The sequence below is a fragment of the Antechinus flavipes genome, chromosome 4 (assembly GCF_016432865.1).
Source record: "Antechinus flavipes isolate AdamAnt ecotype Samford, QLD, Australia chromosome 4, AdamAnt_v2, whole genome shotgun sequence".
Classification (NCBI taxonomy): Eukaryota; Metazoa; Chordata; class Mammalia; order Dasyuromorphia; family Dasyuridae; genus Antechinus; species Antechinus flavipes.
The window spans coordinates 485,477,584-485,621,762 of record NC_067401.1 but is presented as its reverse complement, the minus strand read 5'-3'; the positions used below and the strand labels follow the sequence as shown (position 1 = coordinate 485,621,762).

General features: G+C 37.4%; 1 protein-coding gene across 1 annotated transcript; it reads left to right on the top strand.

The window, feature by feature from the left end:
- The first annotated feature begins 47,918 nt into the window (after positions 1-47,918).
- Positions 47,919-133,761, top strand: LRRC8B (leucine rich repeat containing 8 VRAC subunit B). Its single transcript, XM_052000030.1, has 6 exons — positions 47,919-47,934; positions 93,949-94,005; positions 111,768-111,869; positions 117,032-119,202; positions 127,814-128,058; positions 132,783-133,761. The coding sequence occupies exons 4-6, from the start codon at positions 117,058-117,060 to the stop codon at positions 132,856-132,858; spliced, it is 2,466 nt and encodes an 821-aa protein (XP_051855990.1). The 5' UTR covers positions 47,919-47,934; positions 93,949-94,005; positions 111,768-111,869; positions 117,032-117,057; the 3' UTR covers positions 132,859-133,761.
- The last annotated feature ends 10,418 nt before the right edge of the window (positions 133,762-144,179 follow it).

Sequence of the window (144,179 nt, the reverse complement as noted above, 5' to 3'; positions counted from 1 at the left end):
GGCTTCCTCTGTAAGCTTATATATTTTTAAAAATTGATTTAAAATCATTACTTAGAAGTCTAATGATTTTAGATCATTCTTCATAGGCCTCACCAGAATGTCAAAGAAGTCCATGACACAAAAGAGGTTAAGAACCCCTGTTTAAAGTGACTTTCTCCCTGAGTTGCAACTACTTAAATATTGAAGTCATTTCCGAGATCTTGTACTGAAAACCTGTTTAACTAGAAAGTTTGGAGTATCTCAATTTCTTTTTCTGAAATAGTTTTGAATAGTTCCTCATCTTGACTGTTTCTGAGGTACAAGTCCATGAAATCAACCAGTTTCCAAAAGATAATTATCTTTTTCTTCAATAGCCTTTAATAAATCAGTTTGCTGTGGAATGCTTTGGGAGTGGGATTGCTTTCAGAATTCATCTGCTCAGAGAAGAATCTATCAACAATGGCCTGATTAAGCAAGAGCTATAAAATGATTTGCAATTTTTTTCACTCAAAAAACCTGTTTAACTAGAAAAGTTTGGAATATGTCAATTTCTTTTTCTTTTTCTCATTTTCTCTCTACCTTTTTTCTTCCTTCCCTTCCTTCCTTCCTTCCTTCTTTCCTTCTTTCCTTCCTTCCTTTTTTCCTTCCTTCCTTCCTTTCTTCATCTTTAAAAAAAATTACTGGTGGGGTACAGAAGGGTATTTAGATTAATGGGAGTAGGATAAGGTGTGTAGATTAGTAGGAATGGTTAAAGAGTGAGGGGAAAGGCAAGAGGAGGAAAAGATAAGAGAGAGATCCACAGGTGACAAGGAAGTTAAGTAATAGCCAGGTAAGTTAGGGAGTAGAACTAAAGTAGAAGAATTAGCAGGGATAGGAAATAAGAGACATACACAAACACTATAAAGATCAGGAACAAGAATTTTATCAGAAAAAAAAAAGGGTCTATTGATCTCAAAGTCAAACTTAAAAATTCAACCAAGAGAGAAATCTACATTATGTGTCAGCCATATCAATATTATTTTAGATGTATATATGTGTGTATAAAAGCATATGTATGTATGTGTGTGCCTGTATGCATGTAGGTATATGAATGTGTTTTATGTATGCGTGTTGGTACTGGTGCAGGTGTGGGTGTGTATGTGTGTGTGTGTGACTATACCTGTACTTAACTGTACCCTGCTTTGGAGAGATGAGGGACATGAAAAGGGAAAAAAAGAATAAAGTAAAAAGTGCACAACAGAGAACAAAAGAATAATCTATAAGGAAGCAAAAAGGGACAGTCATGAAAATAATGTCTTCTATTATTATACATGCTTTCTTGAAATGGAAATTTATTGTTACATATTTTGAATCCTCCCTGGTGTTCTGTTGGACATATGACAATATTCTCCCCCTTTTTTTCTTTCTTTTTTCTTCTTTTTTCTTATTTTGTACTTAGTTTTAAATAAATGATTTTTAAAATTTTTTAAATTTTATTTCAAATTTATGGAATAAAATAAACATTTCCATAACATGGTATAATTTTTAAAAGGATTGCACACAAAACTGAAAATCTATTATGTACAACTTGCTATTCATTTAAATGTATAACATTATCACGTAAATTTCTTTTTTTTCTTCTTTTCCTTTTTCTTCTTCCCTCCCCTCACCCTAGAAATGGCTATTATTCAATACAAATACACATACACATACATATATAATCATTCTATATATATTTTCATTTATAAAAATGTCTGGATACACATGACAATTTTCTTCACATGTTCTTTTTAGTTAATTTGGGTATTTATAATAGTAAAAATGATTTATTCACTCAAAGCCATTCTTAGAAAATATTTTTATTACTGAATACAATGTTCTCTTGGTTTTAATCATTTCATCCTTATGTTATTTTGTGCAAGTTGTTTCATGTTTTTCTAAAATCATCTAGTTCATCATGTCTTACAGTACAGCACTATTCTAGTACAATCATATCACAATTTGTTCAACCATTCCCTGATTTATGGAAAGCTGTGTGATTTCCAGTTCTTTGTCATCATCTCCTCTCCTTTCTTCCTTTTCCCCTTCTCTCCTTAACTCAGTCTCCCTTTTTTTGCCATCTTTTTTTTTTTTTTGCATTGGCCACTCATAAATCAGTATTGGTTAGTAAGGAAGCTTTAACTTACTCCAAATCTAGAAAGATTTGCCCCACCTTAGGCAGACTACTGGTCCTTTGTTCCAGAGAATCATCACTTAGTGGATGGACACCTACAATGTTTTATCCCTACTGCAGCTCAGAATTATTCATGGAACCCACTAGTCTCAGCATTCTCCAAGGAGTAGGGATTTTTAGAATCTCTTCTTTCATTATTATCACATTAAATACTAATAACTATTAGTATTTAATAGAAACTCTTCTTTCACTATCTTAAATACTAATAATTATTAATATTTAATAAAGATAATTTAATAAAGGTAATCATTGTTATTACTATAGTTGTGTTATAATTATATTATAGTAACTATGGCTAGTAAATGGGGGTAATGATTTCTCACTGCTCTCTATAAGCAGGGGCACATTCTCTCATTCAAATAGTGTTTGCAGATTTCAATTTAGTTTTCTTATATGTAGTTTATTGTAGCTTTCTAAGCAGTAACATTAAACTCTAGTCATTCTGGAGCAAATCTTGATTTAATATGACTTAGTATTTTTTTCTTTTTAAAAAAATTCATTTTATTAAATATTTACCAATTATATGAAAAATGTTGACATTTATTGTTTAAAATGTTGAGCTCCAGATTCTCTCTCTTCTTCTCATTTCTCTCCACCCACTGAGCAGGGAAGCGATATAGCAATCATACATGTGAAGTCATGCAAAATATATTTTCATATTAGCCAGACGGCAAAACAAAACACACACACAAAATAAGAAAAACGAAGAAAGCAAAAAAAATATATATGCTTCAATCTGCACTGAATTCATCAGTTCTCTCTCTGGAGGTGGATACTATTTCTCATCAAAGGTTCCTTGGAATTGACTTGAATCCTTATCCTGATCTGAGTAGCCAAGTCTTTCACAGTTGACCACTGTCAATATTGCTATTACTACATCCAATGTTCTCCTGGTTCTGCTCAGTTCACTTTTCATCACTTTATAGAAGTCCTCCAAGTTTTTTCTAAAACTATTGTTTGTCTTTCTCATAGCACAATTGTATTCTATAATTATCACATATCATAATTTGTTCAGCCATTCCCCAATTGATGAGCATGTCCTCAAATTCCAATTCTTTGCCACCATAACAACTCCTCTAAATATTTTTGCACATAAAGATAGTTTTCACTGTTGCTTGATCTCGTTTTGATATCAAATAGTGGCATTGCTGGTTCAAAAGGTTATGCACAGTTTTAGAGCTTTGGGGGCATAATTCCAAATTGCTTTTTAAAATAGGTGAACTAACCACCAACAGTGCACTAGTGTTTCAATTTTTCCACATCCTATTCAGCATTTGTCCTCCTTTTTTTTGTATGTTAGCTAATCTGATAGGTATAAGACAATAGCTATACAAAAAAATTAAGGCAATTCTGAGTTATTTGGTGATTTAGAACATTTTTATATGATTTTATATATATATTTACATATATATTATAGAGAGAGCATATTTATGTGATTATATAGATTTCTTCCTCTAAAAATTGATGTTCATATTGTTTTTTTTTTACCACTTATCAATTGGGGAATGGTGCATATTTTCACAAATTAGGCTCATATATATATACATATGTAAGTGTATATATATATATATATTTAAGAAATAAAGCTTATCAGAGAAACTTGCTATAAAAATTTCTCCCCGTTTTCCATTTTCCTTCTAATTCTGATATATTAGTCTTGTTTATACAATTCCTTTTTAATTTCATGTAATTAAAATGATCCATTTTATTCTCATGATCCTCTCTTGTTGTGTACTGCTTTCTGGAGTCCCCAAATTAGAGTGACAAAATGTACCATTGCTTTCTAGAGCCCCCATTCTAGAGTGATTAAAATATATACCAGTCTAGTGAAGAAATGATAATGTGGGACTCCTGAGGATGGTGGAAAAATGGAGTCCATTTATTCCAAGGATTTTCTCCTTTTTATACCCTCCTACCCTTATGTAACAAAAACACTGGGCATGTGCCCAGTATATACTACTCACATGGGACCACATAAACAACTTGCTATTGTATGTAATATCCCTCTTTCACCTGGTATCATTCTGTTTCAATCACAACACAGGTTGTCATCACCTCCTGACTTCTCAGAAAGGCCAAGAGCCCTTAAAGGAGATGGGAAGCCAAACCAGACCTTGTTAGCAGGTTCTTTCTAGGCTGAAGGGTCTTATACCTCACCCAGAGTTTCCCCACTGGACACTGGGTCACTATCTGTGACCCTCTACACTCTCTATCTCTTGTTTGGTCACAAACTCTTCCCTTATGCATAGATCTGACAGGTACATTTTTTCATGCTCCCCTAATTCACTTTTGATATTACCTTTTATGTCTAAATCATTTCTCCATTTTGACCTTGAGATGTTGATCTATATTTAGTTTCTTCCAAATTACTTTCCAGTTTTCCTATCAATTTTTGTCAAATAGCAAGTTCTTATCCCAAAAGTCTGAATCTAAGTGTATCAAATACTACCTTAGTATGGTCATTTACTATTGTATTTTATACCTAATGTACACTGATCAACCACTCTATTTTTTAGCCAGTATCAGATTGTTTTGATGATTGCCATTTTGTAATATAGTTTAAATTGGTAGGCCACTTTTCTTCAGATTCCCCTCCCCTCGTCCTCCTTGAGCCCCTTGATATTCTTGATGTTTTGTTCTACCAAATGAATTTTGTTATGATTTTTTCCTAACTTTATAAAATAACTCTTTAATGATTTGATTGGTATGACATTAAATAAGTAAATTAATTTAGATAGAATTGTCATTTTTGTTTTATTGACTCAGCCTAGCCATAATCAATAAATATTTCTTCAGTTGTTTAGACCTGTCTTTAGTCGTGTCAAAAGTGTTCTGTAATTGTGTTCATATAGTCAGTGGGTATGTATTCTCAGGAAGACTGAAGTATTTTATATATTACAATATTTTTCCAATCTGTTCCAGCAGATTCAGTTTATAATCCCAATGTGGTCATCTGCTCTATAACTATAAAATGACTAACTTATTATAGACACAGTTCCCCCACACATCCACTTCTTTTATTGGGTGTTCCTTGAAATAAATAGGATAGTAGATAGATAGATAGATAGACCGACAGATAGATAGATAGATGATGGGTAGATGAATGGATAGGTAAGTAGGTAGATGTGTGTTTTGTTCTCCTTCATTTTTGAAGAGGACCAAAATGACATCACTGTGTTAAAGTTACAGTGTGTCCAATTGGGGCTGATCAGACCAATATGAGTTTAGAATTCTCTGCCACAGGTCAGACACAAATAGTTCCTATGAACATTTGGGGATGGCTTCTCTAATTTTATGTGTTTTGTGTTTCCTTTCTGCTTTGCTCATAGAGCATAACACTTTCTCTGATGACAGCATGCCGTGCTGAGTGGTCCTATGTCAGTGTCTACCACATCACACAATTGATTCTAAAGTTCATCAGAGATACCTCGAGAGTGTCCTTGTATCACCTTTTCTGACCACTTTGTGGGCTCTTGCCCTATGTGAGTTCTTCATAAAATATTTTTTTTTGACAAGCATACATTTGGCACTCAAACAATGTGGTCAGTCCAACAAAGTTGTTCTTTCTACAGTAGAGTTGGAATGCTTGGAAGTTTAGTTCAAGAAAAGGACTCAATGTCTGGAGTCTTATCCTGCCAGGTGATTTTCAGAATCTTCCTAAGACAATGTAAATGGAAGTGATTCAATTTCTTGGCATGGTGTGGGCATATTCTGGCATATAACAATGAGGTCAGCACAACAGCTCTGTAGACCTTCAGTTTGGTAGCCAGTCTAATACTTCTCCTCTCCCATACTTTCTTTTGGAGCCTCCCAAATATTGACTTAGTACAGGCAGTGTGTCTGTCAATCTCATTATTAATATGGACATCCTTGGAAAGTATACTGCCAAGGTAAGAGAACTTATCTCCCCAGCAATCAAAACTTCACCATTCACTAAAATTGATGGTTCCATATATAGATCATATGGTGCTGGCTGATGGAGGGCCTGTGTTTTTTTAGCACAAGCAACAGAGAATTGCTCCATAATTTTTGTATCTCTGCTTTGGAGCCTGCATTGAGTGCACAATCATCTGTAAACAAAAAATCAGCCACCAACACTCCCTCCACTTTGGTTTTGGCTTGTAGCCTTTTCAAGGTGAAGAATGTACCATCAGTGTGGTAGCTGACTGTGATTCCATGTTTGTCCTCACTGAAGACATTTGACAACATGGCTGAAAATATCATGCTAAAAAACATGGGAGAAAGCATATAACCTTGTTTCATTCCTTTGATGACTAGAAAATCTTGAAAGCATTGCCCTTTATCTAGAATCTGTGCAAGCATGGCATCATGAAATTGAGGTACTATATTAATGAACTTCTCTGGGAAACCAAATTTTGACATAATTTTCCACAGGACCTCATGGTCAAAGGCCATGGCCAGATTTACCAATGTTGTTTTTACATCTCTGTTCTATTCCTGGAATTTTTCCTGGAGTTGTCAGACAGTAATATCATATTGACTGTTCCTTCTGAAGCCACACTGGCTCTCAGGTAGATGACTTTTTTCTAGGTATAGGGTGAACCTATTAAGGGATATTCTGGCAAGAATTTTGCCAACAGTGATTAAGCGAGAGAGTCCCCTGTGATTGCCACAAGATAATCTATTCCCTTTACCTTTATAAAGGTAATGGGCATAATGGAGGCATCCTTGAATTCCTGGGGCATAACTTCTTCTTGCCATATATAATCTGGAAAATTTCACTCAACTTTTGTATGAGCAGTGGACCTCTACCTTGTAAATCTCTGCTGGAATGGAATCAGGACTTAGTACTTTACCACACGACAGTAACCTATTGGCATTCAAAACCTTTTCTTCATTTGGAACTTTAGCTAGGGAATGACTGATTTCAATTTGAGGTAAATGGTCAATAGTTTCAGCATTGATGATGGTCTGTTGAGAACACTATAGAAGTGTTCAACCCATATCTTCATGGCCATATATTTATCACTGATCAGGTATGGCACCATTAGCACTGAGTTGAGATGCTCTCTGGCCCATAAATAGCCTTCAGTACATCATAAAAACACTTCAGATTGTTACTATCAGCATAAAACTGAACTTTCTCTGCCTTTTTACTGAGCCAAGAATCCTGAAACTCTCTTTCAATTGCACTTTACTTTTGATGGAAGTGAATGCTACCTTCTTAGATATGGATGATCTATCCTGCTGGTACAGCCTATGGAGTTCTCATTTTTTAATTGGCAGCTTCTGAATTTCCCTATCATTTTCATCTTGATGTTTGTGAGTACTCTGACCCAGATAAGCAAATGTGATGCTGTACACCAAATTTCTGAAAGCTGCCCACTCCTTTTCTGTTCCATTGTTGTCAAGTGGATGTTGGCTTAACTTACTGTCCAAGTTGCCAACAAACTGCTCCCTCTAGAGAAGCACTCTATTCCACTGTGACATTAATTCCTCTAATAGTCTTTTTACCTTGGGGCTGCCACTTTTGTTGAATATGAATATTCAGGTTGGAGAGGATAAGTCTATGATCAGTCCAACATTTAGTATCACACATTGCCTTGGTCACTCTCATTCTACATTCTGTCTGTATTCTTCTTACAATTGCATACCTATTAAATATAAATATTTGCTGCTAGGATACATCCACAAAGATTTGTTGTGTTTAGGTAAACAGAATACAGTATTGGTGATAAGAAAATCATGAGATACACAAGTCGTTAGTAGTAAATGACTATTACTATTGCTGTTTCCAGCTCCATTCCTTTCTTTTTTTTTTATTTAATAATTACTTTATATTGACACTCGTTTCTGTTCCGATTTTTTTTCCCCTCCCTCCCTCCACCCCCTCCCCTAGATGGCAAGCAGTATGGATATGTTGCAGTAAATCCTAGATACAATATATGTTTGCAGAACCGAACAGTTCTCTTGTTGCATAGGGAGAATTGGATTCAGAAGGTATAAATAACCCGGGAAGAAAAACAAAAATGCAGACAGTTCACATTCGTTTCCCAGTGTTCTTTCTTTGGGTGTAGCTGCTTTTGTCCGTCATTTATCAATTGAAACTCAGGTCTTTTTGTCAAAGAAATCCACTTCCATCAAAATATGTCCTCATACAATATCGTTGTCGAAGTGTATAATGATCTCCTGGTTCTGCTCATTTCACTTAGCATCAGTTCATGTAAGTCTCACCAGTCCTCTCTGTATTCATCCTGCTGGTCATTTCTTACAGAACAATAATATTCCATAACATTCATATACCACAATTTACCCAGCCATTCTCCAATTGATGGGCATCCATTCATTTTCCAGTTTCTGGCCACTACAAACAGGGCTGCTACAAACATTTTGGCACATACAGGTCCCTTTCCCTTCTTTAGTATTTCTTTGGGATATAAGCCCAATAGAAACACTGCTGGATCAAAGGGTATGCACAATTTGATAATTTTTTGGGCATAATTCCAGATTGCTCTCCAGAATGGTTGGATTCGTTCACAACTCCACCAACAATGCATTAGTGTCCCAGTTTTCCCGCATCCCCTCCAACATTCATCATTATTTTTTCCTGTCATCTTAGCCAATCTGACAGGTGTGTAGTGGTATCTCAGAGTTGTCTTAATTTGCATTTCTCTGATCAATAATGATTTGGAACACTCTTTCATATGAGTGGTAATAGTTTCAATTTCATCCTCTGAAAATTGTCTGTTCATATCCTTTGACCATTTATCAATTGGAGAATGGCTTGATTTCTTATAAATTTGAGTCAGTTCTCTATATATTTTGGAAATGAGGCCTTTATCAGAACCTTTAACTGTGAAAATGTTTTCCCAGTTTGTTGTTTCCCTTCTAATCTTGTTTGCATTAGTTTTATTTGTACAAAGGCTTTTTAATTTGATGTAATCGAAATTTTCTATTTTGTGATCAGTAATGGTCTCTAGTTCATCTTTGGTCACAAATTTCTTTCTCCTCCACAAGTCTGAGAGATAAACTATTCTATGTTCCTCTAATTTATTTATAATCTCATTCTTTATGCCTAGGTCATAGACCCATTTTGATCTTATCTTGGTATATGGTGTTAAGTGTGGGTCCATGCCTAATTTCTGCCATACTAATTTCCAATTATCCCCAGCTCCATTCCTTTCAAGGATTCCCTACTATGTTTAATAGTCTGAGTCAATTCTAGTATTAAAGTCACCCAAAATTATAAGTTTGTCCTTTTTTGGCACATTGATGATAGAGGACTCCAAGTCTTCATAAAATTTTTCTTTGACCTCATCAGGATTTGTCCCGGTAGGAGTATAGGCACTGATGGTGGTGGCATGACATTTTCCTGCAAGTGATAAGTGCATTGTCTTGAGCCTGTCATTCACTCTTTTTGGAAGGCAGGTGAGCTTGTTTACTAGATTGCTTTCAATTGCAAAATCTACATCAGCTTCATGCCGCTCCCTTTCACTGCAGAAACTCCAGGAAAAAAAATGTATATCTAGCTCCTACTTCAGTAAGTTGGTCTTAATTTGCCAACCTTGTTTCATTCAGGGCTGCTATTTAGATGTAATACCTATTGAATTCTCTCACAGCAAGAGCTACTCTTCTTTCAGGTCTACTAAATTTTGTGTCATCCATAAGTGTTCACACATTGCATATACTAATGGTAACAGGAATTAGCTTTTCAGAAGCTTTTGTACATTTTTTAGTGTTTCAACCACAGGATGAGATCCCTGCCATCTGCCAGGTAATCAGGTCAAAGTTGAATAATCAGACAATTTTTAGGGCACTTTTTCTAGTCCCTTTCTCATAAACAGAGGTGAGCAGTGTGATCCTTAAAAAACTGCTCAGATACTCAAGGGGCAGCTGAATTCCACTGGGGCATCCAGTGAGAAGATAATCCTATGAACTTGGCCACCTGTGTGCAGGGATATGATTACAGCTTCCAGTGAATCTGCACTTGCTGCTTCATCACTCACCTATTGCCACAAGTCTTTGAAATAGGTAGAAATGGTAAAATGGTATGGTGATATCTTTTGATTCATGCATAAATTGGATTTAAGGGAGGCAGAGTTGTACAAAGTCGTCAGCCTCACTATCTCTTCTAAAGTCCAGTGGAAGAACACAGACAAGATGACTCGTGATAACTCAAGATGCAGTAAATGACCTTGATATCTTTGATGTCTAACCAAACTCTAAGTATTCCATAATACCTGCTTCACCTGCCTTCATGACTGTTAGAACAAATTGTTCTTGTCCATCCATTCTATCAGGGGAAGTCTTTACATACCTGGAGTAAACACCCCTCCCAACTCACCATAGGATTTGAGACCCTTTGGTTACCCACAATCTGGTTTAACCTATGTGCCAAAATGATTTACTGGAGTGTGGTTCCTGTCCGTGCTACAGCTTCTTGGAGCCACAGGTGAGAGTTAAGTGGATTAAGCAGCCACAAAAAGTGGAAAGCAACCCTATAAAGATCTTGGCAGCCTTCACACCAGAGATACTAGTTTTCCCTGAACACACCTTACACCTCAAGTATGTAGGTAGCTATAGACAGTTGTACTTGTTCTTGTTTTGAACCCAACTCAGGTGCCATCTCCAAGAAGCCATCTCAGATTCTCCAAGCTGAGCATCTCATCTATGACCTACCCAACAAATTAACATCCTGCCTTTACCACTCTGACATCTGAGCTTGTGCCTTCCTTCTTGCAGGTCTCCTCCTTGTACATAATCAGTGCTTTACCAAATATCTTTTTGTTGAATTAATTGAATTGAAATGAAATAACATTCTCTTTTATGTGGCAAATATAGTTTTAGATTTTTCCAGAAACTATTTTAGGAAATCTTAAACTAAATCTTTTTCCACTTTGGTGTAGAGGATACTGTCCATAAGAAAATTCATCCCTACATATAATACTGAATATATATATATTATAATTCTTGTCCTCCAATCCCCCCCCCCCAAGAATCAGGATGCACTTCCCTCATATTAGCATTCTTCACTCAGAGAAATAAAAGATTATTTTGGGAGTTTAGGATTGAACAAAATTATGGGCAAAATCTGAGTATTGTTTGTATTTCAGTTGCTTTTGAAAAAGAGCCCATAGAGATTGCTTTGACTACCTTCCCTCTGAGATTATTTCTAATTTATTCTGTATTAATGCAAACATACAATTGTATTTATATATATATACATGTATATTATATACATAATCTTGTATATATGTGTGTTTAAAATATCTATATATGAATGTATACATATATGCAAATGTTTATATGTATATGCATATACACATATATTGTAGGCACTTAGCGGTTTATATATTATCTCTTCTATTAGACATATGAACTTTTTGAAATAAGGAACTATTTTTCCCCTCTCTTTATATCCCCAGAGTTTGGTACAGATTCTGGCACATTATAGGTGCTTAATAAATGTTTGTTCACTTAATTTGACTTTTTCTATTAAGTAAAAAGATTACATTGTAGAATATTTGATGATCCTTAGCCTCTAGATTTTTATGGATTAGAACCTCAGGGACAGGCACCTCTAAGAGAGATAGGGAAGACAACATCCAGTAAGCTTAGGTAAAAATACAGACTGGTGATCCCCATTGGACTGAATAGGCTCCATAAGATTTAGAACTAATCTCTGCCTCTGACACTTCCTAGCTCTGAAAGTTACTAATCTTTCCTCATCTCAGGCATCATCTTCCTAAGAACCATCTACTACATAATATCAGTCACCCAATCTAACCTTCCCTACTGTCCTCTGCATTTGAAACCTCAAGAAAGGAAGTGATTTAAGATCACATAGGTACAATGAGAGAGAGAGAGAGAGAGATCAGTATATAGATATATCTAGATTGATAGAGGGAGTAGGAAAGGAACAAGTTCACTACAAAATCCAATCTGGGTTCTCAGACTCCAAAAGCAGTATGGTTTCAAGTACACCCACTTATAGTTATTATAAGTATAAGAACTGAGATTTGAATGTAGACAATAGAATTGAGGCCTGAGGAAGTGAAATGACTTGCTTCAGGTCACACAGCTAAAGAATGGAAGAGATCCCACCATCTCATACTTTTGCCTAATAATGAACATTAAATAATTAGAGAGGAACGAATTTAGGGCTCCTAAAATGGGAACACATGATTGGATAATAGATTTGGAACTTTAAGGGGACTAGTGAGTATGTCTGTGGTCCAAATCTTTCATTTGCCGATCCTTTTTCTTTTAACAAAACCTTTTGATGTAAACCTTAGGATCAGTGTACTCCCAAGTAAGAGCTGCTGCCAGCCTTCAGTGGAGAGATTTTCTCAGGTTTCTGGGCTCAAAGTAAAAGAAGAGCTTCAGTTAGTTTCTTAGAGTAACCCAAACCTTTGAGGCCTCAGGTATAAACCTATAGGGACACCAAATGCAATTGCATGCCAATTGGATTTCTCCCTCTTTAGACTGAGTAACAGCTCAGAGCTCAGTCCTTTTCATGCTGCTCCCAAAACTGAGCGTTAAGAGAACAGTGGGCAGACTGCCCAGAGTACCTGCTCTAGGAACTGATGAGCATATTCCACTCTTACTCCATATGGTGGAACCAGGAAACTTCAGAAATGGCTGGCAGTCTGCAGCTCTGAATAATCCCTCAATCACAATCTGTAATCTGATGCCTCCCCCCTTTCTAGCCTGATCTAATTATGCCCACAGAATCCCAATTGGAAGAGATCTCAGAAAGCATCCAGCAGAATGGCAAAGTCACAAGTGTACTAAATTTCAAGAGTCAAAGAACCCAGTTTCAGTTCCCATTTTTGCAAGAATAAGATGACTAATAAGGCACTGAGTTTTGAATGCCAAACAATGACTGTCTTTTTGCTTGAATTTATATACCTAGCCTTTTATACAGTGTCTGGCAATTAATAAATATTTCATAAATGTAAATTTCCTTCCTTCCTTCCTTCTTTCCTTCCTTACCTCCTCCCTCCTCTCCCTTCCCTTTTCCTCCTTTCTTCCTTCCCGTCATCCCTCCCTTCCTTCCTTCCTTCCCTCTTTCTTCCTCCCTCTTTCCCTCCTTTTCTCCTTCCATACTTTCCCTCCATTCCTTCCTTCTTTCCTGCCTGCCTTCCTCCCTCCCTTCATTCATTCCTACCTTCCTTCCTTCCTTCCCTCTCTCTCTTCCCCACTTTACTACCTTTCCTCCCTTCTTTCTTCCCTCCCTCCCTTCCTTCCTTGCTTCCCTTTCTTTCCTCCCTTTCTCCCTCCTTCTCCTTCATTCCTTTCATCCCTTTCTCTCTTTTCCTTCCTCCCTCTCTCCCTCTCTTCCTTCCTTTCTTCCTTCCTCCCTTCCCATATTCTTTCCTTCCACATGTAATATTGCCTTTTATAAATGACATAATAACATAGCTGAATAATATTGGACTTGAAATCAGGAATACTTAACTTCAAATCCTGTCTCTTAAAACTACTAGCAATGTGACCCTGAGTAGCTTAATGACTCCTTGTCTCAGGCAACTCCTAAGATTTATTTAGAAGTGAATAAACAGATTGTGGATCATGGCAAAAAGAGTTCCCATATCAGGAATTCCTCCCACTGAAGAAATTATGGATCCCTTACTTGTTCTTGTATCAAATACTATTTACACTGTGTTTGTGTCTAATTCTCCTATTATAAGGATTCTTAACCTGGGGGCATATGAACATTTAAAAAAAAATTCAATAATTATTTCAATTTGATTTTGTTTTGGAGTCATATATTTTGTTTTATGCACTTAGAAATATGTTTTTGAGCAGAGGTCCACAGACTTTTCTAGACAATTAGGAGTCAATGATACAAAAAGATTAAGACTTGTACTAATGAAAACCTGTTTTGATCTCTCTGTTAGTATATTATTTTCTATATTCTATTCTATTCACTGATCTGTTTAAATGTTGTAACTCCCCAGTATTAATAATAACTGGCATTTATATAGTACTTTAAGGCTTGAGAAAAACTTTTCATATGCTAACCTATTTAATCCTCACAAAAGTCCTGTGAGATAGGGGTTTTTAATTATCATCCCCATTTTATGAACGAGGAAACAGAGGCAGGCATTGGTGATGAGTTGTCCTAGGTCACATAGCTGTTAAGTATCTAAGGTGGGATTTGAACCCTAGCTTTCCTAGCTCAAAGGGTAATGCTTTCTCACTATACTGTAAGCTCCTCAAAGATAGGATCTGTTTTTCCATTTGTCATCATATCCCACAGTACTTTGTATAGAGTCTTGTGCATCTACAATACTTAATAAATGCTTATTGTACTGAATTGAATTGAATCGCTTAAGTGGTATTATCTTTTCAGTAGGCTAAACTAATATAATGAAATCCAATATTGTTGCAACTTTAAAATTTCAGTATCAGTTTCATTCTTTTTATTTGGATAGTTTTACTTTTGAAAAAAATGTAATCAAGTCCAATTTTTAAAAAAGTGGTCCCTGGAGTCTTACTCCATCAAATATCTATTAAAAAAGAAAATTTTCCATCCAAAGTTTATTAGGATCACTGAACCACTGAGAAGAGCCAAGTCTGTCACAGTTGATCATTGCACAATCTTGCCATTGTTGTGTACAATGTTTTCCTGGTTCTGCTTGTTTTTCTCAGCATTAATTCATATAAATCTTTCCAGGCTTTTTTTTTTACGTCTTTTATGGCATTTGATTTATGCCATTTTACCTCTCCCTTTCCCTTTTTCCCAGTATATTCTCCTCTTGCCTCTTAATTTTATTTTTTTTAGATTTATCCCTCCATATTCAACTCACACCTGTGCTTTCTGTTTATATATACTCCTTTTAACTTCCATAATAATGAGAAAGTTCTTATGAGTTGTAAATACCAATCTTCCATGTAGGAATGTAAACAGATAAACCTTATTAAGTCCCTTATCTATTACTTTCCTGATTACCTCCTTATGTTTCTCCAGAGTCCTATATTTGAAAATCAAATTTTCCATTCAGCTGTGATCTTTTCATCACAAAAGCCTGAAAATCCTCCATTTCATTGAATGATTATTTTTTTTCCTCTGAAGTATCATACTCACTTTTGCTGAATAGATGATTCTTGGTTGTAATCCTAGCTCCATTGCTCTCTAGAATATCATATTCCAAGTCCTGTGGTCCTTTAATGTAGAAACTGCTAAATCTTGTGTTATCCTCAATGTGGCTTCACTATACTTGAATTGTTTCTTTCTGGATATTTGTAATATTTTCTCCTTGACCTGGGAGTACTGGACTTGGGAGTTTTCATTTGGGGATCTTTCAGGAGGTGACCATTACATTCTTTCAATTTCTATTTTACTCTCTGGTTCTGGAATATCAGAACAGTTTCCCTTGACAATTTCTTAAAAGATGATATCCAGACTTTTAGGTAGACCAACAATTTTTAAATTATCTCTCCTAGATCTACTTTTCAACTCAGTTGTTTTTCCAATAAGGTATTTTACATTTTTTCCTATTTTTTCACTTTTTGACTTTGTTTGATTGTATCTTGATTTCTCAAAAAGTCATTAGCTTCCATTTGTTCAATTCTATTTTTTAAAGAATTATTTTCCTCAATGAGCTTTTGTACCTCCTTTCCAAATTGGTCAATTTTGCTTTTTAAGTCATTTTTCTCCTCATACGCTTTTTGCATTTCCTTTTGTACTACTCTCAGTTCTTTTCTTAATTTTTCCTCTATCTCTATTATTTGGTTTTCAAAATTCCTTTTGAGTTCTTCCATGGCCTGAGTCCAATTTCTATTTTTTCTTGGAGGATTTAGTGTCTCATCTCATCTTCAAGGTGCAAAACCTTGGTATTAACCTCAGCTCATTTTCATTCACTCCACACATCCAATCAGTTGTCAAATCTTATCATTTCTATTTTCACAACATTGCTCATACATGCCCCCTTATTTTTACTATCCTGAGGGAAGCGAGGCGATCTTCACTCTTCACCTGGACCATTGCAATGGTCTTCTGATGGTTTTTCTTTCCGGAAATTTCTCCCTATTCTGATTCATCTTCTAATTGACTGTCAAAGTAATTTTACAAAAGGGCACACTTGACTATGTCACTCCTTACCTCTTACTCAATCAACTCTAGTGGCTCCTTATTCCCTGCAGGATAAAATGTACAATGCGTTTAAAGGCCTTAATCTTCCTTCTTTTCTATCTTCTCACATTCTACTTTCTTCCACAAACTCTACAATCTGATCACACTGCCCTACCTGCATTTCAAGGGACTGCATCATTCCATCACCATTCATCAGGTTACTCCAGTCCCTGCTCCAGTATCTTTTGATCAGTTGTCTATTCCCCAGGCCTGGGATACTTTGCTGCCTCACTTCTAGTTCTAATTTACCCAGTTGCCTTTAGAACTCAGCTCAAATGACATTTTCTGTAAGAGGTTTTTATGCCTTCCATTCTTAGGATGTTTTCTATTTACTCCATCTGTATCTGCTAAGCATCTGGTTATTTAGATATTTACTATTGACTATGAACTCCTAAAGGGCAAAAGCCTTATTTATTACTATAATTTGTATCCCCAGTGCTTCACACAGTGCCTGACAAATAGTGTTTGTTGATTGATTAACTGGACTTAGAAAAGTGACCAGGGCAATTTGGCTTGAATTTAGAGATTCACATAAATTTATTAATGTAAAAAATGCCTGGAAAGATGGGTTGGAGCTAGACTTCAGAAGACAAACAAGGGAGTCTTATTGGCAGAGGAAAGTCCCTTTGCCAATACAAAGTGCAATTTCTAAGCTCAGTGAGGCAGCAGGAGTACTGCTAAATTAAGTGACTTGCCCAAGGTTACATAGTCAAGATGTGTTTGAGGGGAGAATCAAAATGAAGTTTTTCTATGTCTAAGGTTGGTTCTCCATCTACCATGTTGCACTGCTAGACATAGAATGGAAAGAAAGTAACAGTCTGTACTCTAGGAGCTGATGGTCTATTGAGGGAGAAATGCATTACAATAATTAAATACAAAATATTTCTGGAGTGTTGAAAAAGGAAGAGGGAGAATCTGGGTAGTCTTATCATAGGAGGAAACTATGGCTCCTTACCATAGAAGCCAAGCTTTGAAGACCAATAGGGGATTCTCAGAGGCAGGGATGAGAAGAGAGGGTATTTCAGACATGGTTGACACTTTGAGCAGTGGCATAAAGAGGAAAGAATGAAATGTTGGGTACTGGAAACAGTAAGCAGGCCAATTTGTAGTATGTGCTATGGAAAATAATGTGAAATAAATCTGGAAATGTAGATGTTTTCATAGGTCTTTTCAAAGGACTTTTTAAAAGCCAAAGAAGATTTTTATTTTATCCCAGAGGTCAGTGAAAGTGATGAAAACTTCTTGAACAGGGGAATACCATGATCAGTGTGGAAGCTGTGCTGAGAATGGAATAGAAAAGGAGCGTACATATTACTGAATAACATTTAGTAAGCTTCTAGAAAGGTGATGAGATCCTGAATAAGGGTGATAGCTGCGGAGTAGAGAAAAAAGGGTAGATGATATTGACATATATTTCCGTGTGTATGTATATACATATATGTGTGTATGTATATGTATATATATATATACATACATATATGTGTGAAGACATGTATATATGGATAGCATGTATGTGTGTAGGTATATATGGATGTGTGTATATATGTATATGTGTATAAGCAGTGGCTCTTCAAAAATTCTTTTAAGTTTAACCTGCATTATTTGTAATCTTTCATCACTTTCTTAAGTCTAAACAATCAACAAAACAATAAATCAAGTCCTAATCAGTAGCACTTGCTGATTGCTAAGACACTGAAATTTATCAGTGGGTTCCCGTAACAGATGGTTCCACCATATTCCTGGATTCATACCAACCTTATGTACTCTGAGCCTCAGTTTCCCTATTTGTAAAATGGGGATAATGATAATTTATTACCTTCCTTTCAATCTGTTGGAAGGAAGGTAATTTGCAAACTTCATCTTGCTATAGAAACAATATAGTTGTTGGAGGTGTTGTTCTTCCTGAATTAAAGTTTCTCTCAATTAGCCCCAACTATTCCTTATGCCCAGAAGAAATTCTGACTCTGAAACTAAAGCTCTTGGGAATGACTGGGTTATTGGCTTTTAAAATCTTCTACTAAACTTCATACAAGGTTGCTCAGGATTTTAAGTGAATTATTCAAGCCAACAAGCATATATTAAACTCCTATTGTATGTCAGGTACCATGCTAAATGTTAGTAATACAAAGAACAGCAAAAAGTAGCTCCTGAAAAATAAACAACAATAAAAGTTTAATCCAATAAAACTGCAATTATCCAATAGAGTGATTTTTTGGGTCCCTCAAACTGTCAAGTTTTAGATTCTGGTATTAGAATAGTTGGACTGGATGAATAAGTTATGGTATATGAAGGTAAAGGAATATTATTGTGTTACAAGAAATGATAAGCAGGTTGATTTCAGAAAAGCCTAGAAAGATCTACAAGAACTGACACTGAGTGAAGTGAGCAGAACCAGGAGAACAATATACACGGTCACAACAAGATTATGTGATGATCAACTGTGATGGAAATGACTGTTTTTAATAATGATGTACTTCAAGGCAATTCCAAAAGACTTGGGATGAAAAATGCCAATCACATCCAAAAAGAGACTGAATGTGGATCAAGGCATAGTATTTTTAACTTTTTGTTTATTTTCTTCTTATTGTTTTCCTCCTTTTGGTGTGATATTTCTTGCACAACATGACAAACATTAAAATATATTTTAAAGGATTTTACATATTTAACCTATATAAGATTGCTGTCTTGGGGAGGGAGGATGTAAAATAGGGAGGGAGAAAAATTTAGAACACAAAGTTTTACAAAAATGAATGTTGAAAACTATCTTTTTTTTGTATTTGGGAAAATAAAATAATATTGGGAAAGAAAGAATAGTTCGGACTTTTATAACGTAGTAGTTATACTAATTGGTACCATTGAGAAAATATGTTAGATACCATTAAGCTCAGAACTAGTCTCATTGTTTCAGGGGCCTGGCTTGGGTGAGAGAAAAGCAAAATTATCACCTCCCTTTTTCTAACAACTACGCTCCTATGAATGTATCTCAAGTTTGCATTAACTCTCCTGGCAGCCTTATGTCCCAACTAACATTGAGTCTGATAAAATTCCTAGGCCATTTTTATACAAATGGTTTTCTAGCTTTTTAGGGGCTGCCAGGTGGTTCAATGGGCAGAGCACTGTAGTCAGAAATACCTGAATTCAAATATGAACTCAAATACTTACTGGCTATTCAATATTGAGCGAGTTATTTAATCACTGTCTACCTCAGTTTCCTCATCTGTAAAATAAGGATAATAACAGTACCTCCACTTTACAGATTGTTATGAGGATCTAATAAGATAATATTTATGAAGCATTTAAAACAGTGTATAATGAATTCTTATTCTCTTCTCTAATACATACTGTCCCCATTCTGTACTTGTGGAATTATTTAAGGACATATACAATAAATATTATATAATCTAGTTGGGTAGAAGCAAAATTGATGGGAGTAAAAAATAATAGAGATGGGATATATAGTAAGATAAATTTCAAATCGTGGAAAGTCTTCAATTACAGGATAAAGACTATCAACTTTATTTAATGGCCAATAGAGGGGAGAATTTATAGGACTGGAGCAGAAGAATGACTTAGATGACTGAAGAATGCTTCTGAGGGGGTCAGAGTCAAGTTAGGAATATTGACAAGTTGGTTATGGCCTAGTGAGTAAGAATAGAAAGAAAAGGAGCATTACAAGAAATATGGAGATCTTTGTGAATTCCAGTTCTTTCCTCCAATATATTAGCCATCTTTCCTATTTTTCTGACATCTGGGAATTTGATAATGAGGGCATAGCAACAACAATAATAATTTGTTTATACAGTATTTTAAGATTTTCAAAGTCATTTTCCACTACCAATTAGGGAGGATGACATAGTCAGTCAGTTGATAAATATTTATCAAATGCCTACGCACTAATGATACAAATATGAGAAAAGAAAAATTGTCCCTGCCCTCCAAGAATTTTCAATCAATAAGGAAAATAAATGCAAGTTGAAAAGGTAGAGGAGAGGGAAGTATTCAATTCAGGGGCATAATAGAAAGTTAGAGAAGTCCTGTTGCAATGTAGTCAGGTAAAAATTAGCTCCCTCCTTAACTGGAAGTTTTGGAGTTTCCAATGGAGATTGGAGCTTCATCTTCCAATCTGGAGGACAGAGGATGATGCTGGAAGAATCCTAAATTTGGAGCCTTAATACTTAGATTCAAATCCATCTCCATTTTATTTATTACTTACATGACTCTGAACAAGTTATTCAATTAACTCTATGTTTCAATTTTTCAGTTTGAGGTCCAATCTCAAATCCACAATTCTACCGAAACAAGACTGGCCAAGTCCAATCTTTATGAACAAGTGCAGTGTGGGAAGTTGATGCAATTCTCATATGAACTTTGGAACATGAACAGACATTCTGTAACTGGTTCCACTCTACTAACTGTGTGATGACGAAAGAGACTTCTGATTGGTTTCTGAACTGTAATGGGAACCGATTCAGAAGGTACAAACTGACCAAAGTGAGCCATTTTTCTTTCCTGCTTGACTGCTGTGAGCCTTTGGAGAGGGAGAGGCAGAGGCCTCCCTCTCTGGGGCCCACATAAGGCTCATGAATATTAATCTATTCTTTGCTTCTTCATACTTGTTTCTTGCTTTTAGTGAAGAAGTGTTGGAAATGGCTATGATCTTGTAAGCTCCCAAAACCTGGAATATCAAAACCCAGAAATCTAGGAGCCAAAATCCAGGCTAGAATTTGCCAGAAGCCAGATGGTAAGTACCAAAGTTTTGAGTCACCCCTTTGTTCCAAAATAGATCCCAGGCTGCCAAAGGTGAGTTACAGTGATTTAATCATCAACTCTGATAAGTATGGAGTGAACTTTGGGGGGTTAATGATATGTAGAAACTGTTTTAAGTGAGAGCCCACTCTCCCCAGGGATCAAGATGGTCTAAACAAGAGTATGACCTCAGTTTGGGGGAGAAAATGTTTTGTATTTATGTTCTTACCACATTTTCTCAGGGAATATCTTGTGTAAAAGTCAATTGATGTTAGCAAGACATGATAGCTCATTGACCCTCAGAAATACTTGCTTATGCATATGAAATGATCAGGAAACATACTGCTGTAGATTAGGCTGCCTTAGTGTCATTTTTTCACCATTCACTAATACATATGAACTGAAGAGATCAAGAGTTCAAATGCAGGACTGAAGAACAGGTATTAGGAATAATTCCTGACAAGTAGGACTGCCCCCAAAGAGAATGGATGTTATCTAAAAGTAGCAGTTTCCCTTTCATTTGGGGTCTTCAAGCAGAGTTTGTTAAGCATATTATGTACAGGGAATTCTTTTTCAAGAATGACTTAAACTAGAGGATCAACAAAGATCTTTCCACCTCTGTGGAGAAAATGTAGAAATTAAGTTGTGCTCTGTACTGTTTTTTTTTCCTCTTTGGTCCATTACCATTATCCCATCCACTCCAAATAACAATTCTTAGACCTTTCTTGTTCTTTCTTTCATCACCAGAATAATTTTTGTTTAAAATAATTTTTGCCTGCATTAATATTTATTTGACTTTCTCATTCCAAGCTTTAGTCCTTCTCACATTGTTCCTACAGGACCATGTCATTCTTTGTATAAAAGAATTTCATTTTCATTCTCTCAAAATCTGAGCTAGTTAATTTATAGGCAGCCACACTGATTTCTTTTAATACCTCCCCCTTTTCTTTCTCCTGGGGGATCAGCTATAGGTCCGCACGTGGAATTTCATTCCTGAGAGTCATCTATCCTGCCTGAGTATATTTTACTTCTATAGTCTTGGGCCATAGTATCCTAAATATCCTATATCTTAACCTTTTGAAACTACTCTCTTAAAAGCTTGAGGTTTTTTTCCTAGGCAGAATAACTACAGTAAGAATATCTTATAATTATATAATGCTTAACAGTTGTAATAGTTTCATATACATCATTTTTGAATCCCATAATAACTATATGAGATAAGTAGTATAGTATTATTATCTCCAATTTACAGATGACTAAATTGAGGCACATTAAGACTAATTAAAACCTAGAATATGACAGACTATACTCAGTATACCTTTCTTTATTTATCATGAAATCTAAGATGGTATGCTGACTACCTCCTATGACTCCCATCATTCTACTTCACTCGTGATCTTGAATGTAATCAAATCTAGAATGGCAGCTTCCCTTTATCATTTTCTCTTCCTTTGCAAATATAAATATATCACCAAGTTAAATCAAGAATTATTCAGTTCCTCTACTTTTAGTGGAGAGCTACCTCCAGATATCTAGAAAGCTGAATCTATCCCACCACAACTAGACCCTACTCATCCCATCTGTTTCTCTTTTGTAGCCTTGATGATTTAAAGGCTATTCTTATAAAAGATTTTATAAAGCTAAGAAAGTAGAAATGGAGAAGGCGAGTTGATCATGAGTTTACTTGTTGATTGATTGTGAATTTATTAAGTAACTGTTATTAAATAAAAGGCCACTATGTTTTATTAAACATTTATTAAGCATTTTCTATATGCTAGGCATTGTACTAAGCACTGGGGATACAAAAAAGAGGCAAAAGACAGTCCCTGGCCTTGGAGGAGCTCATGTTATTAATGAAGGAGACAATAATTAAGAATCTTCTAGTTTTTTATATTCTTTGGGGGGAAATTTTGGGGAAGAAAATATGTACAGTAACTGATGAAACAGTAAAAAATACAAATGGCTACCAGTTCTGTGAGGCCTTCTTCTACTTCTCCAGTGATAGTATAATGGTAAAAATGGAGGAAGAACATATTAGAAATAATGCTGTTCTTAAACTCTTGGCAAATATTAATTTAATTATTAGTCTTTCCAATATATAACAGTTGACCAAATGATTAATAAGCTCACACACTAGTGGGAAAATTAAACCACATCCATATTGAGATATTTTCCCATAAACAATCTAGATTCTAGATTCTAGATTCTAGAGGTTGGCTTAATTGTGCACTTAATAAGAACCATCATTTTTAATCTGCTTGACTGTCTTCTTGACCATCTTGCAGTGAAATTTTCATGATGAGTGTAAGCACAGGGAATGCTATAAAAACAATTTAAGTTTATATGCTTACATCTACAGAGGATGAATAAATGGAGAACATTTAGAAAAATCTTCCAGATTATGTCAATTCTTTGACATCCAATGACTTTAATACAGTACTAGATACAGAAAAAGTTTGAGAAAGTTGTACTGGAAAATATGATTAAAAAGCAAGAATTAAAGAGAAAAAAGGCGCTTAAGTGCTACTCAAAAAACCTTCTATTTGCATATTATGAATATTGACAATAATAAAAGAGCTTGATGGCACTGGATGTGGCAAGCATCCCTATTCCCCTCCAAATGAAATTAGCTATATCTCAATGGATAAATGATGATTAATTATAAATAACAATTCAAAATAAATTATATTTACTCAGATGGCTGATTTGTTAAAGATAAGCTCAAAGTTAAAAAAAATTAAAAGGATAAAGATAGTACTTTGTGATATTACAATGCCCCCAATCTCACCTATTTGAATGAATGAATTTTTAAAAAGTCGTGTTCTATATGCAAAACATTGTGATAAGGACTGGGACAACAAATACTAAAGTAAGACAATCTCTATCTCCAAGGAGCTTATATTTTAATAGAAGAGTACAAGTGAGATGGCAAGGGTATATAGTCCAGAGAGGGAAACAATGACGGTCACTAGCAAAAATAAAGATATAGACTCTATTTATCACAAGTTCCAAAGAGATGCATAACTAAGGCAAAGAACACTTGGAACAATGAGTATATTGAAAGAACCCAGAAGCCATCTCAACCTATAAACAGTTATCTGCTTTGATAAGTAGATGTGTGTTAGCCATGAGAAATTCAAGTTTAGAGTATGAGCTCTTTTACAAACCTTATGTTAGTATGTTGGCTGATAAAATTTCACAAAGAAATTGTATAAATATGAACTTTAAAAGAACTTGGCAAAAAAAAATCTAACTAAAAATTAGACTCTGGAAAGCATTTGGAGATAAAAGATGAAAGACAACCAATAGCCTTGAAATGAAACACATATACTGATTCCTCTCCCTTCCTCCCCACCCCCAGCAATTTATTCTCATTACTAATAATTGTGGAAACCAGGAATGAATGATCTCAGGAGTGATCTTTGGGATTCCAAAGTAGTAGTAGTAGAAGTTGCAGCAGCAACAGCAGTAATAGTGGTAGTATAGTAATTGATATCTTTTCCTTTTGCATCATTTTCATTTTCAAATATATCCCTTCCTACTTCCGTACTTCAAGATGCATTCCTTATAGCAAAATATAAGGAAAGAGGAAATATGTTTAGCAAAAGTCATTAAATCCTCAGAAAAGTCAGGCAGTATGTGTAGCATTCCATATTTATAGTTGCTCTTCTCTGCAAAGAAGGTGCCTTTCTCATTTTTTTTGGTGTCAAGCTTAGTCAGAAGGGCTATCATGTGAAAGAGATTAGACTTATTCTGCTTGGCTCCAGACAGTAGAATTAGAAGCAATTTGGAAAAGCTAAAAGGAGAGTACTTTAAGTTGTTAGGATAAAACATGGTAATAATTAGAGCTATCAGAACGTGGATGGGCTATCTGGGGTTGCAGGTAGTATGACCATTTTTATGTTGTGTTGTAGAGAGGAATCTTTTAAAGTAGAGACTGGAATAGTCACTGTGTTCATTTCCAATTCTAAAATCTCATGATTTTATGCAGAAAAGATGATGATAATGATAATGATAAAGATGATAGGATTATATAGAACCTTATGGTTTATAAAGCATTTTATAAGTATTTTCTCATTTGATCTTCATAATAATTCTAAAGGAGATAGATACTATTATATCTTTTTAACAGATGAAGAAACTAAGGCAGACAGAATAAGAGATTTGCCCAGGATCATATAACTAGTAGATGTTTAAGGCTAGATTTGAATATGGGTATTCCCAATTCTGGGTCCAACGTTCTATCCACTGAGCCATCTAATTGCCTACTTCCCCTGGGGTTGTGACCCCCAATATAATAAGAGGGAGAAGAAGCCTTTCAAGGAAGTCACACCTGTATTCTTCTTTTCAACATGTCCTAAGGAGATATTAATGTACAATTTTAATGACACTCAGATATCAAAGGCCACTTAATCTTATGATTTAATTACACTTAATAATTACTAATTAGCAAGCAGCCATTAATATACTCCAGCTATCAGTAGTTTCCCTCAAGTACAATGAGCAAATCACAGAATATTAGAGCCAGAGAGGACTTTGAGATCATTTAATTCATTTTTTTTTTCTTATTACAGATGAGGAAGCTTTAGCCCTGAAAGGCGTTCGCTCACAGTCACATGACTAGTCCCATAGCTATCAGTCACTCAGACTCAAATTCAGTTCCAATGCTCCAGTGGTGAAAAAAGTCAAATTCAGTGGAAGGAAAGGGAGGAACTAAGTCATATATAAGGATCCTTAAGGGCCACATAATGACTTAGGAAACTATATATTAACATTATCTATATTCTCTTGTATTCTTATTTATTTTGTTAAATAGCTTCCTGCTACATTTTAATCTGGTTTGCCACATTCTAGAATATTGTGAGGCAGAGATATTTTCCTTTCCCTAAAAGATGACTTTGCAAAAGAAAAAGAAAAACAAAAAAACAAAAAACATGAAAAACTCCCTTCTTTCTAATCAATTAAGGACTGTTTTCAATCTTTACTGTTTATGATCAGGATTTATGTCTCTACTGCATTCAGAATGACAGTTTAAAAAAAAAGGAATTGTTAAAGGAATTTATCCATATGCTTCTCTCAGCTCTCAGCTACCTCTTCTAAAGGAATTTCTTAGAACGGCTGCTGGGCACCTTTTTCCAGAAAGGATTATCGCCACAATAAAAATACAATAATGTTTTAAAGTAAAAAAATTATCACATATACATCATTACATTTGATCCTTAAAATAACCCTATAATATTGTGATAATAATTTTATATACTCAAATTAAACAGCATTTACTCAGTTTATTGTGATTTGATGAGTATCAGTGATTGTGTAATGAATTAAGTAATATAGGATAAAGTTTAAGTTAATAATTTTGTTAATGCTATTAAGAGAAGAGTCATATATGTTAAGACCAAATAACTTATTATATATTAGCCATAATGATATTATGTAGTAATAGTATCATTATAGATTATAGATTGAAATAATTTGATTGTTAAATACAGATACATTATACTTACCCGAAGCTTGTTATAGCAGCAGCATCACCCTTCAGCCCTATGAATCACTGTCACTGCTCCATTGTGACCTTTCCTTTCACCCACCACTTCCTTATTTCCTAGGATACCACTAACCAAAACACCAAATGTTTGATTTCCTAAGAAAACCCCCACCAAGGTGGCAGGTGGAAGCCTGCAGTTAATGGCTCAAAACCCAACTAACAAAGAGGTTATGATTGATGGACATGTCCCTCAACCAATCATAGAGTTTCCCCTACTTCTGTTGTTAACTAAATATGAAATTGCATCACTTCTTTTTATTTTTAGCACTCTCCCATGCATATAAAAGTAGTTACCATCCAAAGGGAGGGATCCCTGATTGTGAGGGAGATCTTGGACCCAATTGATGAGTCACTCCTGGACTCCTCAAAATAAATTGAAAATGCTTGGAGTGCCTCAGTATCTTTTTGTTGCACATTGGAAAGGAATTTGGGAGTCACAACATGGGTAATACCAACATTATCTCCATTTTGCAAATCAGTTGAGGCAAGGCAGGATTAAATAAATTGTTCAAGACCGTACATCTTATAAGTGAGAGTTAGAACTTAAATTCAGATCCTGTGACTCAAAGGTCTATGATCTTTTCTACCATACCACAGTGACAAATGATTTGTGTGTGGGAGGAAGGGGGGAACTGAATGAGGAACAGACTTAATATCAGACAATGGCAAATTTTTGTTAAATATGCGTTATATTAAAATATATTTAAAAAGAGCAAGAGGAAGTCCACAAAGAGCAGCAGACAAGGAGGGTAGCATTGAAATTGCCATGTTAACTTAGTATATATTTTAAAATTCAAGCTGTATTTACTTGGTATTCATGTTTTTCAGATGGAATTCTTGCATTCTGTTCTCCATTGTATTTGGAAATGATCGTGTTTCTTGGTATCTGACAAATTCATAATTATTTTTTTTTAAACTGGGCAGAGTGTAATCTTTGTTCCTGGGGAAGCTGAGGTTGTTGGATCTCTTGACCTCAATTTCTACTTTTGTAGCCAATAACATAGGTGTCTGAATTAAATCTGCTATCAAATATTGAGCTCCAAGAATTTTGGGGCCACTAGATTGCCTAAGAAGGGACCTTAGGTCTCCTAGAAAATCCACATTGAAAACAGAAAAGGTCAAAGGTCTTATGCTGATCAAAATGGCACTGAATCTTTGAGCAGACCCTGTGCTTTCATTCTGGGCAAGATAGAGAGACCCAGTCATAATAATAATATTAATAAAGTAATTTTAAAATGTTAACTTCTACTATATCTAAAGTACCAGGGAAATAAATGAGTTTTAGGTCCTTTCTATAAAGGAAGTCACAATGACTAGGATAGACCAGTCTGCAGTGAGAAAGGTAGAAATTCCAGAAAGGGTACTAGACAGGGAGGCCGGGCAGGTGAGGAATTACTTCTGAGACAATGTTTTCAAGGTGGAGTAGTAGGTGAAACTAACTATATGAATTAGGGCAAAGCACTTAACATATCAAACAATCATAATAACAGCTGACATTTATATAATACTTTAAGGTTTGCAAAGTGCTTTACAAATATTACTTCATTTTATTTTCCCAACTATCCTTGGAGGTAGGTAACAAGAATAGTTAATATTTATATAGCATTTATTATGTGCCAGGTATCATGCTAAGATTTTACAATTATTTTCTCACTTGATTTTCACAATAACCCTGAGAAGTAGGTACTAATATTATGCCCATTTTACACATGAGGAAACTAAGGCAGACAGAAATTAAGTGAATTGCTCAGAGGCACACAGAAAGTAAATGTCTGGAGATGGATCTAGACTGGGGTTTTCCCATTTCCAGGCCTGGTGTCCCAACCACTGAGACACTCAGCTGCCTGTAAACACTTTCTTTTCACCATTGTCTCTTCAGCTCCCTAGTTTGCTTGAAAGCTCAGGCTAAATGATATTTCCTATATGAGGGCTTTTCTGATCCTTTCTCTACCTACTTGTGATTCTCCTTCCTCCACACAATTACACTGTATTTATTTTATTTATACTCACATGTATATACATATATTTTGTATGAGCATAGTTTTTAAAAGTTGTCTTCCCCATTAGAATGTACTTCTTGAAGGCAGGGACTAATTTTGTCTTTCTATGTATCCCTAGTCATTAGCAGTACCTGGGCCAATGGTAAGCACTGAATACATATGTTGAAAAACTGATTGGTTGATTGAAATGCCATAATTGTCCTGGGATCTTTTCATCCAAGAATAAGAGGATATTTATTAAGCTCAATCCCGATCAACTAATTTTTTTTTTTTTGAGAAGAGAGGAAAAGCAGCAAGAACATGATTTTTTTTTCAGGGAAATTACTAGCTTTGTGCAAATACTCAAGTCCATTATTATGGCATCTATAAATGAGACTATGATATTGAACAGTAACTTTGAAGCTAAGAGACATACAAGTTTTCCTGAAAGGAAGATGAAAGTGGAAAGAGGACACCTATTCTCACCCCAGTATTGGATCTCTTATGGACATCAAAGAAAAGAGGAAGTGTTAAAGAATGAATTTTTATTGTCCAGGAAGAAGTAGAGGAGGCAGCAATCAGAATCTCAAGACAACCCATGTCTTTAAACTCTATCCATACTTTGGCTGTAGTCAGTTTCCTTCCATGTAGGATCTAGGCCTGCTTGATCTTGAAGGGTTGGAGGTGACCTTATTATTGTTGTTGTTCATCCTTTGTTTTCAAAGAACACTAATGACATCATGATTTGGGGGTAAAATAATAGGTAATGGATGAAGTCTTAACTTGCATGTGAATTGAATTTAAGTGAGACTAGATTGCACAAAGTCATCAGCCTCATCTTTTCTTGCGTTGAAGTTCAATGGCAAGATAAAAGTCAAAACAACTATTGATGCCCTCACCTCTACCTCCTGTGATGCTGTGGGTGACCTTGGCAACTTCAGTGTCTGACCAAGTTCTAAGTTCTCCATCCAGCCTAATTCAGCCTCCTTTGTGGTCATTGGAGCAAATTGTTTTTATCCATTTATTCTGCTGGAGGAAGTCTTCACATGCTTGGGGCAAATATCCCCCTAACTCACTGACAAGCTTGCTCTTTTAGAGATAGAAAGTTGCCTCTTCAGTCTTCTCTCATGTCTCTTACTGGGACTTTTCTGTGACCTGTTATTCTTATTGGAACTGACTGGGGGAAGAATAGATCATTATATTGCCTTCCCCCATTCTAAACAGTTGGAAAGTCACTGGGTTCATTTGATAATTTCAATATAGCTGGGATGATTAAGCACGCAGACTCTCAACATGGTGGAGATGAAGCTGAAGCTATTGGAACTCTGGCAGGTCATTGTAGGAATGGAGAGGTGAGTGGAAATGATCAGTCCCTAGAGGGAAAATCATTAGAGATGGCTACCCTAGAGTTGCAGTGAGCATGAAGGATGGATTCCCAAAGGTAAGACAGGGGGAGAAATGAAAGGATAGGTTAAGGTCCAATTGAGCAATTTCAGGGTTATAGAAGCAGAGTTCTTGTGGGGTTTGATGAGGCAAAGGATATGACCCATGGCTTATTTAGTTAAAACGGAGTAATTATAAATCAAGAAGATTTAGGAGGATGTTAATATGGGAAATCAGAGAGTTTGAGGGGACATAACCATATAAATCAGGGTCCTCAAGGGTGGAAGCAGAGAAGGCTGTGAATAAATTTAACCTGGTTTCAAGATAAGTCTTGTTTGTGTGCGGCATGTGTGACTCTGGATTAGTGCAGAGAATTCTGAGCACCAGGTGACATATAATGGGCTGGTGTAAAAGATTTGGATTGACAAGATATTCTTTCTTCAAAAGAAACACACACACACACACACACACACATACCTACATATATACATATACACACATATATACATATATACATGCAGGCACACACACATATACATATGATTCTAGATACGTGAGAAAGAGAAAATGTTTTAGAAGTAACAGATGTGCAGGGGAAGCTGACTCCTTAAAAGGTCTCTCTCTGATTTTCAGTTTACTCCCATTTCCTCCAACAGACTTCCAGGAGTTTCCCTTCAGGTGTGATTTCCTTCAGGCTTTGCTCTTACACTGAAGCCGGTTCTTTATGTGTTTTCTGGCATGTATTAACCGGTATAATTTCTCTGACTTCTGTTTCTTATTTGCTTGGATACATTGGACACTTGTTTTTCACTATTCATGATTGTCTTTTGTGCTACCTAATACTTAGTGGAAAGGAGATAAATTGATCGATTTAAGCTAAGGGTTACTCTTCTTTTAAGGGACAGTCGCCAGGGAAGCTAGCAGTTTTTGTTTTGAACCTACTGTACTCTTAGACAGGGAATATTTTGGGGAACAGATTCTAGCCTGGCACCTCCCACCAGAAATTGGAGGAAAGTAATTACTGGTAGCACTTTGTGGTTTTTCAATTCCTATCCCTCTAATCCCATGGCAGCTACAATGCTGGCTTTCCTTCTCTCCTCAGAATGGTCCAAAGCCACCCTTTGGGCAATACATTTATATATTTAGAAAATCCATGAGGACATATAATATCTTATATTCTCAGCATACAAACTATAGGATGTATTGAATTCCTTGAGAAACAAGGGTTCCTTCAGAAAGGAGGGAGAATGAGAAGGATAAGAAGATAATTGTTACTAGGCTTAGGATCTGGTAACATACCCAGATTAAGGAAACCACAGTGGAGGAGATGGTGAATGACACTTTTAGGGAGAGAGTCTGGGAAGTGGCAGAAGGAACAGCAATCTTCCTCCCTTTTGGACCAAATGTATGTGATGGTGGCAAGAAGGAGAGGAGATGAAAATGCCAAAACACTTGAGAAGGTGAACAGAAATTCATGATCTTGTGGGTGCTTTCCGACATGGCAAGAAGAAGTAGCAGGTGAGGAATAGTGTGACTACAAAGGCATTTTGTGAACAATATAATAATCATTCCACAGATTTTAATGAAAAGAGTATTGGGGATAGAAAACCAGAAGTGGTTAAGGATGGAATTATGAATGGGCAATGCAATAGCAGAAAAAAAGATCTAAAATTTAGGGAGTCTAGAACTCTAAATCAAGGATTCTAGATAAAGTAGAACTTCTTAACATTCAAATAATAGTGTGGTAACCATCAGCTAAGAGTTGATTTGATTATTACTTCCTGAGTAAAAAGTAGAAAGAGAGGGAGGGAGGAGGAGGAAAGTAGAGAAAGGAAGGTTGAGACTTTAGTCTAAGCCTTATGATCGGGTGGCCTACTGGCAAGACATAGCATCAGGAGGCCAGGTTGCAAGAGGCCTATGTCTGGGGTCTTAATGGTTCTCAAAAGCCAAAGTGTGATTATTTTTCTGTTGTTTAGTCATTTTCAGCTATGTTCGACTCTTCACGAACTGAGACAAACAGGTTTATGTGACTTGCCCAGGGTCATACCACTAGTAAGTGTCTATGATAAGATTTGAACTCAGGTCCTCCTGACTCCAGCACTCTATCCACTTCCCCCTAGTTGTTCATGATTGACTTAATCACCTTACAATCATCAGGGCCCATATATGTAGATAATTTTCTCCAGGAAGAAGAAGAAAGTATTTGGCATCTTTGACTAAACCTGGTATCTAAGTGACCTGGTGATAAGGCTCATGGGTAGGTTACCAGATAGCAAGAGACCTTTGGCTAGGCTCAGGTGCTAGTCTGAGCCTGATAGACCTCACATGTGGGCTAGTTCTAAATTTATGATTTGATAGCAGAAGGTAAACTCAGGGGGAAGGCAGTTTAAGGGTGACTGGACAGGGAACAATAGGCTTGGAAAGACATCTAGAAGAAGTGGGAATTTGACTTGAGTCTTGAAAGCAGTCAGAGAAGCTAATCTTGTATTACACCTCTAAAGAAGAAGAGCTTTAGTAATTTGAGATGAGAGGAGAATGTTCACAACACTTTCCCATCTCTCCCTCTCTTCAAGACACTGGAGATTATTCAGAATGAAGCAACAGTCCCCCAGAGAAAGTTTTGTTTTGTTTCAGTGTCTAGGGTTGTCAGGATTGAGGTCTTTATTCTAAACTTTGTCTCTATAGGACACAATTTGGACTCTCCTCCCACATTTACCTGGACTTATCCAGCCACAAATGCTGAGTCCTTAAAATCTGCAGCTCCTTTCTTGGGAGAGTCCCGGAACACACATTAAAAAGAAACGGAGATTCAATCTCCATAGCAACCCAGAGATATAAATCTTGCCTAATTGAATTATTGTGTTGTAGATTGTACTCTGGGGAAAGAACTTTCCGAGCTGAAACAAGAAGCAAATCCCTGACTTAAAAGAATCCTGAGAAAGTGGGTGGTAGAAATGTTAAGTGCACTTAAGGAAGCTCACTCTAATTGTGGTATTCCCTCTATATAGAATTTCAACTCAAGGACCCCTATACAGTGTTGCAGCCAATGAAACTCCAACTTCTTTCCTGTTATTCAGATGAAAATATGAGATGGGATCTGGAACAGGATCATAATATTATAGATGTATTTAGTTATAAACTTCAGAGGCCTACATTTTACAGATGAGAATAGGTAGATTAAGTCACTGGCCTAAATTACAAAAGTAATAAGCACCAAAGGTTGAATTTCTGGGGAGGATTTCTGACATAACAACAATAAGGACGACAACAACAATGTGTCATTTCAACTATGTATCATCAGGCTTCCCTTTAGGCATGGGTCAGAGCCCAAGAACCAGAGTCTTGTGCTAAGCCCCACCACCGGATGCATAGAAAGGACTATTGTGGGAAGGAGAGAGGTATCCTGGGAATGGGAAAAAAGGTTTTAATTATTTGTTTTGAAACTCAGAATTTTAACTTCTACACCCAGATGTAATCAGAAGGTACAAGGAGGCAGATTTCTGATAGAGGTAAGGAAAAACTTTTGCAGCTGTCCCAAAGTGGAAGGTGCTGCTTCTCAAGTAGGTCTCCCCTTACTGGAGTTCTTCAAGCAATAGTTTGACACCTGTTGGGTTCTGTTAGCATAGGCTTCTCATACAGGTAGCTTCAGAAGTCCTACCCAGTTATCAGAACATCTGAATTTTATGGTGGATCTTAAACCGCCTAGGGCGTAGGTTGTTTCGGAATTGCCTTTGACCTGAGCTAAGGTCTCAAATCCGAAGGGAGTAGGAAAAGATGCCCAGTGGGCAAATGGCGACATCTCCAACTTTCTCCGTTTCTATAGAACGTGAGATAAAGAAGAGGAGTTTTTCCAGTAACTCTCTTGTGGTCCCCCGGGAAGGTATATGTGTTTGTGTGTGTGTTTAGGGAAAAGTAGGGGGGTTAGGGTAGAGGCCGAGAGATGCCCAAGCCAGATATGGAGGTACGCAGAGAGCGCACATTGCCGAACTAGGCGCAAGGAAGGTCCAGCTTCCTTCTGCCTCCCTACCCCCTCCTCCCCGCTCGGGGGATGCTTAGCCCTCGGCCACCACCTGCCAGTCTGCGACTCGGAAGGCACTAGGAGCCCGGAGTGGCACGTGGAGCGCCCCAGGAGGAAAGCAGCTGCGCTTTGTCTCCCGCAGCGAGTGAGTCACCGGCCCCCGCAGCCCCCGAGTCGGGCAGCTGCCCTCGCCCGCCCGGGCTGCAGCACGAACCGCGGCGGCGACAGCAGCAGCAACAGGGGGCTGGCTCGCAGCCCGCGCCTCCGCCAGCACCACTGCCACTGCTGCCGCTCCTTCCTCCTCCATCTCCTCCTCCTCTTCCCTTCTTCCCCCCTTTTACGTCCCCTCCCCTTCCCACACCCCCCACAGCGAACTTAGTCAGCGGTTCGCGCCGCCCGAAGCCTATTGGCCGCTGGAACGCGTCGCGTCACAATGGAGCCGGCTGGAGGCGGCGAGCCGGGCTGCGCTGGGGCTTCCCACTAAGCCACGGGGAACCGGGGAAAGTGCCGGGCGCAGGGCTCGCTGCCTGCCCGCCCGATCTCTAGCCTGCCTGCCTGCCCGCAGCCGGCCCCGGAGCGGGCGGCCGCGGCTCGGCGGCGCGGCTCGGGGCTGGAGCCCTCCCAGGCTCTCAGGTAACCGGGAGCGCGGGGGCCGGGGCTCGCGGCACGGAGAAGACGTGGGAGAAAAGGGAGGAGGAGGAGGAGGGCGGACCACCGAGACCTGGGGCTGCGGCGGCAGCAGCAGCAGGTGGGTCGGCCGGGCAGGTGCTGCTGCAGCTACCTGCCGGTGTCTCACCTGGGTGCTCCTGGGGCCTGCTGGCACCTGGCGCGAGGGTCACTCGGGCTGGGGCACTGAGATACAGCCGGGCTAGGGGAGGTCCCCTCCCCATTTGGACAGGAGTGCCCCTCCTCATAAGACCGGGGGTGTCCCGTAGAAGAACAGGTTATTAATCCCAAAACGAAGGTCCTGGGGCCGCAGCCCTCCCCTCCCCCAGCTTCCTAAGGTGGAATCGGGGGCTTGGGTCGGTGAGACTGGACCACTCCTCCGCTGCAAATTTGACCGGCGCAGGTGAGCTGAGCGAGGCTTTGGATGCTGCCCAGGTGTGGTCCCGCTCTCTGTATCCTGGCCCAGGTCCTTTCTCGTAGATAAACAACTTCTTCTAGGTCTTAGTGGTCCACCTGCAACTTGGTGAGGTTTATGTTGTTTTAATGTTTGTTGTTGGTATGTGGGTGGTGCTAAGGAGAAGCCACTATTTAACACACATTAAAGCTTCTTTGCCGTAGAATCCCAGTCCTTTCCCCGCCCCCAATCCTTCAACTGCAGTTTTGCTGAAAGCAGGTGCCTAGGGGTCAGAAGCAAAGGTTTAGTGTTGGCTCACTGCCCCGTGTCCTCAAGTGACTTCCCAAAGTCCATAGGTTGTCTTCAGGTTCATATGATACTTGTCCATGACTTGCCTGTGTGCAAAAAGGAAAATAACATTAAAAAAACAAAACAAAACACCTTACTTTCATGGATTCATTCTTTTTTCTTCTTTAAGTGTGTGCCAGTAAACCGGTATCTGTAAGAAATTTTAAAACCGTATGATTTCAAAGCAAAATAGACAGCTTATTCAGTATATTCTAAAATAGAACCTAAATATTCCAATGTCCCAAAACAAATCATTCCCTCTCTATCACTCCTAGTCTACCACTTCAGCACACAAAAGTAGTTTCACTGCAATATAAGTAGGGAATATCACAAAGATCGCCAGTTGTTCTAGAAGCAACCCTTCACACCCTGGAGCTCCAAGTGAAAATTGATCAGTTTGGATTGTGGTTGCTGAATGGGCCTTTACTGGAATTCTAGAAGGTCAGTTCTCCCTTCTGGAATATTCGTTGGACTGAGAGTAAGGTGACAACTGATCCCTTAAGAGTGATCTAGAGGTAATTCAAGGTTTTCAGTATTATCTGGAAGAGTTTAAATTTATTTTAGTTAAAAGGCAAGCTGCTGATTCAGACAGCCTAGAAGCACAAATGAGTGGCTTCTTGAATGGTGGAGCTCTTACAATCTCCTCATATCTACTTTCTGTGTATGTTACCTTATTATTCAAAATTTCTGCTTACAAATTAGCACCGAACTCCGTAGTTGGTGAAAACCAGACCTGTTTCTAGAATTGGAAAGATGTTCCAACATGTCCAACCTTGAGATGAATATTCATTCCCATTTTATGGGTGAGTTGTACTTTGACTAGTTGCTATTTAAAATGGAAGAGATTCATTTGAGTCCTGCTCTTTCGGTTGTCAGGATTCTCAAAAGAAGGCAAGGAGACATAATAAAAACTTTCTTGTCCCAACAGCGATGGAAAAGACACCAAGTTGTAAGGGTATTTAAGATCTCCTCTTTGTCTGGTACTGATCTGAAATGAGCAATGCTTTTTACTTATTACCTAGGAAAAATGTAAATCTTTAAAATATCTGAAAAGCTTCTCTGATGCTTTACCAGACACATCCTTTATTGGGTGCTCCAAGGATGTAATTTCCTTGGTGTGGGGGGTCTAGAGATAATCATATTTAAGTTTATTCATGCTTTCCCCCCCCAAACATTCAAAGACAAAAAACCACTTCAATCTCACTCCCCGGTAGACATCTAGTTTCTTAAAATTTAATTCCATCACCTATTTTCCCTTCTCCAGTCTCTTTCTAGCATATATGCCTGGTGAAGATATTGATAGAATTAAAAGTGAAAACATTTTTATTATAGATTTCTTTAGGGTTGTTTTCATCTCCTTTCACATATCATGTGCTTCCCCGACTGAGTAGCATACAGGGATAGTCCCACAGACTGAATTTAGATCTTTCCCTGCCAAAATTGAATTTGTTAGACACGACAGGTCAGAGAATATCCTTAATAGACAGTATCAGATTTTACCAAGTGTGTTTGTATGAAGAAATGTTGCCTTCATTTTCAACATTGTAGCTCTTCCCCCAAACCTAGCTCTATTCCTGTTAGGAAACTATTGTTTACCTTGTATATTTCTTTTATTTACATAGTTTTTTGCCTGTTACCAGCCTGTTGGTTAGTGAGCTTCTTGAGGACAGGGACTATGTTATTTTTGTTTGTTTCTTTGTTTGGTTTCTTAGAATATCCTAAAAGCTTATAATAGTGCCTGGCATCTATAGTCTAAGTGCTGAATAAATGATTGTTGACTTGACCCAGTTTCCCAACCCCCATTTCAGCCTTCCTTTTCCTCACTTCTCATACCTAATCAGTTTTCAAGTGGATTCTGGGATACTAACCCTATAAGGGTCTTCAGTGACCATATCTAGTTCAACCTCCTCATTTTATTGATGGGGTGACTAAGGCTCAGGCAGGGTAAGTGAATTTGCCCAAGGTCACATGGGCACTGAATATCAGAAACAGGCTTTGAGTGCAGATCTTCTTGCCTGCAGAGCCAATGTTCTATCCACCATATCAAGCCCAAACATGTCTTCCATCTGTTCCCTTTTCTCTATTCCCATTGTAAGTATTCTAGTTCAGGCTTTTGTCCTTTAACCTGACTATTACAACAATCTCCTCAATCAAGTGTCTCCCAATCTCCAGTTTATCTGCTACATTGTGGGTCTACACAGCTGCCAAAGTGATCATTTTAATTCACATACAGACTTCTTTTGGGCATTTAAAGTCCTTCTAGTTGGTGCCATCCCACTTTTTCAATTTACTGTAGTCTTTCTGTCTTCCTATAGTCCAGTCAGCCTTCCCTTCCCTCCCCCCCATATTGCATTTTGTACAGATTATATGAATCCTAGATTGCTTAGTTTGGTGTATCCCTTTGCCATTTCATCGGTTTCAAATTTGGTGTCCTGCCCGTATCTTGATAGATACAGGCTATGGTCAATTAGTGTCAAAGGAAGAGGGTCATCATTGATTGGCAGACAGCAAGTTTCCTAAAGTACCCATTAACCAGTGCCTTTGCCCACCTCCAATTTAGCACCATCTGGATCTTTGGAGAACCTTCACTTCCCTCAGCTGCTTGGCCTTAGGCAAAATCTTAAAATAGAGCCAGTGTCTCCGTTCTTCTTTGTCATCTCCTAATGCTCTTCTCCCTGAGCTGCATATGCTCTTATGCTGTCCTGAGCTGCATTTTAAAAATTAGAGCTCAACCTCTTCATCTGTCTGATGGGAACAGTAATCTCTACTTGCCCCACCTTCCTTATAGAGATTCTCTGAGTTCTGAATAGGGTAAATGACTATTGTGTAAGATTAGATGGTGGTTCTCCAGAGTTAGTAATACAGAAGTCTTTTCCTTCTTCCTTGTGAGTCTCTTGACTCCAAAACCAGTGTTTTAGCCATTGTGGCATGTAGCTCTGCCCTTCCCCACCTCAGTTACACAACTGTAGACAAATTCTGCCTGAATTTACTAATGAAACCTGTCTCTCTCATTCTCCGTCTTTTTTTTCCCCTCTCTTTTTCTCTGCCTCTGTCTCTTTTACAGATACATAGACATTCTGAAAAGTTTGCAAATGATCTTCTTTGGTGCTGTAACTACAGAAATGGATTTGTTTTGTTTTAATCTTATTTTACAGATAGGGAAAGTGAGATATAAAGAGCTCTCATGGACACATAGCTAATAATAATCAAAGGCAGAGATTTGAAGGCAAATCTTCCTGACTCTCAAATCTGATATTCTATTCACTATACAACAATGTCTGATTCTACTTAGGGTGGCTATAAAGTAATGAGATTATTTTAACATGTGCCAAGTTTTTATGAAACTAAGAGTGTTGTCTTTCAAATGTTCACTTTGGGAAGCTATACATTTATTCTGATGCTGCTGCCACTGCTTTAACTATTTTTAGGAATAATCTTTTAGAATAATCTCCAAATAGATTTTTCAAGCCATACCAAAAAAGTGGTCTCATTATAGTCACTGCCCCCCCTTTTTTAACCAAAAAGAAATTACCCAGATTGATATTCATCCAACTTTGCTAACTCTCTCTCTCTCTCTCTGTCTCTCTCTCTCTCTGTCTCTCTCACATATACATACATACAGAGAGAGAGAGAGAGAGAGAGAGAGAGAGAGAGAGAGAGAGAGAGACAGACAGACAGACAGACAGACACATATCTCACCCCCTACAAAGAATGCAGATTGCCTCCATTCAGGATATTCAGAAGAATTATGGTAGGCTCCAAAGGCTTTCCCTGGAATATCTGGGAATAAAGCTTAAAGATTCCTTGATTTAACCACATAATTAGTCTTCCTGATTCCATTCTTTTCATCTTCTGATTTCTTCTGAGAATTGCTTTTAGGTTACTCATTACTATCTCCTTCATAACCTTTGTCCAATCACCCTTAATAGCTTCTCCCCCACCCCCTTTCCCTAATAGAATAGGGGTCCATGTTTCTTTGCCTTACAAATTCAAGACACTATGATCTGGCCTTAACCTACCACTGCTGTCCTTATTGCCCACGAGTGTACTATGTAAATCTTCTGTTCCTGGTTATATATGGTATGCTTTGCAACACCCCACCCCTCCACCCCACCGCAACATACCATCTGTTTTCTTGCCTCTACTTTTGTTCAAAATGTTTTCACTCTCCCACTCTTCTCCAACATCTCTTGCTCACTCTAGAATAAATAATTTGTCTTTCTATTCAACCTCTAAAAAATTCATAGTGATAAAAAATGCCATTCCAACTAGAAATGACCTCTTCTCTGAATTATTTAACACCTGATCTTTTACCCATATTTAGAACCTTTCATGTATGGTTTTGTCATGTTTGTGTACATGTACATGCACATGAAGTAGGTCTTGGGTTAAGCTCCTGGCTGATGAATGTGTAGTTTTCAAAAGTGTCTTTGTAATCTGATTGCTTGGAGCGTGAAGTACTTTCCTTACCCCTTCCCATAAAAATAATATTGAAAATAGTGGTTAAATTCGGGTTAATCTTATAAAAGCTCATTTACAGTATAATATGTTTGTATTTTGACTGAGGATGAGAATAGCTAAATGTAGAAAAGTTCATCCCCAGAAAATTGGCTGTGGTATGAGTTTTTTTTTTTTTTTGGATATATAGGATAATAGATTTTGAGATAGATGTAATTTTATATATCATCTAGGCCAGTAATATCAAACTCAGAAATGGAGGTCAGTAATATTTTCTGAAGGATGCTTGTGGGCCCCATATTGACTTAGTTGTTACTATATTTATTTATTTAAATATTTCTCAATTATATTTTTATTAGTTGTTTTGTTTTTGAAAGGCATTTGAGCTTAAGTGACTTGCTCAGGTTCACACAGCTAGTAAGTGTTACATGTTAAGTGTCTGTGGTCAGATTTGCATTTAGGTCCTCTTGGCTCCAAAACCAGTGGTCTATCCATTGTGTTATGTAGCTCCATCTCCCCCCCCACCCCAATTACACAAAATCTATCTGGTTCTATCCACATTGGGAAGTGTTGTGGCCCATATAAAGCTATATTTAAAACTTTTGAGCTAGATCAACCACTTTTTTTTTTTCCATTTTGCATTTAAAGAACTTAAGCCTTGAGAAAGTAAAATGACTTATCCAAGACACATGTCTAGTTAGTGGCAAAGTTGGGACTTGAGCTGTGACTCATGTGCCTATAGAGGACTAGAGGGGCTGGCATTAGCACTGGTGGCAAATGTACACCCAGATAAAATCAGCGAGTCTTGAAATTACACTACACTAACACTACTCATTTGGATTCTGAGTCTTCACAGGCAAGGAACATGGGGCATAATCAGGAGGAGGAAGAGAATTTCCTCCTTTTTTTCCCCTCCTGGCATGGTATCACAGGCAGCATGGTACAGTGCTTAGGACACGACTTCAAGTCAGAAGATATGAGTTCAAATACCATCTTACTCATCAGCTCTTTGTATGACAGTGGCTAAGTTGCTTACCTTATATGTACCTTAGTTGTCTCACCTATAAAAAGAGAACTTGAAGTCTTAAAAAAGAAGTTAAACTTGGTCTCTGAGGGCTTTTAGAGCTTTAAATCTATGTTTCAACTAATTTTTCTAGAAGGATACCCTTAAGCAAACTTTTCTTTATCTTTGCTACTCTTCAACCTGCCTTTATGCAAAGGTTCCCCACCCTAAGCTTCCCAAGCGTTTAAGGTACCATAATGTGTATCTAGACTAGGTAAAAGAGGCCATTTTTTTCCTACTCATTTGACTTAATCATTGAATAGACATTGCCTGGATCAAATCGAGACCTGAGAAAGACCTTAGCTTAAAAAGACTCATTACAACCAGGGCTGTCCTAATCTATACCTGGCCATTGGACCCATATGGCTGTAGAAGAGAAAGTGAGACTTTGCACAAGCCTCTTTCACTTAAATTCAATTTGTTTGCAAGTCATGACATCCACTTCCAGATTGAAGGTTGAGCAACAACAATCATACTGCCTTCTTATAACCCAATCTCAACTGGGCCTTCATTGCAGAATAGCATTTCTTTTTTCCCCCTCTCTTTTTAGTTCTCTTACTATACTTATCACAGTAGTTCATTTAAGTTACCACAAACTTTCCAGTTTTTTCTTAAACCATCTCAGCTACTTCCTATCCCCCTTTCCTCTTAGAAAAAAAAAATTGTTACCTGGGATCTGTCAATTTGTTTTTAAGAATATTTTGATAAATATTTCAAATTACTTGTCTTTGTAAGCCTGTGTATTTTATTCACTTAAAAATTTCATTCTGAGAAGTCCATGGGTTTCTCCATAGTGTTAAAGAGGATTGTGACATTAAAAAAAAAAAAAAACTAAGAAATCCTGTTATACAAAATATGCGTATAGAACTTTATCTTACCTTGCAAGAAAATAGGAGGAGATACAGGAAGGGAGGAAGATGATAGAAGAGAAGCCATATTAGGGGAAGGGATGCTCAGTAGCAAAACACTTTTGAGAAAAGTAAGGATGAAAGGAAAGAAACAATTGAATAATCCATGATACAGTTAGCAATAGTAATTGGAAAAAATAATTTTGAAGTGGGTTTTTCTGATGAAGGTCTCATTTTTCAAAGTATAGGAAATTGAGTCAAGTTTATAATTTTTAAAAAATTAGGAGCTATTCCCTAATTGATGAATGGTCAAAGAATGTGAACTATATCCAAAAGGCTATAAAATCATGCATATTCTTTGATCTAACAATACCACTACTAGGCATAAATGCCCCAAACAGATTTTTTTAAAAAGGAAAGGAACCAACATGTACAAAAATATTTATAGCAACTTTCTTCTCAGGACGAAGAATTAGAAATTGAGGGGATGCCCCTCAATTGGGGAATGACTGAATAAATTTGTGATTTTGATGGAATAGTATTATTCAATGGGAAATGAGCAGGATGCTCTCAGAAAGACCTAAAAAGTTTACTATGAACTCAAGCAAAGTGAAATGTATTGTGTACAAAGTAATAGCAATGTTGTGGGATGATCGGCCGTGAATGACTTTGCTACTCTCAGCAATACAATGATCCACAACCACTCTGAAGGATTTAAGATGAAAAATGCTATCCATACCCAGAAAAAGAACTGATTTGTGTCTGAATACAGATTGAAGAATAATTCTTTTTTTTATTTATTTTTCTTGAGGATTTTTTTCCTGGGGTGGGAGGGAGAGATCTATATATTTTTTCAAAACATTACTTTGTGGAAAATGAAATGGTCAATTTATTTTTTAAAAAATTAGCATAAAAAAAGATACTGTGTTAGAAGATCTTGAACACTTATCTCTAACTTAAAAACTCTCCTTCATTCCCTGCTCCTCCCTTGTGTATACACATCAACACTTTCCCCCTTTTTTATGTTTATAAGTGCCAAAATATGAAATGCTTTAAATTAGAGCTGCCAAGGTCAGTGACCCTGGGAGTCATTTCATACCAAGTCTTGGCAGACACAGGAGGATTTTTTTTCAAAAAATTGAATTATTGTGGAGCCACATTTCCCAAAGTGTGTTTTATGGACTCCCGGTATTGTATAGAGTACAAAATAGAATGCAGTCATTTTTTTTTTAATTTGAAAACTGGCTAATTTTTCTTTATTTTGGACTAAAAATTTCCTAACTCTCCTTTCATCTTAGGCAATATTCCATACTCCCCAGCCTTCTCAGACCAACATTTATGAGTTCTATAAAAATATATCAAGTCCAGAAATGTTCCTTAGCCTGAGTAGTTTGGAAAAGGCTGGTAAAGAGTTATTGACACCTTTTCTTGTAGGTGCATTTTATTTTGTTCATATAAAACTTAATCAATAATTTGTATATAATCCACCCATTCTTTTTTTCTGTTACTGAGTAAGATATTATAGAAATCAGTAATGTCAACCATCATTTGGTTCCCAAATATTTTTGATGTTTTCAAGGGGGTAGGGAGATGATCAGAAAAAGAATGGAGTGTGAGCAGAAGAAAAAATGGAAAAGAAAAGGCACAATTTAGGCAAATCTTGAAAGGGGGTGAGAGAATTATCCTTTTCTATTTCTTCTATAGAGTCAGTCCTACAGTTACTTTCTTTTTAAAGAGAATGGAGAGAACTGATGACTTTGCAGGCAGGATACTTATTCTGCAGCTGCATCTGAGGGCCTTGAAGGGACTGAAGGTGGGGAGTGAGTTCCTGAATTTCATTGACATTCATCTGAGTATGAAACGAGATTTTTCCCTTCTCCCCCACCAGCTGATTTCCTTTGGGCAGAATATGCACATTTTTATCCAAAAATAATACTTGGAAGATAAATTTGTTAACTTCAAGAAAGCATTCATTGTATCTACTTATCTTCCCAAGCACACTTCCTTTACAGATGTCTTTAGTATTTATTCCTGCAAAACTAAAGAATTCCCAAGCAGTAGTCATCTCTTTTTAGTGCAGTGAGGCACATGTTTTCCAAAGGTAGATACAGCTTAATCTCATGACTGGCATTTTGAAAACTCCAAATGGAACCAAGCCTTTCATGGGAAAAATGCCTAACTGATGAACCTCACTCCTCCTTACTTCCTATATCTGTTGATTCAAATCAGGATCAATATATTTGATTAAAGAGGTTCAATTATCAATGTACCCTTGAAAAAATGAGCTCTGTTATTGCCATTTTAAAAAGAAAGCAAAATGATTCGGATTTCTATGTTGAAGTTTTTATGTGTCCTTTCACAAATTTTGCTGCCCTTATAATTGCCTATTACATCACTAAGGTGGCCAAAGAAATAATCAGCAATAAAGTGAATTCAGCATGATATAAAATATCACCCAGCTCTTATCATGTCCCTTAAATCCAGGTCTCTTTTAAACTTCACTGTTTCTGTTCATGATTATCATTATTCAAGTTCCTCAAACTCACTTTAGTTAATAATTTTAATGTCACCCTTAAACCTTCCTTATCTCTTGCCTTTCATATCCAACCAACTGCCAGAATTTATCCATTATACTTGAAAACATCTCCCATATCTGTTCCCTTCTCTCTTTCTACTTGCTTCAAACACTTATCACTTTTTGCCTAGACTACTTCAGGGGCTTCCTAAATGATCTTTACATTCTTTTACTTTTTCTTCCCATCCAAATATTTTTAATTTTATCTTTCATTCTGAAATTAAACTAAAAAAAATGAACATTCCCACACGATTGGGCATAAAATTGAAAATCTCTATTATATATAAAGTTGCTTTTAAGTCATAAATTTAAGTAATAAAGTAAAGTAATAAATTCAACCCATGATTATCAAAGCTGTCTGTTTTCTTTGGCCTTACGTTCCCTTTTGTGCATTTGAAAAATGTTTCAATGATGCTATTTTCTTTTTTTTTTTTAGTGACCCTATAGATATCACTCTTTTCCTTCCTATTCTCCCCTTCCCACTAGAAAAAGGAACAAAAGAAAAAATAAAACCTTTATGAGCAAGCATATTCAGACAAAACATATTCTTATCTTCACATTGGTCATGTCCAAAAAAAGTATGACTTATTCTTGATTTTTTTGTAAGGAAATAGATAGTACATCTCCTCCTGGAACTTGAATTATGATTAGTCATTTTCCACCTGGCTTCTCTCCTGATCTCTCCTGATCCTGATAATCCCCAGAAACATCATCTTGAAACAAACACCTCCTCAGTATCCTCTAGCCTTGCTTCCTTCTTCCTTCCCTTCCTCTATTTAGAGAAGATAGAGTATGCACCTTGGAGAGCTCCTCCTAGATCCTCCACCATTTCCCAAGCTAAGCAGCAGAATTTTATCCCAACAAAACTCCTGCCTCATGTTATCTTCCTTTCATGTATTGCATTGGCCTATTAGACAGTGAGCTCCTTAAGGGCAGGACGTACTATCTTTTGCATTTCTTTGTACCTATTACTAGTAGGGAACAAGCAATTGCTAAATGTTTATTGACCATTGACATATAAGAGCCCTTTGGCTTTCAAAGAATGTTTCTTTGCTGTTTTGCTGTGGTCCACTGTTTCTATTTTACTCCTTTTATATAATGTCTTCCAAGGTTGCCTCTTTCTATATTATGGAACAATGATATACTTTTTGTATTTACATATCATAATCTGCTTATTCATTCCCCAACTGATGGGCAACCTCTTTGTTTCTAAATCTTCTCTATAATAAAAATAAGTACTATAATGATTTTTGTGTATATGGATCCTCCTTGCTTTTTGGGGGGATCTCTGTTGAGGTATAGGCTTAGAAATAGTGTCACTAAATGGCAATTTGGTGAATTTGAGTGATAGTTTCCATACAGTCTTCCAAATGAATCTTTCTAGGACATATCTAGGTTAATGACAGATCGTACCTCAAGTATGTGTTGCAGAAAGGACTTGCTTGCTTACACTAAAGGTTGCTGTCAAAAGCAAGGTTTCTCAAACTTTTTCAATTCCCTTATCTGTTGGCTCTAAATACAAAGCTTCCTTACCATACCCCATCTTCAATACAAAAATCACTTTCTGTTTATCTTCAACAACCCCTTACATAATGTAAAATAAATTACAAATATTTAAAATTAGCCACAATCTGATTCTCACCTATTTTTCCAGACATTTTAAAATACCCTTTAAAAAGTTTACTTGATGTTTTGTTTTATATTATAAATGTTTACAGATTACCCCTGTCCCACTGAGAAAGAAATCTCTTATAACAAAGTAAAACAATTAAGCAAAACTAACAATATAGTGACTTCATTTGAAAGTGCATGCAATATTCCATGGCTATAGCACCCTTGCTTCTCTATTTTTTAAATTATTAAGTAACAGAAATCTATTTTCTCTCTTTCCTACCCTTTACCCTATTAAAAAAGAAGAAATTTCTTACTTGGTTATATATTTTTTAAATCAAATATGATACATTCTGTACCCTAAATCACTCTCTAAGTCACTTATGTCCCAACTGTTAAATGAATTTAATGTTTTATCTCTTGCCTCCATGATTTTCCCCAGATGCCCAAAACACACTCTTTCATCTCTGCCCCTTAAAATCTTATAATGTTTTCCCAGGATCAACTCTGGGCTATGTCCTTTTCAAGTTTTTACTCTTCCTTTTCACCCACTCACTACACCTTCTCCACCTCATTTAATGTTTTCTTCCTTCTTAAATTAGCTTTATAGTTACCTGTGAGCGTATGCACAGGTGTTTGAAGAGAGAGAGCGAGAGAGAGAGAGAAAGAGAGAGAGAGAGAGAGAGAGAGAGAGAGAGAGAGAGAGAGAGAGAAAGAGAGAGAGAGAGAGAGAGAATATGTATGTATGTATATGTACATACAATATACCTATATGTATATAGATATATGTGTATGTATATATCTATGTGTACACATATCTGTAATATGTGTATACATACATACATTAACATGTCTATATAGACATATATACAATTGTATGTATATTTGAAATTATGTAATACAAACACATATATGTTGTATGCTCCCAGTAGGATGTTGTATCCCTGATATTAGAGTCTATTTTTTGTCTTTGACTCTCCAATGCCAAACATAGATCTTTGTTTTAAATATTTTTATTGAATTGACTTTTTGTCCTGCTTCCTTTTCAATGTTCCTAAAACTCCTAAAAATTGAATCAACTAGATCTGGTCCTTTTACTGCTTGATTAGATCTAGATTTTGGCTCCCTTTCCCCTTGTGCCTTTTTTTGGGGGGTATTTCTAGCCTACTGTTCCATCTTTGTGCCTTGTTACTATGGCAATAGGCACCATAGAAATAGAGAACAAAGCAGATGGAATATATGTTCCCAACATGTTTTACAATTCTAAAAAGAGATCAGGTTTTTCAGGCATGACTTATTCTTATCAGTGGTATCACTAGACCAGTGTAGCTGGATACAGCCGCTTCAGGGCACAGGCATAATTGGAATGGTGGGAAACCCCTGGTAGTCCCATCTCATCTCTCCCTGTATTGTTCCTCCTTTCACTCAGGATGCACAGAATTGAGAAAGGAACTATTGGGTACTCTGATCCCTGACTTTTCCTCCTTTAGCGATTTAAGGAACACAAATGCTCAGTCAACTAGTCCTACTGGAAGTAGTGATGCTGTGAAATTTTGAACAGGATGTGAAGTTTGGCAACTCCCCTTCCCCTCACCCCCAATTCTTTATCATCCTGATACTCATGTTTTGCCCAACTGCAAGCATTTATTAACCTAAGCCTTTTCTCTTTCAGTCATCAGTGTTCCTTTACTGAACCAGATCCCCATTATTGACTATGGGCCTGGCTCAGAATTTTTACAGGCCTGGTAAATTACTAATAAGTTTTTGGCTAAAGCCATGATTTCTGCTCATTTTGGAATCTGATGAAATATTTCCAGGGAGTTGGGAAAAATTACAAAGAAAGGCACCATCTTGCTGAAAGATTAGGTGTAGATTAATTACCTACAGGTAACTTTTCTAGCTGGAACTTAGGCAGTTTTACACTGAAAACAACAATCTTATTAATAGGTTTTCCTTATTCATCAGGAGCAGGATGCTTCAGGAACCCTGTGAATGTTAATGTCCGGTGAGTGATCTTTTAGTAAGATTTTATGAGCCTGCACCTTTACTATAATATTTCATTCAATTTTCTTTTTTTTCTGGGTATACTTTTTGGGGGAGAATAAGTTTTGAATTTATAAAACTTGATATATCTTTTGGACTTAATAGAATCATGTGTAATTTTAAATCAGTTACAAAAAATGATTTTTAAATAAAAGGGTATTTTATTTTTGAAGTCATATGTATGTGATGGGTTAGGTAGTGAGGATCTCAAGTGAAACTCTCTTGATGCTGATGCAAATCACTAATTCATCTCCAACTTCTACTTTTAGAGAATTGGCTGATGAAACATCTAGTAGACTGAAATAAAATCGAATGACAGGATTTTAGATCTGAGGCTCTAGGCTGACAGATCATACCTCAAGTATGTGGTACAATCAGGAGTTGCTTGCTTACACTAAAGTTTGCTGTCAAAAACAGGATTTCTCAAACTTTTTCCATTCCCTTACCTGTTGGCTCTCAATACAACTTTCCTTATCATACCCCATATTCTTTACAAAAGGCTATAAATCCCAGAATTTACCTATACATAAATGTGCATAGGTATATTCACATGTGAATAGTTCAATTGGATAATGTGATTATTTTTCAAGTATTCCCCATAACCTTTCACAAGTATTTTGTCTGCTGCTTTAGCATACATACTCAGAGATGGAAACCCCCGATAAAAAAAGCAATTCAGATTTAAAAAATACAGAAGTTAATGTGAGGTAGTTTAGGCTACCTGTCTCTTCCAGAGTGACAGCATGAATGAAAAGATGCTCGAGATCCCACCAAACTTAGGTTTGAGATTAAACATGTAGCACCGCTGTTCTTCCCGGGAGGCTACATGGTGACTGTTTGGCCGTAAACTTGCCATGAAAATCTCTTTGGAGTCATCTGGCCTGTTCTAACTCTTTGCTTAATAAACCACTTAGGAATCTACTTAGCATCTCACTGCTTCTTTCTCCCCTGGGCAACTTTTCCTTCTTGTTGAATGAATGAAACAGCCTGATCTTAGCAGTGGGAGGCAGGAACAGGGAGTTCTGATAATGTGGGCTCCACTGGGCACAATAAATTTAACCCTGTTGATGCTGAGCTTCACCTGTGACGTGTTTGAAGGGTTGTTTTTGTTTAGTTGGTTTGGGTTGTGTTCTTTAGGACTTTTTTTTAAGAGATTCTTTATAAAGAGATAATTGAGTACATTGATTTTTAAAAAACATAATACAGAGAGCTGGATTTCTTAATATTATTTTATCTCTCTTTGTATCATCAGTGCTTAGCACAGTCCTGCTATATAATAGAGGCTTAATTAATGTTTATTGACTGACTGACTTGTTGGACACTGCTCAAAAAATATTTTTAATCTTTAAGAATAGTCAGAAATGTTTTAATGAACCAAGAGCTCACAAACCTACTAAAAGACAGTAAAAAAAAGATTTTCCTTTCTTCTTCCCTCCCTTCCTTCCTTTCCTTCCTGCTTCCTTCCTTCCCTCCAAAGGGAGGAAGCTCCCATTCTTCTTCCCTCCTTCCCTTCCTTCCCTTCCCCTTCCTTCAGTGATTTATGTTAAATCATTCAGTAGATCCATGATCTTATCAAAATGGACCTTTCCTCAAATGATGCAGAATAACAAGATATCTATGCCTTCTCCTATTATACTACTCTTGTCCATTTCCTCTTGTAAACCTTGTTCATTCTGTGTGTTGAAGGTCTTCTTGATTTTTTTAATAGCCTATTAGTACCAACATATGAGCTACTCTGTCAACTTTGATTCTTCTTTTACATCATAAGATTACAGATTTAGATCTTGAAGGAGCTGTCATGGAAGCCATGTAGCTCAATTCCTTCATTTTGCAAATGATGAAACTAAGCATTTAGAGAGAGGGGATGTGGTCTGAGCCTAAATATTGGTGGAAAAAGTGAAAGAAAGTGACTAGTGTGGTGGAGGCCTAGCAACAATGTTATGTGACTAACACTTGAAAAAACCAGAAAAAGAAGTGATAAAAGAAGAAAAAGAAGGTATCTTCAAATACTTTTTTGGACTGGTATGGAGAAAATAGACTGGTAGTTGTTGGTCCAGGAATGAAAAGATTCCCTAAAGTTAAAGAAGGCAGATTTCAGCTCAGTTTTCTCTGTCTGTCTCTTTGTCTACTTGTCTCTCTCTTTCTGAAATTATCATAGCTATTCAGTAGCACAATACAATGACTTGTGCTAGCGAGTTCCATGTCTCTGGAAATAGAGAAGTAGAAGCTGGATGTTGATGGATGTTATGACCTGGAGTTTTTCCTTCTGTCATCACACTTGTCTTGTTGATTAGAATTCTCTCCATCCTCACCTTTGTTTTCTGGCTTCATTTAAATTTCTAGGTAAAGAACCATCTTCTTCAAGAAGTCTTTCCCATTTCTCCTTAATCTTAGTACATTTCCATTGAGACTCTCCTGAATTTAGACTCTATATATCTTACTTGCATATACTTGTTTGCATGTCTTCTCCCCAGTTCAATTGTGAGCTTGAGAGTAGAGAAGATATGCCTTTCTTTGTTTCTCGAACACTTGGCACAGTACCTGGCACACCATAAGTGCTTAGTAAATGTTTGTTGAGTGACTGATGGACAAGATATCTCTTAGAGTCCTTTAAGTTCAGATTCTATGATTTTGAGTAGTGATCGTTGCCTAAAAAAAAAAGTTTTAGAAGTTTCAGAAAAGTGAACACAGAAACAATTCATATACTTGTGCAGTACTACTGTTAGTAACAGGTTTGCATTCTCCAAGCCAAGATTTTTCCTCACTTTCCTCAATAAAAGGGAACTAGAGATTCATAGTGATTCTAAATTGAGAAGTGACCATCACTTGAGAACTAGCATGGACATTTCTCTCCAAGAATCACTTTTCACATCTTTGTCTTTTGAATTTCCAGTCATCTTTCAAGTCCCCAAAGAGTATTATTAGAGTTGTACAGAAACTGGAGCAAATGGGGAAGTGATTTGCCTAGGGTCACTTGGCTAGTGAATATCTGAAGCCAAATTTGAACTCAAGTTTTCTTGGCCTGGGAACTCTAGCCATTTCACCACCTAAGAATTTAGAACCTTAAACACTAGATTGAGGAGTTTGCATTTAAACCATAGGCAATGGGAAATGGTTGAAACTTATTTGAGCGGTGGAATAGTTTAAGACCTGTATATTTACTTCTGCTATAGTGTTTGTTTTGAAATTACAAATTTTACCCAGTGCAGTGTTCAGAAGGAAAAACCATCTAGTTGAATTGGACAGGGCCAAGTATCATCTACTGTGAGGCACTAAGATTTGAGATTGGTTTGGTCTTAGTCTCTTTAGGTATGGTTGTCCAGCATTAAGCCACTTAACTGTCCTATCATCCACCCCCATTTCTCCTTTGCTCCATAGTGCTACCCTGAGACAGTCAGGTGCTGAAAAAACTAACACAGACTGGCTTTGGCAGCCCCTCAATCAGAAGAACCCTACTAAAAGGGGCGTGAAGTATTTGGAAGTTATGTAAAGAAACATCAGGCTTTGAATCCATGGAGTTACATGAACAGGAAGCCAATTACAAAATCACCAGGTGGAGCCCCTAGGCTCCCTGTTCTGGAAAACTCCACCTGAAAATCCTGTAACTGGGGAAATGGTTATTAGCCACTTTTAAAGGAAAAGCTTTGTCAATCAGTGACTGGTATTCTCCAAGCTAGGCCGTGTTGGGCTAAGGCAAGCCATGGGGTCAAGAACAATGGTTATGAGCCTTAAGCAAACAAACAAGCTTAGAAGGTTGCTGCAGTCTTTTTTGGCCTTGAGCTCCATATTTTCTGATTGTTTCCTGTGACTCACTATAGTGTACCTCAGCTTGAGAGACATGCACATGCTTCTTCATGTTTTTAGCCTTTGTGAAAGGAAAACTAAGTAACATTCTGTTGAATCCACAAGAAAAATGGCTTTCCTTTCACCGAAAGCCTTCAAAAAAGGCTTGGTGACTGACTACTGTCCAAGGCTGTTGGAATTCTTGTTTAAGTACCCATTATTCTAGAGGGACTCTTAGGTTCTATGATCTAGATTTTGCCCTTCTTTCCTTAAATTGTCTCATAGAGGTCATAGTTTTAGGTCTGGAAGAAAGGACTGTTATGTGCATCACCCAGTACAATCTCCTCATTTTCAGCTGAGAAAATAGGAGCCTAGAAATGTTGTATAACTAAACCAAAACTACATAGATTGTAAATAAGGATTGTAAGCCAGCATTTGAAATCAGGTCATTTGACTTCAGATTTAGCCATGTTTTTCCAATGATAGTATTCTTGCTCCTTGAGTTCTTTTGTCTACACTGGTAGCCCTTTAAATATGGGATTATCCAAATCTTTCAGACTTGCATCAAATTGTTTTTTCCCCGGAGGTACATGCTAATCCTTGACTGATTTTGTTCTTACCTCCTCCACCGCATACCTTACCACTGACTTATTGGGCGAGATCTCATGGATTTACTTATTGCGATTCAGAACCTGCCTTTTCTACAATACTTGTATTTAATCTTCCTAGGTTGTTTTTGAAGTGTGGCCAAATTACTTACTTGATACTGTAAAAATTAGAGCTGCTTTATTGTTGACCCAACAGGAACAGTTAGGACACAGTAAAATAAATGGCCATCCCAAGACTGGATCAAAAAAACCGCTAAACACTACCATTATTCAACTTTCACAGAAACTCTGACATTTGTAATGTGTAGTTCAAGAGTACTTGCTCTGTTCAGCACATAATCAAGGGGAAAACTGTAGTTGTGATTTCTTTTGGAAAAAGTCCTGGTGTATTTTTCCCCAGAGGAAGCTGTCTACAGGATGAGACATGATTTTAGGTTCTCTAAATAACATGTTTCCTTCACTCATGAGAGTCCATTTTATTTGTTGGATTTTTAGCATCCTGGGAAGTTGACATTTGTGTGTATTTCTGTCACTTTTGACCTGCTAATAATCATTTGACTTTACTGGCTTAACAGCTGTTTTCTCTTTTTGGTATTTAATTTTCATTGCTGAAACATGCTCTCCTTGTTCTAGCCTCATAGTAGCTATAGTTTTTTTTAATTTTTTTTAGAAAAATATGAATATTTCTCCCATTTTAAATTAATTGCAAAAAGTTTTTGTTAGCTACGATCATTTCTGTTTTAGTTTATAACAAGAGCATTGCTAACATTTGAAAATAAGAGGTGATGTGGTGAGTAGTAGGAATGAGGGGAATTCAAAGACCTGGATTTGAATAATGATTGTAAGGCTGCTTATCTAGGAGATCTTTGTGGATGAGTCCTTTTCTCTCCCTGGCTCCCCCATTTATAAAATGGGGGAATGTAAGAGATGACTCGAGTCTTTTCTATCAATTTTTAATATATGATCCTATGATCTTTGTTTTTTTTGTTTCTTGCTTCCTTCCTCTCTCTTTTTCCTTCCTTCTTTGCTTTCTTCTTTCCTCTTTTTCCTTCCTTCCTTCCTTCTTTCCCCTCTCTTTTTTTCTTCCTTCTTTCCTTCCTTTCTCTCTCTCTTTTCCTTCCTTCCTTCCCTTTTTTTCTTTTCTTTTCTTTTTTGAGGTAGCTAAATAGCAAAGTGAATAGAGTGCTAGATTTGGAGTCAGAAAGAGCTGAATTCAAATTTCTCTTCTTACTAGTTGTGTCATCCTGAACAAGACTACTCACCTGACTGCTTTCAGCCTCAATTTTCTCATCCATAAAATGGAGAGAATAGCAGCACCTACCTCCCAGCATTTTTAATGAGGATCAACTGAGATAACATTATAAAGTGCTTTCCAAACCTTAAAGTGTTAAGAAAATGCTAGTTATTCTTATAATTGCTATTATTATTTTGAAAGAAAACCAGCCTTCTAATTTCCATATAAAGCACTCCAACGTGATTTCTACAGCTTGTTTGAAAGAGCCATTTCTTCTCTCCTAGATGAAGGTATCACCTGGCAACTTTTATATTTTGATATTAATGGATTGCTTTTTAACAAAGAGAGTGTATATAATAGAATAGAGTTTGAAAGTTAAAGAACTAAAAAGTGCTTCAAGGGATGCTAATTGCATTGTTTCCAATGTATTAGGGAAAATGGGAGTCAAATGTTGAAGAACTTTGCATTTTGTTTCATTTCTGATACACTAGGCATCAAGTAGTTATCTGAAGTCTCTTTGTTTTCCCTTCTGAAGCTTCCAAGATCAGGTAGGGAACCTGCCATTACCTCTAGTCGATCTTATGTCCTGAGTAATAGGGGAAACTCATCTGACTCTCTCTTTTTTGTTGACACATTCTGTTTAATATAGTATTTTCCTCCAGTTACATTTTTAGCATTCATTTTTATAAGATTTTGAATTCCAATTTTTTCTCCCTCCCTCCATCCCTTCCCTCTTCTGAAGATAATAGGCAGTTTAATATAGTATATACATGTTCTATCAAGTAAACTATATTTCCATATTAGTCACAATGGTGAAAGAAACAGATCAAAAGAAAAAATGAGAAAGAATAAAGGGAAAAAATGCTTCTAGCTGCATTTGGAGTCCATCAATTCTTCATCTGCATATGGATAGTATTTTCCTTAGTGAATCCTTTACTTGGATCAGTGAATCATTGAATCGTTCATGGCTCACATAAGGTTGTTGATACTGTCTGTGTACATTATTTTCCTGGTTCTGTTCATTTTGGTTTACATTGATTTTTTTCATATGAAAGCTTTTTCATTTAATATAATCAAATGATCTATTTTGCATTTCATAATACACTCTATCTCTTGTTTGATCATGTCTCTGATCCTCTCATCCTTGTTTTTCTGAAACTGGGGGACCCAAGGCAATAGATGATTCCCTGTTTTCCAAAGGCAACAGCCAGACCAGTTGCTATCTTGAAACATTTCTAGCATAGATGAGTTTGGCAAAGATTCTCCCTAAAAATTTTTGTGACAAATTTAAGAAAGAAAAAAAATTGTACTTTATCCTAACCCTAGAGAAATTAGAAATTAATTCAAAATTGCATTTATGAAGCATCTAATAGCATTTTGAGACACTTTGATGGATGCAAAAAATAAAAAGGGAAGGAAATAAGCATTTATATAGCACCTTCATGTGCCAGGCAATGTTCGAAGCATTTTACAAATATTATCTCATTCTGTCTTCACAACAATCCTGAAAAGGTACTATTATTATCTCTATTTGACTTTTTTTGTGCTGAAGAAATTGGGGTTAAATGACTTGCCCAGGGTCCCCCACAGCTAGGAAGTGTTAAGTGTCTGAGGCCAAATTTGAACTCAGGTCCTCCTGAACCTCAGGGCTGGTCCTCTATCCACTGCACCACCTCACTGCCCACTATTTTACATTTTTTAAGGAAACTGAGATAATCAGAAGTAAATAAATGATGAAGTTCACATAACTAATGAGTGTCTGAGGCTAGATTGAATTAGTTGTCCTGACCCTGGGCCCGGCACTTTATCCATTGAGCCACCAGTGGCTTCAGAATTAAGTATAGTAGAAAATAAGGTATAGCTTTGCCCTTAAAGAACTTGTTTATAATCTGGGCAGGGAAGTCATTTATATGAAGAATGATAATACTAGAAACTACAAAATTGAGTGATTCAGTGGGTGGCTCCTGGAAGTGACAAGAGATGTAATCTCAACAGGATTGCCTGTGGGTACTCAGATTTTTGTGACTCAGGAATGCCTTGCCTATGCCCCTCCAAACTGAGCCAGAATGAGATCTACTCCATGGCTTTGATCAAGTGGTATTTATTCATTTGGCTAATTATTTGCAGCATGGCACAATGCAAAAGAAAAGTCCTCTTAAAATCTTGGTCTGATCACCTGAAGCCTCATTTAATTGAAAGTGTTTTAACTAGCAGGAATCCCAAGACCTTTTCCAGCTCTGGTTAAATGATCATTTGCTTTCAAGGACCTTGCTAGTGCCAGATGGAATTCCTCCCTTTTCCCATCTACCTCCTTAGAATTTTCCCCTGTATCATTCCTAATATTTTTGAAAGTGGGCTGAGTGGAACAGAAAATGCATAGTTATAGGGAGCAGACACTAGCTCTATATTCAAAGGATCTAAGTTTGTTCCCTTTTCTAGTACCTGGGTGACCTTAGGTCACTTTCCATGTGTTTTGAGTCTCAAATTCTTTGTCTGTAATACCAGAGGGCTGGACTCAATGGCCTCAGTTTCATACCAGCTCTAAATCTATGAATTTACCAAATGCTAAATTAAGTACAAGCAACATTTATTAAGCTTCTACTGTTTGTCATATGCAAAACAATTATGCAGAGGTTGCAGAGAAGAGGACCCAGGATAGAGAGTGTCTTGATGAATCATGCACATTTAGTTGGTGGGATGTGGATGATGACTCAACAAGATAAAACTGAGAAGTGTCAAATGGGGAGAACCAGGAGACAGAAGTTTTATTAAAGACAAGGAAAAGACAATCTCATGAAAGAAAAAAATAGTCTGCCATTTCAAAAATTGCAGAGAAGGCAGGTATATCCTTTGGGGATTGGGAAAAGGTCATTTGGTGGAGAGCTGAGACCACTGACAACACCAGAGAAAGCCATTTCATTAGTTAGTAAGTCCAAAGCCAGATTTCAAGGACTTGAGTAGTGAAAGTTTGCAAATGGAGGCAATGAGTACAGACAACTTTCTAGGAGTTTTTCTGTGACTGGGAAAGATATGGGACCTGCTTATATTTATTCAGTGACTGATAATAGCTTGAAAGGTTGGCAAGATTGCCTTTCCAGATCTCCTCTAGCTCTCAATATTCATTTTCACCTCAAATATTCCTATTGTGCTTTGTATAGTTTTTCTATTTCCTCCCATCATTTCTCATATTATTTATAAGTCTCAGATTGTAAAATCTAAGTTTCTTGATGCACAGACTATTTAACTTTTATTTTTGATTTGGGACATAACTAGTAGAAACTACAAGCTCATGGAAGTAGTAATGGTCCAGAGGACTGTCTAATCCTGATTTTCCTTCATGTTGGTATTAACAGTGTAATTATCCACCTTCTGTTTTGATAACTCCTGCCCAGAAGTTCATTATTTAATAGTTTTGATTTTTGATTGTCCTTATGCCACCCATGAATGAATAAATGAACTCACATATTAAGTTCTTACTATGTGCTATGTGCTAGGCACTGTGCTAGATGCTGTGTGTTGGGTGAAAGATGAAATGACTCACCAGCCCAGGAGGACCTGAGTTCAAATCTGGCCTCAGACACTTAAAACTTCCTGGCTATGTGACACTGGGCAAGTCACTTAACCCCAATTGCCTCAGCAAAAAAAAGAAAAAGAAAAAGAAAAAGAAGATGAAATGACTGAGGAAGCATATTGATTTATTAAGCAATGCATGGCAATTGTCCAACAAATTGCAACTAGTTGTATTCAGCTTCGGCTCGGATCCTGAGTATAGAGGGAGACAGACTTTTATACATTAAAAAATTAATCAAAAGACTATAAATAAGTAAAGGGAAATAAAATATAACATTAGCTAATCTAATTTCTAATTGAGGAAAGATTAGTGATTTTCCAAGTTGGGAGGGAGAGAATGAACAAGTTCATTTCTCTTAATTCAAAAAAGTAGATAACCTCCTCCTTCAAGTGTCTGCAAACAATCAAAGGAACATGGAAACAACAACTGCTCAGCATGAGACCAGTTTTTCAGGTAAGACATAGGGGCTGCTTTCTCACAATTGTGAGAAAACTCCTTGCATCAATCTTTAAATCCGACTAAGTTTCTGGTCAACATAAGCTAGGTCCTTGGTTAAGGATCTCTAAATAGCAAGTAGAGATGGTTTCTTGCAGCCACACAAGTCTGGATTGCAAATAATGCAACAAAATTTTCTTCTAATCCCACAATTGAATAATGTTTTCTCACAAGACAGAAATTGGACTAGATTCATAACTTGAATTGAAAAGGAACTGTTAGCTCCAGAATTAAGTCACAATATGAGCCATTCAATTCCCACCACCACTTAATGTTCAAAACCCTACAATTCCCTCAGTTTCCTCAGCTAGACAGTGCCTTCTGTCAAAGAATTCATATTCCAATACCAGGAGAAAGAGGTTTCAGTTGCAAGTTGAACAGAAAAATCCATTGGTACCCAGCAAAGCATATAGAAATGCATTATCTTAATGTCATTTTCATTGACAAATTCATAGCTATTTTGGGATATTGAATCACTTGATGGTGTCAAGGACTTTGGTAATGATCTGAGTTGATAGTTGTGGCTACTTAAGTGTTGAGGGCTTTAACTTCTACCAGGGCAGTTGTGTGTACATGGGGATGGATTGACTGTGGCTATGGGGCAGAGGCTGCTATTCTTGGAACTCTCCAAACTTATCAAATACTATATATTTCCCCAGAATTTCTAGCTCCATCCTTTTCATTGAACAATCCAATTCCTTTCCCACAGTGAAACTCTCAAATCTTAAAGATAGCTATCATGCATTGATGTCTTTTCTTCTTCGGGCTAAACACCCTCATTTCCTTCAACCTTTCCTTTCCTGACATGCTTTAATTCAGATCCCATCCAGAGCTCACATCCATTCTTTTCCATAAGAGTTCCAATTTGTCAATGGCCTTAAAGTCTAACAACAATTGCTGCTACAGAGTGGTTAGTGGGAGCTGTAAGTTGGCCTAGCAATTTGGAATATGAGCCAAAAGTCCCTTTGATCCAGCAATAAGCCCAATACTGGACTTATACCTTAAGGGAATCAAAGAAAGAGATAAAGATCCTGTGTGTATTAAAATATAACAGGGTATGTGTATTGCAGGGGGTGGTAATCAAAGCATTAGAAATCCAAATAGTGTTTCATTAGTTGGGAAATGACTGAACAAGTCATACTATGTGAATGTAATAGAAATAAAGAGATGATTTCACAGAAACTTGGGGAAATTAGTATGGATTGAAGAACCAGGAAAGCAATTAATATAATAATATCAGTATTGCAAAAAAAAAAAAAAAAAGAAGAAGAAGAAGAAGAAGAACAATGTTGAAAGATCTAAAAATTCTGACCAATTACAATGATTCATCCATGATGTTAGTAGATAGATGATGAAAAATGCTATCTCCCTCTTGACAGACAGGGAATGGACTCAGGGTGAAGGATAAGAGGTTCATTTTTGAACATGACCACCAAAGGAATCTGTTTTGCTTGACTCTATCTTTTTTTGTTATAAGGGTCTTATTTCACTTTTGAAGGAAGAGGAAATAAATGCTTCATAATTTTTTTAAGATGATTTGTACATGAAACTACAAATGATTTTTCCTGTCCCTCTTCTACCCACTCTAGAGATGGTGACTATTAGACATATATAAGTATAAATATGTAAAATTATTATATACACATTTCTATCACTTCTTCCTTTAGATGCAGATGGCATCTTTCTTCATATGTGCTTTATAGTTATTTTAGGTATTTATAATTTTAAATGTTTTTTTAAAATGTTATGCATGGAATGGAATATGACATTCTAGTTGTGCTATGACTAGTCAGAGGAAGAGTGGTACTGTCACTTTCCTCATACCAGACACACTTACATTATTGTATTCTAAAATGGATTTAAATTGGGGGGAGGGGGCTTCTATGCTGTGTTAACCGATACTGGGCTTGTTATATGAAGAGTAGCTAAGCAGCACCTTCCTCCCTCTTATACGGCATTTAATGTATTAGACTTTCAATTTTCCCCATACAAATTTTATCTTGATAATTGTCTTCTCTCCCAATTTTGTGTTATCTGCATTTCTTATATATTTGCTGTGAAGCAAGGTTGCTGGGAAGGAAGGAAGGAAGGGAGAGAGGAAAGGAAGGAGGAAGGAAGGAAGGAAGGAAGCGCTTTGGCTTACTACTAGAACTTTCCTTCCAAATAGTTTAGGTGCAATTATATAATAAGACATGAATTCACCAATTATGCTGTCATCTGGTTCTTTTTGTCCATCTTGCTCATTAGGATATCATGAGAAATTTTATTATATGTGTATTGCTGAAATCAGTATATATTAATTATGTAAAATTAAGATCTATTCCTGGCTCCCTCATCTGCCAGGCTAATATGAGAACGTATAAAGGGTCTTGGATTTACCAGCACATGAAACTCTGGTGGAAATGTTCCTGCTGATGCAGATTCCAATCTGTTTACTATCTTATTCCCTACATTGGCTAGTTCAAATCTTCTCATCTTTCCTAAAAGTCTCCCTGGCACTCTAACCCTTACCCCCTCATCTGAAGGCTTGACCTCATACTTTATGGCAAAAATTGAATCTACTCATGGAGATCCTCCTTTTCCCCCTCATGCTCATCTCCTAGCATTCAAACATCTTCCCTCCCTCTATGTCCTTCATCTTCTTTCCAAAATCAGTTTTCTACATGCTATTGTGATTCCATCTCTCACTTTCATTCCCACTGTTTTCTTATCTCTCTCCTTTTCTTCTGACTGGCTGCTGCTCCAAAAATACTCATGTCTCCTCCATCCTTAAACACATCTTTAGACCCTGTCTTCCAGCTGGACATCATCTAGTACTTCTCTTTTCCTTTGTGATTAAAGTCTTGGAGAAAGCTACTCCACACTCAAACCTCATTTCCTTCTCTCTCCTGCTCTCACAAACCCCAAGTAGTTTGGCTTCTGACATCATCATTCAGCTGAAACTTCTTTCCAAATTCACCACCAAAGTTAATGGTCTTCTCACAGTCCTCATCCTTTCGGATTTCTCTGCAACCTTTGACACCATTCACTTCCTTCAGAATATTCTCTCATTTGTGATACTACTTCCTCTTTTTCTGACTGACCATGGCCTCTTAGGTCAGCTCCCCTGGTTTCAGTTATTTCTATATAGATAATATTCTGATTTTTATTTCCAGGCCTGGGTTTTTTTCTTCTGAGCTTCAGCTTAGATCACCAGCTGCCTTGTTTATATCTTGAACTGGTCTAGTAGGAATCAGTTGTGGATCACAATCCCCCATTCTACATAACAGTGACACTGACCTGCTTGAATTTCCTTAGACAATATCCTCCATTTCCAATCTTCATATTTTTGCACTGGCTGTTCCCTAAGCCTGAAATGCTCCCCCTCTTATCTCCACTTACTTTCTTCACCTATCATCCTCACTTTCTTCAGAACAATTGAGGGGGCAGCTAGGTAGTGCAGTGGATAGAGCACCAGCCCTGAAATGGACCTGAGTTCAAATTTCGTCTCTGACACTTAACACTTCCTAGCTGTGTGACCCTGGAAATATCACAACCCCAATTGTGTCAGGAAAAACAAACAAAAACAATTGAGAACCTAACTACTCTAGTCTTTTTTAGCTTCCCTTCCTCTTTCCCCCCAAACTCCCAAGCTATTACCCTTCTAAGATTTCTTCTATCTCAATGGTAGATATCTTGGATGTGTACCTAGTTATTTACATGTAAATTAGATTAGTGTGCCCATGTTGGTTCTCCCTTCGATTGTAATACTTGAGAAGCAAGGTCCATGTTTTAGGTTTTCTGGTGGTTGCCTGCATTCTCAGCCCTAGTGCATTACACATACCAAGCACTTAATTCTTGCCAAATTGATTTATTATTCTGGTAGATAAATGATAAGAAGCTACCTGAAGCAAACAAATGACTTGATGGGACCACACAGCTAGTATATGTCAGAGATGAAATTTCAACCTGGTCTTCCTGACTAGGTGACCCAGAAGATAGAGTCAGGAAGACCTGAGTTCAAATTCAGTCTCAGATACTTATTATGTGGCACTGAGCAAGTCATACAATCTTGTTTGCCTCAGTTTCCTCATCTATAAAATGAGCTGAAGAAGGAAATGGCACACCACTCCAGTATTGTTGCTAAGAAAACCCCAAAAGGATCATGAAAAATTGGACATGACTGAACAGCAACAATTTCCTGAATTCAGTAATTTTATCATGTCAGGATACGAATCTAATCAAATGAGAAATTAAACTCAGAGTCAACAGGAACAAGTCACGCCAAGCTCCAGTAATCATGACTTCCATATTTAAATACTCAGAAACTATCTCCTTGGGACAGAACATTGAAATCCCTAGAAATGGGTGATGTGCAACTAAGGCCTAAAGGCTGGCAGCAGTAAGTGGAGGGGGGTGTATTGGGGAGGAGATAGTTTAAGAGACAAGCTAGATAGGGATTTTCCTGCTTGGGCACCCAAGGAACTAGGTCGTTACTTTCCCAGGCCCACATTCTGGCAACAGGAAAAGGTAACTCAGGAGGAGGGAGGGTATTGATGGTAGGGAAGCAGGGAAAAGAAGATGAAATTTTACCCACTAAAGACACTGGACTCCCACATGGAGCTAAGGATTGATGAAGTTCCAGATGATTGAGTTATCAAGGAGCTCAGACAATCAAATCCATCGTCTAGAAAGAGAAAACTGAAGGAAATAGAAAGGTTAAGAAAATGCAGCTAGACCTTTTTGTAGAGGCCAAAACAGTGGAAGCCAAGTAGAAAGTCATAAATTTGAGAACAGTTGAACAAACTGTGTCTGAATGTAATGAGAAATATTATTTCCCCATAAGACATGTTGAATGTGACATTCAGAGAAACATGGAAAGATTTGTAGGAATTTAAGCCAAGGGAATAAAATGGAATCAAACAAAAAACAAAAAACAAAAACAGTGTATACAATGACTACAGTTATGGAAATGAAAATAATAGTAAAAGGCTGCTGAATTTTAGTTACTTGCTCCCCTATTATCATACCTATTATGAATCTTATTTCCAGAGGACATAGTAATGTAGTAATAGTAATACTAGTAATAAAACACACTTCTCTTTCCTTGGGAGAGAAGTGGAGAACTATGGGTGCTGAATGCTGTGTGCCTCATCAGACTCTATGTTAGTTGATTTTGATTAAGTATTTTTCTTTCTTTTTTTTTTTTTAGGAAACAGACAGAAATTTTAAAATGACTAAAAAACACAAACATTAATGACATTTAAAAGCCAAAAAAAATGTGTCAGTGTCACTCAGGAGAAGAGATTGTTTTAAGAAGAAAAGCTGAGCAATTCCCATTAGTTATTACCTATTAAAGGTATATGTGCATATATATAACCACTTCTATTGAATCTTAAGATTCTTAAGGGCAAAAAAAAAAATATTTATATCTCTCTAGCACCCAAGACAATGATTGTACATAATAAGAACTTAATGAATGTCATTCTTAACTTAAAAACAAAACATATCAGGTTTGGAAAAAACATAAACAAAAAGGGGCAGAGGTAGCTTTGTTAGCTTGATGTCTCTATGAAGAGAGATAGGTTAAGAGAATTCCCAGTATAGAACAGTGGGAGAAGAGGTTGTCCAGATAATGTGAGGAGGGGAATATGCAGATTGCATAGGGCCAAATCAGAATTAATGGGGGGGGTCCACCAGAGGCTTTTTTTTAAGCAGGAAGGGATATATTGAAAGTATTTTAGGAAGATTAGTGCAGTAGTGATATGTAGTGCACATGGGACTTGGAAAAACTGAAGGCAAGGAGAGCAGTTGGGATGTTGAAGGCCCAGACAGGCCTAGTGATACAGAGAATAGAAAGGAATTACTGAAAATACCAAATTACATTGAGAAAAAAAAATTAACTGGCAATGGTAATTTATGTGTTAGAGGAAAAGGCAAAAGGAGAACTGAATTTTGTTAGTATGCTATGTGTTGGGAAAGGTTGAAAGCTAAGATAGGGAACTCTACCAATTCAGAACAGCAACTATTCCCCAAATTATAATCTTGAAAGAAAGTTTATCTGGAGGACACAGACATTAAGGAACAAGAAAGTATAATTAGCAAAGTCACGGTTCTGTTTCTCTTTTATTTCCTAGTATCAATACTAAGTTGACTTTAAAGCAATATGCCTTAATATTAGAGACATTGATAGGCTTAAGGATTCCGATTCATGTATGATCAGACTTATCTCCAGAGAAGTGATGGTGAAAACTTATGTCTTTCTAGAAATGTGATGACCTCCAGATGCAGAAAGGAGCTTGTTTGGGGGCATAGACATTATGGGAATTTTATTTTTTTGGCTTGACTCCATACATGTCTTAACCAGGTTCTGAATGTGCTCAGTTTGCCTGAGATATTCCTATACCACATGAGTGAAATGACCTCCTTTGAGTGGTTGCCAGCATTTTTAAAAGTAGGTAGCTTTGATAGTGCAGAGGATAGGGAATCAATGTGCTAGTCATGAAGACTCATTTTCCTGAGTTCAAATCTGGTCTCAGATACTGAACCATCTGTGTGACCCTGGGCAAGTCACGTTTGCCTCAGTTCCTCATCTGTACAATGAGTTGGACACCATGAACTGAAGGGGGAGAGACTTGCCTTTCTCTTTTCTCTCTTTTTTACCCATACTCCAAGAAATGAGTCTGGAGGTTTATGTCTGTTCTATTTGTTTCTGCTGTCCTCAGTTTCTGGTGCTGGAGATCATTCCAATGGGGAACTAACTGAGTCATGGCAATCTTGAAGTTAAAATGGCAAGAGGGATAATAGTGCAGCCAGCTGGGTCCAGTAGAAGCCCTGAGAAACCAGAATGACTGGGACTGGAGCCCAAAGTGGGTTTTGCACTTTCTTCAGCTGATCCTTGCAAGGGATTGCAAATAGTTTTTGCTCCAGGGAGGAACATCACTCTAGTCCCAAAGCCCACTGTTATCATACTCTCTTCTCATTGGTGGTCATGAGTGCTTCACCCTGTATGAGAGGCAGGGTGGAGTTAAACAGATGTTGGGAGTGATCAACTCGGCCTTATCAATTTTAAGATGCTGGAAGCCCACAGAAGGGGATTGTCCCATTTCTGTGCTGGGAGAGAGCAGCTTCTATATTTGGCCAAGTGAGCATTGGAAAAACCGTTTTATCCTTATTATTGGGGTTTTGGGTTTTTTTTTCATTTAGATTGGGTGTAGGGTGGGAAGGAAAGAAAACAAGTGCTTTTTAACTGAAAAACAATAAAAGTGAAAGATTAAAAAAAATAGATTGTAAAAACATAAAGTATTGATAAATCCTGGCCTTCTGATGTCAAATGCAAAATTTATGAAAATGAAAACATTTTCAATTATGAATGGTTATAAATTTAAATGATTATAAATTTAAATTACTCATGGTTATAAATTCCCTTTCTTTAAATAATTAGTTTTGGGAATAGAAATGTAAACAAAACACTGGTGAGTTTGCTAATTATTCTTTCCTGCTGAAGATGGCAAGTTTATATTGGTTTTTAGGTGCACATGCAGAGGAGTTTAAAATTTTGCCTGTGAATTTAAGATAAATAAGTACAACTCCACCTACATCTCTGTCTCCAAGGAGATGATTTTAGAATGCTCCCTTCTGAACATTTTTCTTGAATAATTCAAATTTGGCAATAAATTTCATATGATTACAGCCATAATTCCCTCCAGAAAATATAAGTGTTCTAGAAAGAAGTTATATGGAAAATAATTTATTTTTTTATCATTTCCCATTTGAGAATAAACACGAAGTTGTGGGAGTATTTTGAAATAAGCAGTTTGTTTTCAATGATCTTCTCATTCTGTGCCTTTTTTCCTCTTTTAGGGCCCTGCCACCCCTTCAGATTTACTCTCCTTCTCTTACTGCCACCCCTTCAGATTTTTAATTCCTTTTTATTATTTACTCTCCTCCTCTTAATTAGAAGAGCAAAGGACCCAGCAGCTGACATTTTGGGCAGTAAGCTACCTTTCCTGTCTTTTTTTTTGTCCTGACTTGTTTTCATTTTAAGTTTCTATTCTAAATGTAGAGTGAAAGCTCCTGTGGTCTCTCCCACTTCTAATTCTGGAAGAGGCTTTACTCCATCCCTCCAGCACCACCACTCTAACTAGAATCTTCCCTCTGAGGTGACTTCCCATATTTAGGCTATATAAAGCTTGTATGTGGTTATTTTTACATTGTCTCTCTCTGTTAGATTGATCTCCCTGAAGGCATCAACCATATTATTACCTTTCTTTGTGTTCACGAACTTTAGCATAGACATCTGGCACATAGTAAGCATTTAATAAATGTGGATAATAGCAGTTGTAGCAGCAGCAGTCGTAGTAGGCTCTTAAATAATGCTCGCTGGATGACTGCTCTCATTTCTTCTCTCAGTTGAAATGAACTGAATTTGGGCCATATAGAACCAGGCTTGAAAACTCACCATATCTGATATGACATTACTAGGATTTTGAGCCTTTTTAACCCCCGTCCTGCTGTCCATATTTCCTTTTGGCTGGAAATTGGCTGGTATGGCAAGGGAAGGGAAAACATTGGGTTATAGGAGAGAACACACTAGACTTGGTTCAGAGAATTGAGGTTCTCATTCTGGCTGCATGACTTCTTACCCATGTGACTCTTGGGTGAGTCATATTGGTCAGCTGCAATATAAGGGGGCAAGACTGAGTCATTTTAAACAGACCTTCTAGGTGTAGTTTCAGTGGTCTTAGCAGGAAATCTTGTACTTAGGGCCTTAAAAGAAAGGGAACCCCAGATGTTATAGTAAGTCTAAGATCTTTATCTTTGCAATAGTTAGTTAGCTTAGTAAATAGAGTATTGAGCCTAGATTCTGGAAGCCCTAAGCTCTAAGTTCAAGTCTGGAATCAGACATTGAATTAGCTCTGTGGCCCTAGGCAAGGTACTTAACCTATGCCTGACTCAGTTTCCTTGCTGCAAAAAGGGAATAATAATAGCACCTACCTCTCAGGGTTGTTAGGATAAAATGAGATAATATTTGTAAAGTATTTTACAAATGGTTAAGGCACATATAAAAGCTTATTATTATAATTACTATTATTATCTTTTAATTTATGTATTTCAGTGTATACAAGCTATTAAGCGAAATTCTCCAACATTCTCTCTGATTATAAAATGAGGAAATTTTAAAAGAAGAGAAAAAACTCCAGGAAATTCTTGGTTTACAATTACTTTTGTACAATCTGTTATCATTTATGAAATGTTTTTATCTATTCCTAATTACAGTGCAACAAAATAATATGAGATTAACATTGGTAAGTTTTACTTGGTATAAAAAAATAAATTCTTCCCGTTGCTCAGCTTTCAGCATTTATTGCTCTGGTAACATACTTAGTTACATGCTCACATCTTTAAAAAAAAAAAAAAAAAAAAGAATATCTGTGTCAGTCACATCATTTATTTTTAGTGAAACAGAATCAGCTATGTAATGTGCTCTGCCTCAAAGGACTGCCTCAAACAATAGGATCTTAGATTTAGCTTGATCTAGAAGCAACATGAGAAATAGAAAGTATTTAAAAATCTAGTTTTTATTGTAAATGCCACATTTTTGCTACCATATAATGCCATAGGAAGCAATTTTACTTTGCTTTTTAGTATAAATATGCACACAGGCATTCAAATATATTAACCTTGACAACTGTGGTAATGAGGCAGTGATAATGTATAAACATTAGAGCTTCCATACCTCAAGTAAAAACATCACAGATTGGAGAGACTGCTGATAAAGGCAGCTAGGTGGAATCAACTGTGCTAGAGCACCAGATCTGATGATAGGAAGAACTGAGTTCAAATTCATCCTCAAATGCTCCCTGGACTTGTCACCTAACCTTTCCTCTTATGTAAAATGGAGATTAAAAACACCTTTCTCTCGGGTTGTCTAGATCAAATGAGATAACATTTGTAAAGTATCTTGTAAACCTTAAATGGCTCTGTACGTGTGAGTTATTTTTGTTATTTTTATTATTATTACAGGCTCCCTGCCTCCTAGAATATATTTACATTCTACTGAAAGGATGTACATGTACAGGAGTCAATAAATGCTGCTAGCCAATATTTAGGTACCACCTTTGAGTTTATAAAACACTTTGTATTTTCATTTTATCTGTATAACAAATCAAACTAAGTACAAAGCAATTTCCTGAGATAAGAAACACTAACCAATAAAGCACCTGGGAAAAAGCCACCTAGAAAAGGGGCACCCCTTGCAACCCACAGATCATATGAGGTAGAGGTGAAAATGGAGTATGTTCCAGATATGTTGGACTCTCTATGCAGAGGTGTCGAGGTGGGAAATGTAGCATTATCTTTGGTATATAACTAATAGCATGTCAGGTTGACTAAAACCAAGAGGGCTTGAAGGGGAATCACTGTAATCAGTAATGAGCATCCATTGAACACTTTTAGGTTTGCAAAATATTTTATAAACATTAGTTCATTTGATCCTCACAGCAACACTGTGATAGGTGCTGTTAGAAATAACCCCATTTTACAGAGGAGGAAATTGAGGTGGACAATGATTCAATGATTTGTCCAAGTCCACACAGCTAAGAGGTATATGAAGTATGAACTCAGGTCTTCCTGACTCCAGGGCTGAATTCTTCTCTGTCCTTTGTGCTGGAATAAAATGGAAAAAGGACTAGAAATGTAAATGAGAGCCAGATTAGGAAGGCTATAAATCCAAGCCTGAGAAGCTTGTTTTTGTTCCAATGACATTAGGGAACCATTATTGTATTTTTCACATTATTGTATTGACTGTCATATAGACCACGAGAGCAGACATTTATTGAGCCCTGCTGTTTGTGGAACATGGAGAAATACAAGTGTATTTAAGACAAGATCCTTGAATCCTTGAGAAGAAATACTTTTTAAATAGATTTTTAGAAAACTTCCTAGAATCTCAAATTCAGACACTAAGTTTTGAGGCTTAAATTTTTTAAATTAAAATTTGCAACATTCTCTTTCATAAATATGAACTGAAAAATATATTCTTAGGTAATCTAAGATCAGATTTCCCCCCCCTCTAAAACCAGGTGTTTTCTTATATCATTTTAGATACCATTACTCAACTGGCCATATGGTGAGTTTGACTCAGAATCATAAAACTGAAAGGGATTTTAGAAATCACATCCTCTAAACCCATAGATGGCTTGGAGGGTGAAAAGCCAAGCAGTACCCAAGGTCACTCTCTGTTTCCAGATGAGATTAGAAATATGGTCCCTTGGCTCCCATGCTGGGTTTTTTCTACTACACCACAGCTATTTCTTTTGAACATAGGTGACCTTTACAACTCCGATCTCATTTCTTCTGCCATTTTCTAATAAACTCCTGTAGTTTTTCCTCATATGTTGCAAAGGAATTACATATGTCACAGTGTCAGTACTCTGCAGGTAAGAGAGCACACAATGGTGTTTTAACCTACGGAGTTATTTATTGAAGCAGCTGAACACCTTAAAATTTTCTATTTGTGTTTTCTCTGGTCCTATCATATTCTGTAAGGACAGCTAGATGGCAAAGTGGATAGGGTGTTGGGTCTGGAGTCAGGAAGTTCTCAGTTCAAATTTGGCCTCAGATACTAGGTGTGGGCTCCTGGACAAGTCACTTAATCCTGTTTGCTCTTATTTTCTTGTAAAATTAGCTGGAGAAGGAAATGGCAAACCACTTTAGTTTCTTTGCCAAGAAAATCCCAAAAGGGGTCATGAAGAGTTGGACACAATTGGGTAACAATCAATCATATTCTATCTACTCTGGGTTGTTGTTGTCCTTCACTTTCCTCTCTGAACTCTCTACTTCAAGTGATCTTGACCTCATTTCTGGTCATATATCTACTTTAATCTGTGTCCTGACTTCTTTCTCTCCATCCTGGTGACCTGAACACGACTCTTGATGGCCCATTCATTGCTTGACAATAGAGTAATCATGGAGACATATTATTACCCCACCTCCATTATGGTTGAGTAGTCAGGATTCCTTGTTTATATCTATCTCTACAAGTGTCTCAAATCTCTTTCTCACAGCCATGGCCCTGATTCTTTAAGCTGCAAATTAAAGTAATTTTATTTTATTTCTATCTGGTTGGAAGGGAGTATCCCATTCCTACCTCAACATGTTTTTTGTCCAGGTAACTGGAATCTATCTGGGTAAATTCTATAGAAGTCATTTTTTCTGGATGGAAAACCACACAACATGATGAATTTCTTATCAAGAAGCAGATCGAAGAATGTTAGAGAAAGATGCATCCATTAAGTTAGCAGATTACACTCGATGAGACAGGAGAAATGCATTCCAGTTATCCCTGATGCCCATACATCTAATTAGATAGACCTGTTGCCCCACTGGGCTCTCTGAAAACCCGGACTGTATGTAAACTAAGCTATGACCTCAGTTCTTCCAGTGGAGCCTTAATTTAATTTATAGCCTGACTCATTTCCAGATGCATCAGTCTGTTGGAGCAGGCTAAGGCCATCTGCAGAAAAGGCAATTCACTTGACATCCACACTTCCCACTATCCTAGTGCTGCTCCTTTCCTCTGGCAACGATTCAGTTCTGCTAAACTGAAAATAAATCCGAGGGGTTCACAGCTGTCGAGTGGCTCTGGGTAGTTGAGCAGTAACTTGCTTTCATTTCTTCCTGCTTAGGGCTGCTGGTGCTGCATACATGGTTGACATCTGCCAAATGAACTCTCCCCAAACCCATCCCCTTTGCAAACTTGAAGGGGGGAGAGAGAGATGGCTTGTTTTTTTGGTTTGTTTTGATTTTTAATTTTTTTTTCTCCCAGTGCCCTAGGGAGTCTGCAGTTTGATTCCTTTGGTCCAATGGGATGGTAAATGACACATAGCAATGTCCTGATTTTATTTGATGAGAATCAGCTTTCCAATCCAGCTTCATCTCTGTGAACCAGTTAAGAGAATAATGGCTTCCAAATTGCATAGTAAGATCTTATCAAAAGATTTTGGCATCAAAATTTGAGTGAGCAAGAGACTAAAATCTGGTTCAGTACTAAGGAAAATCAGTAAGGCTTGTTTATTTTAAGCAGTGAAGACGGTCACTTTGAATTTGTCATAGATAGAAACAGTTTCATTCAGGAAGGGGTGGTGTCCCAGATGGTGCAGTATAGCTTTATATTTTTTTATTTTTTTTCTTTTAATAGCATTTTGTTTTTCCAAATACACACAAAGATAGTTTTCAACATTCACCTCTGCAAAATCTTGTGATCCAAATTTTTCTCCCTCTCTTCTCCTCTCCCTCCTTCCAAGACAGCAAGCAATCTGATGTAGATTAAACACGTGCAATTCGTCTTAAAATATTTTCATATTCATTAGCAACATAGCTTTTTGAAAGTTTCAGCTTAGTGATTTCTTCCTTTCATGCCCCCCCTTTTTAGTTTAGGGGATAAAGCCATAGACACGAAGTGTGGATCTGAATTGAAATCTTCCTGACTCCAGACCCAATATTCTAAGTAAGTTAATTCTGTATATTTCAGCGCATGTATTTAAAAACATTCTGATGGGTTCCCAGACCTTGTCCCTAGAATTTCCTCTCCCCAAAAGACAGGGGAGAGATAATGGTCAGAGCTGATCATATACTCAAAACTGCATACATAGTTAAGAAATGTGGAGCTAAAAAACCCTTTATCTGCTGCTCCTTATTTGTCCTCTGCAAAAAATTCATTCTCTCTGATTGACAATACCTTGCTAAAAAGACATTCTGTCTCCTCACCTGGAGGAAAAAATAACCTGGTTCCTCCTTATGTCGCTTTTAGAATGTATAACCTTGTATATTGTTAGCCTGCTAGCTGAGCCCCAAATTTTCAGTATATAAAGCCTTCCCAAACTATTTCTAATTTTCCAGACTTCCTTTAGAGACTTGTTCATCAAGCATGGTGTAAATAAACTCTTTTAAGAGAATCTTTATGAATTCTTTCAAATTATGAAGCATGACGCTCACACGCTTTCACGCTGAAGTTTTTGTTTTGTTTTTCACTAGCCGGTAGCCTTTACCAGACTCTCAAAGGAGTCCATGATATAAAAAGGTTAAAATTCCCTCTTTAGCAATAAGAATCTGAAATGAGGGATACTAAAATATGGCTGGGTTGTGTTCCAGTACCTTTCACACCCTTGGGCTATACTTGTTGACACATGCCCACTCACCCACATGCACAGACTGCTTTCCCTGTTAAGTCACAAACTCAAGACTTATTCATTTAAAAGTGTCCTATTGGAACTTAATGTTTCAGCATAAGTCATCACCCACTTTCTTTTAGAATCCCCAATCCTCAAGAATACCTCTTAGCCATGATCCTCTTGTCCATACACCCTCATCTCAACAGGATTCATTGGAGCTAATGATGAGGAAATGTATATGTCACTAAGAAAAGGAGGGGCTGTGCAGAGGACCTATAGATGAGCCTGCAAGAGTGAGATCGTTCTGCAGAATCTGTTTCAGAGAACCAGATGGGGAGAGAATTCCTCCCCCCTCCCATCATTTTTTAAAAGCATGCCCCAGTCTCTCCTTTCCTGACGGCCTCAGTTTGATAGCTTCTCCTGATTGATGGGGTTTGACAGTCAGCAACTCCCAGGGCCAATCAAATCTGATCTCTAATTACCTCTGTTGCCTTGTACTCCCAGAACATAGACTTTAGGCTGTGTGGAAGGTGTATTCTTTCCAATTCCAGTAACCATTATAGTAGAAAGGCCAAAAAAAGCAGGAAGGAAAGGAAGCAACATCATTGAGAATAGGGTTTAAAATGGTGACTTGGTGCTCCAAATGTGACTACTTTGGTTAGTATCCAGGTCATTATACTGGCTTGCCCATATTGATAACCCAAGTGAGCATAAAAATCCTTTTGCCTTTATGAGCAAGAACAAAATGAAAGTGCTACCTTGTATAACAATCATGTTTATGTTGCATTTCATCACTGACAAGATGCTTTCTAAATAAAGACCACATAATCATATCTATTTGGCACATAAGGAAACTGAGTCTTAAAGATTTTTAAGTTACTGGGATGTAATGATGTAAACATAGATAGGAAGCTCAATGGAATCTTGGGAATCAGTACATCTTCCTCATTTTGCACAAGGGAAACTGAGGCTTGGAGGCATGTCAGAATTGGGATTTAAACCCAGATGTTCTGCCTCTAAATCTAGCACCTTTGTTCCCTACTTCCTCTCAAAGGAGTCAACTCCTGCAACTTGTGTTCTTGGGGAGAGGAAGTCTCTTTACCTCTCCAGGACTGAGTTTTCTCATCTGCAAAATGGGGTGGGGTGTTATGGGCCAGAACTCTGAACTTGAAACAAGGATGCTTACAAGGTATTCACTAAGTGGAATTGATGAGACAATGGTTATCTAATTTAGCATGATTCAGTATAGTTGATTTAATCTTACAACAAATAATGGTCTCCTAGTGATATAATGATTGGTGTATACTCAGTGTGGAGCATATAAGCAGGAACTGAGAGTCACAGAGGAGAAGCTTTCAGAGAGCAGAGAAGCTCAAGCTCAAGAAGCCAAGGACAGACATTCAATTTCACCTTCAGTCAGGCTCCTGGTGGCAGGCTCTCCTCCTGCATTTTCTCCACTAAAACCAAGACTCCAGATGGCCTCTAAGAAAGCTGCCCAGCCCCAGGCAAAAAGATAATAAAGGATTTGGATTTTAACAACTGGCTGTTCTTGTGGTGATTATTGAACTGAAAAAAAAGACTGCCCAGAGACCCCAAGAAAACCCAATCAGAGAACATTACAGTAGGGGAAGACTGGACTAGGTGGCCTTCAAAAATCTGTGACTTGTCACCAAGTCGATTCAATAGAAGACTTCTCCTCTGTTGGCAAGTCCATTGCTCACTTCAACTACCATCCTGCTTTTCCTGCTTTATATATGGATGGCAAGACTTCTGTAAAACCTGACTTTTGGGTCATTTCCCCAGTAAATTAGGGACTTATCTTGTTCTTCCCTTAAGATCAAAGGTACATGTTTGCACATTGGCTGACCAGGCTTAAAAGGATAGCCCACATAATTCAAAGCTCCATTGACTCAATACCAGGGCCCCAAACTGTTGCTTGGTCTGCAGGATTTTTCTCGATGCAGGCTAGCAAAGCAATATGTCAAATTCCCTTTGTATGTTTACTTAGAAGGTCCTATTCCAGCTCAAATTTACAGTGTCTAAAATTGAACTTAATCACTGCCTTTCCTGCCATTTGTGTGTGTATCACATATCCATAAATGTAAACATATGCAAATATATACACATACATATGTACACACACATACATATATATGCCTACATAAATATGTATGTTTATACACATATATACATGCATAAATATACACATATGTAGGTATATATATAAATACATAAGTACACACATATCTATGTATATAGTATACTATATATATGTACCTCTATCTCTTCTTAAAAATTTGTCTTCATGTTCCTAGTCATTGAGGGTGAAAAATTTGGAGTCACTTAAAAAAAAATCTTTCATTGCCCCCTGCCAACCAGTATCTCATCTATCTCCAAATCTTCCTTCCTAATATCTCTTTGGATCCACCTCCTTCCTTTCTTTTCCCATAGCTTCCATCCTAACCCAAGTGAAGACACAAATTAGTATGTAATGGAAAGAGCTATGTATTTTGAGTCCAATGGAGTAGGTGATATTGAAGGTCTCTTCCAACTTTAAACTAGATTTTTCTTGTACCTGTAAAAGTTTTGTGACCTTTTAATTGGTCTGTCCCTCTGCCACCAGGTCCTGCCATCTTTTCTGGGAAGAATCAAGATGAAATTAAGGCTAGCTGGAGGTCATCTTCCTGATGAAGTTAATTTGCCAATGTAGACCATATCCATAATCTTGGCCAGTTTATATGTGAACCCCAACAAATCCCATAACCACTGACTTAAAAAGTATAGGCATATCTTAGAGACATTGCAAGTTTACTTCTAGATCACCAGAATAAAGTGAATATCACAATAGAGTGAGTCATACAAATTTTTTGGTCTCTCAGCACATATAAAAGTTATATTTGCACTATGATATAATCTATTATTTATAATATATAATTATACAATAAATTATATAATTTATAATCTATGATAAATTAATTATTTATCATAGATTATAAATTATAATTATATAATCTATTATTTCAAAAAGTGCATATCTTAATTTAAAAGTATTATATTGCTTTGAAAATGCTGTCATCTGAGCTTTCAGCAAGTTATACTCTTTTTGCTTGTAGAAGTTCTTGCCTCCATGTGAATGGCTGCTGGTTGGTCAAGGTGTTGGTTGCTGAAAGTTGGGGTGGCTATGGCAGTTTCTTAAAATAAGGCAACAATGATATTTTGTCCCATGATTGATTCTTCCTTTCATTTAACTACACCTAAACCATCGTGAGGTTATTAAATGCTTTCATTTCACTGTTATCATGTCTCAGGAAATAGGAAGGACCTAGGAAAGGGAGACAGATGGGGAATGGGCTGGTCAAGTGGGCTGGTCAAACACACATTTGTTGATTAGAGTTCACAAATTTATAGGGTGTGATTTGAAGTACCCCCAAAACAATTACAATTGTAACATCAAAGATCACTGATCGCAAATCACTATAACAGCTATAGAACAATGAAAAAGTTTGAAATATATTGAGAATGACTAAAATGACATGGAGGATTGACGTGAGCACATGGTATTGGAAAAATGACACTGAATCAATGTAGACAACCAATGTAGGGTTACCACAAACCTTCAAGTTATAAACCAAAAAAAATGCACTATCTGGGAAGAGGCATAAAATGAGGTCAGCTCATAATAGACTGAGCAATGAAAAATTAATGTTATAACCTTAGTGATAAGTCTTATGTCCTGATCTCTCTTGCAAGAAAACTGCACAATTGACTGTAATTCCTTAGTTCTCATCTTCTATCCCTTTAGTATTCCTTCTAGTAAGCCATTTGCTAATGCAACAAGGAAATTATCTTCTTTAGTTTTCATAAATAGACAGTACTTCTGTGTGCTGGGAACTTGTGTGGCAAGGGGCTAGTGGGTTATGTACCTGTATTTCTTCCTAGATTCTTCATTGAGTTGATAACTTTTCCCGAAGTGTCTTTATAGTGGGTGACTATAAATAGTGTTTGCTTTGCACGTGTCTAGGTTACATCATGCTGTCTTTATGCTGGGATGTTGATTTGTGTCTTTGCCTCATAAGCACTTAACACAGCCCTGGATGTAGGCAGGGATTGATAAATGATGATAGATATTGTCTTAAGGAAAATGATTGGTAAATCGTAAAACCCTGTATAAATAAGTATGAGTTATTTACATTAAGTTATATAGTTGACTTCTCCTGGAAATTCACAATAGAATTACAGAATAAGTTGATCCCTAAGGCCACACCCAAGATGGCCAGAGAATTCCAGCATGCTAGCTCAGCCTGCTTGCCGTGGGAAAAAGAGAATTTTCTAGGATGTTTCTCAGCAGTAGATTTACCAAAACAACAAAACAAAACTTTGGGTTTTTGAGATCTGTCTCATTAGTGCTGTAATTAAATTGATATTTCCAAGAAAATGGATTTTAAAAGGAATCTTAACAGCAACTTAGCTCGTTCAAATGGCCCTCTATTTATTTGACTTAGCTTTCACAATGGACAGCCTTTTCTGTTTTCATTTCCTGGTTTCTACCCCACCCCCAACCTACCCCCAAGCCTGCTGGGAAATGAATGTGTAAGATAATGAAGGGGAACTGTTCTTTCACTTCTCAAAATAGTTCAAATTAGATTTCTGCATGTGCAATAATTTTTCAGAATTCAACATTCGGGTAATCTGAACCACCCAACCCCACATCAAAAGAAATCTCTTCTTAGAGCCCTGAGGTAAAGTAATTTTACTTTATAAAATCATCATCACTTCCTCCAGACAGCTGTTAGGTGAAGCACTAGTTGCAAAAACTAATAAAATGTTGGTTATCTAATTACAATGTCTCTAACTTGATCCTGGAAGCTGTGGAAAGTGTATTTCATGGTGACAGTGTCCAGTGATTCATGTAAAAACTAAAGATGACCTATGTGTTGCTATTAAGTACTTTTTGGAATTAGGGGGTATTGGATTTATTGGATTTGGGGAGGGGTTGTATCAGCTCCATGAGTGTTTTAAAGTGAACATTTAATCCCACTTTCTTCAAAAAGATGTTCCCTGTCCCCCCTTAATTCTGGATACATCTCTCTGTGTTTTATTTCCAATTTATCACATCTCTATCTAGTTTGTATAAAGTTGCTTCCATGCTGTCCTCCCCAGTAGACTATTAACTCCTAAAGAGCTGGGTCTGTCTTTTACTTTTTTTTTGTATCCCTGGCATATAGCCCATAATAGGTACTTTATATATTTACTGACTGATTTAAACTAAAAGGAAACTCCGAACTCATCCAATCTGAACTTTTCTTTTATCTTGTATAGGCTAAGGTATTATCCAAGATTATCCAGGTAGGAAGCATCTGAAGAAGGACTTGATACTTTAAAATATTGTTTTGGAAAGAAAAAACAAACAAAACTTTCTATTTTTATAGTTTACTTTTTTGTAGCACAGCTATTTTGCTGTGTTCAAAGGCATTAAGAAATTTTGGGGCCTCCTTCAAGATGGTCATTTTTATTGATCCTCTAAGCTTAATGTCACAGTTGAACTACTATAATAGCATCTTCCCTGACCCACTTCCCTCCTTCAAGTCTCTACCTGCTAAATCCATCCTTCTAGCCTAATCTTTCTCATGTTTGATTGCGAAGCCCTGCTATTGAAAAGACTTTAGTAGCTTCCTGTCACCAAAGGGGAAAAAGCTAAGTTTCTGAACATCACATTTCAGACCATCCCTGTAATTCATTTAAAAACTTTTCAAAATAAATTTTATTCATTTTTTCTTAACATTACCTAAATTTCCCTCTGTGGCTCTATTTCTCCCCCTAACATGAGGCAGGTAGTCTGCCAGATGGTTAGAACTCAGGGCCTAGAGTCAGTTAGACATGGCTGCAATTCAAGCCTCAGGCACTTAAATAACTTTGTGACCCTGGCTAAATCACTTCACCTGTATCCGAATAAGTTTCTTTCAACTATCAAATCAGGATTTTAATATCTACCTCCCAGGGTAGTTGTGAGAGTCAAATGAGATTAATATTTGTAAATTGCTTGGCACAGTATCTAGCACATAGGCACTAAAAGAATGCTAGAGCCATCCTTTATATAGCAAAGGATTTTTTTAAAGAGAAAAATATTTAGGAAAGCCAATCAAATCCATCTGATGTTCTGTGTAGTATTTTATAGCTATGAACTTTACCTTTACAAAGGAGTGGACCAATATTGAGGATGGAAAAGGGGATGCCAAAAGTTTGGGGTCACAGGTTGGTGTCTCGAAATGTCTCAAGGTATCTCAAAAGAAACTGCAGGCTTGAACCTAAGATAAGTGAAGAGGCAAAGTTTTATTGTAACTGTAACACCAATTGTAGCAGGCTAAATTCCAGAAGAGATTAGCAAGAGACCCAAGAGAAGGGGATAGCTTTCCGTCACTTATTTGCTAATTTTATGGCTTTCAGGTAGGTTTGAGGAGTGCTCTCAGGAGGGCTATCCTAAGGCCACAAGACTTTAGGATCATTGACAGATTGTTAGAACAATCTAGACTCTAAGGTCAGAGAATCTCAGGATCACTAATTTTAGGCTAGAAGACATTTACAATCATTGACAGATTGTCAGAACAATAGCACTCTTGGATCAGAGGGCTTCAAAATCATTGCTGTTTCCGTTAGAAGCTATATTATATCACTAAAATAGACATTGTATTTTCTTATCTGGGATGCTAAGAGCTAGTTCTTTATAATTTTTCAATGTGCATTTTCATTTGTTTGAATCAATTAATAAAGACTTATTTGAATGCTTAATTGTTCATTCATTTTTTTTAATGCTTATTGATTAATTTGTTATGTAGTCCTTTTTTCTCTTGACATTAAAGCAGTCACAATACATTTTGTTTTCTTGGCTCTGCTGACTTCATTATAGTCACATTAATCTATATCAGTCTTTGCAGGCTTCTCTAATTTCATAAATGTTTCCATTCTGTGCCTCTACCACAATTTGTTTCCCTTTTATAGAGCCCTTTTTCCAACTAACTGTCCTGCTTGATGCCAAATGAATTCTCTTTGGGTTTTTACTCATATTCTTGCTCCCCAAAAGATAGCTTGATGCAATGGATTTGGATTCAGCTTCAAAGACCTGGGTTCAAATTCAATCCCTTGATCTGAGGCAAGTCATCTAGTTTCTCTAGGCTTCATTTTATCTGTAAAGTGAAGTGGTTCTCTAAAGTTTTGTCCAACTTGAAATCTATGGCCCTTTGATCTTTCACACCGCCATCCTTCCTCCTTTTCTCCTCTATCCAGATTCTAACCATTTCTCAAAGCTTGACTTTAATCATCTCTTTCCTGAGATCCTTCCCATATTATTCCAGTGAACATCTACTTCCCTCTGAATTTACATTCTAGATTATTTCTGGCAGCAATTCCCAACTTTTAACATTTTACCATCATTTGAACAACATAATCCATTTTAACAGTAGTCTGTTCAGCTGGAACACCTGAAATGCATGAAGGGGATGAGGTTGAAACATGGACATAGATGTGGTTGGACATGGAAACTGAAGCTAGATTGCAGAGGCTTTAGGAGGTCAGGGTAAGGAGTTTGTAGTTTATCTAACTACACTTTTCTCACTTTTCTTTTTGTTTCTGCCAGCCTTAACCCATAGTAAGAGCTTAATAATTTAAAAGGGAATCTTTCCTCCCTTTTTATCTGTTAAATTCTTATTGTTGTTCAATAATTTTTCAGTGGTACCTTACCTTTCATGACTCCATTTAGGGTTTTCTTGGTAAAGACACTGGAGTGATTTGGCATTTTCTTCTCCAGATCATTTTACAGATGAGAAAACAGGTAAATAGGGTAAAATGACTTGCTCAGGGTCACATAGCTAGTGTCTGACACCAGATTTGAACTCAAAAAGATGAATTTTCTTGACCCCCAGACACCATGCTGTACTGCTTAGATGCTGAATTCTTATTTTCCCTTTAGCCCTCTGATACAGCAGCTTTATTTTATAGCTCTCTCTCATTCACATTCATATCTTCCTACCAGACTCTAATGCTATGGGGTTGCAATGGAAAGAGCACTGCATTCAGAGACTTTAGGTGTCCTGTTTTTAAATCCTGGGTCTGCTACTATATGATGCTAGGCAGGTCCTTTTATTCCTTTGAGCTCCCATTATTTTCTTCTAGAAAATAGATTAGACAAGACTGCCTTAAAGTTACCTTCCAGTTCTAAACCTACAATCCTCTGCTTCATAATGGCAAGTAATGTTCTATCAGGGCCAAGCCTGTGCATAGAATAGGCACTTAATAAATGCTTATTGACTGACTTTTCCTCTCTCCTGCTGCTGCACTGAACATGAATAATAAATGTTGTTCAGATGTGCCCCACACATCTTTGATCTGTGTTTTGTGTTACAAGCAACCTTCAGTGATTGAAAATCTTCAGTGATGGGATATTCACTGACCTCCTGAGTCACAGTCCATTTCAATTTTGGAAGACTTTAGTGGTTTGTGGGAGAACACAAAATTCAATGTCACAAGGACCTATATTTGAATTCTGGCCTTGCTGTTTATTCTTGGAGGAACTAGAGCATGACACTTCATTTGGCGAGGACTCGATGTTCTCATCTTCTCTAGAAGGTCTTTCCAATTCTAAAATCCCCCAATGTTGTGATACTGGTTATATTTGGGGTTCACACATGCAGTTCTCTATCCCACTAGAACAGTCTGTAAAAATGAAGCCAACCCTCCACAGCCATTTTTTTCCTCTGGGAGAAGGAGAATAGAAACAGATGGTGTTCTCAAATATAAATAGAAAAATATTTTTTGAATATGGATTATAAAATCAAGACGAAGGAAAACAGAAGGAAGTATGTCATAGCCATTTTGGGGTAAAATTCCAATTCCTCATACATCTGTTTCTTAGGCAATCACTGAACATCAGTTCCCAGGGAAGGTAAATTATTTTCCGGACTGTGTCATTACTGTTCTATGACTTATGGGTCATTGCACCACAGCAAAATCTTGCCCTCTTTCTGAAATCCTGTGCTTACATTCCCAGGTTAGGCCTACCTTCAATGGCATTCTATAAGGAAGGACATCACTAACTTATTGTGCAAGTGGAGAGACTCTTCCTGTACACTCTACTCCACAGCCATAAAACCCAGCTTAGTCCTAGAAGTGAAAGTACTATCTCTTTTCTAACTACCTCTTGTGATGTGTTGTAGCTGGTCAGTTAGAACCAACTAGTCAACCATTAAGATTTATTAATCACATGCTATATGCCAGGTACTATGTTGGGTTCAAGAAATAGTGATAAAAATGTAATAATCCTTAGCCTCAAAGAGCTTACATTCTACGTGTAGGTGTACAAATACATATATACATATGTATTTATATGCATGCACACACAAATATATATTACATATAAAATTTTGGGAGCAGGTCACAAAGTATCTAGGGGAATCTGAAATGACTTCATACAGAAGGTGGTGCTTAAACTGAGTTTTGGAGAAAGTAGCGACTTTCTAACAAATGTAAGTGAGGAATGAGTTCAGTCCAGTGATAGTTAATGGCCACTGGACACAGGGTGACAGAAGAAGAATATGATCAATATGAATGCTTATTTGGTTTAAGTCAAGATTGAAGGACAGTGTGATATAGCTTAGAAGTTAGGAAGGGGCCAGGTTATTCAAGGCCTTGAAAACCAAACAGAGAATTTTTATATTTGGTCCTGGAGGTGACAGGGAGCTTCTGGACTTTATTGAATGGGGATGTAGGGTGACATGGTTAGGTAATCTTGGTTTCTGTTCGGATGAAAGATTAAGTACTTTCCAAGTTGGGAAAAGGAAAGTGAACAGATACAATTTCCTGAATGCAAAAAAGGAGGTATCCCACTCCCCAAGTAGCTGTAAACTGTCAAGGTAACTTAGAAACAATAACTGATGAATCAGTGTGGACCAGTTTTCTCAGAGGTCAGAAATTAGAGTAAACCCATAATTGAATAATTGAATAGAACGAGAACTGAGCTAGCTCCGGTACTGAGTCACAACATGGGTAAGTGTGGTTCACTCAATTCCCACCATCATGTACTCTTCCAATACCCTCAATTCCCTTCAACATTAAGTAGAAGGTGGAATTTGCACTGAATCTTAAAGATTCAGCTTCAAGGTCCTTAAGGATGGAGAATAGCCCAGGTATAGGGCACAGCCTGGACAAAGTCATGTAGACTAGAGGTGAAATGTTAAAATATGGAGAATAGTAGGTAGGCTAACGTGGTGGAATATAGAGTTCATGAGGGAGGTGATAGGTAATTATCCTGGGAAAATTGTTTGGAGTCAAATTGTTAAAAGCATTAAAAGTGAGGGGAGTTTATTCTTCATCCTAGTGGCAAGAGTGAGCCTCTAAGGCTTTGTCAGCAAGAAAGTGGGCACATCTAGGCTTTAGGAATAAGAATTTGACATTTGTGGAGGATTGCTAGTGGGAGATGAATTAAGGAACTACTCACAATAATGCAGATGAGAGATAGGGGAGTTGAACTAAATGAAGGTGGTAGAGCAGAGAGAAAAGGGAAAGGTGCAAGAGAAATTATGGATACAGAATTGGCAAAGTTGGCAATAGATTAGATGTGGAGATGATTAAAAATACAAATCAGTGATGAACTCCAAAGTTGTCAACTTGAGTGATTGGAAGGGTGATGATACCATGGATGGTGTCCTGGACAGAAATGAAGAAGTTAGGAAGTAGTGAGTTTTACAAGAAAGATGCTGGATTTTGTTTCGATCTATTGAATTTGAGATGCCTGTGGGACACCTTGGTGGATGTATCAAGCCAGTGGTTGAAGATATGCTGCTGGAGCTCAAGGGAGAGATATGGGTGAGATAGGAGATTTGAGAGTCATCTGCAGAGAGAACTAAGGGTATGTCCAGACATCTGATGTTCAGTATTACTGAATTAGATATTCAACTATTTGTGTTTTCCTGACATGAATAAATATCACTCTGCCCATCTGTCAGGTGGGGCAGATTTTGTCCCAAACAAATACACAGAAATGACTGCATTTCTAATATATTCCTAGGTCTCTTTCTCCTCTTATTCTTGAACTCTCAAGGAAGCCAGTAAAGAGGAGGGCTTTTGTGCACTTAAACTTGTGGCAGATGCCTTTGGTGACTGTGGCATTTGCATCCACCAGCCTCTCTGAGAAATCAGATTTTATGTAGCATAAATAAATAATTGAAGCTATTAAGCAGTGATTGAGGAGACCTGGCTGTGGTCTCAAAAAGAATTGTTTACAGATTAGGATTGATTAAAGAATAATAGATTAAGAGTTGAAAAAGACCATAAGGGACTGCTAGGCCAACCTTCTCATTTTGCATTTGAGGACACTGAAGCACAAAGAGGTTCTTATTCAAGAGTACATAGCTATTAGGTATCTGACGCAGAATTTGAACCCGTCTTTCTGGCTCCATGTCCCATGTGCTACTTAGCACGCTTTAATGAGCCAACTGTTCTGAATTAATAAAACTTTAAATGAGGCCATTTTCATGCCATGATGTTTTTTAAAAAATGAGAAAAACATACTCTCTTTTAGGAGGCTTTTCTGGAGTACTTTTGATGCAATAGGAGCAGTAATATGACAACTCAAGATTTTGACAAAGTGAAACAATCCATTAGGCAGAGAGGAGATATCTGTGTAGCTTTGACTGGTTAGAAGAGAAGAAAAGCTTAATTGCCTTAGTAACTTTCTTTCCACACAAAGGCCCAATTCTAATCCACTGCTCATACCCAGAACCTCTCCATCTTTCTCCTCATAGAAAGTGGTCAAGAAGGGACCTGGTTTGATTTAGCTTTGCCTTATTTGCAACAGCCTTGGATACCTTGATGGAGTTGTGAGCTCATCTCTGTGGATGCTGCCCCTCTCCAACATGCCCTCTTGGTCTGTTTAGTAATTCCTGCTGGTGTCATTGGGTCACAGATTTGAAGGTGGAAGGGGCATGTAGGGGCATCTTGGCTAACTCTCCTATTTTAAACCCAGATAGGTCTGAGTGATTTGTCCAAGTAACTGATAGAGGAATAACTTGAACACCGGTTGTCACTCTTCAAATCCAGCACCCTTTGCATTATCCCATGTTGTCCAGTATATCCTCTCTACTGGGCACCTTGATGTGCAAGGATCAGTTTGAGCAATTTTTTTTCAGGAAAGTGCTTTTAAAGTCTTTGATTTCTCTCATATAGTTATGAGAGACTGACCAATATCCATTTATGTCAAGTACATGAAATATTGATAGGTGAGCCAGAAAAATTTGTGGATTTGAAAACATCTGATTGAAGGAAATATTTAAAGAAAATTAATGGCCTTTTGCTACTACCCTGCATAACTGGATTAAAGAGCAGCAAACTGGCCCAGAATCTTCAACAATGAAAGAAAAACTTCTCTTTCAGACTGAGCTCTTAGGAGGTTACTTTAGACTACAAGAAAGAGTTTAGACCAGAGAATGTCATTGGTCTTCACTGTTTTGCCTTCTTTGAAGATCAGGTTCTGAAAATAAAATTTATTCTCCAGATAATTTTATTGCCTTTCAAGATAAAGCCCCACGGTCAGAGACAACCTCTTGTTCAAACCATTTTGCAAAAGGGATCTGTTTGCCAGCCAAGAACCTATTAAAGTCCTTCCCTCAGGATTTAGACTCTTATATACCACTTCCATTGGATGGGTGGGCACAAGAAGCCAAGCTTTTGAGCAACATGAATTAAACATTTACTCTTTGCAGTTTGGTACATGGTTTTTTGGGGGAAATGTCAAAAAATACAGTAAATAATAACAAACATTTATTATTCTGACTTCTGAGAGAGCATTGTGCAAAATACAAGAGAAATACCAAATTTAGAGGAGACCGAGTCCTGGTTCTCATGGAGCTTACAGTTAAGGAAAGGAGATAGTTATCTTAGTGTCATAATTAGTTGTTGTTGTATGTTCTTCATAACAACAAGGTAAAAACCTTTGTTGTTTGATTGTTTTTTCTCTGTTTTTTTTTTCCTTTTTGATACGATTTTTCTTATGCAACATGATAAATATGGAAGTACGTTTAGAAAAATTGCACATGTTCAACCTATATTAGATTATTTGCTGTCTAGCAAGGAAGATGTGGAAAAGGAAAGAGAAAATAGGGAACATGAGGCTTTGCAAAGGTAAATGTTGAAAACTGTCTTTGCATGTATTTTGAAAAATAAAAAAGTATTATAAAAATAATTCTTCTTGTTGTTATAGTTTCAGTCATGCTCACAATTTGTGACTCCATTTGGGGTTTTCTTGGCAGAGATTCTGGAGTGGTTTGCCATTTCCTTTTCTAGCTCATTTTATAGATGAGGAAACTGAAGCAAAAAGGGTTAAGTGATCTGATCAGTCATACAGCTAGTTTAATGTCTGAGGCCAGATTTGAACTCCAGAAGATGTCTTCCTGATTCCAAACCCATTACTGAAACTACTGCACCACACTAGAATAAGAGGTAGAATTTCTGTAGCACCTTAAGATTTGCAAAAACATTTTACTGCTATTTTGTTTTCCCAACAACAGTAACAAATAGATGTTATTATTAGCACCATTTAACAGATGGAGAAATTGAGGCAGAGAGATTAAGCGATTTGTCTGGAGTCACATAGCTAGTAATTAGACCTCAGATGAGTTTTACTTTGAATTAAAGTCTTCCTTTCTCCAGGTCCACTTTTCTGCTGAGCCATATGGTACCTGCTTTAGTGTTAGAGAAGGGCAGTATGCAATGTGAAATCTAAAGTGAAAAGTTCTTTGCTGACTCAGAGAAGCAAGGAAGACTTCTTAAAAGAGATAGCATTTTGATTCAAATTTAAAGGATGGGAGGCAGGTAGATGAATAGAACAGAGCACTGACCTTTAGTCATGAGGATCTGAGTTCAAATCCCACTTCAGATATGTACTAGCTGTGTGACCCTAAGCAAGTCATTTAACCCCACTTGCCTCCCCAAAAAAGTTTAAAAGATAGAAATTCAACAGGTGAAGAAGTAGAAAGGAGGGCATTCTAGGAAAAAAGAATTCTGTAAATAAGCATAGGAATATGAGAGAGAGCAAAGTCATGCAGTTTGGCAGGATGTCGAATTCTTGGAGGGGAGCCATGGTAGAGTTGTGCCAGATTGTGAAAGGCCTTGAATGCCAGAGGAAGGAAGTTGAACTTGACTTGAACATTAATAGGAAGTGACAAGATTTTTAAGCTGTGGTCCTCAGCAGTTAATCTATTATATGTGTTGTCTTCAAATTAGAGCATAAGCTCCCTGGGGATAAGGACTGTCTTCCTCTTCTGTTTGTATCTCCAGAGCTTAGAAGAATACTTGGCACATAAGAAATGTTTAATAAACCCTTTCTAGTCATTTATTAACAAAAAGGCACACAGCATCTTGGTCTGTTAGGCTGATATATGTGAACAGATTGGAAGTGGGTAGGAGGAGAATTGAGGCAGAGAGCTTTTTAAAAAGTCAGTCATCTACACATCAGTGGTTCCCAAAATAAGATTAAGGACTTCTGTGGTATTTCCAAGTTCAAAGACCATTTTAATAATAGTACTTAGATGCTTTAATTTCAAATGTGACAAATATCAATAGATATAATCTGAACAAATCAAAGCTCTTTGAGGACTTCAGTATTTTTAAGCTTGTAAAGTAGTCCTGAGACCACAAAGTCTGAAATTGTCTAAACAGGTAGTAATGGAGACTTTTTCTATGGTGGACATAGGACCAGAAAGGAGAAAGCTGATGTTGAAAATGGTACACAAGAGTTAATTGAACAGAGCTTTTAATAAAAATATTATGTATTTGTTGAATTGAAGTGAAAGAAGAGAAGGGTCACAATCATGACCTCCTGAGGATACAAACATGGAAAATGAGATTATTGCATTCACTGTTTAATAGAAAGTCATTTGAGAAGGAGGAAGACGAGAATTAGTGGCGATGCTAAGGAGTTTAATGATTTGGGGATTTCTTTTAGTCATTGAATTGAAGGAGTTAAAAGACATCTAGGTGAATATGTCTTGAAAACCATCTGTAGCTCAGGGAGGACATGGCTTGAGGTCAAAATTTGTGTCATCTGCAGTAGGTGGTGGTGTTGAGACCATGGCAAGTGAAAAGTACTGCCATTGCCAGTAATGGTGGCCCACTTCTGTAATTCCTGCTTCTAGAGAGGCTAAAGCTGGTGGATCTCTTGAGCTCTGTGATTCTAAGCTGGAATAGGACCAAAGTCAGACAAACACCTGTACTCAATCTGGCATGGATATAATGAGAGTCTGAAAGCAGAGAAGAGTCATACAAGGGAGAACTAGGCTGCCCAAGCTGAAGCAAATGAGATCAGGTTAGAAAGGAAGAAGGTCAAAGCTTTATGCCAGCCAGTGGTGGGATTGGTCTGTGAATGGTTGTTCCATTTCAGCCTGGGTGAGATAGGGGACCCAGTCTTGAAAAGGAAAAGTAAAAAGAAGGTAATGGAGGGAGGCAAAGAATAGAGAGAGAAAGGAAAGGTAAGAAAGAAAGAAGGAAGGAATTGCTGTGAGAAAGGTGAAGGGCAGACTTCTGGGGAAACACCCACATTCAAGGATCTGAAGGTGAGGACCTAACCATTGGAGCTGTCCAGAGTAGAATGAGCCAACTCATGAGGTGGTAAGTTTGTTACTTCTCCATCATCAGAACATAAGGGAACCAAAGAAAATAAACATTTACATAGTGTCTGTTATGTGCCAGGTGCTGTGCTAAAGTGGTAACTCCCTCATCCTTGAGAAATCAGATGCTATTTAGATAAATAAAGAAGACACATGAAGCATTTGGGGAAGAAATGATGGTGGTAAGATGGCTGTTGTGAATGTTATATGAGTTGGGACTATATCATATCTATCATCTCTTTTGACTCCCGGTGTCTGACATGATCTGCCAGTTTTCAACATCTTAGAAAAGCCAGGATGATTAAGTTCTTATGATGTGTTAAATGCTGAAGATATACAAAAATGCAAAAAACAAAACCTGTTCTCAATGAGCTCACAATATAATGAGGTAGACAACATGAAAACACCAGTTATGTATATATATTAAAAAAAAAACTAAAGACAAAAAAAAATTGGAGGTAATCAACAGAGGAAAGTTAGTAGCAGTAAGGGGGATCAGGAAAAGCTTCTCTTGGGAAGTGGGATTTTGGTTGAAACTTTCAGGAAATCGATGAGTTAAGATGATTTGTAGATCATGGGATCAATGCTGCCTTCATATTTATTCTGATAGTTGTTGTTCAATCATGTTTGATTCTTTGTGACCCCATTTGGATTTTCTTGGCAAAGACATTGGAGTGGTTTGACATTTCCTTTTCCAACTCATTTTACAGATAAGAAAACTGAGACTAACCAGGTTAAGTGACTTGTCCAGAGTCACAAATCTCATAAGTGTCTGATCCAGATTTGAACTCAGAAAGATGAATCTTTCTGACTCTTGGCCCAGTGCTCTATATACTGTGCCACCTCATTGCCCTAGTGTGCCAATGGATTTCCCTAACCTTGATTTTCATGTTAGGTTATACAGATTATCCACAAATGTTCTACATGCACCTAAGTCCATTGGCTTACTGGAACCACTAGGACTGACTTTGCTAGATACTATCCTTTCAGATTTGTGGGAAATGGTGGCATGGGAGGTAGAGTGACCAGTTTTGTATTCTCCCATTCTTTGTACAAAATGATTGGTTTGTAATGGCCCAGACCTTGCTGGGTCTCAGCCCATGGACCCACTGTGTGGCAATAAAAATTGAAATCAAACTCAAAAATCTTGGTTTGTAGAATCTCTTTTTTGTTCCACCCTCACCCCATTGAAGGTGAGCAATAAATCAGGACAATTGCCCATCTCCAGTCCTTCAAACCCTCTCTTATTCTTGACAATACTTCCAACATCCCCTGAGAATGGCTCAGTACTCATATCCCTCTGCCAGCTCTTTTAATACCAAAGGATGTAATTTTATTTGCATCTGGAGACCTGAGAATTCATCATAGGAACTCATCAAGCTTCCTTGCTATGGCAACTGAGTGCTCTCTTACCATCTCCCTACTTATCTTGAGTTTCAGCTGCCTATTAGTCATTTTTAACTTTCCTCTATGGATTAAAGATCATTCTTCTAGACAGGAAACAGAAAATAATTTTTGAGCAATAATCTTCTCTCTGTTGTTTCTCATCACCTTGGGCATCATTTCTTATTTTTTCCTCTGAAGCTTTTCTTTTTCTTATTTAAGCTAGAATATGCACATGTGTGCATACATGCATATGTGAGTCCTTGTGAGCAATAGCATTTCTTATGGTGTTCTCACCAGACTATGATGTGCTTTCAAAAGTATTCATCATCTGGATGTGGCTCGGTTCAACAATGAGTTGATTTAAACCAGTTCCAATTGTCCATTAATGAAGACAGCCATCAACACCCAGAAATAGGATTATGAGAACTGAGTGTGGACCACAACATAGCTTTTTCACTCTTTCTGTTATTGTTTGCTTGCATTGTTTTCCTTCTCATGTTTTTTTTTTCTTTCTAGATCTGATTTTTCTTGTGCAGCAAGATAACTGTATAAATATGTATGCATATATTGGATTTCAACATATTTAACATGTTTTAGACTACCTGCCTTCTAGGTGAGGGAGTGGGGGGGAAAGAGGGGAAAATTTGGAACAGGTGGTTTTTCAAGGGTCAATTTTGAAAAAATTACCCATGCATATGTTCTGTAAATAAAAAGATATAATAAAAATTGTGATTTCATATCAGTCTCTTTAGATAACTCCCTTGTACTCCACTCATGAGAATCATTTGGTTTTGGTTTTGTCTCCATAGCTTCTCATCTCCAGATTTGATGCATTTTCTTCCAATGTTCCTTATACCCAGGATTCTCTTTTTCCTTATCTCTGCTTCCTGGCAACTTCTGGCTTCCTTCAAGTCTCAACTAAAATTCTTTCTTCTACAAGAAGCCTTTCCCATTGAGTGGATGCTATTGGTTGAATAAGTTATGGTGTAGGAACATAATACTACTATTCTATAAGAAATGATGAGCAGGCTGATTTCAGAAAAGTTTGGAAAAATTTATGTGACTGATGCTGAGTGAAGTAAATAGGACAAAGAGTACATTTTATACAGATTATGTGATGATCAACTGTAATGGACTTGGCTCTTTTTAACAGCGTGGTAATCAAGGCAGTTCTGATAGTTTTGGGATGGACAGTGTCATCTGCAGCCACAGAGAGAATTCTGGAAATTGAATGTGGATCATAGCATAATGTTTTTAAAAGTACTTTTTTGTTGTTGTTGCTATTGTTTGTTTGTTTTTTCTTTCTCATGTTTTTCCCTTTTTCTTGTGCAGCATGATGGATATGGAAATCTGTTGAGAAGAATGGCAAATGTGTAACCTAAAAAAACTTTAAAAAAAAAAGCCTTTCCCAGTAAACTTTAATTCCAGTCACTTCCTCCCATTGATTATATTCATTTTTTTTCTTTTTTATAGCTTATTTATACACAGTTGTTATACATACATAATGTCTTCCTCATTAAATTGAGCTCCTTGAGAGTAGATATTGCTTTGGTTTTATTTTGGGGGTTTTGCTGATCTTTGTATCCCCTAATCTCAACCCAGAGTCTGACATGTAGTTAGCACTTAATATATGCTCTTTGTATCCCCCTGATTTAGACCAGAGTGTGGCATATAGTAAGCTCACTTAATAAATGCTTATTGACTTGATTTGACATTATCTCTTCACAGGAATCTTCAGTCACCATCCAGCAATCTCTTTTCCCTTTCACCTTGCATGGGTGGCCTCGTACCTGTAATTCCTCATCACCATTTCTTGAAAGTCAATCATCAGCTTCTTCATCAGACAAACCAATTCCCTCTTCTTCATGAAGAGCCTTATCTGTTTATTAGGTCCAAATGTTTACTTCTTCTTTTCCTCCTCTGGTACATTATTCTATACACACAGCCCATTTCACATAAGTCAGGATTCTCTTCCATCCCTTCCTCATTTTCATATTGAAACCTTTCCTGCTTCTGTTTTATTTGGATTTAAGGAATACTTCATTTTTCCTCACAATCTAGAGACCTGAAGATTATTTCTTGAGTCCCTTAAGAGAGAATGGTCATGGTATCATAGACTTAGAGCTACAAAGGATTTTAGAGGTAATCTAGTCCAAACTCCTTTTGTCAGCTAAGTGAATTGGAACTCAGATCCTCTGCCTCTAAACTCTGTGTTCCTTCCAGCAGATCCTACTGCTTTTTTAATGACTCACCAGTATTCTGAAGAGCCATGAGTTATTGACTATATCAGAAACTCCAGCATTTCACATAGTATGCTTACCAACAGAATCCCTGTGCTTTCTCTCCATCCTTGCTGGAAACAAGATCCTTGGTCTTTTTTTGTTTTCACTAATAACTCCACTACAGACTGCTGTAGTAGACTTTTCTTTTGGAGGCTGAGTGGGAAAGGGAAAGGTGCATCATCAGCTGCATTTGTTCCCTTTGCACCCTTGGCAGCCAGACCAAATTTCCTTTCCTTTGCTTTACTATAAGGCAACCTACAACTTCCTCCTCCTCCTCTAAAGTTTTAGAAAAGAACAAGAATAAACTAGTGGCTTATAGAAATAATCTAGGGGTTCTTAACTTTTTCTTTTTGTTTTGCGACCCCTTTGGGCAGTCTTGTAAAGACTAGGCATTCCTTCTCATAATAACATTTTGACTTACATAAAATACATATGATAACATAAGAAACCAAAAGGTGAAATATAATTGTCAAAATATATTTTTTAAAGTTCACGGAGCTCAGGTTAAAATCCCTAAGTCTCAGCTAAGAACACAACTTCCTTTAATTGATTATTAGTTTCTGGCAAATAGCTGTGATGTATAATGCTCCGGCCTAAGGCAGACAGTTGGTGGTTTTCCCATACTAATAATAGAGATAGACATTTCTACTGAATATTTAATTTTTACAACTTAGAGATATCTCCTTATTTCCTCATCACAACAGTACTTAACAGGTATTTTTTTTAAACTATAACTGATTTTTTTAGTAGAAGGAACTTCCAGGAAAGAAAATTTCTCTTATCAATGCAAATTGGTCCATCCTTTGCAATTTAGAGGAATTTAGACAGTTGCTTAGGATGTGAAGAGGTTATATGTATGGTAGATGAGATTTAAACACAGGTCTTTTTACTGATGTCACCTCTCTATCTGCTGAGCCATAGCTGCCTTTTGGTATTATTATCCCCATTTTACAGATGAAGAAAGTAAGATTTGAGAGATGCTTGCCAAGATCACATAGCTCCTAAAACTTAGAGATGAAATTTGAAGTCATCTATTTTTTTTTCAAAGTTCAGTTCTTCATTTTAACATCTCACCATGACCTAATAAAGCTAATATGAGAATCCTTTTATTATTATTCATGAAGATTATTTTTTGAGAAAACACTGTGCAAACCTTTTAAGGGCACTGTAAGTTACTTTGCCCCGTTGGTGAGCCCAAAAGAGTTAACTCTGAATGATTGTTCATTCTACATCCAACTGAAGAGATGGAGGGAGAGACACATCCTTTGCATAACCTTCAGAGCTTCTCTTTGGAGTTCTCATGGCTCTTCTTGTCTTCTTGTCTTATAAGATGTTCCAAACTCAAACTAAAAAAGATAAATGTTTATGAGACTTTGAGATGTGGAGCTGGGTTTTGCATTTCTGTCCCAATGGCACTGTTGAAATATCAGGAGATTTGGTTAATTCATAAGATCTCAGCTAGTGAGAAGAAAGCAGATGGAGTGTCAAAAAGGCAGATCTCTCAGCTTTTCCATTAAAGATATCTGGGTCTTGTGTTCTAATCAAAAGTGGATTAGCCTCCTTTGGCCTTCTTAGCCTGTTGCAAAAAGCTGCTGTTCTCTTCGGGGTGTCATTTGGCAACTTAAGAACAAAGGTAATCTATTGAAAAGGGGAGCATTCTGATCATCACTTATAGGTCCTCCAATATACGTGTGATTTAGTCATTTTGGAGATTGCCTCATAGGCCTGAACAAAACAAGCACTCTCCTAACCTCCTTTAATTCTTTGATGTTTTCTTTGGGGAGAGGAAATGAATCTGATGATTTGGGTAAAGTCAGTTTTACAGCAATCTTCACTCTAATTCAGGCAACAAAATCTTCGCCTTGGCAGACTGTGTAGGCAGCTGGTTCTCTCAGAACTACTGTATCCTTTTCTCATTTTTGTCTGACTAAGCATTTTCAGCTTTTCTTTTTTTCTCACTTTTTTATTTTATGTGTGTCGCTGGTGAGGGGAAAGAAAGTTGGCTATATAGTTGGCTTTTATGGTCTCCTTCCTCAAGGCTAAAGCATATAAGCTATTAACTGAGCAGAATGTTATATGTCCAACTAGATGTGGTTATTATCCAGCATTTCTCCTTAATTATTTTTGTTCCATGGAATAAGGGGGAAAAAAATCAATCTGTGTGTGAGCCTGGGGGAGGATCATGGGGGTCGGGAAGAAAATAGTCTTAATGGTTATGATAAACAGACTAAAGGCGCCAACAAAGCATTTTAAAATGAGGTCACATGGTATGATATTAACCTTAATTGGAAAGTGGAGCCACATTTCATTGTTTCTACCATTGGAGAGTAATAGCCGGAACTCAGGATGTTGGTTATCATCACCACGAGAGAGCCTTCATTATGCATATATTCCCAGCAAAATGTCCCTGTGGATAGGGATAAATGTTTTGAGAGTACAGCAGCTGGACCCTGCAGTTTCAGAATGGATTGGGCCTCAGGTGTATAATGCATTCTTTATTAGTTATAATGTTCTACATGAATAATGGAGTCTTAGTTCAGTTTTTTGATGATAAAACTTGCAAAATTCTTATATAGTGAGATCGGTACAGTATATTCAGAAAGTTATTCATTTCAAAAACTTTTAAAAAGAATTAAGTTAAGTTAAATAATAGAAATTTACAATTCAACACTTGTGCATGTTTATAATTTTATCATCATTAAAACTGTTTTACAATGGGTATTGCAAACTTTGAAAAAAACAGAAAAAGAAATTGTCTTTGATATTTCTCCTGTGCGCAAAAATTATAACAACATGCCTTTGATTTCTCTTCAGGAATTCCTGCATCAGAAACTGTAATTGCTGAGGTTCTCGTTGACCAGCATTCAGAGGGTAAGTCTAGCAGCCTGAACTTGGAATTCACTGAGGGAAGGGGAAATTGTATTCCTTGTGATTGAGCTTCAGACTTCCACCAGAGTTTTGTCTCTCACACGTCCCCCAGCCTTGTCCATCTGTTGGAGTAATCCATACTAACAAGCCTCACCCCCATATATTCTCTAAGGTTCCAAGATTTCCAAAGCACAAAAATAAGCTGCTGACTTTTAATCTTTTGTCTGCTCTCTTCCCATATGTCTCTGACCAATAACTGGACCCCAATAGGGTCAAAAAAAATCTTTTAATAGTAGAAGATTAGACACAGATAAATAGATACAATCTAAAAGGTCTTTTGGGAGGGATCTAGTTTTGCTCTTTAAGCCTTGCAAATCTCAGACTCCTTTCTGGGCATTCAGTTTAAATTCAACAAATGCTTATTAATAAGTAAGTGTCTTTTGTGGAGAAAGCAGCATATTAGGTTAGAAGATAAAAAGACAAAACATTTCCCTCTGCCAAGGAATTATCTTGATTAAGGGAACTTTTATCTTTGACTCTAAGGCTATTTACCTTTTACTTCCCCCCATTTTGCTGTTACTCCTGAACTCTAGTTAGAGGAATCTAGGTTCCTGAAACTTTTAGTTCCTGAATCTGCTTAGCTTTTTGCATCCCAAACTTCCCCACTTCTCTTACTGCCCCTAGGAGTCCACACTCAATTTGAATATCCACACCATCTTTCTCTTCACATCTCCTGAGATCACACGCTCAACATCAGAAGAAATGCACTGCTATATTTTATTTATGAGGACAAGGAGACTACATAAATCGGAAATGAAATAGCATGGTATGTTTATTAGAAATGCATGTACAGGAAAATTACCTCAGGATAGGTAAACTTTCTAAGTCTGTCTAGCCAGAGTTTCCAGATCTTGCATCATTGATGATCTTCTGGAGATATGAAGCCTCACATCACAATGTCAAGATCTCTTGTGAACTAGGAGAACAATTATGGTTTCCATTCCAGAATACTCCCTTACCTCTTTTGAAATGGATGAACTCATCCTTCTCTGTTTTAGATCAAACCTGTAGTCCCAGGTTCACTGTCTGTCTGTGAGGAAGCCTGAATATATATTAGGTTTGGGAATATTCTGTCAACATTCCCACACTGTCATTTGTATCTAACTTCCCTATACTAACTAATTATGAAAAAAGACAAGGAAATACAAATCTATGATTCACCCTCCACTCTGCATGAACCTACAAACACAGCAAAAAAGCAGGTATTAGTTTAGCTGTGAGCTTGGCCAAGTACATTTGCAGATAGTTGGAGATACAAAGATTAATATGTCCTTGACCTTCTTGACTTTATAATCTAATAGGGGAAGGCTTTTTTCTTTATCTGTTGATTATTACTTCTACCTATAAGCACAACTAGGTCTCCCCCATCCTTTAAAAAAAAGGTACTTTATCTACCTATCATCCATTCTAGATATCATCCTATCTCTACTGTTTCACTATAGTTTTTATAGAAACTCTATAGTTTCACCATAGTGAAACTAGGGGGGGAAAGTTGTCTACACCCATTGTTTCCATTTCCTCTTCTCAGACTTTTACTATAATTTATCTAACCTCAACAATCAATCAGAATCTATCTCTGAAGTTACCAATAGAATAGTTCTCAAATCGGATAGTCTGTTCTCCATCCTCTTTTTTTTTTTTTAATCTCTCTAGCATGTGACACTGTTGGCCACATAATCCTCCTGGCTCTTCTTTCTTTCCTGGGTTTTTGAAACACTCCTTTCTGGATTATCCTCCTACCTTCCTGACCAGTCCTTTCCACTCTCCTTTGCTTTATCATTACCTAAGGCCTGCCAACTGTGGGTGGACCTCATAGCTATAGCCTGGAACTTATCTGTCTACACTTTCTCAGTTGACCCCATTGATACAACTACCATCTCTATGCAGATGTATCCCAAATCCTATATCCAGGAATGATCTCTTTTGAGCTACAGTTCCACATCATCAGTTGCCTTTTGGGCTTTGCTGACTAGATATCATCCAGGCATTTCAAACTTACTATTTCTAAAATAGCGTATTTCTCACCCAAACTCACCCTTCTTTTCCTACTTTCCTATTTCTGTTAAAGACAGCACCATCCTTCTAATCTAGGTTTGGAACCTTGGAATTATCCTCAACTTATACCCTCTCAGCTATCTCATCTAAGCAGTTGTCATCTCATTTATTCCTTCACAGCGTTTACTACATCTGTCTTTTTTTTTATGCTCACACAACCACACCCTACTTCAGATCCTTAACATGTCTCAAGTAGTCTATTATGATGGTCCCCTTTCTTCAAATCTTTCCCCCTTCCAATCCATTTATATAGTTCCCAATTCTTAAAACACAGGTCAGATCATGTTGTTCTGTTGCTTAAGAAAATCCAGTGACTCCCATTGACTCTCAAGTTCAGATAAAAATTTGCTTGACATTTGAAAGCCTTTTCAAACTGACTTTTACTTGCTTTTCCAAATTGATCACATACTTCATACACTTCATAGTGTAATTGCATTGACCCACTTGCTGTCAATCGTGTATGATATTCTATATTTTTCTCCATGATCTTTCACCAGTTGTCCTTCATGCCTGGAATACACTCTCTTCTCATCTTCAGATCTTAGAATCCTTGGTCTTCTTCAAAAGTCAGCTGAAACACTATTTTTTTTATGAGTGCCTACCATCACCTGAAAAAAAAAAACCTTATATTTACTTTGTATCTTTTTAAAATCAACTTATAGGTATATATGTTTCTCCAGAGACAATATAAGTTCTTTTAGGGCAGAAATTGTTCCCTTTTGTTTAGTCTACAAAAGAACTTTCTAAGTTCTGGTTATTGTTTTCAAGTATTCAAAGGACTGTCATGTGGGAGGATTATATTCTAATTTGCTCAGGAGGGAATATTCTAATTTTCTGAAGCCAGAAAATAGAAGTTTCACCAAGTGATAGATTTAGAGTCAGTGTAAAGATTTTTGAGCTATCCAAAAATGGAGTAATAGGCTTCAGATGATGGTGGCTATCCCCCTCCCTGGAAGTCTTCAAGAACAAACTGGATGACTTGTTTATTGATGCAACTCTTGTTCACAGACGTTGCTCTAAATGATCTTTTAGTGTGCCTTTCAGCTCTGTAACTCTGTCATGAAACTACTCATTGGTTCTACTAAAAAATTGTCTTAATTAATCTTCCCTGGGCCCTCAATCTGTTGATTGAAGGTTTTCTTCTGATAGACTTTGTAATGAATTCTTCACATTGATTGTTCCAGATCACTTCCATTCTTGTTGAACCTCCAGATTCACTGTCCAAGCAGATGACTTCACCTCTCAATTTTCACCAAGAAAGTACAGATTCTTTAGCCTGGCCTTCAAGGGTGTCTTCAGTCTGGCTACAGCCAACTTCTCCATGTTGCTTTTATGTATGTAAAGTACTGTGTTAAAAAGTCAGTTATTATTTGATAGTTATTACCTTATCACTCATAATTACCAAACTAGATTACCTAAAATTCCATGGTCCAATTGTTTTTTCTATTTTCACAAATTTCATGCCCTGTTCCAGTTGTCACTTATAAAATCTTATAAAAGATTATAAAAATCTTATAAAAAGCTCTCTATTCCCCCAGCCAAAATGCTGCCTCCTTCCTGAAAACTACCTTGATATCAACATCCCAGCTTCTCCCTAACACACACATACACATGCACGTGCAGACACACACTCTTACCTAGAAAAGATCTTTTGCTTCTTTCACCTACTGTTCTGCTCTGTCACTTTTCTTACATTCTATTTTATGTTATGTATACATCCTTGCTGTCCTATTATTGTGTGAGCTCTTAGAAAACAGGAATCTGTATTATCTTTTTTAATTTTTCCAACTCTAGGACTAGCGTATGATATTTTAAAGAATTCAGGACATAAAAAGTCAGTGATTCGTTTTTTTTAACCATTCAATTATTACTATTAATTAATAGTAGTTATTTCTATTCTTAAGAGATTGTGAATAAACCTCTTGAGGTTCAAAAAAAAAAGTCATCCACTCAGGTTTCAGTAAAGAAGTCAGCTGCATGATCTTTATTTTCAAAAAACCATCCCATTTGAAAATTTGCTTTAAGAGTATTTAGAATCTATCCCTGAAGTCAGAAGGACCTGAGTTCAAATGTGACCTCAGACACTTAACATTTCCTAGCTATGTGACCTTCGGTAAATCACTTAACCCTAATTGCCTCAGCCTCCCCCCCCATAAAAAAAAAGGTATTTAAAATGCTGAGAAATTTAAAATGTCAGAAAGACCTGAACCAACTCCCCTATCACCATGACTCATGTGATTTAAAAGCATTGCTCTTTGCCAGAATCATTGGTTTGCCTTCTAGCTCTAGAGGCTGGTATGGAAAATTATAAATCCTGGGTCATTAGGTTTACTGCTGTAAAGCTTTACTTTGCTTTTAAAGTTTTGAAAGATAAATCTTGCCTTTAATTCTATGACAGAAGTTTGTAATCTCTTATGATGAATAATTTACACATTGGCTTCAAGCATTTTGGGAAGTTGTGTTCAAGTGCCAACAGCTTATGAAAAATATTGAGCATCATAAGCCTGATTTTGCTCTGAATTCTGAGAGTGCCTTGTTTCAAATACACAGCTCCTGAGAAGTTCTGCAAATACCCAAAGGCCTCTAAGGTTTTCTCTATAAACATATACATCATGATTATTTTTTTAAAATAGTGACCATATTTACAATAGGAAAATTCAAATATGTCTCACAATTGTATATATCTTAGGAAACGTAACTCAGAGTAGACTCTATTTCCAGAAGGTTGGGATCATTGTTAATTCCTAAAACTAGATGTTATAGGCAGTACTTTGGCAGGTCAATGGTTAGTTCACATATAGAGCTGATATACTATCTCTGGGTACATTACTTATCTGGAATAGCTAATAAACCTGTATTAGGAGACTAATCAGTATGATAATTCTAATAAAACTACATAAGAAAATAATCCTATATTAAAAGAATTCTAATTTTATAGGTGTTTTTCATGATTGTAAATCATAATACTTCTATATCTTAGTAAAAGATTTTCATGAATTATGATTTTGAAAAATTCTCAGGAAGGTGGCAACATTTTAACTGGGGAAATGGAGAGCATTTGAAAAATTCCAGAGCTTAAAGGATTGCACTGTTCAACCAATCCAAACCTTTTATTTTAGAAATGAATAAACTGAGGCTCAGGCAAGTGAAGAAAGAAGATGGAAAAAACTATGAGCCCAGACCTGGAAAAGAACAAGACGGATAGTAGAACGTTCCAAATGGTATGGAGATAGAAATTCACAAAATGGTGAGGTTCTTTTGGACCTCCATTTGTACACTAGTAATAAATATAACTCATTGGAGGAAAGAGCTCAGGCCACCTGCTGTCTCCTCTGGGAAACCTTCCCTGTTCCCTGCTCTCTTATTCTGAATTTTTAAACTTTCTCATTTCTCATTTTCCTTGTATTGAACTTCAGTTTGTCAATTCAACAGATTATCAATTAAGTACTTAACTAAGGATGAAGCAGTGTAGACACAAAATTTTAAAAAGTCTCTGCCTCAATGAGCTTGGATTCTATTCATGGACATAGAGAACCAAATATAAAGTTCATTTTAACACAAGGAGAAGAGTTATGTGTTCTTTCTTTTGTACAGTTGAGCACAGTCTTTTTGAGTCTCAAACTTCACCTGAATGAAGTATATGGATCTCTTCTTAGCATAGTGGTTTATAAAAATTAATAAAATACATAGGATTTCAAAGAAAATCAATTATGAAAATATAATTATCAAACTATTTTTAAAAACAACTTTATAGATCCCAGATTAAAAATTCCTGCAGTAAACCAACATCTCCAGATTCTTACTATATTTCTATCAGCTTTCTAATCTCATTTTTCTCTATGACTTTGACACTCTTTGTCACTATCTTTGTCACTCCTGTTCCTTCTGTCACTACCAAGACTTCAGTATTCTAGAGATTGAAGCATTCTCTGTCTCCTATCTCTTAACTTTATTTTTCTTGAGGGTTATTTCATTAGTGTGGGAGATCTATGTTTTCTTTCACATCATGACTTTTATGGAAATGTTTTGTTTAACTTCACATGTGGTTTCTTAATTGGGAGTGGGGATAAGGGAGAGAACCCAGAACTCAAAAGTTTTAAAAAACAAATGTAAAAAATAATTTAAAATGTAACTGGGAAAATATTAAACATATTTTTAAAATAAAATGGGGAAAAATAAAATAAAATTTAAAAACTACTTTTAAAAGACACAAAGCAGGATAACAAGTTAAATGACAATATCACTAACAGCTTTAAAAAACAGTCATAGAATGTTTAATGGAGCTAATTGTTTTAATCCTAATAAAACAGACCAAAAATAATAATTTTTAAAGACTTCAATATTCTTCCTAATACATACCCTATTCTTACAATTTTAAAAACTACCTCCTGTGATATCACCTTCATGCAAAATTGCTGTGCCTCTAAAATTCTGTACCCCCAAGTTCCCATTTCTCCACAATCTCTTGTCTCTTCACCTCTCATTCCTCCCATGGCTATTCCTGATTAAAGTATTTGCCCCCCTAAATTTCACCCTGTCCTCTCAATCTATCAGCCATGTTTCTTTGTTTTCCACTCTTTACCCTATGTCCAAGCCATTTGGGTAATACCCTTCCTTTCCCTCTCTAGTTCCTTGTTCCCTTGAACTTCTGCCATTTCAGTATTGCTACCTCTCAGTCTCAAGGAGCTCTTCTCATTGGTCTCCTCTATTCCTCTCCTGGGATGTTAGAGGCTACTATATATTTTATTGACTCACACCATCTTAAATCTTCCCTCCTCAAGCACCCAACTCTTTTCTCTTCCTTCCCTTTGGTTCTGAGATGGAGACTATTCAGCAAGTACTGTTATCTTTATTTCTCAATCCTCTAAGTATCCTCATTTTTTTTCTCTCTTCCTTTTTTTTTTCTAGTCATAGAGAAGAAATTACTTTCCTCCTTACAAAAACTAATCCTGCTCTCTATCCCCTTTTTCTCATCTCTTCTCATCCCATTTCCAGCTCCTAGCAATGGATTGAGTGCCATTCAGATTCAACTTCAGACCTGAGCAAGTCACTTAACTTCTGTCTGCTTCAGTTTCTTCAGTTGTGAAATTGGTAATAAGAATAGTACCAATTACTCAGAGTTGTTGAGAGAATTAAAGGAGATAATATTTCTAAAGTTTTTTAGTACAGTGTCCAGTACATAATAAGTTCTATGTAATTATTTTTCTCTACCACTGTCCATGATCATCTTCCTTTAATCTGGCTTTTTTCCCCCTAAGATCCCTCTATCTCTGCCTGCTGCTTGCTCTTTTACCTCAGCTTGCAAATATTCTCCCATTTTCCCATGCTTTAGAAGCAAACATACAACAAACTCTTCCCTCGACTGTGCCCACACCTTCAAGTGCCAGCCTTCTAATAAGATGGCTCTGCATCAGTCATGGGACTCCTATGCCCATCTCTACAACTGCTAAAAGACCCCTCTCTGAAGTGGAATGAAACTCTCCATATCAGTAAACCCATCGTTCTTCTCAAGATGAGCTCCTCTGCAATAATGACCATTGTAGACCATGCTCTTGTTTTTTATATCACTGTTTTCCTTGACTTCCCTGTCATGGCATGCTGAGCATTCATTCTCCTCCTATCTCTGTGATTGTTTTTCCTTTATTTTTCTTTGTGTCTCATTCTTTCCCCATCTCTTGAACCATGGCTTCTTCAAGATACTATTGTTAATGTTCTTCTCTTGCCATCCTCACTCTTTTAAAGTTCTTAAATATTCTCATTGCTCTATCACCTCTTGATTCCCATCCCAAATATCTCCCTAGAGATCCGATACTGAACTTTTTAACTACCTGTTAAATATTCCTATCTTAATGTTGTTAGCACCTCAAACACAAGAAATCCAAAATTCTTCACCCTCAAATGATTCCTCCTCTGAACTCCCTTTATTCTGTCAATGGTGCTTCCATCCCCCTAAATCATTCAGGTTCAAAACCTCAGAAGAGTATTTGATTTTTTCTTCTCCCCCATTGTATAATCACATCACTTCTAAATCTTGTCAATTCTACCTTAACTAAGTCTTATATATTTCAAAGTGTGTGAGTTGAAGAGATAATCATACTTTTCTGCCATTTCTCAATATTTAGAATGCTCTTTTGAGTTAATAGTCATATTTAGTCATTACCAGCTATATGGTAAACATTACTCTAAATTGTGAATACAAAAAACAACACACAACTCACATAAATTCTAGTAGGATATGTTATTGCAGAGATGACTTAAACCCAGACAGATCTTGAATGGATAGCAACTCAACTGCTCAGCTGCTTTTGTGTGATTTATTACAATAAATTTTACCCAATTCAGACATTTCTCCTGCTTGGAAAAGTAATTTCCCAAAATGTGGATTGCATTTTCAGTTTTAGAGCAATGAAGATATCAACACTTGGTTTGATCCATGACTTAGATCTACTTTTAAAAACAGAAATTTATAATATCCACAGGATTTCATATTGTAAGGTTGGGAAGGGAATGGAGATAATGTCACATCAGTGAAGGCACTGGCCATTGCTCAAAGCTAGCATGCTTCCTTTTTTTTCAACTCCTACTACAAACCATCTCAGTTCCGGTCCTGAACTCTTTGCTGTTCTGTTGTTGACCTCTCTTGCCTTCAGTCTGTTCCTATTCCAGTCCATTGAATGTACTACTTCAGTCATTCCATTTTCCTGCTTAAAAGATCATAAGTTCAGTAAATCATTTTATCTTGGTGGAAGTAGACTTTGAATTTTAAAATATAGCTTGTTGGCATGTGGCTTGAGCTTTGAAGAATGAGTAGTAATTTATGGGGACGGAGGAAACTAAACATAGAGAACAATATGCAAAAATGTATGGTGCTGAGAATACCCCCATGCAATCAGAGGTCAAAAAGTTAGCCAGTTTGAAACTAGAGTATGAGATTAGGCTGGAAATGGTATAGAACAAGCTTTAAGCAAGAATGTGGGAGAGAAAAAAATGTTAGAAGACTGCAATTGAAGAAAATGCTATTTCAGTTTTATGAGTATTGGAGGTGAGAGAGTGAACTTTAATCACTTTAACGATCCATGTCTAAAATCCTGAAGAATGATTTGGGAAAAGGAAGTCATTGGATTGGAGCTGTGGAGCAGGGTTACTGATGTGAAAACGGAGGTTGATCAAGAATAATGGTAGGGCTGGATGGGATAGTGAGGAAAGACCATCATCCTAATCCAGAAGTCAATTGAGAAAGGTAAGAAAATAACTGGAAGATGTGTAGAGAGATGCCAGCAAAAAAGAAGAGAAGGAAAGTGAATAGGTTTCAGAATACTTGTGGATTTACTGGAAGGAGAAAAGTTAAAGGAGGGATGGGGATAAACGAATGATCTAGAGAGTTATTATAGGATGACAAGAAAAGTTCTTGACAATAAGCTTCTTTCCAAGGAAATTGAGATCTTTTAAGACCTTAGTAAATAGTAAAAGTTCTTGATAGCTCATAGATTGAGCTGGATGGGACTTAGAGGCCATTTATTCCAACTTCATTTTACAGATAAGGAAACTGAGGTACAGAATAGTTGATTTGTTTAAGGTCAAACAACTTAAGAAGTGTCCAAGATAGAAGTCACACTCGGGTTCGCCTGACTCCATAATCCAGATCTATATCCATTATGCCAATTATTATGTCATAGTCATGACTAGAAATGAGGGACCAAGAATTAAGTGATCTTTGAAGTGGCCCCAAGCTCTTGGGATTTTATGAATATAAATACTTGTAATTCACATTTGTGTGCTTTTCTTTGATTATTTTAGAGAGCTTTAACTATAAAGTAAAGATTACTGGGATATAAATATGCCTTGCTTTATTGTTGTTATTCCAGTTTGAGAGACTTAGGGGTAAGATTGCTAAAGGAATTTATATACTTTGAAAAGCTTTTATGGCTTTATAATGAAGGTGAAAAATAAAGGGAATGGGATTAAAACCATAAAACCGCTTTCCCTTCACATTGTTTCTTTGATCTGATTTAGTATATCCATGTATTCAAAATCAAGATCTGATTTGGACTGAATCCTGGTGGTTTGCTAAGATACCATTGGGAGCTGAGAAGGAGGAGGGGAGTGCCTTAAAAACACAGAACTAAATAACTGCATCAAGAGCAGAAAAGGGTATTTTCTGACTACTCTCCAACTAGCATGGGAATGAGAAATAAGTATCATACTACATATGTCTATATAGTCTATAGACTAAACTAAATATGTCTATACTACAAGGGTCTTTAAGACCTGTTATGCATCATCAGATCCAGATGGGATATAATTTTAAATGTTAAAATTTTGGAGACTCTATAAAAGATCCACACAGTTCCCTGATCACAGCTAGAAGAAAGACTTGGCACTTCAGAGTCTATGCCAGAAGAAGAGCACAAGACCCGGTAGTCTGTGCCAAGCTCAAAAAGCCTTTACTAGGATCCTGGCAATAGATTATATCTCTGTGGTCCAAGGACCAGCCATCCTAGTGAAGGTCAGAGGAACTCATTGCCAGGTTATTTTCAGGAACAGGAAACTTTCAGCCAAACTGAAAAATGTTAAATTTAAAATTTAAAAAAAAAAACTTTTTCTAAGCTTATAGCAAAAGATGATCGGTATTGATGAAAGGGAATCCCTAAACCAACAAAAACCCTGATCTTCACAATGCTGTAGGGTAACTAAAATCTTAATACTGTAGACTTCTGGGAATTCTGTAATAGAGCAATGGTTCTATGTTGAGAAAGTAGAGGACATACTCTTGAGTCTAATAATGATACTTAGCATTTATGGAAAGTTTTTTTAAGTGTTTCAAGTGTAAACTATTTCCCAAATAGTATCTCATTTAATCCTCACAACAATCCTACGAGATAGGATCTGTTATTATCTCCAATCCTATAAATAAGGAAACCGAGGCAGGCAGAGGTTAAGTGACTTGTTCAGGGTGCACACAACTAATAAATGTCTAAGGTTAGGATCTGGACTTAGGTCTTCCTGGTTCCAAAGTCCAACATCCTAAATGCAATACCATCCCTCAGACTGTACCTATTTCTGGGCATACCATAGGAAATATAACATCCAAATTCTTCTCCCCCTCTCCAGAAGGAGAAAACCTATCGTATCATATTGTTGAGTCCCAAGGATGACAGCCCTCTTTCCTTTCCCCTTATTTTAATGACAGAAGAATACTACAAACATGACTGTGTATGTGGAATACTTAATTTGGCTAAATCCCAATAGAAACTTAGAGAAATTTGTATTGGGTTTTTGCTATTTCTTGTGTGATAAAAGATCATGTCAACAAGAGTTCAAATGTAGGAATTTAGTTTAATACACATATACACAACACACACACACACACACACACACACACACACACACACACACCCCACAGCGGAAACACCTGGTGAAAGGAAAACTTGGGGGAAAAAATCGATGCTCAGATTGCATCCCCCAGGGTTTGTTCCTATCCCGTTCCCTGGGAGATCAGTTTACAGTGTGATCTCATTAAGATCATTTGAGAATATCACCAGTTTCTAGGAGCTCATATTTCCCTCTTTTTAATGTTTATTGTATTTTCAGAGAGAGAAAAAGAGAGACAGAGACAAACAGACATAGAGAGAGAGAGAGATGGAGATAAAAAGAGACATGGGAAGATGAGAGGAAGAGAGGCAAGGGAGAAGGGAAGAAGGAACGAGGGGAAGAAGGGGAGAGGGGGAGAGAGAGAGAAGGAAAGAAGGAGATGAGGAATATGAAAAAAGTGAAGAGCCAGCAAAAAAGACTGAACACAATTAAGAGGGAGAGAATGAGAATCATGTTTTGGAGAAAGTATTTTTTTTTCCCTAATGATGATAAGCTTTTTGTTTTCAAAATATATGCAAAGTTTTGTTTTCTTAGTCATTTTCTTTCTTTTTTGTTCTGATTTTTCTTATGCACTAAGATAATTGTATAAATATGTACACATATTGAATTTAACATATATTTTAACATGTATAACATATATTGAATTGCTTGCCATCTAGGGGAGGGGTTGGGGGAAGAAGGAGAAAATCTAAAACACAAGGCTATGCAAAGATCAATATTGAAAAATTATCTGTGCATATATGTTTTGAAAATTAAAAAAATCTGAAACAAAAAATATATGCAAAGGATAGTTCTCAACATTCACCTTTGTGTTCCACATTTTTCTTCCTCTCTTCCCTAGACAGCAAGTCATCCAATATATGTTAAACATGTGAAATTTTTTAATATGTATTTCTACATTCATCATGTTACACAAGAAAAAACCAATCAAAAAGGAAAAAAATAAGAAAATAAAAAGCAAGCAAACAACAACAAAAAAGCTGAAAATATTATGTTGTGATTCACACTCAGTTCCCATAATCCTCTCTCTGGATACAAATAGCTCTTTCCATCACAAGTCTATTAGAATTGGCTTGAATTACCTCATTATTGAAAAGAGCCAACTCTATCACAGTTGATCATCCCATAATCTTGTTGTTGCTGTGTACAATGTTCTCTTGCTTCTACTCACTTAACTTAGCATCAGTTCATGTAAGTCTCACCAGGCCTTTCTGAGATCATCCTGCTGGTTATTTCTTATACAACAATAATATTCCATTAAATTTACATACCATAATTTATTCAGCCATTCTCCAATTGATGGGCATCCACTCCATTTCCAGTTCCTTGCTACTACAAAAAGGGCTGCTACATACATTTTTGCACATGTGAGTCCTTTTCCCTTTTTTATGATCTCTTTGGGATATAGACCCAGTAGAGACACTACTAGATCAAAGGGTATGCACAATTTGATAGCCTTTTGAGCATAGTGCAGGAAGTATTTCAACAAAATATATTAAGGGGAAGCAAAGAACAAATCAGACTTTAGAATCATGCCCTAATTTTCTTGGATTTCTATTATGGAACATAATGTGCAACAAATGTCTTCTCAAAAATTTCTTTACCACACACTCCATACATACTTGAGATTGGACCTTGGTTTTTTTTAAGCTAATTCCATGAAATTATGCGCTATTAACAGTCCAACATCTCATAATCAACATCTTTGCCCTCTTGCTAGGGCTATCGCTCTGTGTCAGTAACCTTGAGGAAGGTGATGGAAAGTGGCAAGACAGGTTTTATTATATGGATATTACTGGTTTGTTTTGGATAGTGCTTGATTGTGGAATCCCTAGTACCTTGTATAGATGATTTTATCAAGAGAAGAGAGGGTGTAGCTGGAGTAAATCTGTCATTTTCATCAATCACTTTGGTTTCTTGGTAGTGTTCTGAGATTGTCAGAGGTATGTTACTTCTGTGTTAGTTAAGGAAATAGTAAATACTCTAACCTATTTCTTTCTTCCTTAAATCCCTGTGATTGTTTGTTCCAAACATGATCCCCTCTAGGGGAAACACATGAATCGAATCTCTCCCACCATTCCTTTGCTTGCCTGTATCATTTTTCTTTTGCTAAAGCCTCTCTTGTGATTGTAACTTTTGCCACTCACAGTTTTTAACAGAATTTTCGAGTCGCACTGTCCATTTGCCTTAATGAATCCTCTAGAGATACATTACACTTGGTTCTAAAGTTTCCCTTGTGCCCAAGGAGGGTGTCCATTTCTGAACTGCATTTTCTGTGGCAGTCAGCACTATTAGCTTCTAAGTGTATCTATGCCTGGGGTCATTCTTACACATAGTGAAATGAGGTTGTGCTAAGTTCACCACAGTTGATGATTATGCTGTTAACATTTGAATCTTAGACTCTATGACTAGTCATCCTTATAGGGTCAAAACCCAGGAAATTTTGGTCTTTTTTCTATAAATGGAAAACAAAACTTCCCAGAGTTAATACCTGGGCAGGAGGCTATAGCAGTAGCTATTCCAAAATATTATGGCTACATGACAAGACTACAAACAGGGACACAGGCCCATAAACTACCACTTACCTGAACTATTCCAATGATGGTCTCATTGCGCATCCACCATGGAATACTTATAACTCTTTAACTAGTTTTTGGTTGTTTTATGATCAGTACCTCTTTTCTCAAACCCTGGGAGCAATGTAGGAGCAGATAAGTATTTTGTTTTCATAAACTGTGTATAATGTTCCTATTGCTTTGATTCAATCTTATAAAGGAAAACAATCAGGTAATTTCCAAACAGCATTGAGATTAGTGAGATTCTAACTTAAAGTATTTTGGTTCTCATTCAGCATCTCCTAAGCTCCCTCTGCCTCTCTGACTAGAAGACAGAGCCAAAGGCTTCAAGTTCTCTGTTTAAGGAGGGAGCTCAGCCCAATCTTCCCTCCATTTCCCACCATTTCCCACCAGCTCCACTGCTTTAGGACTTTTTTGGACTTCTCCAATATGGCCCTAGGGACTCCAGGGACCTTCTTCCTCTTCTCTCTTTGTTTCCTTTTGTATATCCTCTCTCTTCTCCCTTGTTACATTTTAAGGATTTGAGGGCAGGGTCTGTTATTTTTTTAATTTGCATTTGTGTCATTATTGCTTAGCACAGTGTCTTGCACATAGTAGGTTATTATTAAATAATAATGGATTACCTGCCTGATTTCCCTAATCCATCCTCCACACAGCTGCCAAAATCTTCTTCCTAAAAGACTGGTCGGATTTTATCACTCTTCTGTTTAAGAACAGTTTTTAGTAGCCCTCTCTTGCCTCTAGAAAAAGAATAAACTCTTTGTCTTGGCATTTTAAAAGCTCTTCCACCCTGATTCAGCCTTGTTTTCCACATTGGATTCACACAACTCCTTATTTCAAATTCAGCAGGGCAACCAACCTAGCCTAACTAATTTTTCCCAAACCTCAGGGCCTTTGCCCAGGCTGTGTCTCCCACATTTGAAATCTTAGAATCTTTAGATTTTTAAGGCTTCAACCCAGATACCTTCATCTCTGAAAGATTTTCCCATTCTCCTTTGGTTATTACTCCACCTCCTCAAATTAAATTACGTTTATTTTATTTACTTAAAATGTTTATCTGAAAGATTATATGATGATCAACTGTGATAGACTTAGATCTTCTCAACAAAGAGGTGGTCCAAAACAGTTCCAATAGACTTGGGATGGAAAACGCCATCTGGAGCCAGTCAGAGAATTATGGAGCCTGAATGTGAATTTCACCTTTTTTTGTTTTGGTTTGGTTTGTTTATATTCTTATTTTGTTTTTTGTTTTTATTTCTCATGATTTTTCCCTTTTGATCTGATTTTTCTTACACAATATGACAAACAGAGAAATATATCTAAAAGGATTGTACATGTATAACCTATATCAGATTGCTATGTATCTTAAGGAAAGAGGGAAGTAAGGGAGGGAAGGAGAAAAATTTAGAACACAAAATCTTACCAAATGAATATTGAAAAATTATCTTTACATATATTTTGGAAAAAGAAAATAATATTGAAGAAAAAATAAAATGTTTATAAAGTGCTTCACAAACTAAAATGCTATACAACTGCTAGTTATTATTATTATTATTCCATGTAAATGTTGTATCTCTTCTTTGCTCCCCCATAGAACATAAGCTCTTTAAGGACAAAGATTTTTTCTTTCAGGTTTTCTATTCCCATTCCTCAGCACCATATATAGAATTCACTTTATAAATGCTTGTTGAATGACTAATGTGAAAATATGTTTAATGTGACTGAACTTGTAAAACTTAAATCAGATTGCTCACTATCCCAGGGAATAGGGAGGAAAAAAAATGGGAGGGAGAAAATTTTGGAACTCATAAACTTACAAAAATAACTGTTGAAACCATCTTTACATGTAATTGGGGAAAAAATACTATTAAGTGCAAAAAAAAAAAAAACCCGCTTGTTGAATTGAATTGAATTGAATTCTTCCATTCTCAACCAAAGGAATCATCAGAATCTAATTGATCTTGCTGAAATGCAATGATCTGTTCCCAAAGGAAACAATCACAGCCCCAAAGCCCTGAGCAGCCCTCTATGGGATGCAAATGGATAGACACAACACAGTTCATTATGAAGATTCATTTTAAAGAGAGCTCTCACTTCCTTTTTGGAGAAAACAAAATTGACGGGACCTAATTCTTTCACCTTTTCAAAGACATGCCTTTTGTTCTAAGTCTTAAAAAAAATGACCTAGAGACCTCAAAGTAAATAGTCTAGCTGATGTTAATTCTAGCAGTCACTTCCAGCTAGTTAATTCTCACATGTTCTGCCCATGTTGACTTCTTTTTCCCTCCAATTATATAACCAAAAAAAATCAATAATTTTTATTGGCCTGAAAATTTCTTAGCTATTCTTTGTGCAAAGGGCTTTGAATTTCTTAGAAGTTGCCCAATCAATAAACATTTATTAAGTGTCTACAAAGGGTTTATTTTTTTTATTAAACAGTATTATTTTGGTGTGTATATTCATATATTGACTTCTGGACCAACTCTTTAAGTGCTTTTTAGGTAATATCTAATCTTTACAACCTTCTGTGAGGCTGGAAGTGGCTGATTAACTCTTGTGTTCTAACTGTAGATCAGAAGACTGAGGCTGATCTGGGAAAGATAACTGAGTAAAAGAGTTTGCTAATGTAGCTGGTGTTAGGAGTTCTTATCTGTTGCTGTCCATTCAGTACTTCTTTGTTCTGTGGTCTAGCTTTCATTCAAGGATGACACTACATGGGGGTTAATATAAGTATGACAGCACTGCTCTACAATCATTGTTCATGCTGTTGGAAAGAGGAGTTATTTTCATTTTTGGCCAATGAAGAGAAGAGATCTGAAATAATTCTTTTTACCTTATCCAACGGTAGGACTTTGTGATATTGCCTGAAGTTGTACATTCAGCATTTTTAAGTCTTACATGTTTACAAATATGAAAAGCTAATATGAAATTATGTGAAAAAAGTGTGAAAAAAACTGAGGCAAGATAAGAGGATACATGACTTGCCTAGGGTCAAACAGTTAGTGAGTGAGATCAGATTCACACCAGACCCAGTACTCCATCTACAATGCCATCTCTAGCACTACAAATGTCTAAGGTCACTGCAATATCAATATTTAGAATCTTCTTTGCCTTTGGAAAAGGGCCAAACTTATTCAGAGTTATTATTAACTCTATTATTATTATATTGTATGGATTGATCACTTATTTGCCAACTACTATTGGTCAAGTGACTCACTTCACTTGGGAATGGCATGGGGATGGTAGTATCAGTGGTTGGAGATTTCTGTTGACCTAAGCAAAAGGCTCTTTGTATAGAATATTGGGATTCTGAAGTGAGATTGACCTTCCATGTGAAAACATCTATTATGGGGACAGGTAGGTGGTGCAGTGGTTAGAGCACCAGCCCTAAAGTCAGGAGGACCTGAGTTCAAATCTGGTCTCAGACACTTAACACTTCCTAGCTATGTGACACTGGGCAAATCACTTAACCCCAATTGCCTCAGGAAAAAAAAAACAACAGAAAACATTTATTATGGATTTGCAATGAAAGTCAGGGAGTCTCTGGGCAAAGAACTTCCCCAAAAGGTATTTACTGTATAGAGTGATCAAGATTATACAAACTTCTTTTCTCTACTCTGTCTTGTAGGATGCCTTGCAATAGAAATGATAACTGTTGGAACTGTAGTTGCCCTTCAAGATACCTATATTTTTTCCATCCAGAATGAAGACAAAGGCAGAGATGGTGTGCCTAAGAAACTTCAAAAGGTGTAGACCTCCTGACTGAAGAGTAGTCCATCTGCTTTTCTCCCTTTTACCATTGTAGTAAGTATAACATTTCTATATTTTCATTTCCATCTGTACTATCACAAACTCCAATAACATATGGGAATACTTCATAAAACCATTATTAAACGTTTAATATGGGTATATACAAGTATCAATTTTAAAGCTATTTAGTCTCTTTTTGAGATGTCAATCCCTTTTGACTTGTACCCTCTTTATTTAAATACAGAATAAGCCTTCACTTCCTTCTATATAACAGCCTTTCAGATATTTAAAGACAGTTCTTCTCTCCCAGGCCTTTCTTTTTAAGCATTCTCTTCTCCCCAACAAACACCTATTTGTTTGCTCAACCATTTTATAAAGGCTGTGATTTGGAGTCTTCTGATATCCATCATGGTCTTCCTTTTCTACATACTCTAGTTTGTCAGTGACCCTCTTGGAAAGTGATAACTAGAAGTGGATACCCAGCTCCAGATGATTGTGCATTTTACAAACAAGATAACCTTTGCAAAGCACTTAACACCACATGTAATTAAGAAATGCTTCTTGCCTTCCCTTGCCTTCTCTTCCCTACACTTTTCCATCTTTTCCCACAAAGACCCCACGAAAGACATTTTCCTAGATCTTGTTTAAATCAAGATCCTGCATCTTTGACAGTCTTGCAATTTTCCAGTTTAGAGGTAGTTTTGATCAGTGTTAGCAGAGGGAGTATACCCACATTTTCAAAATCACTCAATCTTGAAGAATTGAAAATCAGGGTCTCCTCTCCCCAAGTAAGGATTGTAAACTTTCAGTGACTTTCAAGAGTAGTGTGGCCAAAACACAGTCTGTTCTAGATTAGAAAGTCATAAGAGCTCTCCCTGCTGAAACTTCCTAGGCATTAGCCTTTCAGAATCCTAAGTTAAGACTCCATGCTTTGAGAAGCCATAGCATGGTGTCTTGTAGTCAGTCTGTTCCAGCCTCTTCTGGAATTTTTCTAGAGGTGGATCTCAAGATTGCCATTCTCAAGTTTTCTGAACTCTCCTTTTCCCTTTTCTAAATTGCAGGTTACCTCCATGACAAAAATAAGCACATTAGAGGAGGGACCAGTGGTATTAATATGGCATATCCTGTTCTCCATCAACTTATTGTTTCCTTGTAGGTTTTTTTCCCCAGAAGCGGTTCTCAAAACTACCATTCTGAAATTTCTGGAATATTATTTATCTTCCTCATTTAAACAACAAAATAGCATCTTTCCCATTCTCTCTAATTTCCCCCAACAGTACTTACTTGATGGCATCTTCTGATCGGCTTTGTTGTGCCCCATTTTCAGGATATAGTGCAGGGTATTAAGGAATTGGAAGGATCTGCATTGCACTCCCAGCCAGTTGATTTGAAAACCTCAATTGCCCAGGAGCCCCCTAAGGACAACCAGCTTCCCCAAACTTAAATAATTGGGGTAGAAAATTTCCCTCTGATTCCATAAGTATTTCCTAAGCACCTAAGTACCAGGTAGCAAATAAAATATGAAGTAATTTTTCATCTTCAAGCATCTTACCTTCCTTTGGGAGGCATCAGCATGTGCACAGTAAAATACATAGAGAAGAAATATGAAGAGGAGGTGAAGAGTGCTAACAATTGGAAAGGTCTTTCCTATCTTTCCCAGATCATCTGGGCAGTGGGTGGAAGATATAATATGTAAATTAACCAACTTTTTTCTCCTACATGGAATTCCATCTTCTACTTGTATCTTGTTCTATAGCGTAAGGCTAAACAGAATAAATCTAATCTCTCTTCTAGAAGACAAACCTTCAAACACTTGAAGATGTCTTTCCAATTGTTCCCAAATTATCTGGGCTTGAGATCATATAGGGTATCCCAAAAATCTTAGGACAGTTTAAAGCTATTAAAACAACACATGTACACACTTGTATGTGTGCACATATATAATTTGGTATATATAATATATATAAACTTTTATAGAAATTCTACCTGTTATTAGACCTTTACACATTTTTAATGTGGCTGGTCACCCTCTTACCCTTTAATCTCCACTTTTCAGCTTCGATTTCATGTTAATAATTGGGGAACACTGGAGCTGGATTCAAATCCAGACTTAAACATTTATGTATGACCCGGAGCAGTTCACTTAACTACTCTCTGCCTCAGTGTCCTTGTCTGTAAAATGGGGATAATAGTAGTGTCTGCTTCCCAAGGTCAGTATGAGGACCAAAGAATTTAACTCAGTACTGGCTTATAGTAGGTGTTCAAGACATACTTGTTTCTTTTCTTCCTAGACCAATTTGGAAAGTCATTTTCTTCAATGAGGAAGACGAGCAGCATTAGTGGTGTCCTGTTTTCTCTGTCTATACTGCATGCTATTTTCTCTGAACATCAGTCTTTTCACTTACATTTCCTCCTTTTAGTTCTCTTTACGTTTTTCTTGTTTTCACAAGCCTTATCTCATTATAGGCTTTTGCCTTACTGGCAGTATTACTATAGATTAATGTCAAGTTAGGATATTTGGGCCTTGGCGATGTTCCTGCTTTAGTCTTGTGTACATTTTAAATCTCATCTGACAGTCCCTCAGTATCTTCGAAGAAGGAAAAACAAAATGTTAGCACTATTTTAGCCCTTCATCAATGATGGTAGTCTGGAACTCCAAGGGATTTGTGCTCTTCTCCATGGGAATGTGCCTTCCTGTGATGTGAATCTCAGTCCCTCTCTAACTACCCATCCTCTGAGAACACAGCTGTGATGGGAGTTCTTGCCAAGCCTACATCTTCCACTGATCCATTCTGTAGGACTTCGGTCAAGTTAGAGCTATCTGTTTAGACTTAGTCACCGGTCATCCCATATTCCACTTTACTGGTCTTGCCACATGCCAGTGAGCGGTGGTCTTTGTCCTGAGGAACTAATGAGTTTGAAAGAGTTTAGTAATGAGTGCAAAGCAGAGCTAGGGAAGAAGTAAAGGGAAAGAGAGCATTTTCTTTTTGAAATTGGACAAAAAGGTTTCTAATTTGGGGCTGGAAAATTCAGGTTGTTTTCCTAAAGAGAAAACACCACTTAAATAATAGAACATGGTCCAGCTGTGCCAAGCACTTAATCATTTGTCATAATCTGTGACTCAGAAGCAATGGTCTCATCTTCAAAGCTGCAGATAATTCTGTGCACGAGAGACATTTCTCAGAATGTGGCCATTTATTTGTTCAGGGCAGTTCTGACCCTGGCGGCTGACCCTGTTGTTACCCAGCTTTCAAAGACTCTGAAGTCTGATGTGGAACCATATTGTTCAAAGAGAGCTTGCTTAAAGGAGAATAAAACTGTGATATGTTCCCTGAGTGGAATTTAAATGAGACCATGTGCTAAAAGTACATTGATAAGTCCCAGATGAAGCTTCCTAGAGTTAGAATTTTTAACTATTTTTGTGACCTGAATACCTTTTGACAGCCTGTGAAACCTACAAATCCCTTCTATGAAAAATGTTTTTAAATATCTAAGATGAAAACTATAGAATTATCAAAGAAACCGATTGTGATGGGTTTTTTTCCCATTCAACACAGACACCCCCCCCTCCCAGAATTCTATCCATGGATTTTGTGTATTGGTGTGGCAAAGGAGATCCCCTGGGTTGAATGAATTCCAAATTCTGAGGGTTTTATTCAGATTCCTTGGGGAAGAGAAAGTAGACTGGAAATGTTCTGAGAACAATTCACCCACTGTCAATTAAAAGAAGGTTGGCTTGGGTTTCTTTAGAAGCTCAATTTTGAAGACAATTTGATGAGGGTAAATGGTTCTTTATTGAGTGGCATCTCTTCCCTTCCCTGCTTGCACAGAAGCTTAGGTGTGGATTTAGGCAGGAAGGAAAGCTGTGTTCCAGGATCCCCAAACCAAGTCCGTGCTCTTCCTTCTCAAGGACTTGGCTGCCTTAAGAGAGTCCCAATAAAAATCAGGTAAGTTTGACCAGTCAACCCATCCACCTGCCTTCAACCTATTCCTGCTTAAGAAAGTAGCATGTTTGATAAGAAGCTTATTTGTCTGCCCATTGTCACTCTTCTGGGCACCAAGATTCTATTTAGAGGCAGGTAAGTGATGTAGTGGGACAGCTAGGCGGTAAAATGGATAGAGTGCTGGACCTCAAGAAGACTCCTCTTTCTGAGTTCAAATCTGGCCTCCGACACTTATTAGCTATGTCAGCTTGATCCAGCCATTTAATCCTGTTTGTCTCAATTTTCTTATCTGTAAAATGGGCTGGAGAAGGAAATGACAAAACCATCCTAATATCTCTGCTAAATGGAGTCATAAAGAGTCAGACATTACAGGAAAAAACAAAACTGAAAAGAAGTAGAGAAGGAGAAGATGCAATAGATAGAGTGTCCTTGCCGTGGAGCCAGGAAGACCATTCTCAAAAAATTTATTAGCTGCGTGATCCTGCACAGGTTATTTAATTAACTTCTGCCTGCCTCAGTTTCCTCATTTGTAAAGCAAGTGAGTGCTAATAGCACTTACCTCCCAGGCTTCTTATGAGGTAAAGATCATATTATTTTGGGATTATCTTTTTAAACCTCCAAACATTATATAATTGTGATGATGATAATGGTGATGATGATGATGATGATGATGATATCATCAGTGATGGCAATGATGATGATGGTAGGTGGATGACACAATGGATAGACTGCTGGATTTGAAATCACAAAGACTTTGAGTTCAAATTCATCCTCAAAACATTTACTAGCTATGTGACCGTGGAGAGGTAATTTACTTAATGCCTGCCTCAGTTTCCTCATCTGTTAAATGAGGGAATGGTAATAGCACCTACTTCCCAGGGTTGATATGAGGATAAAAGGTCATAATATTTTAGAGTGCATTTTTTAAACTTCCAAACACAATATAAATGTGACGATGAGAATGATAGGTAAATGATACAATGAATAAGACTACTGGATTTAGATTCAGAAAGTTCAAATTCAGCTTTAAAACATTTACTAGATGTGTGACTTTGAGCAAATGATTAAACCTCATTCAACCTCAGTTTCTCCATCTGAAAAATGGAAATAATAACAGCATCTACCAATCAGCTTGTTGTGAGGATCGAGTAAGAAAATATTTCTAAAGCCAACCTTCGAGGACTCTGTATATGCTAGCTATTGAGTCATGTGATTAGAAGCAGATATTGGGGATCCCTGCTTGAATGATTTTTTTTTGCCATTCTTTTCCAGTTGCTGTCTCCTTCTAAGTGAACACCATGCTCTCACTATCAGAGCTCAAGTATATAGCAGACTCCCAGTCATCCTGTCACATATTGAAACCGTGGTGGGATGTGTTCTGGTACTATCTCACCCTGATTATGTTGCTGGTGGCGGTGTTGTCTGGAGCTCTCCAGCTTGCTGATACCAAAATCTTGTGCTGTCTTCCTTGTAAAGTAGAACTCAACGATCGTTGTGTAGTGCCTTTGGATATGTTTAAACTCAACAGCACCCCCTCGAATTCTGTGTCCCAAGTGACGCCACCCATCCGGATCCAGAACGACCTTCACAAGCAGCAATACGCCTATATTGACGCGGTGTGCTACGAAAAGCAGCTCCATTGGTTCGCCAAGTTCTTCCCTTACCTGGTGCTCTTGCACACCCTCATCTTCGCCGCGTGCAGTAACTTCTGGCTTCACTACCCCAGCACCAGTTCTCGAATCGAGCATTTCGTCTCCATCCTCCATAAGTGTTTTGATTCTCCCTGGACCACTCGCGCCCTGTCAGAAACCGTAGCTGAACAGTCTGTAACTGTCCCCCTCAGAAAGTCCAGAGTTCTTTTTTCACCCTCCGGCTTATCTACCAACATCAGTGCTAGCAAGCAGTCGTTACACATCGGGCAGCCAAACATGGAGACCGGTCTCGAAAGCCCAACCTCCAGCGTCCTGGACAAAAAAGAAGGGGAGCAAGCGAAAGCCATCTTTGAAAAAGTAAAAAGATTTCGATTGCATGTGGAGCAGAAGGATGTCATCTACAGAGTGTACATGAAGCAGATCATAATCAAAGTCATTTTATTTCTCATTATCATAGCTTATGTCCCATATTTTTTGACCTATATCACCCTAGAAATCGACTGCCCCATTGACATGCAGGCCTTCACAGGATATAAACGCTACCACTGCGTCTATGCCTTAGCAGAGATATTTCAGGTACTCGCTTCGTTTTATGTGATTATGGTTCTATTCTACGGCCTCACCTCTTCGTACAGCTTGTGGTGGATGCTGAGGAGTTCCCTGAAGGAATACTCCTTCGAGGCGTTGAGAGAGAAAAGCAACTACAGCGACATCCCCGATGTCAAGAATGATTTCGCGTTCATCCTTCACCTCGCGGACCAGTACGATCCTCTCTACTCCAAGCGCTTCTCCATATTTCTCTCAGAGGTGAGCGAGAACAAGCTGAAACAGATCAACCTCAATAACGAATGGACGATGGAGAAGCTCAAAAACAAGCTGGTGAAAAATTGCCAGGACAAAGTGGAACTCCATCTCTTTATGCTGAATGGGCTCCCAGATAATGTCTTTGAGCTGACTGAGATAGAGGTGCTCACTCTTGAGCTGATCCCTGAGGTCAAGCTGCCCCCCGCCATCTCTACACTCGTCAACCTCAGAGAGCTGAATCTTTATCATTCCTCCCTCCTGGTGGACCGCCCCGCACTGAACTTCCTGGAGGACAATTTGAAAATACTCCGCCTGAAATTTACGGAGAGGGGCAAGATTCCCCGTTGGATATTTCACCTAAAAAACCTCAAGGAGCTTTATCTGTCCGGCTACATTATATCTGACACCCTGAGCACCTTGAGTGCGGTACAGAGCCCCGCTCCAGGCTTTCAGGACCTCAGGAACCTGAGGACACTGTACTTAAAGAGCACTCTCTCCCGGATCCCCCAGGTGATCACCGATACGCTGCCGGCACTGCAGAAGTTGTCCCTCGATAACGAGGGAAACAAACTGGTGGTGTTGAATAATTTGAAAAAGATGGTAAATCTGAAAAGCCTGGAGCTCATCAATTGTGATTTAGAGCGTATTCCTCACTCCATTTTCAGCCTCATCCATCTGCATGAATTAAACTTAAAAGAAAACAATCTCAAAACCATCGAAGAGATCATCAGCTTCCAGCATCTCCAGAACCTTTCGAGCTTAAAACTGTGGCACAATCACATCGCCTACATTCCCGCCCAGATAGGTGCCCTCTCCAACCTAGAGCAGCTCTACCTGGACCACAACAAGATCGAGAATATGCCGCTGCAGCTCTTCCTCTGCACCAAACTGACCCACCTGGATCTCAGTTACAACAACCTGACCTTCATTCCCGAGGAGATTCAGTTTCTGACAAACCTGGTGTATTTTGCGGTGACGAGCAACTATGTAAGTGCATTGGGTCACTCCTCTTCTCGGCGTTCTGACCTCATTTTCCATGAATTGTATCACCAGAAGGCCAAGGAAGGTAGAGATGGGTGGATCTCAGTAAGCAGGGGGACAGGGAGAGAGGTAAGTGGGAAAGTAGATTAGGAGAGCAGATCACTGGGGAAGGAAGCAGAGAAGTAGGAGAAGGAGGCAGAGAAGTGGGAGAGGGAGAAATGAGAGAGGGAGAAGTGGGAGAGGGAGGTGGAGAAGTAGGAGGAGACAGAGAAGTAGGAGAGGAAGATGGGTAAGTGGGAGAGGAAGATGGGTAAGTGGGAGATTCCATAGATAGGTGGAATGGAAGGCAGATAAGTAGGAGAGAGAGGCAGGTAAATAGAAGAGAGAAGTAGATAGGTGTGGTGGGAGGCAGATAGGTGGGGTGGGAGGTGGAGAGGTGGGGAGAGAGGTAGATAAATTGACAGAAAAGTAGGCAGGTAAACAGGTGAATATGAGGATAGACAAAAAGATTTCTTATTGTATATGTTACAGGAGAAACTGAGTAGTATAATAAATAGAGATCTGGCCCTGGGAGTTAGGATCACCTGGGTTCAATCTAACTTCTGATACATATTGAGTTCTGTGGCCCTGTCCTGGTCATTCTCTAAGACTTTTAAGTTGCCCAGAGTTTGCAGAGCTATGTGCATAGAGGAAATTTCTTCATCTGCAGTGTCCCAGCAATGAAAGCACTTCTCCTGACCCAAAATAATCTCTCAGATGCATAGATGTGTTGTGGATACATTTAGGTGACATGCCACATGAGTTAGAGTTCTGGACTTGTCCCCGCAAGACCCAGATTCAAATCCCCGCTTCTGCCATTGACTGTGATTAAGTCATTTTACCTTTATGTGCTTCCAGCTGCAGCCTAGGTTTTATCCTGGAGGCATAGTTGGGCTGGGAGCTCCAGATGGGGGTGGAAAGCCTGGGCTCTTCGTTCGCTGTGGTTTGTCTGCTGTCCCCACTGGGGATGAGGGTCAATAAGTAGTGGCTGGACATGGATGAGTCAAAAGAATAGAGATTTCGAACTTGGAACCTTGTGTAGCCAAGGTTATTTACTGTCAGAGCCTTAGTTTTATCCTGTGTAAAGTAGGAGGAAAGATTTGACCTAACTCAAAGAATGGTTGTGAAGAAAGGACTTGATGTAAATACAAATTGTTTTTTAAAAGATTCGAACTCAGCCTTAGGAGCCTAAGCTGTGTTCTGGCCAGGGTGCTGGGGAGCTTGTGCAAAGATGATGCAAGACAGAATGTGATCAAAGCCATAAAAGGAGGATAATGTGCTGTAAGCCCAACTCAGGGAGAGATCACTTCCTATGAAGGAAATATTACCTACATCTTGAAGCAGGGGAGGATTTCAAAAGATGGGGCCGGAGAAGCGCTGGGAACATGTCTTCATTTCAGGCAGAAAAAAACAGTGGTAGTGAGGAGATGTGAAAATTCTGGGCTTATTCCTAGAAGATTTTTTTCAATCTGCATTTATTAAGCACTTAGTGTATACCAGCCATTGGAGATAACAGCATGAACCATGTATACTAAAATTTATGCAAAGTGATTTCTGGGCAGAGGATACTAATTAATTAAGGAAGGAGTCAGAAGAGAATTTCTCTTGGAAATGACATTAGCATTAAGGAAGGGAGTTAGATCATATTGTGGGCATAGGGGCAACCTGGGCCCAGGTAAGAGAAGGAACATCATCTGGGAGGTGCAACAGTTAGAGATACCTCCTAGCTTACTGAACCCTGTTTTCCTCAGTTTCCTCATCTGTAAAATGAACTGGAGGAGAAAATGGCAAGCCATTCCAGTGTCTTTACCGAGAAAACCGCAAGAGTCAAACTCACCTGAAAAACAACCGAACCACAACAGCAGACACTTAGGCCAAATTGGGGAATGCTCTGTCCAACGGACAAGAAGGCGGCACTGGAATTTTTTTTTTATCAGGGAAAGCGATATGATCAGACTTTTTTTTTTCCAATAGTATTTTATTTTTCCCCAAACAGGTAAAGATAGTTTTGAATGTTCACTTTTGTAAAACTTTTGTGTTCCAAATTTTTCTCCCTTCCTTCCTTTATTTGCTCTCCTCCCCAAGATAGCATGTAATCTGATATAGGTTAAATGTATGCAATCCTTGTAAACACATTTCTATATTTGTCATGTTGTGCAAGAAAAGTCAGAGCAAAAAGGGAAAAATCATGACAAAGAAAAAAAAAAGCAAACAAACAACAGCAATAACAAAAAAGGTAAAAATACTATGCTTCAATTCACATTCCCATAGTTCTTTCTCTAGATGTGGATGACATTTTCCATCCAGACTTTTTGCTTTAGGAATAACCTTGTTTAAAAAAAAAGTTGGATCGGAAGATGCAATGAAGAAGAGGGGTAGATGGAGATTAGATTCAGGATGTCCTCTTAGGAGGATTATGACAGTAGGCCAGAAAGAGGATGATGGCTCTATAAGCAGAGAGAAGGGAAGAGATTGAGATTTATTATGGAGCAAGAATTGCCAAAATTTTGACATCTGATTGGATATGAGGGATGAGGAAGAGGGAAGATTCGAGGATGACGACTCCCAAGGTTGAAAACCTTGGGTAACTGGAAGGATGAGAGTTCTCTGAACAGAGTGGAGTAAAGAGTAGGATAGTAGGGAGGGGAAGATAATGAGCTGTGTTTTGGAGACGTTGAATTTGAGAGCTGTTCAACTAAGAGCTGATGAGAGCTAGCAATTATATAGTGCTTTGAGGTTTGAAAAGCACTTTATGAACATTTCTTATTTGATCTTCACAACAACATTGTGGGAGGTAGGTGCTTCTGTTATCTCTATTTTACAGATGTGGAAACTGAGGTAGGCATAAATGAAGTGACTTGTCCAAGATCAGACAATGTCAGGCTTGATTTGAGTGCAGATGTTTCCGACTCCAAGATTAGTATTCTCTTCACTGTGACAGCTAGATGGCGATGCAATGAGGAAGCAAGTAGTCCATACTGGTCACAGCCTAGAGTATGTGCCGATGAGTACTCTTATTTAACTTCTGTCCATCAGTAGAAAAATCATAGAATTCTAATTCTTACAGTAAAGGAATCCCAGACCTGACAGTTGATCATTGTTGTTTTGCCTTTTTTATAAAATGTCACCTTGTTAGGGGCAGGTAGGTGACTCAGTGGATAGAGCACCAGCCCTGAAGTCAAGAGGACCTGAGTTCAAATCTAGTCTCAGACACTTCACACTTCCTGGCTGTGTGACCCTGGACATGTCACTTAACCCCAATTGCCTCAGAAAAAAAAAAAAGAAGGGTTCAAAGATGCAAAAAACGAAAAGGGAAAAAAAGTCACCTTGTTCTATCTTCCAGAATTTCCTTTTTTAAGCCATCTTTATTGTACTCTCTTATGTGGTTTGGATTTTTAAAAAGTACATCAGTCTCCATGCAGTTACCTTGAGAATTACATGGAGCATAAGAGATTTACCAGAAAATTGGGAAGGCAAGTGGTAACGTTGATTTTTTTTTTTAGGCAAGATAAGTATGTTAGCTTATCCATCACTTTGACACATTGGTCCCTTATAAAAGAAAGAACAAAGGTTCTAAAAAAGGAAGAAAATCTCAAGTGTTTAAAAGATTATAGGGTTTTACGGTCCTATTTAGGACTGGCTGGAGAGAATTCCTAGCCAAGGAAGCTTAAGTATTAAGATATATCCTCTTACAAATACATATATAGCTGCATGCATGCATGCATATGTATATTTATATATGTGTACACATATATACACACATAAAAATATATATGCACACACACATATATATACACCAATAGATGGATGGATGGATAGATGGATGGATAGATGGATGGACAAACAGATAGATAGATGGATAGATATGCACACTACTTCCCAAGAGGAGCTCAGAATGACCTTACAAGAAACTCACCAAAACATGGCTTAATGTCATTTGGGGCAGAATTCATAGATCACAATTAATTTACTTGTTATTTGAGCCTAGGCTGAGTTTAGCCCAAGGAATAGTTTATACATTTGCCAAGCCTGGAAATTCAAAGACTCCAATCTGAATTGGCCATCAGAATATGTGCTTTTATGTTCTATGAGTGAGTCATGGGAATAGGATCCAGATATAGTCAGTGGAAACAAATAGTACCTTGAACATATGAGGTTCTTTTGTTCAAGTGGACTCTCATTTGTGAGAATAACTCTATTCCCCACTGGTAGGATTCTCCTTAGGAATACCGACTCCTTGGAAACCCTTCAGTTGCAGGAGAACAGGGGGCACCTTTTCTCTATGATTTTGCATTACCCCCAGTACTGAATACTGTGCTTACGTGAAGCCGATATTCAACAAATGTTATATATGAGAGATTATATATAGAAATAGAATAGATTTGTCTATAGAAAGCCATTCAGTCAATCAGTCATTTGCTAAGCACCCACTGAGTGTGGCAAGGCATTGTGCTATGCTCTGGACAAATTTTAAAAAGGCAAAAATAGATTCTGCTTTCAAGGAATTTATGTTCAAATGGAAGAGACAATGTGTAAACAACTGAGTATACACTAGATACATACAAAGTAAATGGTGCTTGAAGACACTCTTCACCCCCTCTTCTTCTCCTCCCCCCGTGTCCTAGCCATTTCTTCCCTACAATTTATCTGCTGTTCTCCTCTCCAAGGTCAAAGTGTTCTTCTCCAAGTGCCAGATTTCTTGCTACTTTTGTACGTTTTTCTCATCTTTGATAAATTGGCTAAAAATCTGCTTCTCTTAGGAGTTTTTCCTGATTAGCCTGAAGCGACTGAACATCTTCATCATTCTGTACCGATCAGCAACCAACCTTCACATTTGGAATTTGTTTTTGTAGACATTGATGATGTCCCAATTTTAGCCCCTTCATGTCCCCAGTCCTACATCCTGGCCCCAATTGCTAGTATAGAGTCAAATCACCAAGCATCTATTAGGCAACCACTGTGTGCTAGGTACTGTACTAAGTACTAGGGATACAGACAGTCTCTGTCCCCAGGGAGCTCACAATCTAATGGGAGAAACAATCTGCAAATAATTATGTACATATAAAATACACTGAAGATAATCTCAAATGGAATGCACTAGAATTAAGGGAGAATCCGAAAAATACAAGAGGTTTGGGGATTTTTTTTTTAATTATGAGAACTGAGAAAATACCATCAAATTAGTTAATTATTGAGAAAAAATAACTTTGGAAAGAGCATTTCAGGTGAATGATAAGGTAAGAAGCCAGATTACAAAGGATTGAGGAGAAGAGATGGAGATTAAGGAAAAAGAGAAAGTGAGGTCAGAGAGTCAGTAATTGAAAGGAGAAAAGAGAAGGTTTTACATGGCATCTTTAGGAAACAAAGCAGCAAATCAGTTGAGCTCTAAAAGAATTGCCTTACTGTATAAAAGGCCCAGTCAAAGTTGGATGAATGTGGATTTGTAGTATACCCAATAATTACAGTTGTATGATGTCTAGCTTGATTCAGCACATGAGTGCTGGAATGGAAGAGCATATGGTGGCAGTTATTCAGGACTGCTGATCTGTGATAAGAAAGAGGGCTAAGAAGTACAAGAGCAAAAGACCACATGTAAATTGAATTAATTAACTGTAAGGTCAAGATTAGGCAGCTAGATGGCACCATAGGGCATCGAGAACTAGGCCTGGAGTTAGAAATACTCCAAATATGTGGGACATTAACTCTAAGGAAAATTCCTCAGGTTGGAAAAAAGGAGGTAAGAAATAGAAATTATTTGGAGATATTCCAAGTCTCTTCTCAAAAGCAAGGTGGTGTGGAAAGGTAATCGCTCCCATCCTTTGGATACTTTGACCTGCCTGAGAATAGGGAAAAGGGAAATAAAAATACATTTTGTTTGGGGAGGGGTGTATAGCTTAGGAGGGAGGCTTCTCAGAATAAACTAAATCTATGGTCCTATCATGCTGTGAATGACAAACTAGGTTTCAGCTTAGACTAGAAATAGGAAGAAATAAAAACTGAGAAGTAAATTAACACTGATTGGAACACTTACACAAATGAATGTTGCTCAGTGTAAAAGGAATGATTGACTGGATAGAGATGGAATGAGATGTTAAGAATTCTGAATTATACCACACTCTTGAAAAGCAAGGAAATTATAGTGATAAATAAAGAAAAACTTAAATAAATTCAAGGAACTTAGGATACAACAAGAAAACAGAAGGGGAAGGGAGGGAAAGCCTGGGAGAAGAAACTAGGATCAAATTATATTAAGCAAAGCTAATCACAGACACTATATACTTGCTTAAGAAGGTAGAAAATCAATATAAAATAATTAAGTAAAAGAAAATAAATATCTAACAATTATAATTTTGTTAATTGATTGAACTCTTCAATAAAACATACAAGAGTGGCCAAATAGTTAAGAAGACAAAATACAACAATTTGCCTCCTGCCAGAAAATGGATAAGGGGAAGTAAAAGAAGATTGAGAATACTGTCAGTATTGCAAATCTGAGTAACTAGAAAGGTAATGGTGCCCTCAGCAAAAATAAGGAAGTTTGGGAGAGTGGGTTTAATGGAAACGTTAATGATGTCTGTTTTGGACGTGATGAATTTGTTTTTATTTTAATTTAATTTTTTTTATTTTTATGTTGCATTTTAAGTTTTGAACTATCTCTCTCCCTCTCTCCCTCCCCATCCCACACTACAGAAGGCCAGACATGTTGAATTTGAAAATCCTTTAAAGACATCAGATGAAAGGAGCTGAGAGGGAGGTGCAGAAGTAAAAGGGTTAAGAAGAGTGACTGTGCCTTCAAGCTGGACTGGATGTTGTTGTTGCTCAGTCAGTCAATCATGTCTGACTCTACATGACCCCATGAACTTTTGTCCATGGGATTTTCTTGGCAAAGATACTGGAGTGTTTTTGCCATTTTCTTCTTAACTTGTTTTACAGATGAGAAAACTGAGGCAAAAAGGATTGAATTATTTGCCCAGAGCCGTAGAGTTAGTAAATGTCCAAGGCCAGATTTGAACTGGGGCTTTCCTAATTCCAGGTCTGGTACTCTCTATCCACTGCACCTCTTAGTTGCCTTATAAAGAGTGACCCTCTTAGAAGAAAAGTTCCTGAGTGATGGTACTAAAAACAAAGACGGAATATAGTCATGAAGAGCATGGAATGGCTCAACCACTTTTGACCCAATGTGTCTTGGTCCACTTTAAGAAATGAGCTAACCTAGTATTCAAGATGGTGGTCAGGGCTTCTAGAGAACAGGGTTTCTATTATTACAAGATGGTAGATGGTGAAATGATGGGATTCCAGATGAAGGGGAGCTTGTTCAGGAATTCTGGAGGGCACAAAGCAAAGGGAGCCTGGAAGAGGGTGTTGACTGGATATGGATAAAGATGAGGATATGGGGAAAGAAAGAAAAAAGGAGCAGATTTGTGCCTTAGCAGGTGCTGGCTGAATCTCAGGGAAAGAGCTAACTTTGAATTTAAGTGGCAGAAGGGGTCCTTAACGGCATTGGTGGAGCAAGTCCCTCACTTTCACTAATGAAATCACAGGTTTGCCCAACACTTTCTGAAGGCTGATTCATAGTAATTTTGAGATGGGATGGGACATCAGTAACAGGGATGGGAAAAGACAAGAACAAATCTCATAGAAAGTGACCTTTGAACTGAGCCTTAAAGGAAGTTGGAAGCGAGGAGGTGGTTGTTGCTGTTTGTCCCTCATTCTTGAAGAGGACCGGGGCAGCGAGGAGCTGATGTCATGACTTGCAAGTGAATTGGATTTAAGTGAGGGAGGATTGTGCAGTCACCAGCCTTATTCTCTGGAGCCGTAAAGGTTTAGTGACAAGATATCGATCAGGATGACTAGAAATGTCCCCCAATGCAGTGGGAGACCTTGAACTTTTTAAACTAAGATCTTTAAAGGAATTTATCTGAATCAATGTCCAACCAGTAAGAAATGAGGACAATAATGGCCTCTTCTACCTAGTAAAAAAAAAAATCTGTCTTGGAGGATTCTCAGAGTTTCTGGACAACAGAAACAACTGTGATTTACACTCACTCTGAGAGAGGAGGAGGTAGTACAGGAGAATTGGGTTCAACCTTGTAAAAGGATGGGGACAGGAAATTGAATAACTCATATGAGGACTAATCAGGAGTCCAGCCTACATCTAGAACCCAAAATGTGCACTGGAAATGTATACAGTAAACATGAAAGAAGGAAGCAAGGGATTGGTACTAGGTATGAGTTCAGTTAGGCTCTTCAGTACCTGACTTCTAGGTACTAACACACAAGCTTTCCCTTTTGCTTTTTGGATCAATCCCTGTTTGAGAGAAGACAGATCCATGACCGTTTATCATCATCAACCTTGTTTTTAGATGCAGAAAGTAAAATACAAAGGACTACAGAGGAAACCAATTATTGTGAAATTCAGCTACTGAAATATGTATTTTTTAAAGTTCCCAGGCCCTCCAGTTAAGATCCGCTCCAGGGGTTCCTCTGGGAGGTATCTTTCCTGAAGCATCAGGTAATAGCAAGGGAGACCCTTCATGAACTGAGTGATCAGTTGCTGTGTCCTCTTTTTTCTTCTTAGATTGAAACGTTGCCAAATGGATTGTTTCAGTGCAAAAAGCTGCAGACCTTACTCTTGGGGAGGAATAGCTTGATGACCCTGCCCCCTCTCATTGGGGAGTTGACAAACCTGATACAGTTGGAGCTCGTTGGAAACCACCTGGAGGTCCTCCCTCCAGAGCTGGAGGCGTGCCCGTCCCTGAAGCGGAGCTGTGTGCTTGTGGAAGAAAACCTGCTGAATACCCTATCTCCTCCCCCCACAGAAAGGTTGCAGACGTGCTTGGATAAATGTTGATCTAAGGAAGAAAATGCATTATGTCTCAAAATAATTATGAAAAAAAATACATTCATTGGGACTTGGAAAAGTTATTTTTTTTAATGTCTTTTTTTGAGTTGAAAATAGGGAGGATCTATGCATCAGACACATACACACAATGCCTCAGCTAGCCCTAAACCCCACAGGTAAAAAGAACAACACTGAAGAGTATGTGCTTTGGGGGGTAATCACTCTTAACTCCCTGAGCTGCTCCACATAGGATAGATCTGTGATGATGTGGGAAGAGGCAGCCATTAAAGCCACCCCCACCTTGTCTTTGGAACTGGAACAACTGAGTGGGGTTCTTCCCCTCCCCTTCCCAATTACCCATCTGAGATCTCTGGTTTTAAATGGCTTTCTCTCTCTTTTAACATTTAAGACCAAGATCATCAAGATGTGTCTGGAAATAACCTCACCATTGACTTTGATTAATGTTCTTTAAAACATATTAGCCTGGACATGTCGTAAAGAGGTGGATTTTTTTTCCACCTCTTAACACTTAACTCCTTTTCATTGGTTGAGTCTTCCTTACTCTTCTTTTCACTGCAGGAGAGAAAAAGTGAGGAACATTGACAAATCTCCTGCCTTAGGCCATTGCACAAACTCTAGAACAGGGTATTTGGGAGAGGTGAAAAACTTGCATGCTCTTTAAAAACCTTTTCCCTTCTTCCCAATTTTTCCCTAAAGCCTCATTTCAAGAATCTACCCCAAAGTTTTCTATTCATGGAATGTATGACGTACAATTATTTTATATCATGTAACTGGGGACTCCAAATCCAAGGAGATTCATTTTTCTAAGGTACAGAGGATCTAGGAAAACCACTTATTTCTTTAAGCAAAGCACCTGCTAGTAATATATGTAGTTCCTGTTTTTGCTGCTTCAATAGTATCCTCAGGTTTGTCTCGTGTTCAGTTCGCCAGTGTTTTATCTGTCTGCAATCAGTTGCTTCCATTTACTCCTACAGGTAGGAGCAAGGCTAGTCTCATCAAGGGGTGAGGGAGGGGACCCTGATATATTTACTTAGTAACTCCTGCATTTGAGAAGAGAGATCCTCAAAGTCTACCTCTTTCTTCCCCAGTTGCTAAATCATTGTACGGGTATAAATTCTTATTTACTTGCAAAAAAAACAAAACAAAAAACTCGGGGAATGGGGAAAAGGGAGGTATCAAATTGAGCTTTTTAATCTTAGCTTAATTAAATACATGACAGAAAATTAGTAACTATTAACTCAAAACATTGTTTTTCCATTTGCATGATCTGTAGTTACAGTAACATGATAAAAAATTTTCTGCCCCATCCTGATGTTTGCTCAAGACGAGTTCTCAAAATTGCAAATATGTCATTTTAACACTGAAATTTATCTTACATCTTTATCTAGTTCTTTAAGAATATATCTGCTTCCTATAAAGAATTTTGTGTTTTGCCTTCTGTTGTATGCAGCATTGCAAAAATAAATAATAAAATTGATAGGCACGCTTTCAGGAAGTATACATTTTAATGTCTTTTTCTGTAACGTAACATGGCATTAAAATGCCTCATTGAGGATCTAATCTATGTAATCTTCTGTTCAGACTGGAAAATATTTTGGAAATAGAGAACTGTAAACATAAGTTTTTTTTTCTTTTTTCCTAATTTGCCTTTTTTGTTTCACAATAGCAAAAAGTTAGTCATTCCATTATGGAAAGATCTAGCTTATTTCATTTACTTTTCTCTAAGGTGGTGGTATGGATAACAGAAGGACTAGTTGGGGTGGGGGAAGATCCCTTAGGGCTGCCTAGACTTTAACTATTTCCTCTGAAGGGGGGTGAACAGAGTAAAATGTCCCTCCTTACCAGACTTACCCAAACCCTACAGACAGGGCATTCACATTCTCAGGGATCCCAGCAGAGGGTGGTCAGATTTTTGTCCTAAGATTTTAGAAAAGACTCATAGGTAGTAAATATACAATCCCATAAGGGGTATATCTCTGTAAGCACACTTTCTATCCAGACTCTGGATGTGTGTGTAAACATACATATACACACACGTGTGCACATACAAATATAGCTATCCAAATAGTGATAAATACATATAGAGGGGGAGACTTACATAGAGATGTCTCCTAGTTATAATTAATGACAAGCAGCATGGCTTAGTGAAAAAGACCTAAATTTAAGTTTTATCCCAGACACTTCTCTCTGTAGTTATGGGCAATTGTTTCCATTTCCCAGCAACCCTAGACACTGTTCTGAGATTCTGAAGTTATTACGAGTTGCTGATGTCTAGGATTGTTCTTAAATGGATAAAATCCCAGGTCTAAACCAAAAATAACAATGCAGCTCACTTATCTAGATAGAGCTTTATGTATATGTATAAATTAATACTATGGAATGCAAAACCAAAATCTTCCAATTTTAATTTTTGAATGGAAAAATTATCTTAAGTTTTGCCCTCTTTTGAGTCACTCACCACTGGGGAGCTGTAGAAATGATTTCAGACTATGTAATTAGTCCATAAAAACAGCTAGGTGGTACAGTGGATAGAACACAGGGCCTAGTCAAAAAACTCATATTCCTGAATTAAAATCGGGCTTCAGACACTAGCTGTGTGATCATGGGCAAGTCACTTAACCCTTTTTGCCTCAATTGCCCCATCTGTAAAATCAGTCAGAAAAGGACAATCCAGTATCTTTGCCAAGAAAACGCCAAATGGGTCACAGAGACACAATTGAAATGACTGAACAGCAAAAAAAATTAGCCCATAATACTTTTATTTCCAAATTCCCCCAAAATAAAAATAGGACAGAATTTTTTTAATGAAATGTGAATTATATATCACTGGACTAATCAGATTTATTTTGCTCATTGTGAGTGACAAGCTACAGGTTAAATTAATGCAACTAGACCAAGGTAGCTAAATCTTCTGCAGGTGAAACTGAATCTATGCACTGCATCTTGCACTAACTTTCAAGAAAGAACTTACCAGCAGGAGGATTTGGCCAAAAAACACACACACACACAACTAGGGAGGTGCCGTGGATGGCATTGTTCTGGCATTGGAACAGTACCATCTGTGCCACTTGAAGGTGTCATGCCCACCTATAATCATGTTTAGCTGGGATTTTTACTGAATTTGAACTACTACTAAACAGGTTGGTGAGGAAAGAACTTTTAAGACCATTTTAAAAGCAAATTTATTCTACAGCCAAGAGAATTTTAAATACTGAAAGTGTGTTTAAATGCATATTTAAAACTTGCAGCCACTCAATTTTTAAAAATTAACAAATTTTAAAATGGTGTATTTTCAACCAAAAGCTTTTTTTTAAACAAAGAACAAAATATATGGCTCACTTTAGAAATGGTTTTAAAAGATAATCTCATCAAAATGTAACAAACTTTAGTCTTTGTCACCTGTTTTTCCTTCCAAAAGTCAGTCGATTTATGCCAAAATACTTCCCTTTTCACCATGATCTCGATTGTGAAGATGTTTCAGTCATAACCTATTAAAGGGAAAATACTGAAACTCATTCAGATTGCACATGGACATTCCTGGTAGGAAGTTGGTCGACTTTCCTGGACGTTTTCAGGATGCCATCTGTACCAATATTTCTAGTCTGTTCTCAGACAACATCCGGAAAAGGGAAAGTTAACCATACCCTGCATTGCCACTAGATATTGATTTGTATTTAGGAAGTTTAACAGGATGAAATGAGCTCCCCAGGGACCCAACCGAAAAGATTCACATCCCAGCTGGTGATTCAGGAGTGTCAACCACAGGGGATTTATTGGCATGGAATCCGTATTTGATGAGAGAGAATGTCCATTTCCACAATCCAAATGCTGTTATGATTCATAATTTTGTGTCATTATAATACTGAATGTTCTGTGATTGACTCAGAAGTTATTAAAGTGTCTGAATGACATCTCTGACCTTATTGCTGTCTTTTATCTTCCTAAATCTCCCAACATTTTCTTTCCATCTATAAATTTCTCCCAGCGACATCCAAATATTATATTACAAATAATATTAAATGTTATTGGTCTAAAAAGTAACCTTTCCTGCACTCCCTCCCCTTTAAATATGTTCCATCATAGCTAAAGGAATCATGAAATATTGAAAATGAAATCCCTCATTGAGATGTTTTCCTCTGATAAATGAGAAAGGAGGCCCAGTAGAACAAACACCAGATATCTGGACTTGGAAGCAAAAAGCCCATGTTACAAACTAGCATCCCCCTAGCCATGTGATCTGTGCAAATCACTTAAAAGTTCTCTAAAACTATACTCACATTGTAAAATGAATATATAATATTACATGCCCTACCTACCTCACAGGGTTGTTGTGAGGATCAAAGAGAGTGTACTTTGTTACCATTAGGAATTGTTAAGTCGTGTCTGACTCCATGGCCACATTTAGGTTTTTCTTGGCAGAAATACTAGAGTGGTTTGCCATTTCTTTAAGTCATTTAACAAATGAGGAAATTGAGGCAGAGTTAAGTGATTTTTCCAGAGTATATGTGAATAAGCAATGCCAAATGTCTAGAGTTAAAGCAAAGACTTTCTAGCCATTTAGTGCAAAAATCAGCAAGATTGAAAAATCTATCACCAAAGTCATTTAATTGCTTATTCCTGCTTCTCCACCTAAAACATGTGTTTACCAGGAATAAGTATAATAAAGTAATTTTTCATCTTCTAGGTGGCACAGTGGATTGAGCTCTGGGTTTGGAAATCAAGAAGACCAAAGTTCAAATCGACCTTCAGGCATTTATTAGCTGTGTGACCCTGGGAAAGTCACTTAACCTTATTTGCCTCGGTTTTCTCATCTGTAAAATGAACTGGAGAGGGAAGTGACAAACCATCCTAGTATCTGGGCCAAGAAAACCCCAAATGGGATCATGAAGAGTTGGGCACGACTAAACCACAAAAATAAAGACTTGCATTAGCACTGGAGTCAATGCTAAATAGAAGATAGAAAGTCGTGGGTTGGGAAAGAGTGTGGGGAGGCTTTAAGGCTTTAAGCATGCATCTGTTCTAGTGGAAGCCAGAGGGAACCTGCATGACGGATTCTGAGGGAATTTTCCTAGAGTTCTAGCACTCAGCACAATTTAATGCAGAGGTGGACACGGGAAGTGACTGGTGACCCTTAAGTGCTATATATTGGTCCCTAATAGAATTACAGCTAGAAGAATGCAAAAGTGTGTTTGTACGTACATGTAATAAAGATATGCATAAAACCTAACCCTTGGAGAAGATCTCTAAACACTCCCAACAAACTTTTCTCAGTGAAATAATGCACCAATGTTGAGAAATGCATTTTGGGGAAATGTTTGTAATATTGTGATTGCCAGCGTTTTTTGCTCTTTAAACAAACAAGCAAAATCTCTGGAAAATGTGTAGTTGAAGATAATTTTTTTAAAATCTGGTATGAAGTCTTTTCCTTGGAAATGAGTTCTTTAAAAAAAATATGCATTTTATAATGATTTGACAATCTTTTGTCTCCCCTCCTCACCCCAAGTTTTCGATGGAAACCTGATTTTTGCTAGACATCCATTTCCACCAACTACAGCAGTGTTTTGATAAATTCTTTACAAGTTTTAAAAAGTTTCTTTTCTTGAAAAAAAAATAAAAAGGCATTTATAATGAAAAAAATAAAATTGGATTAAATGTTCAAAGAAGTTGGTTTTGTTTTGTTTCATTGAATCACTTGATTTGATGGTTTCTTCTTGAGTGTTCAGGACTTTCCCCTTCAGTGCTCCCTCCACGACATCCCTCAATAATCAAAACATTATCATGCTCATCAATTTCACCTTAGGAAAATTTGCACTCACAATGCCATAATGGTGAAGAATATGCTTACACTTGAAGTTCAAAAATCTGTTATGACAACCACAGAAATAATCATTTTCCATAGTGGAGATTTCCAAAGAAAGTCTAAGTAAATACTGATAACATTAACTTAATAGAAGTATCTCAAAATCTAAATATTAAAAATGATAAATACATATAGATCCTTCATACTATATGACAATGAATATACTTAAGGTGCACAATGAAAAGAATCCAATTATTTTATATATAGTATGTACATATAATTCAAAATTATAGTTCATTCAAAAGTTGTAAATATAGATTTTTATATTCAGGAAAATTTTTATTTTGTTTTCCTGTCAAGTTTTTGAATTTTTTTTAACTAGGCTTGATTGAGTAAAAATGGTATGTGTTTCATTGTGAGATATGCCTCCAGTGGTGTTTTTGTTTAGATTGTTCAGGTGTTGATCCAATTTGTGGATCAGTATATTTTTCTTTCCCTCTTTCCTCTGCTTGCCTATTTTGAACAACCCCTAGTTTATTATTCTCTATAATGGGTGTCCCAGTAGTCTTAGATTTAAACCATTAAGTTAAGATGAACTGTTAGCTATAATATACAGTGTCTACTTCCACCATTTTCATGGCCATTGGAACAAATTATTCTCATCCACTCATTCCACCAGGAAAATTTCACATGCTTGGAATAGACATCCCCCCTAAGACACCAACAGGTTTGATACCAGTTGGTTCCCCTCAACCTGGTTTATCCCATCTGCTGAGACGACTTACTGGGGTGTGATTGCCACACATATTACAGTTTGGATTAGCTATTCAAGCTCAAAACTTCACTGAGACTTTTGGGAAATTAATAGATTAATAGATTAGTGGATCTAACCTCTCTGTCAACTTTGAAATTCTATTATTACATAGAATTTTCACAGCATCCCTCATTAAAGAGCGGGGAATTAGGGAACAAAAGATAATGAATCAAGACAGTAAATCTTTGATCTAATTCAATTTAACAAGCATTTATTAAGTGCCTACTAGGGTCAGACATATCAAATATATAGAATCACAGCACTTCCAAGTGTTTCCCAAACCAGACTAAAATGTAATTAGGCAAAATTTTACAAAACATACAATTAAACAATGTGATTATTTTAAGACTGAGTCTATATGTAGCCCCCAGGGATTTCTGTATACAGATTTATCTCCTTTCCCCTTTCTATTCTGATACCACCCTGTAAGGGATAAAACAAACAAACAAAAATAGGCCTTTCCCAACCTCAGGAAGTTTTATTTCATTGGATGCAATCTAGCAATAAGAAACACTATAGATAGGAGCATCTAGGTGGTGCAGTGGGTAGAGCAACAGCCCTGAAGTCAAGAGGATCTGAGTTTAAATCTGGCCTCAGACACTTAACATTTTCTAGCTGTGTGACCTTAGGCAAGTCACTTACTCCCAACTGCCTTGCTCCCCCAAAAATATAGACATACATATTTTCTTTCTCCTAAAAGTGTAATGGGAAACAAGGTGGTGCAGTGGATAGGAAGCCTGGAGTCAAGAAGACTCATCTTCCTTAATTCAAATCAGATACTAGCTGTGTGATCCTGGGAAAGTCACTGTTTGCCTCAGTTTCCTCATCTGTAAAATCTGGAGAAGGAAATGGCAAACCACTTCAATATCTTGCCAAGAAAACCTCAATGGGATCAAAAAGATCACTGGACACAGGACAGCAACAGCAACAAAAATTGAAAATGTTAAATTCAAGGTCAACTAATTTAGTTTGTACCTGATTAACTCTACTAGAAATAAACTCCATCCAAGTGAATGCATCATGTTGCCAGTAATGACTTCATGTGGAGGGTAATACTTGCCTAAAATATTATCCCAAAGATTTTCTAAATGTAAGAAAGTGAGCAAGTATCACTGTTGTCAGATTACTATGTCTTCAGCCACCATTTGGGGAATTGGTGATCTTTTGATATCTTCCCAACTGTAAGAGCTTGAAATTAGATCCCATCCCTCTCTTCCCCCAAAAAAGGTTTCTCTCCATCCATAATCTCTTCTATGCTCATTTGGTCAGGTTCCTCATATCCTCATCATTCAATGCTATTTCCAGCTAACAATATTTATTCCCCTCTTCAGGGATTAATTTCATTTGATTAAATATTAAGTGGATGAGTGTCTCCTTCTGAAATAGCAAAAAGAAAGATAAAGTTTATATTCCTTGGCTATTATTTTTCTTTCTCTCCCCCCCCCATTCCCAACTAGCTTCAGTGGTATTCTAGTAAATGTTTAACTCTTTGAGAGAAATGGATTCATAACACAGTTTTTGGTTCAATCCACTTTATTAGCATTTTCTTCAGCACTTTTTAAAGCCTAAGCAACAAAACAGTAAAATATCCCCTGTGTATGTGTGCAGTTAATAAGGTATAAATGTTTACACTGAATCACTTACCTCAATCCAAGCTGGCTCCAGCATGAATAGAAGAATGTGTGTGTGTGACAAAAGTCATGAGAAATATTTTCCAAATATCCCTTACTGCATGAGATAGTGCCTTGTGATCGGTGGCTCATCAATTCAACATCATCATCATCATCACTATTTATGTGGCACTTTTAGATTTGTAAAGCACTTTATGAATAGTATCTATCTAATTTTATCCCTGTAACAATTTGGGGAGGTAGAATTCCATTCAATCTGGAGTCAGGAAAACGAGAGTTCAAATCCAACCCCAATCCCAATGGGCAAGAAACTTAACCACTGCCTGCCTGTTTTTTCATCAATAGTATAGGAATAATAATAGCATCCATATCTTAAAATTATTGTGATAATTTAATGACAATATTTTTAAACCTTGAAGGACTATATAAATGTTGACATTCATTTATTTGTTTATATATTTAAGTGCCTATTCTAGTCCAAGCCTGTGCAAGATGCTGAGATATCAAACGCTAATAGAAATAGATCCTCATGTGTCACATATGGACTTAGAAAATCATAAATTAATCTCTTCTAATGTATTTTTATTTCTTTCCCTAAACATTTCTCAATTACATTTTAATCTGGATCAGCCTGCACTTCTTCAGGTTTATGGTTCATAGACAGGAAGATTGACAGTTCTGCTACAATTTAGCTTGATAACCCTTCCATTAAGGAGATTGGATGAAAAATTACACCTTTCAAACAAAAGCACACTGTTGTGAGGCAACTTGAAATGAAGCATCTTTTACTCTCTATCTCCCTCTATTGCTGGTAAATGAAAAAGCACCCAAATGCAATCAATCCTCTCCTCTGTTGGCTAGAAGATAAAAGTTCTCGGGAAGACTATGACTTTAGATCCAATATCATCATCTGTAAAATGAGAGAATTAGGCTAGACGTCCTCTGAGATCTCTTTGCAAAACTCCTGAATGGGGCCCAAACCAGATTAAAGTGTAATTTGGAGATGTTTAGCAAAATAAGCACAAATTTAAAACACCGGCAGATAATGTTAATTTGTGCTTTTCTAAGTCAATCAACAGAGATCCATTGCTATTTAGTTTTTATGTTCATTCTCTAGAGCAGTTGTTCTCAAACTCTTTTTCTCAGTATCTTTACGGTATTAACAACTATTGAGAATGTGTCCAAAGAGTTTTTGTTTATATGGGTTACAAAATAGATATTTATCATAAATAGAAAAAAAACTAATTTTGAATTTGTAGACCCTCTCTGAAAGGATTTCAGAGACCCTCCAGGATTCACTGCACCACACTTTGAGAACCACTGCAGTCTAGAGCAATGGTTCTCAAAGTGTGGTCCACAGAATCCTGGGATCTCTGAAACTCTCTCAGAGAATCTACAAATTCAAAATTAGCTTTTATTTCTAAAATTTAAAATATCTAAAAACATAACCCACATAAACAAAAACCCTATGGACAGATCCTCAATAATAATTGTATAAAGATATTGAGGACAAAAGTTTGGGAAGCACTGCTCTAGAGGATCAGGAAGGGGATGGGGACACACCAAGCAAAAGCATTCCTCCAGATTTGCACTGGCAAACCTATGCCAGATATGGAGCTGCCTCCTTTTTATTTCCAGGATCTGTGAGAACTGGACATTGCCTAGATGACTTCGGTCCCAGCAGCAGTACTTCTCATGGGCAAGGCCTCTGGGCATATGCTCAGCACCAGAAGAGAAGGTCTAAACAATGGCAAGAGCCGACTGGGCCAGGTGAAAAGATAGAGGGGAGCGAGAGAGAAATGGAAAAGGAGAGATATAGAGAAAGATGGAAACAGACACAGAGACAAAGAGAGACACAGAGAGACAGACAGAGATAGAGAGATGAAGACACACAGAGGGAGAGAGAGAAAGACAGCAGAGACAGAGACAGAGAGAACAGAGAAACAGAGATGGAGACACAGGAAGAGAGAGACAAACACAGGGGGAGAAAGCAAGAAAGATAGACACACAGAGAAACAGAGAAAGACGAGAGACAGAGAGGCAGAGATAAAGTCAGAGAGACAGACACAGACGCACACAGACAGACAGAGAAAAAGAGAGACAAAGACAGAGGCAGGAGGGGAAAGAAAGACAGAGAGAGATAGAGACATGGAGATAGAGGCAGAAAGAGACAAATAAAGAGACAGAAAGACAGAGAGATGGAAACATGCGGCAGAAAGAGAGAAATAAAGACAGAGACAGAGATACAGGAAAGACAAGAGATAGAGATGCAGAAAAAAAAAAAAACAGAGACAGAGACAGAGAAAAAGACAGACAGAGACAAAGAGAAGAGTAAGATAGACGGAGACAGAGAAAGACAAAAATGGAGACAGAGAGACAAAGACAAAGAATGACAGACATGTGGGACAGGCAGAAACAGACACAGAAACAGAGACAGAGAAAGTCAGAGAGAGACAGAGAAAGACAGAAATGGAGACAGAGAAACAGAGATGAGATACAGAGACACAGAGATAAAGACATGAGGAGAGAGATTCAAAGCCAGAGAGACTGAGAGACAGAAACAAAGAAAGAGCCAAGAGACAGAGAGACAGAGTCAGAGAGAGAAACAGGGAGACAGAGAGGAAGGGAGGGAAGAAGAGAGGGGAAGCAAAATGGAGGGAGGGAGGAAAGAGATTGTCAGACTATGATCAAGGGAAAAGAAATGTAAACTGATTAATTAGCAGCCTTGCAAAAACTGTTTATGTCCTAATGAGAATTGAATATTAACCTACCAAATTATGTTGTATAATAATAGAATGATGTTTGAATCATTCTTTGATTTTTATTGCTTAACATTCCCTTTTCTGTGTGGGAATAAACTACCTTATAAATCTGATCTATGTTTGTACATTGGATACCTTTTTATTTATTACATTGGAGAAGGGAGTAATCCCTAGACTAGTACCAAAAGTAATATTATTATAATTACCTATTTTTCTTTGAGAAGTTCAAGGGCAGATAAAAACACAATGAATATGAGAATTGGGAAGCAATTCTCCCTACGGAGAAGTCAGCTTTCTCTAGAACTGACACCTTAACAAATGACAATGTTGGGACAGGAATTAACACCTGGGAGAAGTGGTACCCGGTTAACTACTATGCTAGAAACAACTGTTCCTAGGAAACACCTTACTTGATAAGCAATGAATCAAAAAGAAAACTTTTCAGCCACAGAGAAGAATCACAAAATTTCATAATTTTTCAAAATGGCATCACATTGGGAAATTTAACAGTAACAGAACCAAGAAAGTAACATCACTTGCCCACACTAACTACACAGTCTAGCTAGGGATTTTTCTAATTTAAGTGGAAGCATGGAATAAGATCAGAAAAGAACAAAATCAATAATAAAAAAAAAAGATCTATTAAGATGCATATACATACAGAATGACTTGTAAGGAACAGCCAGTTGATTTTACCAACCCCCTTTGACTAAGCAAAATATCCATCTACTGGAGCAAACTGGGTTGGGGGAATTCTAAAAAACTTAAAAGTGAATCATTTAAACCCTTGCTACTCAATGAAGAACTGGCGATGAAGTGTGAATATCCTTTACCTCTCTGTAAAATGAAATTAGGCTAGATAGCTTCTGGGGCAGCTAGATGGCACAGTGGATAGAGTACTGGTCCTGCAGTCAGAAGGACCTGAATTCAAATCCAGCTTCAAACACTTAATATTTATTAACATTAATAGTATTAACACTTAATGATCCTAGTCACTTAACCTCAATTCTCTCTCTCTCTCTCTCTCTCTCTCACTCTCTCTCTCTTTCCTTCTCTCTTTCCTCTCTCTTTCTCTCTCTCTCTCCTCTCTCTCTCTCTCTCCCTCTCTTTCTCCCTCTCTCTCTCTTTCTCTCTCTCTCTCTTTCTTTCTCTCTCTCTCTCTGTCTCTCTCTCTCTCTCATACACACACACACACACACACACACACACACACACACAGACTAGAAAGCTTCTAATATCCCTTTTATCTCTAAATCTATGATCCTTTGACCTAAATTCAAATCCCAATGTTGCCAATTACTAGCTCTGTAAGTCACTTCAAATCTCTGAGACTCAGTTTCCTTCCCTGAAAAAATTGCGGGGATGAGATTAAATGTTCTCTAAGACAAAGTTGTGATCCTATAAAGCCTATAACGCCTACAAGGATTATCATTAAGATTTTACCACCTTCTGAGGAGTCAAGAGAAGTTATTTCTGAGACACAGAATAAATAATAAATAGATCTTTAGAAAACTTTTCCCAGGCATCATTAGACAGGAAGCCAAGTTGATCCTACAGATGATGTCTTTGTCTTGTTCTGTGAAATTTTCCTTTCTTCATTCAGGTACTCTTCCTTTATGAAAACTTATCATATGAGAGCAGAAATAATCTTGTTTTGCTTGGCTACAAAGGGCAGAATTAAGACTAGAAGGTAGAAGTTACAGGAAGGCAGATCTCATCCCCAAAATGCTGATAATTAGAGCTTGTCAGGAATGGTATAGAAAAGAGAATTTTTTTTCCAATATGAATTGGACTGGTATGTCATTGAGGTTCCTTCTAAATCCCTAATTCCTGGGATTCTGTAATTCTGGGCTTTGTCTTAAAGTGAAATAAGCTGCCTCAGAAGGAAGAGGTTACCCTATTCCTGGAAATCTTCAAGAAGAAGCTAGATACCCCTTAACTTTTTAAAAGTGCAGATGGGATTTAAGGTGTGGCCAGGGCTTGAATTTAATAATATCTGTAGTCCCTTTCTACTCTGCTTTTGACTATCTACTATCCTCAATTGTTGAATTCTTAGACTCTAACGACTTCACTGGTGGCTTTCTAAGTGTCTAGGGCCCCATGCGATTACTCTGATTGACTTGATATGCATTTCTATATATTCATCTTCTTTCTTTCTTCTCTTCCTCCCTTCTTCCTTCTTTCCTCTTTTCCTTTCTTCTTTTCTCTCTCTCTTCCTCCCCTCCTCTTTTCCTCCACACATCCTTCCCTCCTTCCTTTTCCCTTCTTTTTTCCTTTCTTCCTTCCTACTTTCCTTCCTCTCTTTCTCTCTCTCTTACTCCTTCCTGTCTTCCTCCAACCATCCTTTATTCCTTCTTTCCTTCCTCCAACTATTCCTCCTTGCCTCCCTCTACTCTCTCTTTCCTTCCTTCCTGCCTTCTTTTCTAGACACACTGTCTTTAAATAATCATGGCTTGTATTCATATAGCACTCACATTCAATCTTGCATCTTCTTAGTCCAACAGCTAGAGTAGACTTGCAATCCTATCTTTTGTCTGCGTTCCCAAATGGCCCTCTCAACAAGAGTGTTCGAGACCACTGTTTTGGTCCTTGTCCTTGAAGAATGAAGAATACCTTGATTAGGTCTCTAGAGCACAGAGAACTCAGAAAAGTCTGGGAATAACTCAGTTTGTCCCTGACTCTCCTCCCAGTATTTGCAACATCTCCACTTGCACACTGACTGCTCCCATACTCTTGCCTGGCATTGCCAGTAGCATTCCAAGAGGTCACTCTCCCAGAGAGCAGGGACATGAGACGTGCCCTCCGGACATGAGATTGAGTTTGGTCATCTCAATCTCTGAGAATGAACAGAGGCTAGAGAGAACACAGGAATTCCTTCTATTGCTAATTGGAGGACCACTCCCAGTTCTAACTAACTTTGCTCTAGTTTCTATGACCATGGAATGCCAATGGGCACATTTCCAAATCACCAGCAGATCTAGTTTTTTTTTTTAAACCAGCCCTTTGGTTTCTTCAATGTGGGGAGCTTCCAACAAAGAAATTCTACTGATGCAAATTGTCACCCACTATACTTGAAGCCAGGTCTTTCTGACTCTCAGGCCTCAGAGTATACTCTGACGTGCTTCCTTTCTCTAGATTTTGCATTAGATTCTATATTCAATACCCTCCACTTGGTCAATCACTATTTTTTTAATATTTACTTTCCCTAAACATGTCTTTTGCAAAACTTAGGGCCTGTTCCTCCTCTCTTTCTTTACTGGATTGAACCAGTGTATAAGTATTGCTGTCATCTCCACACCCCCACTCCAATCCTGGCAAGCTATCCACTCATGTAGTCTTAGCTCTGGAACATTATCTCTTGTTTTTGAAATGTTTGTATGTATCCTAGAAACTCAAGATGTCAGATAATACACATTTGTTTTAAAAAAAATTCACACAGGGAACTAAATCGTTTTTCTGTAGTTCCGTGTTTGTTATATTTAGAAAATATATAGGTTGTATTTCACTGAGCAGTTGAATATAGGGAAATGTCATGAGACACTGGTCATCTCACTCTGCCTGAGTTTTGTTGGTTAAGTATTGGGGTGTGCTGGAACCAGCCTTTACTAGTTTAGGAGAGCCAATGGTTAAGATTTCGACAAAAACTACAAATCAGAGTTTGACTTTTTGTTTATGAGTTCTTTAGACTTAAGAAAATAATGGAGAAAATGTTGATAATAAATATTAAACTTCATTGTGTGTTGTGAAAATATATGTGTGTCTCAGAGAGAGGACTGCAAGAACTGAATGTGGATCACAACATAACATTCTCACTCTTTTTGTTGTTGTTCACTTGCATTTTGTTTTCTTACTCATTTACTTTCTTTTTTTGATCTGATTTCTCTTGTGCTGCAAGAGAATTGTATAAATATGTTTATACATATTGGATTTAAGATATATTTTAACATGTTTAATATATATTATATTCACCTTTTGGGAAGAGGCTTCAATCATGTTGCTGCCATTGATGGAAGTCAGAAAGCAATGTTGGAACAACTTCACAGGTTGCCTATTCTACCTTATGTGTATGCTTGGGAGTCAGCTGCCTTATGGGCTCTAGTCATATGGCTAGAATAAGATAGTCCAAAGCAAGGATTGCTATTTCAAAGGGTCTCAGGTCGGGGCAGGGTTGGAGACAGTCCTTGGAATCTGACTTACATTGTATGTTTATACATATTGGATTTAATATATATTTTAACATGTTTAACATATATTGAATTACTTGCCATCTAGGGGAGGGAGTGGGGGAAGAAGGAGAAAATCTGAAACACAAGGTTATGCAAGGGTCAGTGTTGTCAAATTATCCATGCATATGTTTTGAAAACAAAAAGCTTTATAAAAAGAAATAAAATAAAATAAAAATATATGTGTGTATGTATATATACATATATATATATATATGAACAACACACATAAATGAATGAGAGCCAATTTTTAAACATTGATCAGGATATTCTAGATAAATAGGTTAAAATCTTAATTTAATGCTTACTACCTATATGACTTCACCTCCCTAAACCTCACTTTCCTAATCTGTAAAGTGAAAGAGGTCCCTTCTAGCCTTTGATCTCTTAAACTATCATTCATATAAGTACCAGAGTAATTCAGAATTATTAGAATTTCATTTCAGAACACTCCAAGTTGCAGCCACAACTGCCAATCCACTGTGTTTTTCATTCTGGTATTTTGATTCTATTTTAATTCCCACAAGAATCCTGATTTATAACATTAAAATGCTGGCGCTCATTTTGGTCTTGTGGAATGAGCCAGGTGGTATCAACCCACCAACATAACATGGGCTAATGTTATTTTTCTTTTGCTGATTTATGTTAATTTGGGGAAGAGGGTGAATTCTTCTTGTACTCCATGCCAGGTTTCAAATAAACTTCTCTGCTAGACAAGAAGCAGGCTCCCTCTTTCTCTGGTGACAGGATGATGGTATTTCCAGAGCCTTGCCTCTGAGACTGAGCCCAAAAATAAGGAGGGGAAAGCTGGAAGCCAGGTTCCAAGGACTGTCTCCAACATGGATATCCTT

Coding starts and splice junctions, on each gene's coding strand:
- LRRC8B (XM_052000030.1), top strand. CDS start 117,058: ATGCTCTCACTATCAGAGCTCAAGTATATAGCAGACTCCCAGTCATCC. Junction 119,203..127,813: donor TTGCGGTGACGAGCAACTAT/GTAAGTGCATTG, acceptor TTTTCTTCTTAG/ATTGAAACGTTGCCAAATGG. Junction 128,059..132,782: donor TCTCCTCCCCCCACAGAAAG/GTTGCAGACGTG, acceptor TTCATCTTCTAG/GTGGCACAGTGGATTGAGCT.